Source organism: Hyperolius riggenbachi, chromosome 8 (genome assembly GCF_040937935.1).
Source record: "Hyperolius riggenbachi isolate aHypRig1 chromosome 8, aHypRig1.pri, whole genome shotgun sequence".
Lineage (NCBI taxonomy): Eukaryota > Metazoa > Chordata > Amphibia > Anura > Hyperoliidae > Hyperolius > Hyperolius riggenbachi.
In genome coordinates, this window is record NC_090653.1 from 142,933,398 (window position 1) to 143,077,576 (window position 144,179).

Below are 144,179 nucleotides of genomic sequence, written 5' to 3' on the forward strand. Positions count from 1 at the left end.
TGACCAGTGGGTGCTGGGGTGGATGTCACAACAAGCGTGGGATGTTGGCTGCTGCTGCTACTGCTTGGAGTGGTGCTCACAGTAGAGGTCTGGGAGGAAGTCATTGTCAGGAACCGGCCCGCGGCACGCCTGCGTATACGGTTCCCGACTGCGGGTTTGACCAGATTAAGTGGGGAACAGCCTTATTTAAGCTACAACCAAGGCTGGAACCCCTCAAACACTTCCCACTGCCACCACTAGCGTTGCTAGACACGTTCACTCAGCTATCGAGCGCTCAATACGCACTCCGCGTTTTCGGATTTGGGTCAGCTTTGCGCTTAGGCCAAATACGGGAACGCCACGCACCCACACACCCACACAGTTGCAATCTTACACTGTCGTGAAGCAAAGACCCACTAACAGTCGTTCCGAACGATACTGTTAGCCACTCTGCTGTCGCTACTCGCACTGGCGTTGTTCGTACGTTGGGTCAGCTGCGCGCTTAGGCCAACGTATGACAAACGCCCCCACACACAATGCAATTACAATTTCATACGGTAGTGTTGCTCAAGCGTACAATTAGGCATGAACTTATACACGGTTGCACTTCAGTCTCTTCTAGGCTATGAGTGTTAGTTTAGTACGGCAGAAGTCAAACTTATTAAATAATAATTTAATATTCTAGAAAAACATAGAACAATGCAGAACTTAATATATACAAAAAGATTACAAAAAACAAAGTAAAAATGTTACAAGATAAAAGTTACAAAAATAACACACACGGATATTTGCGTAAAATAAAAATGGGGATTAAAAAAAACGTTACCAGCTTAGGTTAGAACGTTGTTTGAAGGGAGGACGCCGTTTCGACCAGGAGTCGCGATCCTCCCTAGCTATTCGCTACCTCCTAGAGAAGACAGTCACTAGGCATCCGCCTCTGCTTTTTATACTCTGAGCTACACCTGTAGGCTGCAACTTCCTTGGGGAGGGGAGGAACTAGGTTTTAATTAAATCTCAGACATATTCCATTTCCAGGTAAAAGTCCATACATCAAAGATTGTGAAGTGAGCCTTTCAACTCCAGGTGAAAACTTGATTACGGCTTTTTCCTGTCTCAGTTCTCAGACATAAATGGGATTTCCAGAGATCCACATACATGAAAAGGGTACTATAGCACCTCCACTAATGATTTAATTTCCACAGGTAAAAAATGGTATCAACAGGACTTCACCCATTTCTAATAGCCTGTCATGTACATTTCAAACGTTCCTGTGTTAGTCTCCAGACTCTGGTCCTCTGGCTTTGTGTATTGAGACAATGGGCCGTCTCCTGAGTTCAAAAGCCAGGCAGATAATCCCATTAGCACTCTCAGAGGAACTGCATACAGACTCAAAGCCTCTCATATGGTCAAGACAATCACCCATTTCCTTGCCCCAAGCAACTCAAGGTAACCTGCTCCCTTCTGGCAGAAAAAAATGAAAGAATATGTTCCTGTTATCCTTAATATCATCAGCACCTCAATATATCTCCACACCTCCGCCGTTAACTTGGTGCAAGGCAGATGATCTTCCCAGATTATCCTGCCAGCACCTACATTGTTGGTTCTGCTTGACGGGACAGTCCATCAGCATTCCCATGATTGCTCCCCTTCCGGATAGCGCTGGCAGGTGATTCTAAAGAATCATCCTGCCAAAGCCTACATTGACGGCCTGGCCGGGTGGGGTAACCCTTTAGCATCCTCAGGAGGGTTCCCCACCTGTCAGTTAGCTCCAAGCTACACGACTGGAAAGCTAGGTCAGGTTGCTGCAATGTGTCGTTGCCCTTGGCAACCTGACGTAACCAACCAGGGGAATGCGGGTCAGTGACGACCGTGAATTCGTGACCATAAAGACAGTGCTGCAGCTGGGAAAGGGTCCCCACAGTCGCTACACGCACTCTCTCTATAGTGGCAGGAGCTATCTCTCGGTCCCTTTGGGGAACGATTATCTGCCGGTCTGTCTCCTCCACTTCGGACAGCTCAGAGGGAATAACTTCCCAGGACCCTCTCAGCCCGCCCCTCCCAGCTGGTGACCTGCTGGCTAGCCCCCTGAGCTCTTCCAGGCTGCTGTCAAATCGAACAGCCCCAGAGAGCTCAGTGCTGCCTGTCACACATTCCAGGAAGGCTGCAGACGGAGAGGCTCCTGGGCCCTCCGGGCCAGGTTCCGAATTGGATGTGGCTGACCCAGCAACATTTGCCACTTCGGTGGACAGTCCCTCTGCTGTAGACCCGCTAGCGCTGCGGGTTACCACTGCAGCTGAGGGAGTGCCCACATTATACACATCATGAATCACATCACATTTGGTCTTAAAAACATCTGAAGGGGAAAGATCTGGCCTGGTGCCGTCTGCCCCTTCAGTGGGCAATCCATCTGCTGCAGCCCAGCGAGCCCGGCTGGTTACTCCTGCAGCCGACGGAGTGTCCACCTGACACACAGCATTATCAGCCCTACATATATTGTCATTTGGGACATCACATAAAACATCAACATTATCTGTATCTTTACACACATTGCTACTCAGCACTTCACAAGTAGCATCAACAGTTCTTGCATCGATCGCCTCGATAGTCCGTGCGTCATAAATGACATTATCAATTTCTGCATTCTTTGTATCAACATGTCCCACTCCAGGCCTAGGCACTGGAGACTCACTAGGGCTGGCTCCTAGCACACAGTCCATAGCCCCTGGGGCCTCACCAGCACTCCCCATTTGCACAGCATTATCAGACAGTACCTTGCAAGAGTCCTGAACTTCTGCTGGGGATGCAGGCTCCACGGGGTTTGGAGTAGGCTCATACCGGGCCACTAACCGTCCCAGGTCAGTACCCAGCAAAACGTTGGTGGGGATTTTGTCAGTTACCCCAACTTCTTTCAGTCCGCTGCCGGCCCCCCAATCCAGGTGGACCAAGGCGGTGGGTATGGCTGGGTTGACACCCCCAATTCCTCTGACAGCAATCATTTTCCCAGGTATGTACTGCTCTGGGTTCACAAGCTGGGGATGTATGAGAGTCACTTCTGCTCCAGTGTCTCTCAGCCCAGTGGCAACTGTACCCCCAACCGTGACAAGCTGCAGATTCTCTGCATAGCCAGTGGCATTCCTGGTAGCACACAAAGCCGTTGGGACTTCACTGGGGTTTGAGGCCTCACTGGATTTTGGGGCCTCCCTCTTCCTCTCTGGGCAAGTCCTGCTGATATGACCCACCCTGTCACATACAAAGCATTTCCGAGTGTCAGGTTGCTTGAATCCAGGAGACAGCGGTGCTTGCCTCCTATGGGTGCTGGGTGAAACAGGTTTAGCAATCTGTTCTCCTCTCCAGCTGGGCGTAGTAGTCCTCCGGGACTCAGGTGCTCTATGGGCGGTGTAGGCATCGGCCATTTCCGCAGCCTCATCCACTGTCTTTGGTTCTCGATCCAGCACAAACAGCCGGACCTCAACAGGACAGGTGTGTAGGAACTGGTCTTTTATCATCAGCTCCTGCAGGGCATCCAAGGTTTTAACTGACAGTCCTTTTAGCCACTGCTGGAAGGCAGTGCGCAGGTTGCAAGCATGATCCAGGTAGCTGTCATTAGGACCTCGCTGCACTGTCCTGAAACATTTTCGATACACCTCTGGCGTGAGGTGGTATCGTGCAATGATGGCTTTCTTAATTGCCTCAAAGTCTGTTTCTTCCTCCTGGGGGAGACTCACAAACGCCTCCAGGGCCTTGCCTCTCAGCCCTGGTGTGAGGTATCTTGCCCACTGCTCACGGGGCACCCCATACTGCCGACAAGTCCTTTCAAACCCCTGTAGGAAAGTGTCTATGTCAGAGTCCTTGTCCATAGCGGGGAACTTATCCAGGGGGATTCTGTGGACTCGCTCACCTTCGCGTTCTGCGGGTCCAGCAGACCGGTTCTGCTGCTGAAGTTTAGCCAGCTCCAGCTGGTGTTGCCGTTCAGCTCTTCCCTCCTCTGCCTGTCGGTGAAGTAGGATCAGCTTTAGGCGCAGTTCAGGATCAGCCGAGTTCAGTAGCTGTAGATCAGCTTCCAGAGATGGCATCTCCCTGCTTGGTGGATCGTCCAGGACATCGTCTCCACTCGCATTCTGTGGCGGGAGCGATTCCTCCTCTGGTGTGTCATGAGCTGCATCCGCTGACGTTGAAGCACAGGCTCGCTTTGCCTCATCATGCTCCTCGAGCGCACGAACTAACTGCTCCTTAGTCTGGCCGCTCACCGTCTCGATGCCTTTGTGCTCACACAGGTTGAGTAGTATCTCTTTGTTTTGCCTTGCATAGCTGGATGCTTTCTGAGCCATCGTGTTGCCAAAAAGAAAAAGAAAAAAGGGGGGAAGGGAAAGCAAATACCAAGTGTGTATCTTTGAACCAAAAAAAACCAAATAAAACAAAAACGTATATAGATTCTGCACTGGGTAGACTTCTGTAGGCTATTTGCTTCTAGCAAGCTTCCAGCCTTTAGTACTCAGAATAGCGAGCTAAACTGCGTACTAATGTACCAAACGATGCCACCACTGCCAGCCAATTATGTCAGGAACCGGCCCGCGGCACGCCTGCGTATACGGTTCCCGACTGCGGGTTTGACCAGATTAAGCGGGGAACAGCCTTATTTAAGCTACAACCAAGGCTGGAACCCCTCAAACACTTCCCACTGCCACCACTAGCGTTGCTAGACACGTTCACTCAGCTATCGAGTGCTCAATACGCACTCCGCGTTTTCGGATTTGGGTCAGCTTTGCGCTTAGGCCAAATACGGGAACGCTACGCACCCACACACCCACACAGTTGCAATCTTACACTGTCGTGAAGCAAAGACCCACTAACAGTCGTTCCGAACGATACTGTTAGCCACTCTGCTGTCGCTACTCGCACTGGCGTTGTTCGTACGTTGGGTCAGCTGCGCGCTTAGGCCAACGTATGACAAACGCCCCCACACACAATGCAATTACAATTTCATACGGTAGTGTTGCTCAAGCGTACAATTAGGCATGAACTTATACACGGTTGCACTTCAGTCTCTTCTAGGCTATGAGTGTTAGTTTAGTACGGCAGAAGTCAAACTTATTAAATAATAATTTAATATTCTAGAAAAACATAGAACAATGCAGAACTTAATATATACAAAAAGATTACAAAAAACAAAGTAAAAATGTTACAAGATAAAAGTTACAAGAATAACACACACGGATATTTGCGTAAAATAAAAATGGGGATTAAAAAAAACGTTACCAGCTTAGGTTAGAACGTTGTTTGACGGGAGGACGCCGTTTCGACCAGGAGTCGCGATCCTCCCTAGCTATTCGCTACCTCCGAGAGAAGACAGTCACTAGGCATCCGCCTCTGCTTTTTATACTCTGAGCTACACCTGTAGGCTGCAACTTCCTTGGGGAGGGGAGGAACTAGGTTTTAATTAAATCTCAGACATATTCCATTTCCAGGTAAAAGTCCATACATCAAAGATTGTGAAGTGAGCCTTTCAACTCCAGGTGAAAACTTGATTACGGCTTTTTCCTGTCTCAGTTCTCAGACATAAATGGGATTTCCAGAGATCCACATACATGAAAAGGGTACTATAGCACCTCCACTAATGATTTAATTTCCACAGGTAAAAAATGGTATCAACAGGACTTCACCCATTTCTAATAGCCTGTCATGTACATTTCAAACGTTCCTGTGTTAGTCTCCAGACTCTGGTCCTCTGGCTTTGTGTATTGAGACAATGGGCCATCTCCTGAGTTCAAAAGCCAGGCAGATAATCCCATTAGCACTCTCAGAGGAACTGCATACAGACTCAAAGCCTCTCATATGGTCAAGACAATCACCCATTTCCTTGCCCCAAGCAACTCAAGGTAACCTGCTCCCTTCTGGCAGAAAAAAATGAAAGAATATGTTCCTGTTATCCTTAATATCATCAGCACCTCAATATATCTCCACAGTCATGATGTCCATGAGTACGTCAGGTTCCATTTGCTCAACCACCACACGGGGACCAGAAACTTTAAAATATTGGACAATGGCGTCCGCTGACTCGGCCCAGGCTTTGCTGCCCCCCTTTCTGCTGCATCACGACCACGTACAGCTGGGCGTCCTCTCCCTGGACGTGGATCAGTCCCAGAAGTGGCTGAGGCAATTGAACTCCCTTTCCTCTCACCCCGCGAAACCCTGCCAGACATGTTGCTAGTAATGAATCACTGGATGCAGTGGGCACAGTACAAGGTCACTGAAGGATGCAGTGGGCACAGTACAAGGTCACTGAAGGATGCAGTGGGCACAGCAGTGGGCACTGGATATACAACTAGGTCACTGAAGGATGCAGTGGCCACAGTACAAGGTCACTGAAGGATGCAGTGGGCACAGCACAAGGTCACTGAAGGATGCAGTGGGCACAGCAGTAGCCACTGGATATACAACTAGGTCACTGAAGGATGCAGTGGCCACAGTACAAGGTCACTGAAGGATGCAGTGGGCACAGCAGTGGGCACTGGATATACAACTAGGTCACTGAAGGATGCAATGGGCACACAAGGATGTCACACTGTGTAATGAGATGCTCATATGCCAGCGAGCGAGCGAGCAGTGGGCACTGGGCACGGCACAAGGTCACTGACAGAATGAATGAACAGCGCTGGCAGAGAGTGGCGGCACCGGCGGTGTGACTGGCTGCCTGCAAATAGTACAAGTGTATAACTGTCACTGGAATATACAAGTGAACACTGCAGCTGCACTAACCTGCCTGCCTGCACTCTACACACAGATAATCCCCACTCCCACTACACTGCAGCACTGAACCTGCCTGCACAACACTACACACAGTTAAATAATCACTAGACTCCCACACTCCCACTACACTACACTGACTACAACTAACTACAGCAATCACTCACTGACTAGCTAACTGTGTACAGTATAAGAGCAGTGTTAGCAAAAAAAACGCTTTGTTTTTAACACAATAAATGCACTTGCTCAAACAACAATGGCCTGGAGATAATCCTCTCAGCACCACAGTCTAACAAGGACAGAGCTTTTCCATCATGGCCGCCGCTTTATATTCAGGAGGGGAGGGCATAGCTCCCCTCCTGTGATTGGTTGCTAGGGCCTGGCTGGGGCACTCTGATTGGCCTGCAATGTGTCACTTCCGCATAGTTTGACGCATTTCCGCAAACCACGACTTCAGCACCGGGTTTCACGAGCGTGAATGCGGATTTCTGTCCGCATTCACGCGAAGCCGAAGTAGATTTTCGTGTTTGAAAATCTATTCACGGATTTTCGTGTCCGAGGCGGAATGCGTCAAAATGGTCGTGAATCCACGCGTAAGCGTGATCACGACCTGGCGGTGAGCACCACTGCCGTGCACCCGTAGAACACTCCCTGCACAATCGAGGTTGTGAGTGGCCGGGACATTGCATGTGCCGTGATGTACAATCAAGCCGATTCAGAAACTTTTATCAGGGTGACAGCGGCACAATGGAGAGGACTCAAAGACACTTTTCACAGTTCAAGTGTACTTTAACTACTTATTGCAAACTGGATGTATATGTGTGTCCAGTTTTCTGTCTTTTGCCACAAACAGAAAGTACAGGTGCGTCCTGTCAATCAGCGAGCGGCAGCTGCTCGCACACACATGCCCTCCTGCAGGACTCACTTGGCCAAAGTGACAGCATTTTAAAAAAGATACATAAATAGTTTCCTTAGGGACTCAGCTGTTTATATATGTATGTCGTGAGTGCATATTACTGTTATCTTTCCAAATAAGGGCTTGTCATTATCGATAGGGTACAGGGAGAAAACAAGAAACAAAAAACAGAAAAAATACACCTTTATTTCCGAATAACATGTATATATACAGGGGCACAAAATAATGGAAACACCAAACATTTTGGCATCATAATCTTTGAACATGTTTTAAGCAATCAAAACTTGACATGTTAAAATGTTTTTGTTTATTATTTTTGTTATTTGATATGTTTAATTAAAAGAATTGTTTTTGACAGATATTTAAACAAAAGTTGGTTATAATCAGTGTTGCTTGCGAATTTTTGCCCAAGTAATTTTCACATCGAAAATCCCATTTTCAAATTCAGCGAATTTTCACGAAAATCTTCAGAAATATTTGCGTTTTTAACCAGCAGTGAAAAGTAAAGAAACTTTGCTGTATGCGGAGGCTTATGCCCTTATGTGGAAAAATGTCCACAATAATCCGCTAAATATGCGCATGCGGACGCTTATGCCCTTATGCGGAAAAATGTCCACAATAATCCGCTAAATATGTGCACAGGTGAACTAATACATGCATACATTCCACCTTCCAATGCGGAATTGTATACGTATAGAAGGGCAATAATATTTCTGCGCATGCGCAATGATCCGTATAGATGCAGTTACCGCATGCGTAGTTGACTTCGCAATACATACGTCAACTACGCGTAGCGGGCAAAGCTTCGCATAGTGGTACTACGACTATGCGGAAATACGTACGCAATGAACTATGGATTTAACGCGCAAATAACGCCATTAGGCAAAAATGAACGCGAAAATATTCAATCGAAAATTCGCCTGTCGAAAAGAAATTACTGCTTTTTTTCCGCGAGAATTCGGCGAAAAGAATTTTTGCATTTTCGCTCATCACTGCTTATAATTTACAAAAATGGCAGATCTCTCAGACTTTCAAAGAGGCCAAATTGTTGAGGCTCGTATGGTAGGTGCTACTGTAGCAGAAACTCAGGGCAGTATTTAGGGTTTGGGCAGCCCTAGGCAACCTCGCACCCCAAAGGACATTGGCGGCGTGGTAAAAAATGGGTGTGGCCACAGAATGCAGTCCATAAAATACAGTGGGCGTGACCAATGAACATTTCCAAGTAAGAGTGCAACCCAAAGTCAGTGGGCCCTTGTTTTCTCCCCAGATATGAATAAAGTGAGCCTAAACAAGCAAGTAGCAAATGTTCCCACCATAAAAACACATTAGCCAGTGTTCTCTCCCACAATAGTGGTAGGCATTGGATTGTGAGCTCCTCTGAGAAAAGTCAGTAACATGACTATGTTCTCTGCAAAGTGCTGCAGAAGATACCAGTGCTATATAAATACATAATATAATAATAATAATATGGTAGGACATTAGAATATGACTAGGATTAGATTGTGAGCTCCTCTAAGTACAGTCAGTGACATGATTATGTACTCTGTAATGTGCTGCAGAAGATGTCAGTGCTATATAAATACATAATAATAATATGGTAGGACATTTGACTATAGCAGGATTAGATTGTGAGCTCCTCTGAGGACAGTCAGTGGCATGACGGTGTACTCTGTAAAGCGCTGTAGAAGATGTCAGTGCTATATAACTACATATTGACACACAGTTTGCTATTGGCACAGTTTGTTGGGAGCTTTCAGAGAGATCGGAGTGAGTTCCGGAACTTAGTATGGGCGATAGTTAAAAACAGAAGAATTTCCCGGCGCTAAGCAGTTTCCCCCATACATAATGGCCTCAATTCTGGTAGCTATGTGAGGTAAATATTTTTGGTAGGTAACATATCTCATGAGGTATTTTCCTATTTTTTTTAGCAATTCTGAAAGATTTTTCTCCATTTCCGAACATGAGGTAAAACATGAGGTAAATGCATAAAGTGAGGTAAAACACAAGATATTTCAGCGGTAAGCATGCAGTAAATAAATAATAGTAGTATTTAATTGTCTTCCATAAGTTAGGATAGTCTTTGGAAGATGTTTCTTTTTTGAGGGGGAAGGTGTATTTGATTATGTAGCACTAGCAACTTATGAAACGTATATTTATAGGCATCCCTTATAAAAAAAATCCAGTAAATATTTGGAGTTTCATTTCCACTATTCTTTTCTATTACACAACCTGAATAGGAACAACACTAAAACAGCAAAAGGAACTCCACTAAAAACTGTAAAATGCATACAAATTGACTTTACCTCCAGGTACAGGCAGGTCTTAAACTGATTAGTAAATTATGTGCTAACATGCCCCCCTAAAATTAATGCAAATTACCTCATAATTTACCTCATGCGGTAAAACATGACTAAAATCTACCAGAATTGCTAAATGTCATTACCTCATGTGGTAAATTACCTCACATGAGGTGTTGGATAACCCTACTAGAATTGAGGCCAATAAAATTCAGTTAAAGGCTTAACACTCATTCTACCACTTTAGTGTGACCTCTGGGGGACCTGGGATCTTGTAGACATCCCTATTTGCCAAAAATGTTTGTTTCTGAAGCCAATTTTCACATTCCCAGCCTCTGCAATACATGGCAGAGGCTGCCTATGGCCATTCATCACCGGGAGTTTGTACGGATTCTCAATGGCGTCGGCCCTTAGAAGATATTGGCGTTGGATCACTTCTAAGGATACTGGCGTGGGATTATACAAATGTAAGTATTGATAGTTAATTTATAACAATAAAGGACTTTATTCCTCATTGTGTTTTTATTTTATTTTTTTGCCACTTTGTGGAAATGGGTAAGGGGTATGTTAGTACCCCTATACTCATTTCAACTGGGAAGGGGGACCCCTGAATACCTCCACAACACGTGCTGACGGCCTCCACCAGACACCTAGGGGTTCAATTCACTATCCTATGCTAAAACTACTGTGATCAGATTGTACTGGTAAAATTAATTGCTGTGCACTAAAGCCACAAGAGTAGCACATATTGCGCGATCAGTGTGGTAACTGACGTTACATAATATAACGCATTACTGTAGCAATCCAAGACTAAGGGCCCATTTACATGTAATCAGTTGCAGTGGCGTTTCAACCACCAGGCAAGAAAAGGCGGTCGCCTGTAGCGCCGGGGAGGGGGGAACAACGCGGGCGGGGAGGACTGCTCGCTGCCGTCGCTACTAAAGCCTGCATGATTGTTTATAATACCATCTGCTTACTGAGCCTCGCTCTGCCGCCGCCCTCTATGCACACCCAGCCCCCAGCCAGACGCAAGCATTGTGTTTCCCCACCCATTCCTCCTCCTCTAGCAGTCTAAGATAACTTTGTGCCGCCACGGGGGCCGCCCCTACACCCCTCTAGCTCAGCAAACAGCCGCACAGGTACTTTATTTACCTCGTGCGGCGCTGCCTCTAACTTTGCCCCCGCCTGTCAAGCTCGTGTGACGGAAGAAGCTGCTGTGCAGTGGTAAATCGTGATGATGTAGGTGGCCCGCTGCATTCTCCTTTCTCCTCCACTTGCTAAGCTCTCTGCTAGCCTTGCCTCCCCCCTCTCCTCTTGTTCTCACTCCTCACTGCAGATTTCCCTGCTTACTTTAGCTACACTTTTTGCTGCTATACAGCGTCTCTATTTCCACTCTATTTCCTTTCTGGGTCTTGTGGTTCACCACCCAGCCCTCCCCTCTTTTGCCTTTTCACTATTTATGAGCAATTCCTCATTACTTTCACTGTATGATACCTTTATACATTGTTTGCATTCTGCACAAATTGATATCCAATTTTTACTGGGGAGTTTGCACTATTATTGTTTCTTGCAATTACAGCACTATATTATATTCATATACTGTGTATATTTAGGGTTGTGAGTATATTTAGCTTTTTTCTGCTATAACCACAACCACATGAAAAAAGTTAAACCAGGCCTCACTTGCCAATATCAAAAATTAGTTTATTGTGAACAGAGCAATCAAGAAGCTATAACAAAACCACTATACATAAAAACCATTAAAAACACTTTAGGAGCCCCAGAGATTGCACAGCGTGCCCCCACTTCAGTACCCATTCCATCCATACACACACGCTATTCGTTCCACAGGAAAATTTCCATGCAATTGTGGAAAAGTATCAGAGCTCTGAATATCTGAAGCCACACCCAGAAGAAGCCCATTGGGCGAAACATGTCAGTGGGAGGAGCTACATGAAGCCGACCTCACCCATCACTTCAATTCCACGCCGCTTTGAGTGTGATCCCCGCTGGTACGCTAATACATGGGCGTGTGCGGGTAGATCCACAATACCGGCTACCGCTAACAGCCACCGTTAACAGCCACCGCTAACAGGACTATGCTGCCTTGTGGGTAACTCTGAAACATAGGTGCCACTTTCCCTTGGGGGAGTGACAGAATCAGGGATATGGTGACCCCCTAAGCAAGGTTGGTTAATGATGCGGACTTTTGGCTCTGTCTATGCAAGATTTGTTTTTCCAAACGCTATGCTGGAATTACTAACTGCTGCCTATTCAAGCTTACTAACCCGGAATGACATGCTATGCACTTTAGAGCTGAGGTTATTTACAGTGGAAGCTGGACTGTCTTTTTGATGTACATACAGCGTTAACTGCTGGCTTAAGGACTGCTGACATAAGCAACCAGTAAATTATTCTTAAAATCTGGAGACAGCGTTTTTCTCACTGGACTTTAAGGCTGGAATTTTTCTAAGCAAATAGTGATTTTGATCAGCACGTGGATTGATATTCAGAGCTCTGATAGTTTCCACAATTGCAATTGCATGCAATTTTTCCTGTGGAACGAATGGCGTGTGCGTATGGATGGAGTGGGTACTAAAGTGGGGGCACGCTGTGCAATCTCTGGGGCTCCTAAAGTGTTTTTAATGGTTTTTATGTATAGTGGTTTTGTTACACTTTCTTGATTACTCTGTTCACAATAAACAAATTTTTGATATTGGCAAGTGAGGCCTGGTTTAACTTTTTTCATGTGGTTGTGGTTATAGCAGATTGAGTATCTGAGTTAAAGGCCCACACGCAACTGAAAAGGCTTCCTGGAGAGTGCAAATTGCACGCAGTGAGGTACTTTTCCAGTTACAGTGCCACTAGGAGACCCAAGTTTTTCTTGTACTATATTTAGCTTTTTATCATGGATTATGTCAGTATTTTATATGGTTATGTAATATGCAATTTTTGAGCCCGCTCTTGTGGCTGGAGGATATTTTCATTACTTTGTTATTTACTGGAGATATGTGTATTATTCAGCGCAGACTCCTGTGAATCCACAGTACAAGATTTTCTCGTTCTGCAAAAGGTTGCCACGCACATCGGGGTGGGGGTGGGAGGGGAGGTGCCACAGGTTTTCTTGCCTGGAGTGACAAAAGGTCTAGAAATGCCCCTGAACAGTTGGTACGCGTTAGTGTGTGTTAGTACTCATTAGCATGCGTTGGTACGCGTTTTTTTTCCTTAGCATTGCACTGTGAAAAAGATTTTAGTGAAAACGCGTTTAGTGTGAACTATGCCATAGGAAAACATGAGCATTACTTTGAAAATGTTCTTTGTTATAACTGAGAGCAACAGATTAAGTGTAAAAGGGCCCTTAGGCCCCGTTTACACTTAATCAGTTGGTACACATTTTTTTTTCTTCTCCATAGCAGTCTCTTGTGAAAAAGGTTTCAGTTAAAATGCATTAAGTGTGAACGGAACCATGGGGAAACATGAGCATTACTTTGAAAATCAGTTGTCCTTTCAGTTATAACTGAGACCAACTGATTAAGTGTAAACGGGGCCTTACCCCTATAGCGCAGGTCGAGCTAATTGAGCAGTGTTAGCACAATAGGAATTGCCATGCACTGTATGGGCATGGTAGTTTTACCACAGGATAGTGAATAAACCCTATTGACATCCCTGTTCTCACTTTCCCCTCCTCCGTTCATTTATTTATTGACAACTTGATGGCATTTCTCCATCTGCAACATGCATTCTTCCTCCAGTCTTTGTTTTGAATATTGACCTAAAGTGATTGTCCTGATTCAATGGGTACAATAAACAGAATAATATCACTTGTATACTCAAACATACGAAAGGTTTATTTACGTTTATACAAATTTACTGAGTTCTGCAGCTCCTATAAAAACAGTAAACTATTTATTACAACAATATACAAATTTTAAAAAATCAACATCGTATCCTTGCAATTCCAGTAATGATCACATAAAAGTAAAGTAGCAACTGTCAATTTGCAGTCTTGTTTGCCTAACATAACAGGAAGCACAGAAATAATAGCAAAGTTACACAGATGTCACCAGTTTCACACTGCATACAAATGTAAACACTTTTAGATATCATATAGTCCCCAATAATGTTAGCTTTTACAGTATTTATAATAATGTAACTTTTGTATTTGGTTTGTATTTGGTTATCTGTAGGTCAGGAAGACCCTCACTAGAAATGATCAGTTCTCTGGGGAAGTTGTTTTCTAAAACGAAAACAATAACAACAAAAAATACAATTCATTGATCAATCTATCATGGATTCAATTTGTATTTCTTTTTTTTTACTTAGTGCCTGGTCATCAGCAACACAACACTGGACACGGGACACCTGAAGTTAAAGGGATATGGAGGCTGCCATATTTATTACCTTTTATACAACGCAAATTGCCTGGCTGTCCTGCTGATCCTCTGCCTCTAATACTTTTAGCTATAGACCCAAGCATGCAGGTAAAATGCTTGTATGAAGTTTGACTGGATTTGCTGTATGCTTGTTTCAAGTGTGTGATTCAGACACTACTGATGCTTGAAATATCAGCAGGTATTGTTTAAAAGGAAAAAAATGTGTCAGCCTCCATATGTCTCTCACCTCGGGTTCCCTTTAATTTTTCCACTTCAAAGGCTGATAATGACAAGTTAATCAGAGAAGTACAATTTAATGACACGCTTTTCCATGAATTCTGCTTGCAGGAGAAATTCTCATAGGTGAATTGGTCACTTCTACGCCTCAACTGGTGCCTTAGCAACCAAGTAAAAGGCTCCACCCTTGTCATGTGATATCCAGCTGTCGTTTCTGTTTGTGGTTTGTTTCTCACAAAGTTCATGTTTCAGGGGGCTCCCGTATATGCTTGTGGAGAAGCCAGTGGTACTTGCTGGTGCAAACTGTTATCCTGTAAGTTTAGCGTAGTGAGGTCCTGCCTGTGATGCATTTGCTTTATTTTCATGGTGCTGATACTGTGGTATGCATTATTAACCTGCAAAGAAAACAAAAATCAGCATGAAGTTTTGTTTCATTCTCACATAAAAACCTGGTCTAACGTCCTGCTTATCAATATAAGGAGCTGCTTAGAAACATACACATGAATGTTGCTTTCATTGAAAAGGCTACATGAACATGTTATTTAATATATTGGAGCCATGCTGACATGAGGCTCCACCTACTTCTGGCTAAGCCCTGCCCTCTTCTTTTTTGCATTTGGACTGGTGCAAAGTGCAGCACTGCTGTCTCTGCTGATGTTGTTGCTGGACAACCATGCATTATCATAGCTAAATATGGCCTCTATTATTAATATTGTGTAATTATATAGCAATAGCATTATTCCAGCAAAGTGCATAACAATTTCACTTACTTTCCTTTAGAGGAGCTCACAATCTAATCTTTGCCTTAGTCACAGCAGTCATAGTCTATGCTCTACCATAATGTAAGGCCAATATTGAGGGGAAGACAGTTAACTTACCAGTATACTGGGATGGAAAAGGCTTCCAAAAGTATAAAACAATTACAAACTGCCTTAAAAGTAATGAAGGGGGCTTATCTCAATGGATAATGCAACTTGCGATAGGTAAACAAGTTTTTATTAAAAACTAAAAGTCTTAGGGTGTTTAATAAAAATGTGTTTACCTCCTGGAAGATGCTTTCTTCATCCACCTTCATTACTTAAGACGTATTTTAATTGTTGTATACTTTTGGGGGTTGCCTCTTCCATCCCAGTATATCTCCCCCCCCCCCTCCCCATATGTTTGTGGGCTACAAGTTCTTATGGAACATCTAGCAGTTTTTTTAGGGTGTGAAGGACCCGAGTGAGGATAGGCTTTCCTCACATGCCTTATAATGGGGTTGCTGGTACTGCAACCCTTACTTGTGAATGTCTCTCCTTTACACATATTGGTCATCAACTTCTACACTATACAGGGCTTCTTGGGTTCTCTGTGTCTTTTTGTCTTTCTGGAGGGGCCTTCAGACTACTCCAGACACCCCCCTTAAATTACCAGTATGGTTTTTGGATATAGGAGGGAACTGTAGTTTCTCTTTTACATTTTTTGTGTTACATGCATCCTTCCTATATGTTACTAACCACTAGAGATGGCCCAAACCTCCGATTTTCGGTTTGCGAACCGGATTCTCAAACTTCCGCAAAAGTTCAGTTTGCGCGAACTTCCGCAAACCGCAATAGACTTCAATGGGGAGGCGAATTTTGAAAACTAGAAACACTTATGCTGGCCACAAAAGTGATGGAAAAGATGATTCAAGGGGTCTAACATCTGAGTTTTTGCATGGAGGAGTGGGATAGATGCCAAAAGGCCGGGGGGGGGGGGGGGGGGGATCTGGATTTAAAGGGGCACTACAAAACTGTAAAATTTAAAATCCGTGCAAACATATACAACTAAGAAGTACATTTCTTCCAGAGTAAAATGAGCCATAAATTACTTTTCTTCTATGTTGCTGTCACTTACAGTAAGCAGTAGAAATCTGACAGAAGTGACAGGTTTTGGACTAGTCCATCTCTTCATAGGGGATTCTCAGCAAGGCTTTTATTCTCTATAAAGATATTCCCTAAAAAGGATTTAAACAATGATGCTGGCCAGCTTCCCTGCTCCCTACACAGTTTTTTGGCAGTTGGACAGAGCAACTGCCATTCACTAAGTGCTTTTGAAAATAAATATATCCCTGAGAATCCCCTAAAAAGAGATGGACTAGTCCAAAACCTGTCACTTCTGTCAGATTTCTACAACCTACTGTAAGTGACAGCAACATAGGAGAAAAGTAATTTATGGCTCATTTTACTCTCGAAAAAATGTACTTCTTATTTGTATATGTTTGCACCTATTTTAAATTTTACAGTTTTTTGCTGTAGTGCCCCTTTAATGCGAAGCGGATATTTAAGGGCAGAAATCACATTGAATGCTAAATTGCAGGCCTAAAGTGCTTTAACACATCTTGCATGTGTATACGTCAATCAGGGAGTGTAATTAGAGTACTGCTTCACACTGACACACCAAACTCACTGTGTAACGCACCGCAAACAGCTGTTTGTGTTGTGACGGCCGTGCTGCATTGGTGCGCACCATGGCGAGAGTGCAGGTGATGTCGGTTTTTAAGCCCATATGGTCGCCAGGCAGGTAGCTCAATGACAGAACAACAGTGACTGTCTAGCTGATCAAATTTGGTCTGTCCGCAATGAAGCAACGACGTTATTATCTTTGGTGTGCCACGAGACACTCATATCGCCGTCGGTCATTGCTTCATTGTGATACACAAGCCCCTTCACCGTGGCAAGGTAATGATCACGAAGGGGAATTGGCACATGTACATGCCTTTTTGTTTTGTTGTTGCAGCTGCAGTGCAGCCAAAAAAAATTAGGCAGGCACGTACACGCACAAGAAAAAAATAGTATAGTGGCCGCTGCTAGCCACCTGGAGTCCTGGACCCTGTTGGTGGTGGCGGAGAAGGCAGTCAAGTGGCCTGCGGGCAGAGGTGCTGTGTGGGGAGCGACTTAGTCTTGGGGCAGGCAGTCACACAGCGTGCAGGCAGAGATGCAGTATGTGGGGACTGACTTAGTCTTGGGGCGGGCAGTAGCCCTCCGGGATCCATACCTCATTCATTTTGATAACGGTGAGGTACTGAACACTTTTGTGACTTAGGCGACTTCCCTTCTCAGTGACAATGCTTCCAGCTGCGCTGAAGGTCCTTTCTGACAGGATGCTTGAGGCAGGGCAAGACAGAAGTTGAATGGCAAATTGGGACAGCTCTGGCCACAGGTCAAGCCTGCGCACGCAGTAGTTCAAGGGTTCCTCATCGCTGTTCACAGCAGTGTCTACATCCACACTTAAGGCCAGGTAGTCGGCTACCTGCCGTTCCAGGCGTTGGTGGAGGGTGGATCCGGAAGGGCTACGGCAAGGCGTTGGACTAAAGAACGTCCGCATGTCCGACATCACCATGAGATCGCTGGAGCGTCCTGTCTTTGACTGCGTGGACACGGGAGGAGGATTAGTGGCAGTGGTACCTTGCTGCCGTTGTGCTGTCACATCACCCTTAAAGGCATTGTAAAGCATAGTTGACAGCTTGTTCTGCATGTGCTGCATCCTTTCCACCTTCAGGTGAGTTGGTAACAGGTCCGCCACTTTGTGCCTGTACCGAGGGTCTAGTAGTGTGGCCACCCAGTACAGCTCATTCCCCTTGACGTTTTTTATACGGGGGTCCCTCAACAGGCAGGACAGCATAAAAGACGACATCTGCACAAAGTCGGATCCAGATGTACCATCCATCTCCTCTTGCTCTTCCTCAGTGACGTTACGTAAGTCAACCTCCTCCCCCCAGCCGCGAACAATACCACGGGAAGGTTGAGCAGCACAAGCCCCCTGCAACGCCTGCTGCGTTTGTTCTCCTGCCGCCGTCCCCTCCTCCTCCTCCCCCAAAGAAACACCTTGCTCATCATCTTCTGAGTCTGACTCGTCTTCTGCACACGACTTCTCTTCTTCCTCCTCCTCCCCCCTCTGTGCTGCAACAGGTGATGAAAATTGGTCCCATGCCTGTTCCTGCCGTAACTGTTCCTGGTCACGCTCATTTGCAGTTTCATCCGCCACTCTACGCACAGCACGCTCCAAGAAGTAAGCATAGGGAATCAAGTCGCTGATGGTGCCTTCACTGCGGCTCACCAGGTTGGTCACCTCCTCAAACGGCCGCATGAGCCTGCATGCATTTCTCATCAGTGTCCAGTTGTCGGGCTAGAACATCCCCATCTTCCCAGACTGTTTCATTCTACTGTAGTTGTAGAGGTACTGGTTGACGGCTTTCTTCTGTTCTAGCAGGCGGGAGAACATGAGCAGGGTCGAATTCCAGTGAGTCGGGCTATCACAAATCAGGCATCTCACCGGCAAGTTGTTTTTCCGCTGAATTTCCGCAAAGCGTACCATGGCTGTGTAAGACCACCTCAAATGCCCACAGAACTTCCTGGCCTGCTTCAGGACATCCGCTAAGCCAGGGTACTTTGACACAAATCTTTGAACAACTAGATTCATGACATGTGCCATACAGGGTATGTGTGTCAGCTTCCCCATATGCAAAGCGGCAAGCAGATTGCTGCCGTTGTCGCACACCACGTTGCCTATCTCCAGGTGGTGCGGGGTCAGCCACTCATCCACCTGTTTCTTAAGAGCAGTCAGGAGAGCTGCTCCAGTGTGACTCTCCGCTTTGAGGCAAGACATGTCTAAGATGGCGTGACACCGTCGTACCTGGCATGCAGCATAGGCCCTGCGGAGCTAGGGCTGTGCAGCTGGAGAGGAGAACTGCCACTCAGCCAAGGAGGAGGAGGACAGTGAAGAGCATGTAGCAGGAGGAGAGGAGGTGGCAGGAGGCCTGCCTGCAAGCCGTGGAGGTGTCACAATTTGGTCCGCTGCGCCCTGCCTGCCATCGTTCACCAGGTTGACCCAATGGGCTGTGTACGTAATGTAGCGGCCCTGCCCGTGCTTGGCAGACCAGGCATCCGTGGTCAGGTGTACCCTTGACCCAACGCTCTTCGCAAGAGATGACACCACTTGCCTCTCAACTTCACGGTGCAGTTGGGGTATGGCCTTTCTAGAAAAATAAGTGCGGCCTGGCATCTTCCACTGCGGTGTCCCGATGGCCACAAATTTACGGAAGGCCTCAAAGTCCACCAGCCGGTATGGTAACAGCTGGCGAGCTAACAGTTCCGCCACGCCAGCTGTCAGACGCCGGGCAAGGGGGTGACTGGCCGAAATTGGCTTCTTCCGCTCAAACATTTCCTTCACGGACACCTGACTGCTGCTGTGGGCAGAGGAGCAGGAAGCGCTCAAGGGCAGAGGCGGAGTGGAGGAGGGTGCCTGTGAAGGTGCAAGGGAGAAAGCGGCAGAAGCAGATGATGCACCTGAAGGAGGAAGAGGAGAAGGAGGGTGACTTTTCTTTTGTGTTCTGCTGCTGCTTTTGCTCAAGTGGCCATCCCATTGCTGTTTGTGCCTTTTCTCCAGGTGCCTTCGTAAGGCACTTGTCCCTACGTGAGTGTTGGCCTTTCCACGGCTCAATTTTTGTTGGCAGAGCGAACAGATGGCTTTGCTCCGATCTGAGGCACACACATTAAAAAATGTCCACACCGCTGAGCCACCCTGGGATGTGGGCACTATGGGGACCTCAGCAGCTGATGCTGAAGGGCAAGTTGGCTGGCTGTACATAGGTGGCGATACATGGTGCCGGACACTGCCACCAGCTGTTTCTGACGAAGAGCTGCCCCAGCTTCTTTCAGCAACTTCTCTCCTCCTACTATTCTCTGACTCCCCCTCTGAACTGTCCCCCTCTTCATCTCCTCTATTGGGAACATACAGAGGATCTGTATCATCGTCATCATCATAATCATCCTGCCCAGCTTCGCTTGCCTGAGAAAAATCCAAACATGCACCATCAGTAGGTCCTTCATCCTCCTTACACGTTACATCCATAGTTTTGCTGCGTAACTCAGACATATGAGCTGGTGAAAATTCATCTGGCTGTAACAACAATGGCTGTGCATCAGTGATTTCACCACTAAATAATTCTTGCGAAGTGTCAAATGCAGCGGAAGTGGTGCTAGTAGTAGCGCTAGTGGCTGAGCAAGATGAGGTGTTCTGTGTCGCTAAATACTCAACCACATCCTGACAATCTTGGGAGGTGATGGCACGTGCCTTCTTCCGAGCACTGTACTGTGGGCCAGGTCCACACGAAATTACATTTACACGACCTCGCACAGATCTGCCGGGTGGCCTTCCTCTGGCTCTGGCACTACCTCTTCCTCTACCTGTTTTGTCCATATCGGGTATGCACGGAGTGGTATATCACACTGCGTGCACTCACGTAGGTAGGTGGGTTCACTTAACTGCACAGGTATGCGCAATGATGCGGTGGGTTCACTGAACAGAACAGGTATGCAGTGGCGGGTTCACTGAACACAACAGGTATGCAGTGGCGGGTTCACTGAACAGAACAGGTATACAGTGGCAGGTTCACTGAACAGAACAGGTATACAGTGGCGGGTTCACTGAACACAACAGGTATGCAGTGGCGGGTTCACTGAACAGAACAGGTATACAGTGGCAGGTTCACTGAACAGAACAGGTATGCAGTGGCAGGTTCACTGAACAGAACAGGTATACAGTGGCGGGTTCACTGAACACAACAGGAATGCAGTGGCGGGTTCACAGAACAGGTATGCAGTGGCGGGTTCACTGAACAGTACAGGTATGCAGTGGCGGGTTCACTGAACAGAACAGGAATACAGTGGCGGGTTCACTGAACACAACAGATATGCAGTGGTGGGTTCACTGAACGGGAATACAGTGGCGGATTCACTGAACAGAACAGGTATGCAGTGGCGGGTTCACTGAACAGAACAAGTATGCAGTGGCGGGTTCACTGAACAGAACAGGTATACAGTGGCGGGTTCACTGAACACAACAGGTATGCAGTGGCGGGTTCACTGAACAGAACAGGTATACAGTGGCGGGTTCACTGAACAGAACAGGTATACAGTGGCGGGTTCACTGAACAGAACAGGTATGCAGTGGCGGGTTCACAGAACAGGTATACAGTGGCGGGTTCACTGAACAGAACAGGTATACAGTGGCAGGTTCACTGAACAGAACAGGTATACAGTGGCGGGTTCACTGAACACAACAGGTATGCAGTGGCGGGTTCACTGAACAGAACAGGTATGCAGTGGTGGGTTCACTGAACAGGAATACAGTGGCGGGTTCACTGAACAGAACAGGTATGCAGTGGCAGGTTCACTGAACAGAACAGGTATGCAGTGGCGGGTTCACTGAACAGAACAGGTATACAGTGGCAGGTTCACTGAACAGAACAGGTGTACAGTGGCGGGTTCACTGAACAGAACAGGTATGCAGTGGCGGGTTCACTGAACAGAACAGGTATGCAGTGGCAGGTTCACTGAACAGGTATGCAGTGGTGGGTTCACTGAACAGGTATGCAGTGGTGGGTTTACTGAACAGGTATGCAGTGGTGGGTTCACAGTACAGGTATGCAGTGGTGGGTTCACAGAACAGGTATGCAGTGGCAGGTTCACTAAACAGGTATGCAGGTATCCAGTGGGCTCACTGAACAGAACAGGTATGGTGGGCTCACTGAACAGCACAGGTATGCAGCCAGGAACAAGCTAAGCCTAACTAATCTTTCCCTATGAGAGACAGTCTGCAGCAGCTCGCCCTACTCTCACTAACGCAGGCACACGAGTGAGCTTAATGGCCGCCGCTGCCTGCCTTTTATTAGGGGGGGAGTGGCTCCAGGGGCTAGTGTAGCCTAATTGGCTACACTGGGCCTGCTGACTGTGATGTAGAGGGTCAAAGCTGACCCTCATGGTGCATTATGGGGCGAACCGAACTTCCGCAAAACTTCGCCTGCAGGACGCGAACGCGAACCACTGAAGTTCGCATGGAACCGTTCGCAGGCCCAACTCTACTCAAGATATGGTACTAAGATACTTTGAGCTTAATTTTAATGAAATCAACATTTAGTGAATATCCGTCCCCCTGGCCACATACAAACACAGTAACAGCTCTTGGTGAGAAAAAGCTAGAAAATACCTGTTTTTTATGCACAAATTGTGGTCATGTGACCATACTCTTCCTTCCTTTAGTTTCTGACACTGGTGGCTGACACTCCATGCTAGGTTAATTAATGCAATCCTGATATAGAGCAGTGATGCTTGGATACCCCAAATCACAAATTCGAGTAAATCCGGCCACAGCAGAATCGAAATCCGGATACTCCGTGATCGCGATCCGGATTAGAATCGGAGCTCTGAATTGACTCGGATTTTAGCCATGATTACATATAGAATCCGTGATCATGGCCATGATCACAGATTTGATATTTACTTTAATAGCAAAGCCCCCATACATGCCACAATCACCAAAAAGAACTTTTAGTTTTTGAGAAAATCAATTTTAACGTTTCAAATGAAAAAAGTATTCGTGATTAAAAACCCGCCAAAACTGCTGACTTTAGCGGTTAATAGCAAAGCCCCCTTACATTCTAAAAACCCCAGATATGTAAAAGCATATCCGAGATAACAATAACAATAACAATAATATTTATATAGCGCTTTTCTCCCTGGGGACTCAAAGCGCTGTGACCCTGCATTATGCAGTCTCAAAGGCTAGGGAAAAGAGGTAAGTTTTTAGCCTTTTTTTAAAGCTGTCCAGAGAAGGAGCCTCTCGTACTGATTGTGGAAGTGAGTTCCATAGAGTAGGGGCTGCATAGGAAAAGGCCCGAGCACCAAATGTTAAGTGTATCCTGGGAATAACCAGCTTCATTTTGTTGGCAGAGCGGAGGGTGCGTGGAGGGGCATAACGTTCCAATAGATCCGCTATGTATTTGGGTCCCATGTGGTGTAGAGCCTTGAATGTCAGCAGGCAGATCTTAAAATTGAATCTCCATTTTACTGGCAACCAGTGAAGAGTTTGCAGTACTGGGGTGATGTGTGAGCTGCGGGGGGCATTGGCTAGGAGTCTGGCTGCAGCATTCTGTACTAGCTGTAAGGGGCGCAGAACCTTATCTGTAGATCCGATTAACAGGGCGTTGCAGTAGTCTAGGCGGGAGGATACAAATGCGTGAACCAGGGCAGGTAGGTCTTCAGCTGGGATAAGGTGTTTTATTTTCGCTATATTTCTTAGATGGAAGAAGGAAGACTTGACGACAGCTGATACCTGCTGTCTGAGTTTTAGATTTCCATCCAGGATCACCCCAAGGTTTCGCACAGAGTCTTTATACTGTACAGTATCTCCCCCAATTGCTAGTTTGAGGTGGTGAGCGTTTTGAACTTTATCCATCATGTGTGGACCACCTACCACCAACACCTCTGTTTTGTCAGAGTTCAGCCTCAGCCAGCTGGTGTTCATCCAATTTTGTAAATTTTGTAAAATCCACTAGACACGCATTTATGGATGCTGATGGGTCTTGGGTGCCAGGCTTGAAGGACATATACAGTTGTGTGTCATCTGCATAACAATGGTATCCTAAACCATAGTTCTGGATTATTTTGCCCAGTGGGAGCATGTAGACTGCAAAGAGTAATGGTGATAGTACAGAACCCTGTGGAACTCCATAGGCAAGTGGCACTGGATTAGAGTAGTGTGTGCCCAGACATACTTGCTGTGTCCTGCCAGATAGGAAGGTCTGAAACCAGCTAAGAACAGTACCCCTTAGGTCACAGTAATTTTTCAGTCGCTGGATTAGTATTTCATGGTCCACAGTATCAAATGCTGCTGACAAGTCAAGAAGAATCAGAATTGAGCAATCACCCTTGTCCCTTGCAGTAAGTAGTGGTGACAATGTGACAATCCAGCCCCGCGATCCCGTCGAGATCTGCTCCCGTTAGCGTACGCAGGAAGTACGGGCGCAGACGGACAACGAGACCGGTTGCTGGATCGTCAGAGGTAAGAAGAAAAGGGCGACAGAGCGTGCCAATCCCGTCTAATCTGCTCCCGTTAGCATACGCAGGAAGTACGGTGAACAGACTGACAATAAAGATTGGTTGCGCAGCTGTAATGGGACAAACATCCACCAATCCCGTATTACTAGGCCACTGTTGCCATGCAGGTCTCATGCACTAGAGACTGCTGGAGGCAAATTCACTGTGTGCATAGTAAACGGTTAAGATTGGTTGGAGGTGCCCATACATGTACAATTTTGATGAAACACTAACTATAACAAGTAACTTGTCTATATATCTTATCTAAAGTATAAGATTTAGAAACAGCTTTAACCACTTCTGTACCAGGGGGGGGGGGTTGCCTGATCGGTGCTGCGTGGGCTCTCCAGCCCGCAGCACCGATCAGCTAGCAGCCAGGGCGATCAGACTACCCCCCTTTTTCCCCCACTAGGGGGATGTCCTGCTGGGGGGGTCTGATCGCCGCCGGCTGTTTGCACTTGCGGGGGGGGGGCTCTTCAAAGCCCCCCTCCGCAGCGCTTCCTGGCCTCCTTTTCCTTCCCTCCCTCTCCCTCCCCCTGTGAGCGGCGCAGGACGGAATTCTGTCCTGCGCCGGATAGGACAGGCTTCAGCCTATCAGGTGCCGGCGATCCCCGGCCAATCAGAGGCCGGGGATCGCCGATCTCCGCTACGGCGCTGCTGCGCAGCAGCGCCGTATACATGTAAACAGCGGGGAAGATCTTCCCCGTGTGTTTACATTTACCCTGCGAGCCACGATCGGCGGCTCGCAGGGTGTTCACGGAGACACCCTTCGTGAACTGACGTTTCCATGGAACCCACTTCAGGATTCAGGGGCGTAGTTAACGTACGCCGAATCCTGAAGTGGTTAATAGAAAATTATTATTTCTTCCTGTGATACTATGACAGCAGCCGTGTTGTTTGTAAACATTACACAGAGGCAGGCTTATCTGTATCTTGAGCATTAAGCCTGTGAAAAAAACCTAATTCCCCCATCCTCCCTCCTCCCCTCTGCCTCTGAAATCAATGGCTAGCTAGTAACACCTCCTGCTTCTCCTGCCCAGACTGATATATATATATATATATATATATATATACATATATAATATATATATTGAGCATGAACTCTCATGATTGTTTGGATTATATATATTATATATCTATAATATATTCTGAGCACGAACTCTCATGATTGTTTGGATTATATGTATTTTATTTATATATATGTGTGTGTGTGTGTGTGTGTGTGTGCGTGCGTGCGTGCGTGCGTGCGTGTGTGTGTGTAAGAAAACTCACGGACGTGGCTGCCGGCAGCTCCAGGCAGCCGCTCACTTCCGAGGATTTTCCCAGGAGTGCACTGATTGGCTGGGACTTTTGGGGGCGTGGATCTATGCCTCATCTTTGGTATTCAAGTCCTAGTCTGTCAGTTGTCCAGTGTCCGTTAAAGCTATCAGTTCACTGAGCACTGGACCTTGCCTTACTACTGAACCTAGTTTGGCTAGATCTCAGAGATATATATATATATATATATATATATATATAGAGAGAGAGAGAGAGAGAGATATAGATATAGAGATATATATATAGAGAGAGAGATATAGAGATATATATATAGATATATATATATAGATATATATATATATATAGATATATATATATATATATATATATAGAGAGAGAGAGAGAGATACAGACACTGCCGTTATATACTGTATGTACTCTCGTTAGATCAGTCTTGTATATTGTATATTGTAATTTCCTAATTGTTATTCTGTGTATGACCCGGCGTGCCCTCCACTTTGATTTAAGTCTCATCCCTCTGTACTACAATCATCTGATACTCTGTATAGACCTCGGCTAGCCTATCGACTCTGTCTCTGTCTTATCCTTGTTTGTACCTCAGCCATCTGAACTTATGTGTATGACTTCAGCCTGTTTAACGATTTAGCACCTGTCTCAGTCCATTGTACTTCAGCCATCTGATTACCAGTGTACGGTCCTAGACTGTTATTTGACCTAGCTCTGCCTTAGTCCTTTTGTACCGCATACTTCTGTTTTCACGTGTATGACCACAGGTGATGATCTGACCACGATTCGTATACTCAGTGTACACATAAATACCCAGCGTTACAATATATACTGTATATATACATATATATATATATATATATATATATACAGTATATATATATATATATATATATATATATATATATATATATATATATATATATATTCAATGTTACTAATGTGCATGTGCCAGGCTCTGAATCATCCACTGCTGCACTCCTTTCTAAAGCATTTTTAGGAGATAAATACATTGATTCATACAAGTCTATATATTAATCTAGAACAGGGACAAATGGAAATTAAGATGGAAAGGTTGGATTTGGTTCCAAAATCAGGACTTTCCCACCAAAGAAAGTACAGTTGGGAATGCTGAGAATTCTATGGGTAACATAGCCAGGCCAGTGGTCACATATACAGATGGCTGCTGATGCAAAATCAATAATGTAATACATGTAGAACAAATTTCATGCAACTAGTTTCAGTCCATCACACTATTGTTTGTTACCTTTCATCTTCCGTGTTGTTCTCTCCACAGGATGTTGTAGATGAGTTGCAATGCCTTGGTCTGGCTTCATGAAAGCAGAGATGAGATTCTGAATCTTTCTAAACATTCTTTTGGGGACTCCTGGTGCAGCCTAAATTAACACAATCATATTAATACATTTAGCAATTCCTTTGACACAAGTTCATTCTTTCATTTATAGTTATATCATATTCAGCAGTGCTTTACAGAGTACACTGAAAATGTGTTACTAACTGACACTGTGCCTCAGAAGGGCTCAGAACCTAATCTACCTGCCTGAGTCATAGTCAGGGCCGGCCGGCCCGCCCATGAGGCGGGGTGAAACGTTTGCCTCAGGCGGCACTTCTGGGGGGGGGGCGGCACCCGCCCGTCCGTGGATGTGGAGGGCCGCCCGAGCTGGAGGAGATAGCGGGCAGGAAGGGGGTATTGGGCCTAGCGGCGGGGAGGGGGGGTCGGACCACCCCCTCCCTCGCCTGGGTCCCCCGTCCTCCGCTCCCCTCCAGCTTGTTACGTCGCTGGCTGCAGCTATAAGAGGCAATGGGCGGGGATGACTCACCTCTTCCTCGTTCCAGCGTGCGCTCCACTGACGTCACTTCCTGCGGCGTAGCAGGAAGTGACGTCAGTGGAGTGCAGGCTGAAACGAGGAAGAGGTGACTGATCCCCGCCCGTTGCCTCTTATAGCTGCAGCCAGCGACGTAACAAGCTGGAGGGGAGCGAAGGACGGGGGACCCAGGACCCCCCTCCCCGCCATTAGGCCCAATACCCCCTTCCTGCCCGCTATCCCCTCCAGCTCGGGCGGCCCCCCCACACCCATGGCTTGGGGGGGGGGGAGTTGGGAGGGCGGCGGCGATTTCTTTAAAGCTTGCCTCAGGCGGCAAATGGTCTAGGGCCGGGCCTGGTCATGGTCTAATATCCCTACTATAGTCCATGGCCAATTTATGAGGAAATTAATTGACTTACCTCTATGCTTTTGGGTTATTGGAGGAAACCCATGCACAGATATACAACAGGTAATATAGTTTTTGTTTTACTATGAGCATGTTACACTCAGGGTCTTGTTGATCTAGGTACTGGTGGAAAACATGGGGATTTCCCAGGGCCAGTGATCTAAGTGACCACTGGACTTCCACAAGTGACCACAAGGGCCAATAGGCTTTGCTATTAAGGGCTTCCAAGTCATGGCTGCCAAGGTCACCCCACCAATGATGGAATTAACAGGAGGGTGAACATTGCAGTGTAGAGATGAGCAAGAGAGGAAGGCAGACCATGAACTGAACCGACAGGGACCAAGATGACAGACTGCAAGGTGGACTGGCAGAAAGGTGTGACAGCATACCAGAGTTAACAGCATAGTAGGGCTGACTAACTGCTGGACAGGAATGGCAGGTAGTAAGGATAAGATAGCAAGGTGACTGACTGGCAGGACTAGTAGTAGGACTATGAGGCAGGTCAGGCTTGGGACTCAAGGGACAGTGTGACAGATGCACAGTCTTGAGTGCTACCTGGCCAGGGTTTAAAGAGACTCCGTAACAAAAATTACATCCTGTTTTTTATCATCCTACAAGTTCCAAAAGCTATTCTAATGTGTTCTGGCTTACTGCAGCACTTTATACTATCACCATCTCTGTAATAAATCAACTTATCTCTCTCTTGTCAGACTTGTCAGCCTGTGTCTGGAAGGCTGCCAAGTTCTTCAGTGTTGTGGTTCTGCTATGCACTCCCCCCTCCAGGCCCCTCTCTGCACACTGCCTGTGTATTATTTAGATTAGGGCAGCTTCTCTCTTCTCTCTTATCTTTTACAAGCTGGATTATTTCCTCCTCTGAGCTGGCTGGGCTTTCACATACTGAGGAATTACATACAGGCAGAGCTGTCTGCACTCTGCAGGAAGAAACAGCCTGACACTTCAGTGGAAGATAGCTGCAGGGGGAAAGAAACACACAAATTATCTCTTGAGATTCAAAAGGAAGGGTGTATACAGCCTGCTTGTGTATGAATGTATTTTCTATGTGTGGACATACTGTACATCAACCTACTTCCTGTTTTGGTGGCCATTTTGTTTGTTTATAAACAAACTTTTTAAAACTGTTTTTAACCACTTTTAATGCGGCGAGGAGCGGCGAAATTGTGACAGAGGGTAATAGGAGATGTCCCCTAACGCACTGGTATGTTTACTTTTGTGCGATTTTAACAATACAGATTCTCTTTAAATAACCTTTGCATCAGTGCTGAGAGGTACAGTTGCGTTTAAGGTTATTCTTCAGATGAGTGATGATATATCCAACTAATACCTGATAATAAAGTAAGCCAACAGGAAAATTGAAGGTGTTTTTTTATTTTATTTCTATTAAATATTCACTTAATCTTATGGCATTCAAAACCAGAATCCAGAAAGAAATAAGTTAATCTAGTGTTGTCAACATGTTAATCTAGTGTTGTCAACATTATTAAATGTATTTTAAGTTTACAAACTTCTCCATGAAAATGTCATCAAGGATACCCCAGTGTCTCAGTTGTTACCTAGTCAGGACTTTCAGAATTTTGACAGCCCCATATAGAAGTGAAGCAGATATCAATAACATGCAGATATTACTAACGATAGGTAGAAGTCATTGCCATCTAGATATCACCAATGTCAAACAGAAGATAACATCAACAGTAAAGAAGATATCAGTGATATGCAGATATTACTAATGATGAGAATGTAATATCAATCATAGGCACTGGCGTAAGGCCTGCGGTCGCAGAGGTCGCAACTGCGACTGGGTCCTCCCTCTTTAGGGGCCCATGCATGCCCAAGATGTGCCTGCCCAAGATGCTGTCCTTCCTCCTCCCGATATTTCCTGTGAGAGATCACACCCAGGAGCCACTGGCCAGAAAATGACAGAGCTATCTTCACTTGCTGATAAGAAGCAGAGCGGCTCTGTGAAGCCACATACACACACTCAACAGCGGTCTTTTAGGCTCTCACAACATTTCTTGTGAAACACCTAAGAAAAATATCTTGCTATTGTTCAAGCAGCTGATAAGACTGATAAGAAGTCAATTCAACATTTGTCTTATCATCTGCTTGAACAATAGCAAGAGATTTTTTTTAGGTGTTTCACAAGAGAAGTTGTGAGAGCCTAAAGGGGCCCATACACCTAACGATTTTCCCGCCGATATACAGCAGATTTGATAACTGTGATAGAATCTGCTGTGAAATCGTTGCGCAAACGCTGACCGAACGATTGATTTCCGTCCGCAATCGATCGTTCCCGTCAATCCGTCCATGCGGAAGATTTCGCTCCATCGCCGGCGGGTCGGGAGTGTGTCGATAGCGGCGTTCAAATGTCCGACGACCAACGTTAGCGGCAATACCTTACCTGATCCAGGCCGGCGCGTATCCCCGCTGTCACCGCCGCTCCTTCTCCGCTGGGTTCCGGCAGGCTTCACTTCTTCCTGTCCCGACAGGAAGTTTAAACAGTAGAGCGCCCTCTACTGTTTAAACTTCCCCGGACATGAAGTGAAGCTGGAGCTCTGGAGTCAAGCGCGGAGAAGACAGCGGAGACCGGGGGACTCGCGCCGGCCGGATCAGGTAATGTATGCAGGGGGGCGGCAGCAGCGGCAGCTTCACAGATGGTGAATCGGTTTCATGCTGAAATCGATTCACAATCTGTTTGCAGTAAAGGCAGCCATACGATCCCTCTTTAATCAGATTCAAACAGAGAGGGATCTATCTGTTGGTCAATCTGATGGCAAATCGACCAGTGTATGGCCACCTTAAAAGACCACTGCTGAGTGTGTGTATGGGGCTTAAGTTAACCCCTCGGACAGCAAAGGCTGTATTTTAGTGTGTCTGCCTGTGCTCTGTTCTCTCAGGATGGAGAGAGCAGGGACGGGGCATACTGACTTTGTAGTGAGAACTGCTGTGAGGAGGGCTAGGTAGGATAATGGACAGTATTTGACCCACATTTAAAGAGAACCCGAGGTGGCCTTGTATTACGTAAGTGGGGCACAGAGGCTGGTTGGGCACACTAACACCAGCCTCTGTTGCCCCATCGTGTGTGTCAAAGACCCCCCTGCTCGCCGCTAAACTCCCCGCAGTGCTGGCGACACGCAGCGCGTCGCCAGCACAATGTTTACTCTATCGCTGTCTGTCAGTGCCGCTCCCACGCCTCCTCCGCATCGCCGCTACCCGCCCTCATCCCTTCCCTCCAATCAGCGGGAGGGAAGGGACGAGGGCGGGTAGCGGCGATGCAGAGGAGGCGGCGGAGCGGCGCTGACAGACAGCGCTAGAGTAAACATTGTGCTGGCGACACGCTGCGTGTCGCCAGCTCTGCGGGGGTATAGCGGCGAGCAGGGGGGTCTTTGACACACACGATGGGGCAACAGAGGCTGGTGTTAGTGTGCCCAACCAGCCTCTGTGCCCCACTTACGTAATACAAGGCCACCTCGGGTTCTCTTTAAGTGAAAAATAGACTGCATATGTGTTTAGCTCTTAATGCTGTATATTGATTTGTGCCTCAAACTCTCACAGTTTGTCCTAAACCATTGTGGCTGCATGATTTTCCTTTCAGCTGATTACTTTTCTTTTGACTTTTGGACATTTACGACTTCTTTCCCAGATTATTTCTTCATACTGATGCTTTGCTTCTCTCCCCATTTGCCTGGTACACTTTTCATCTTACAATCAGGCGTCCAGCAGAGCGGCTGTAAGTTATCAGCCCCCTCTCCAAATTAGCGGTTTATTTACTGTCTGTATCCCCAAACCCCCCTAACTAGCTGTACAAGGTCATCCACACATGCTTCTCATCCAAAGTGCTCACAGCATAGCATTTCCACTTGTCCAGAAGGCAAACCCTCAGCGCCCTCCTGTCTCCATACCCACAGCGTTTCTGTGCGACCTGCCAGGATGTTGCATACATGTTGCCAGGTCACAGAGACGCCACAGGTATGAAGACTCAAGGACGCTGAAACAAGAACGGGGAACCAAGCAACCTCGACAAATGGGAACATGCCGCTGCATGCACTCTGCAACAAACCGTGAGTGGGGAGACACAAGGAAATTGCCACAGGATTGGGAGGGGCAGGTCCAAGTTCTGCATCGGGGTCCCGAGGTCTGTAGCTACACCACTGATCATAGGCAAAGAATACTAGGGACAAGCACATAGGTAGATTCTAATGGCAGGAAGGTAGAGTCAGTCAGATTATAGTGGCAGTTAGATTTCAGGGATAAGGAGCAGGGAAAAGATTGGCAGCGCTCAATCCGGCAGCAAATGAAATGAAACCAACAGAGGCATGCTCCGCCCCCCCGGGACTTAAATTGCACACCTTGAATACAAATCAGATGCAAAACTATGCACTAAACCCTGATAAATTGAATGCAAACGGATACACATGGATATAGCTAGCCATACGTAGACTTACATTTTTGTACAACAGGAGATATTGGCAGCGCTTCCAAATACAAACTGTACCTGAGTTGACCAGTTGCATAGATGTGCAAAGCCCACACATGGGCAGATTACACAACTTGCATTCAAAATAGATGCAAAACGGATGCAATTGTACTTAGATTAGGGTTTAGTGCATAGTTTAGCATCTGATTTGTATTCAAGGTGTGTAATTTAAGTCCCTGGGGGGCGGTGCACGCCTCTGTTGGTTTCATTTCAGTTGCAGCTTGATTGAGCCCTGCCAATCTTTTCCCTGTTCTTTAGAAAATGTGTAGCCCATTTATGGCTAGCGACCTCAGGTTCATACTTTTTTTTTTAACTGTGTTAGCTAGTTGTTAGGTCTCTTCCGAGAGGGCTTGTCATTGTCACAGAAGAGTCTAGTATTGAACAATCTGTGCACATGCTGTCCTTGAAGCCAATGTCCTCCTTTGCAGCATCTGTTTTAAATGCAAGTTGTGTAATCTGTCCCTGTGTTGGCTCTGCACATCTATGCAGCTGGTCAACTCGGGTGCAGCCCATATTATATATTTCCTACTAAGCAGGAGTGGGCACTAGGTTGCAGAAAGATCTAAATATCTGAATGAGCAAAGTAGCAGAGGGTGCCAAGTAGCAGTAGATGCCAGTTAACTGTGGGTGCATAGTAGAAGTGAATGCCAAGTAACAGTGGATGCTAATTAGCTGTTTGTGTTAAGTAGTATTGGTTACTAAGTAACTGTAGGTGCCAAGTAGTAGTGGATGTTAAAGGATACCACAACTAAAAAAAATGAGGTACGGTGGCTAGGGAGGGAAAATTAGATACTTGTTCTCCGCTGTCAGTTGCCGGTCTTCTCCAATAGATGCCGGTGTCCGGGCGACTCCCCTGACATCTAACCCGGACATACTGTTCTTCACCGCTTCTGCCGGCGCATAATTTAGGCAGAAGCAAGTTCACTCCCCTGGCTTCTCCTTCTGTGGAGTGCAAGACGCTGTGAAGGAGGAACCAGGGGATTGAACTTGCCTTTGCCAAAATTATGTGCCGGCAGAAGCAGTGAAGAATGGACATACTGCGCATGCGCAGCTCAGTATTAGAGTTGGGCCGAACGGTTCGCCTGCGAACGGTTCCATGCGAACTTCAGTGGTTCGCGTTCGCGTCCCGCAGGCGAACCTTTGCGGAAGTTCGGTTCGCCCCATAATGCACATGGAGGGTCAACTTTGACCCTCTACATCACAGTCAGCAGGCCCAGTGTAGCCAATTAGGCTACACTAGCCCCTGGAGCCCCACCCCCCTTATATAAGGCAGGCAGCGGCGGCCATTACGGTCAGTCGTGTGCTGCCTGCGTTAGTGAGAGTAGGGCGAGCTGCTGCAGACTGTCTCTCAGGGAAAGATTAGTTAGGCTTAACTTGTTCCTGTCTGGCTGCATACCTGTGTTGTGAACCCACCACTGCATACCTGTGCTGTGAACCCACCACTGCATACCTGTGCTGTGAACCCACCACTGCATACCTGTGCTGTGAACCCACCACTGCATACCTGTTCAGTGAACCCACCACTGCATACCTGTGCTGTGAACCCACCACTGCATACCTGTTCAGTGAATCTGCCACTGCATACCTGTTCTGTTCAGTGGACCCGCCACTGTATACCTGTTCATTGAACCCACCACTGCATACCTGTGCTGTGAACCCACCACTGCATACCTGTGCTGTGAACCCACCACTGCATACCTGTTCTGTTCAGTGGACCCGCCACTGTATACCTGTTCAGTGAACCCGCCACTGCATACCTGTTGTGTTCAGTGAACCTGCCACTGCATACCTGTTCTGTTCAGTGGACCCGCCACAGTATACCTGTTCAGTGAAATAATAAGGTCGTTGCCTCATTGTGGTCAGACCAAATTTGATCAGCTGGACAGTCACTGTTCTGTCATTCAGCTACATCAGCCAGGCGACCATATGGGCTGTAAAGCCACCAAAACCTGCACTCTCGCCATGGTGCGCACCAGTCCAGCACGGCCGTCACTACACAAACAGCTGTTTGTGGTGCGTTACACGGTGAGTTTGGTGTGTCAGTGTGAAGCAGTACCTTAATTACAGTACCTGATTGATGTATACACATGCAAGATGTTTGAAAGCACTTTAGGCCTGTCATTTAGCATTCAATGTGATTTCTGCCCTTAAAATGCTGCTTTGCGTCAAATCCAGATTTTTCCCCGGGACTTTTGGCATGTATCCCACTCCGCCATGCCCCCCTCCAGGTGTTAGACCCCTTGAAACATCTTTTCCATCACTTTTGTGGCCAGCATAATTATTTTTTTTTCAAAGTTCGCATCCCCATTGAAGTCTATTGCGGTTCGCGAACTTTAACGCGAACCGAACCTTCCGCGGAAGTTCGCGAACCAGGTTCGCGAACCTAAAATCGGAAGTTCGGCCCAACTCTACTCAGTATGTCCGGGTTAGAGGTCAGGAGCGTCGTCCGGACACCGGCATCTATTGGAGAAGCCCGGTGGCTGACAGCAGGGAACAAGAGAGGTGGTAAGTATAGTAATTTCCCCTCCCTAGCCACCGCACCTTTAATTTTTTCAGTTGTAGTATCCTTTAAGTAACTGTGTGTGCCAAGTACCAGTGGGTGCCAAGTTGTAGGCAGTGTTAAAGAGGAACTCCAGCCTAAACAAACATACTGTCATTAAGTTACATTAGTTATATTAATTAAACTTGATAGGTAATATAATCTCTTACATACACTGTTTTGAAAGGAGGTGACAGGGAGCATGAGACACAGTTCCAACTGTCCTGTGTCCTGAGCACCTCTCCCAGTTGCTAGGCAACGTGAACAACAACATAGGAAATCCCATCATGCTCTGCACAGCATCAGGGAAAGAAAGACCAGGCTTTTTTTCTTTGATGTGTGGAGCTTAGCTAAAAATGCAGCTAAAAATGATGCTTTGGTAAGAAAAACAAAGTTCTGATGCTGTGAAACTGTTAAAGAAACACCAAGCCTTTTTAGTTCTGCTGAGTAGATTTTTAGTCCCGAGGTTCACTTTAAGTAACTGTAAGTGCCAAGAAGGACTAGGTGCTAAGCAGCACTAGGTGTCAAGCAAAAATAGGTGTTAAATAACCGTGCGTGTGAAGCATCTCATGGATGCTAGGTGATTGTGGCTGCCACGTTACTGTGGGTATCAAGTAGCAGTGGCTGCTAAGTAGTTGTGGGGACTAAGTAACTGAGTGACAGGTAACAGTGATTGCTAAGTAATAGGTGTTATAGTAATAGTTATAGGTGAAAAGTAGCAGTGAGTGTCAAATACCAGTAAGTGCAAGTAATTAAGCAAATGTAAGTGGTACAAAACCATGAGTGCCAAACAGAAATGGTTGCCAAGTTGCAGCGGGTACTAAGTAGCAGTGGGTAGTAGGAAGCAGTGTGCTAAGGTGTGGTTTGTGTTAAGGAGCATTGGGTGCAAAGTAACTATGGGCCTTTAGAAGCACTTGACGCCAAGTAAGGACTTTGCACAAGCACTGGGTGTGAGGAAACGCGGAAAGCCGCCGCGTGTGCCAAGAGCTAGGCGGCTGACCCCGTGTCCTACGCTGCGGTTTGCACGCGTCTGGTTGTTTGGTGGATCGCAGAAAAGCTGCCGCATGTCCTGACAGCAAAGCGGCTGTTTGCATGCAGCAGCGTGTGCTTGGTGTGGCTGGGTCTGTTAGTGCACCTAGGCAGATGGAGAGCTATGCACGCGCGGGCCTGAATTAAGGACCTTTATACCAGCAGGGGAAGTGTCAGCTGATCAGGAAGGTCAGCTGATTCCTGCAGGACTCATGATTGGCTGAATGGTTCGGGCGGGGCGGCAGTGTCCAGCAACTATATATTCTGCTGCTTGGTCAGTTGCTGGTTGCCTGTCGTTGCAAACACATACGTGGGAGCACTCAGACCTGTAGTCAGATCCTTAAGTGTGCCGGGACCAGCTGGAGCTGTAATCCTACACTTAGCTAGATTTTGGATACAGGATAGATGAAATCCGCACACCCACAGGTAAAGTCTGACTTTACCTGCGGGTGTGCGGATTTCATCTATCCTGTATCCTGATCTGCCACATTGGCTTCCAGCACCTTGCTCTAGGTAATAGAGGTTGAGCGGTCTTATCCTTTGCACTTAGCTAGATTCTGTTGATAGCTTAAAGTACTAGTTTGATTGTGTTTATCTGTTATGACTTCCTGCCTGTCTGACTACTCTCCTGATATCTGACTCTGTACCTTGCCTTTCTGATACTCCGTTGCAGGGCCGGGCCGAGGCATAGGCTGGAGAGGCTCCAGCCTCAGGGCGCAGTGTAGGAAGGGGCGCACAATTCATTCAGCTGTCATTCCTAATTGTGTATGAAGCAGAAAGAAATAAGAAAAGGGGATACATGGCAGTGACTGCAAGCCAGATAACTAGATATTAAGGTGTTGGGGAGGTTGTGGGCCCTGTGGCCCTCTTAGTCTAATAGCAATCAGTGCGTGACGGCTGGGGTGGGAGGGATGGAGGGGCGCACTTTGGTGCCTCAGCCTTGGGTGCTGGAGGACCTTGTCCCTGCTCTGCTCCGTTGCCAACCTCCGCTAGCCCCTGATTCTGCCTCTGTCTTCTGATCCTGTACTTTGTTTGTCTGTGAGTTGCCGACCTGGCCTTCCCGACCCTGAGAACTATCTCTATCACTAGGAGATAGTTCATGCCTTGTATGTTCTGGGCACCTGCTCCACAGGGCCAGCTCTGTATGTGCTGGGCACCTGCTCCACAGGGCCAGCTCTGTATTCGCTGGGCACCTGCTCCCCAGGGCCTTCCCGACCCTGAGAACTATCTCTATTACTAGGAGATAGTTCATGCCTTGTATGTTCTGGGCACCTGCTCCACAGGGCCAGCTTTGTATGTTCTGGGCACCTGCTCCACAGGGCCAGTTCTGTATGTGCTGGGCACCTGCTCCACAGGGCCAGCTCTGTATTTGCTGGGCACCTGCTCCCCAGGGCCAGCTCTGTATTTGCTGGGCACCTGCCCCATAGGGCCAGCTCTGTATTTGTTGGGCACCTGCTGCACAGGGCCAGCTCTGTATTTGCTGCCTCAGGGCCCATCCTGTATTCATTGGGAACTCGCTCCTCAGGTTTCCCAAGCTTGTTACTATTCTTCTGTATTCTGATCTTGTACCCCGATATTTCTGATACCCTGTTGCCGAACCCGGCTTGTTTATTAGACTCCGCCTCTGCTTTCTAAATCTGTACTGTATATGTCCGTGTGTTACGACCTGGCTTGCCCGACTCCGAAAACTGACCTTACTGTTAGAGGCAGTTCCCAGATCTGTTAGTGACACTCTCTCCTAGGTGTCACTCACGTTCTGTCCTTCCTACGCTCCGCCTGACTCCTCCCCTGGGAGAGTCCAGGCCTTCGGAAGGAATCTGTATTGCTGCAGTACTTCATACTGTATGGCACTTGTTTCTGAGGCTTAGTCCTCACGGTATTACTGTTGCACCAAGCACTCACACTACTCAGGTGTTCAGAGGTTAGCGTTATATCGGATTATCGGTGATACTGCAGATCATCAATAATCGGATATATATCTGTATTCCCAGTGATACTGCTGATCACCGAGAATCAGACCCTCTCTGCTCCACCGATCGTGACAGAACGACAGGCCCAAAAAAAAAACATGGTGACACTTGATGAACGGATCGATGTGTTAACCGCTACTCTTAAGGAAGTTAAGAAAACGGTTGATACATTGCAGACTCAGGTTAACCAACTGACTGAGTCAATTAAGTGTATTTTAAACTCTGTTGCACCAGTGTCACCCCCCTCTGTAATTCAATCTAGAGTACCCTCACCTGGGAAATTCGTAGGGCACCGCTCTAGGTTATCTGAATCAGAGAGGACGCGAAGACGCCTAGAGGGTCTTTGCTTCTATTGCGGACAACATGACCATTGGGTACGAAATTGCAGGAAAAAGTAAAGAAAAAAATTTTGGGGGATGGTGAGAGGCCCGAGTTCTAAGGAGTCTGCTGCGCCATCCCCGGGAAATACGGGATCTGGTGCTAGTTCAGATCCCGGCCTCCAGAAACCATGTACTGGCGTAACTGAACTTCTGGTGGGAAATCTGTCGCTCAAATATTGCCCCGATTTAGATACCTCCCGTCCGTCTGATAAATCTTTTCCGTGTTCACAGTGTAAAGAGGATTTTGTATATTATGCGGATCTCCTCAATCATAGAAAGTCCCACGTACATCCTGCACAACCTAGTATTTCTGAGAAATCGCGTTCTGGTGAGAACTCATATAGGCGAAGTATGACCTCACTGGGAGCGGAAAATAGTTTTGAAGAACAGATAGAGAGCTACTATGCGGATAACATTTCCGAACTTTATGAGAGTGATGGCTCTATCTATAGTCATGAATCTGCTGCGCAAGAGTCAAGCTTGCTTATTGCAGCAAATCGAGTTCAGGAGTCTGAAACCGTACAGTCTTCAGCTCCATCATCTGACCAGATTCTAAGTAACAAGAAACCACATTCATGTTCTGAGCATAATTTAGATCTTGTTAATCATAGTAGACCCCACTTTAAGGGATACATATATTCATGTTCTAAGTGTGGGGACTCTTTTGTACCTGAGGGACGACCTGTGACTAATGGGAAATCTCACACAGGTGAGAAATTATACGTGTGTCCTGTATGTGAGGAGAAACTTCTCAGTCATGGGAAGTCTCACACCAATGAGAAAAACGTATTCATGTTTTGAGTGTGGGGTCCCTTTTGTACCCGATCTACCGCCTGTAGCCCATGGGAGATCTCACACCGGTGAGAAGCTGTACTGGTGTTCTGTATGTGAGGAAGAACTTCTCAGTCATGGGAAGTCTCACACTGATGAGAAATCACATTAATGTTCTGAGTGTGGGAAATTTTTTAAACATAACATAAATCTTGTCAATCGTAGAAACTCACACTGCGGGGGACAGCTTTATTCGTCTTATGAGTGTGAACTTCTCAGTCATTGGAAGTCTCACACCGATGAGAAAACGTATTCATGTTCTGAGTGTGGGAAATGTTTTTCGCCTGATCCACCGGTTGTCACTTATGAGAAATCTCGCACCTGTGAGAGGTTGTAATTATGTTCTGAATGCGAGAAAATTAGTGACTATCACATTTATACCTTGTTCCAAAATCCTGAATCTGACACAGGACGGTCCTCGACTTTGGTATCTGATCAGGTGAAGAGTGTGGGTATGAGATGAGGACGTCGCTATCATTGTCTCCTGGGGATCTGTCTGGGGCGTGTCCGGAGTCCACGCCTCAGGGGGGGGGTTCTGTCAGGAAACGCGGAAAGCCGCCGCGTGTGCCAAGAGCTAGGCGGCTGACCCCGCGTCCTACGCGGCGGTTTGCACGCGTCTGGTTGTTTGGTGGATCGCAGAAAAGCCGCCGCATGTCCTGACAGCAAAGCGGCTGTTTGCATGCAGCAGCGTGTGCTTGGTGTGGCTGGGTCTGTTAGTGCACCTAGGCAGATGGAGAGCTATGCACGCGCGGGCCTGAATTAAGGACCTTTATACCAGCAGGGGAAGTGTCAGCTGATCAGGAAGGTCAGCTGATTCCTGCAGGACTCATGATTGGCTGAATGGTTCGGGCGGGGCGGCAGTGTCCAGCAACTATATATTCTGCTGCTTGGTCAGTTGCTGGTTGCCTGTCGTTGCAAACACATACGTGGGAGCACTCAGACCTGTAGTCAGATCCTTAAGTGTGCCGGGACCAGCTGGAGCTGTAATACTACACTTAGCTAGATTCTGTTGATAGCTTAAAGTACTAGTTTGATTGTGTTTATCTGTTATGACTTCCTGCCTGTCTGACTACTCTCCTGATATCTGACTCTGTACCTTGCCTTTCTGATACTCCGTTGCCAACCTCCGCTAGCCCCTGATTCTGCCTCTGTCTTCTGATCCTGTACTTTGTTTGTCTGTGAGTTGCCGACCTGGCCTTCCCGACCCTGAGAACTATCTCTATCGCTAGGAGATAGTTCATGCCTTGTATGTGCTGGGCACCTGCTCCACAGGGCCAGCTCTGTATGTGTTGGGCACCTGCTCCACAGGGCCTTCCCGACCCTGAGAACTATCTCTATCACTAGGAGATAGTTCATGCCTTTTATGTTCTGGGCACCTGCTCCACAGGGCCAGCTTTGTATGTTCTGGGCACCTGCTCCACAGGGCCAGTTCTGTATGTGCTGGGCACCTGCTCCACAGGGCCAGCTCTGTATGTGCTGGGCACCTGCTCCACAGGGCCAGCTCTGTATTTGCTGGGCACCTGCTCCCCAGGGCCAGCTCTGTATTTGCTGGGCACCTGCCCCATAGGGCCAGCTCTGTATTTGTTGGGCACCTGCTGCACAGGGCCAGCTCTGTATTTGCTGCCTCAGGGCCCATCCTGTATTCATTGGGAACTCGCTCCTAAGGTTTCCCAAGCTTGTTACTATTCTTCTGTATTCTGATCTTGTACCCCGATATTTCTGATACCCTGTTGCCGAACCCGGCTTGTTTATTAGACTCCGCCTCTGCTTTCTAAATCTGTACTGTATATGTCCGTGTGTTACGACCTGGCTTGCCCGACTTCGAGAACTGACCTTACTGTTAGAGGCAGTTCCCAGATCTGTTAGTGACACTCTCTCCTAGGTGTCACTCACGTTCTGTCCTTCCTACGCTCCGCCTGACTCCTCCCCCGGGAGAGTCCAGGCCTTCGGAAGGAATCTGTATTGCTGCAGTACTTCATACTGTACGGCACTTGTTTCTGAGGCTTAGTCCTCACGGTATTACTGTTGCACCAATCACTCACACTACTCAGGTGTTCAGAGGTTAGCGTTATATCGGATTATCGGTGATACTGCAGATCATCAATAATCGGATATATATCTGTATTCCCAGTGATACTGCTGATCACCGAGAATCAGACCCTCTCTGCTCCACCGATCGTGACACTGGGTAAGCTGGGAACATCAGACTTGGAGAAAAAGAAGGTCTCACTTACCAAGAAATATTTGTCAAACTGGGTTTATTTATCTTGGAAAAAAAGATGGCTAAGGGGTGACATGATTAACATGTATAAATACTTGAGAGGGCAATACAAAAGCTGTGTGTGTTTACCTCTATGTCATGATGAAGAAGTTTTTTGCACAAACAGCAAAATGTATTCATATATTGTTTTTTCTAGTGATGAGCGTAATGACTAATTACGATTATGCAAAATTAATCGTAATTAGGTTATTATGCTCAACACTAGAAATGGACTAGAAATTAAGTCTAATCGGAAATTCATAATTTCATAGCGGAAACAAATCGAATTTCATGTTTAATACGGAAATTCGTCCGTTCTCGAAATTGTGTTCCAGTCCAGAGCCACCTGATACATTAAAGTGACAGCACATGCAGGGACCTTTGCATTATCACATATTGCATGGCCCCAAACCAAGTGTCTCAGCATGCATGACCGCTAAGAGCACCTTGGCAAAGAGCACCTGCCTTAGAAGTGGCTGCAGGTAGAGCCTCCTAATACATTTAAAGCGACAGCACATGCAGGGGCCTTTGCATTATCAGTAATTGGAATCAGTAATAGCAATCAATGAGTTACTTTCCTAAGTTTAGTAATTACTTTAATTTGCATAATTACTATTATAAAACAATATGCCCATTTTCATAATTAAAATACTTTTGTTTCTATAGAAAACACGAAATTACGAAATTTTGCATTAAACGTGAATTTGTGGCATAACGTGAAAGTACGTGATGGAAATTACGCTTGCAGAATTCCGAATTATGGTTTGTATGGCAATCACAAAATTATGAATTTGCATCGTAGCTGCAAAATCCGCATTTGTAATTACGCAAATTTCAGCTCAACAATAGTCACTTCATCTTTCAATGCAAAATATGAACATACTAGGGTAAATGTTCAAAGTTACTGAATACAAAATGTCGTACCTCAGCTGTCCAGGAACCAGTAATTGTTTGAGACACTCTGTAGGTGTAGACAAACTCCTTATGCCTGAAAACAAAATGAAAACGTGGATTAAGTTCTGTAATCCAAAAAAAAAGACTTACTCAGTACTCATAGCTAATGAGAATTCATGTTTTACTGACATCTGACATTAAAAAAAAAACTCTAAAATTAGACTTGCACCAACACACAACCAAGGGCATAACTACAGGGGAGCAGCCCCTGCAACCGCAGGTGGGCCCCCGAACTGTAAGAGGGCCCCAGCTACTACTTCACTCCCTCCCATAAAGGGTAGTGTAGTGGGGGTGTCTCACCACCTCGCAGGGAAAAAAAATATAGGAGACAAATACGGGCACCCAATAGTGTAGTATATTAGTATGCAATTGAAAAAAGGAATTTCAATAAATTACTACTCACAAAAGGAGGTTGCAAGGGCAACCAACCGTAGGAAGCAGGTGGAGACCATAAACCCAACTCCACTCGGGGTAGTCCCAGCCGGGACCTGGATGTGGTCGCTCTCCTTGAAAAAGTAGGGACAGGTGTCCACTGTGGGGCACCCACAGGTGGTCTGTCACCTCCCCTCAAACACAGATATTTTGGGGGTATAGCTATGCACAATTGAAGGTAAAGAGGCGCCCTGGTTGAAATAAAAGCATCTAAAAACAGCTTAAAATCGAGGAAATAATATAATAATAATATCGACTTGTTCATTTGGCACTTTTATTGGCCTGATGAAGCGGGCTTGGACCCGCGAAACGCGTTGCCTGTGCTAAATAAAAATCTTTTGTCATATACAATCAGATCAGGTGTGGTTGTGGCTACACTTGTTATGAGTTTGAGGATCATAATGTCCACACTTGTTTTATGACCCTTGCAAGATGGGCCCCCAGGCTGCGAGGGACACCAGGGTGGGCAAGGGAAAGGATGTGAACACTGGGGGGCCGCATCAAAGTTTTGCTGGGTGGCCCATTGATTTATAGTTTTGCCACTGCACACAATCATACACAAGCACGTGCCCACATACAGCCAACCATACATGTTTGTACACACTCATACATGTGCACACACACATTCTCACACAGACACACACTCACACACACTGGGACGCATTTCTGGAAAGACCACCACAGCCCGGGCCTTGGGCGGTGGCTGGACTAGGAAAAGGGATTACTGCATATGGAAGAAGAGGTTGCAAACTGAATACAAAGGTTGCAAATAAGGAGCAATACATGGAAGTAGGGAACTGCTGCCCAAGGGACCTGTATAGAACTGAAGGAGACTGCTGTACATGAGTGTTAGACATGGAAAGGGGGCTGCACAAGGAATAGGAGGGGGTGCTGCACATGGAAGGGAAGCTGCAAGATACTTGGCCTAGGGGTGGAAAAAGTATGTATCCGGCCTCACTCACTCACTCACTATTTGGATACTACTACCAACTACCTACTGTGAGCGAGAAAAGCTATGAAAATAGCATAACTCATTATTTAGCCTTTTTGTCCCAATGGACAGTGGTGCTCAGCAAGATTTCGAACTACCCATTTAATCCAAACTTTTTCCACTATCCGAACTTTGAATAGCAATTCAGATATTTTTTAAAATCCGAATAGAATATCCGAGCAAACTCGGATTTCCCATCTGAAATCTGAAATCTGGGCGGATAGTTAGTTCAGATATCCAGCAGAAGCCAAAATCACCTTCAATGGCCAAAATCCCTTTCGAAGGCATCCAGGCCGAGAGAGAGAGAGAGAGAGAGAGACCTCCGAAAGGGGTTTTTGCCATTTTAGGAGACTTTTGGAAGTCATTTTCAGGTCACTTCCGGCTTTCTATCCGGATATCTGAATCCGGCCGGATACTGAGGTCGGATATCCGATTCGGATCCGGATTGGAAAATTTTAAACTCGTATATCCGACCCAGATCAGATATCTAGGTATCCAGATCCGGATTAGATCCAGATAGTGAAAAGTGGTATCTGAGCAGCACTGCTACTGGAACAATTCACAGACTTTTTGTAAATAAACAAGCACAGGAGTGACGAAGCCTTACTTCACCTCTATGTGCTCATTTCTAACAGGTCTTTTTACAGTTTGTCGTTAAAAGAGCTGCAGCAGCTTAATTAGGCTGTCACACTCTAATCCACCATCGCAGCATCAGCATCATCACATTCATTCTAATGGAAACAGTGCAGAAAGCAATTCTTGCACAGTGCTGTTATAATTCAATTTTTATAAATTGGAGTCATGATAACAAGACAACTGAATTCGAAAAGCAGTGCAGGCAATCTGTTTTTAATAAATAATTATGTTGGTGCTGCAAAATGAGAGGAAGTAAAGTTTCTTATTTCTTATAATCAGGAACTACTGTATATATTTATGCCAACAGTTCCTGTAAAACAATTCTCAGAACACTTCTCCAATTCATATATTTTCATATTGATATAAAAATGATCCCACATACAATCAGGACAAGCAGGGGGCATGGGCAGCACATCAATATCAATGAATTATGTGAATGGTACAATGAGTGGAGTCTGATTATAAGTCTCAGTTCCACTCTACATTATGAATGTCATTTATGTAGGCAATGTAAATGATAGATGTGTTGGTCTTAGCAATCCAGCAACAAAAGAGTTACAGTCAGCATACTCCCTTTGTTCTTGGCTATCTTACCTGCCTTTGATAACTGAATGTCTGGTGCAGTCAGCCCAGCATAACTGAAACGTCTTGTCACTGATCATATTGGGAAAGTATTACTGTTTATTTGTTGTACCTCCTCTGTGCTTCTTAAAGACACAGCCAGATAATCTTTGTGCAGTCCTGATACAGTGGCGTACCTAGGGTATTTGGCACCCGGTGCTGATTATCCACAGACACCCCTCCCCCTAGCAATCAGGAAGACAACGTGCGGCGTGCTTAGCCGAAAAATGGGGCTACAATGTGCGGCTGCGCTGAAAAATGAGTGTGGTCATGGACCAAAATATGGGTGTGGTCACAGGTGGAGACAAATTTACATGAACTTAGCAATGGTGGGACATTAGATTAGGACAGTGGTGGCGAACTTTTTGGAGGCCGAGTGCCCAAACTGCAACCCAAAAGTTACTTATCTATCGCAAAGCGCCAACAGCAATTTAAACTAAATACAAACATTTTAACTTATACGTGAACAATCCAAGTTGAAAATAAACTGTGAAGATAAACAATTTCATCCATCCTACTCCTGAAAAATGTATTGTTTTAGAAACCCCCTCCCCCCAGTTTTAATTTTCTGTTTTAAAATGCTAAACAAGTAGGTTTAAGGCTATTGTCTCATGATTATGATTCAGCTTTTTCCATAGTCTCACAGTTAGCAATCATTAGGCCCCAAACAAGTCAAATTCAGCAATCATTAGGCCCCCAACAAGACAAATTCAGAAATCTTGAGGCACCCAACAAATCATGAGGCCCCCAACAAGACAAATTCAGCAATCATGAGGCCATCAACAAGACAAATTCAGCAGTCATAAGGCACATAAATAGACAGCATTTCACATAAATGGGCAGAATGCTCCCTTAATATGGTAGACACCTCTCACCTGACTTCTGAATTCTCCTCTACTGGCTGCTGTGCCTGGCTGGCAATACTGTTTTTGGCTGGATTGGGGATGATGTGTGGACTGAAAGGCCTGGCTGTGATGCTGTGGCCTGACTGGTGGTGATGCTGTGGCCTGACTGGCGGTGATGCTGTGGCCTGACTGGCGGTGATGCTGTGGCTGGGCTGGCTGGCGGTGATGCTGTGGCTGGGCTGGCTGGCGGTGATGCTGTGGCTGTGCCTGGCTGGCGGTGATGCTGTGGCTGTGCCTGGCTGGTTGAAGTAAATGCTGGCCTGACTGGGGGTGATGCTGTGGCCTTTTTGACAGTGATTCTGGGCTGGTTGGCTGGTGGTGATGTTGGGCTGGCTGGCCTAGATAGTTTAGGTAGTTAAAGGTGCCCCCTAGTTTAGGTAGTGCCAGGAACCAGTGTAGGTATTATAGTAGTCTCCAGTACAGCTAGTATAGTGGCCCCCAGTATAGCTAGTATAGTGGTCCCCAGTATAGGTAGTATAATGGTCCCCAGTATAGCTAGCATAGTGACCCCCAGTATAGCTAGTATAGTTGCCCCCAGTATAGCTAGTATAGTTTCCCCCAGCCAGTATAGCTAGTATAGTTTCCCCCAGCCAGTATAGCTAGTATAGTTTCCCCCAGCCAGTATAGCTAGTATAGTTGCCCCCAGCCAGTATAGCTAGTATAGTTGCCCCCAGTAGGTATAGCTAGTTTAGTTTCCCCCAGCAAGTATAGCTAGTATAGTTGCCCCCCGCCAGTATAGCTAGTATAGTTGCCCCCAGCCAGTATAGCTAGTATAGTTGCCCCCAGCCAGTATAGCTAGTATAGTTGCCCCCAGCCAGTATAGTAGCCCCCAGCCAGTATAGCTAGTATAGTTGCCCCCAGCCAGTATAGCTAGTATAGTTGCCCCCAACCAATATAGCTAGTATAGTTGCCCCCAGCCAGTATAGCTAGTATAGTTGCCCCCAACCAGTATAGCTAGTATAGTTGCCCCCAGTAAGTATAGCTAGTTTAGTTGCCCCCAGTAACTATAGCTAGTATAGTTGCCCCCCGCCAGTATAGCTAGTATAGTTGCCCCCAGCCAGTATAGCTAGTATAGTTGCCCCCAGCCAGTATAGCTAGTATAGTTGCCCCCAGTAGGTATAGCTAGTTTAGTTTCCCCCAGCAAGTATAGCTAGTATAGTTGCCCCCCGCCAGTATAGCTAGTATAGTTGCCCCCAGCCAGTATAGCTAGTATAGTTGCCCCCAGCCAGTATAGCTAGTATAGTTGCCCCCAGCCAGTATAGTAGCCCCCAGCCAGTATAGCTAGTATAGTTGCCCCCAGCCAGTATAGCTAGTATAGTTGCCCCCAACCAATATAGCTAGTATAGTTGCCCTGAGCCAGTATAGCTAGTATAGTTGCCCCCAGCCAGTATAGCTAGTTTAGTTGCCCCCAGTAAGTATAGCTAGTTTAGTTGCCCCCAGTAAGTATAGCTAGTATAGTTGCCCCCAGTAAGTATAGCTAGTATAGTTGCCACCCTCCAGTATAGCTAGTATAGTTGCCCCCCGCCAGTATAGTTGCCCCCAGTAAGTATAGCTAGTATAGTTGCCCCCCGCCAGTATAGCTAGTAAAGTTGCCCCCAGCCAGTATAGTTGCCCCCAGTAAGTATAGCTAGTATAGTTGCCCCCAGTATAGCTAGTATAGTTCCCCCCAGGAGGGTGAAAGCAGCGCTAGAAGGAGGGGCTGTGGAGGCAGCGGTGGGGAGGGGGGAAATATCCCCCTCCCTCACCTGGGACCCCTCCTTCTGCCTCTCTCCCCCTCCATAGCTAACTGTCGGGAAGTGCAGGGGCGGCCGGAGGCGTGCTGAGACTTACTCACCTCATTTCCGCGTTCCAAGCGTGGAGAGCAGCGTCATGTCGTCACAGGTCTGTCTTCAACGCTGCCCACTGTGCTTCCTGATTAGCGTTGAAGACAGACCTGTGACGACATGACGCTGCGCTCCACGCTTGGAACGCGGAAATGAGGTGAGTAAGTCTCAGCACGCCTCCGGCCGCCCCTGCACTTTCCGACAGTTAGCTATGGAGGGGGAGAGAGGCAGAAGGAGGGGTCCCAGGTGAGGGAGGGGGGGATATATCCCCCCCTCCCCACCGCTGCCTCCACAGCCCCTCCTTCTAGCGCTGCTTTCACCCTCCTGCTGTGCTGCTGTGGGGGGTCGTGGTGACACCCCCCTGGGTGTCTGTCACCCGGTGAGCCACGCCCCCCCGCGCCCTATGGTAGGGACGCCACTGGTCCTGAATTACAGGGACAAATAAGAAGAATTGCAATTCATTCAAGTTTTATCCACCTTTAAACCTGCCCAAGAAGGTGGGTAGAAGTACAGAAGAAAGTAACCTGAGAGCTGAAGCACAGCTAGGGCGAAAAGGGCATCCGGGGCGGGCCCTGAGACAGACTGACCAGGCACGATTGGGTTTTCAGGTGTGAAACAAAGGTGGAGTGTCTTGGTTAACCCCAGGCACTATAAGACAACTGGATCAAGGGGGGTTACCTCCTTTCCGATTCATCTAGGATACGGGGAAACTCTAACGCCCACCCTCCCGTGCGTCACTTGTCAGAGATTCGCAAGTGGCAACTTGGGTGTTAGGATACAACAAGAAACAGCAAAGTTAGGTTGTGTTCCCAACAGATTTGTCACAGCAGGAGGTGGATCTGTGACAATGCCGGCCTGTAGGACATCAGAAGGAGAAGTACCCACCGAGCTTGTTTCATGGAATAATGCATAATGCTATGAGTGTATAATGCAAATTATGGTATATGGGTGCCATTAAGGAACTTAAAGTGGATCCGAGGTGAACTTTTACTCATTGCATAATTGTGTTCCTTTCCTATTGTTTATAGGGCATTCCTCAAGCCAAATACTTTTTTGTTTTTGTTTTAATACTCTAATTCCCTATAAACTAAATAAACCACGCCCACAGGTTCTCAGGGAGCCTTGGCAGTAGCAAGGGCTCATGGAAGCTCAGTCTGGGCAGGAGGAGGAGGAGGTGTTACTAGCCATTGATTTCAGAGGCAGAGGGGAGGAGGGAGGAGGGGGGATTAGGTTTTTTTCACAGGCTTAGTGATCAAGATACCGATAAGCCTGCCTCTGTGTAAAGTTTACAAACAACATGGTTGCTGTCATTGTATCACAGGAAGAAATAATCATTTTCTATTAAAGCTGTTTGCAGCTAATTTGCTGTGTAAACTATCTAAACGTTAGATAAAATATATAGATAAGTTACTTGTTATAGTTAATTTTTCATCTCGGATCTGCTTTAATGGTACAATGGTTGGTTGTCATTAACAAAGTTAATGGCATTATGGTTGTTGGTTGTCATCAGCGAAGTTGATGGCATTATGGTTGTCATTAATTTAATGGTATTATGGTTGTCACTAGTGGAGTCAGTGGCCAAATGGTGAAACAAAGGCTGGTGGCTGGTACGGTGACATTCACGAAGATCAAAGGCATTGTCATGGGAGCTGGTAGAGCACGGTTGCACATGTTATTTCATAATGTTGATGTGTTATTGTTGTTTTATCTGAATTCTGTAATAATGTTGTCGCCTTTAAACTCCAATTGGGTGTCACAGCTTTATTTCATGTAGATGGTAAGGTCATCTCGTATGGGTTCTGCCCCGGTCATGTTTTCCCTCCAATCACTGTCTTGTGCCTCTGGCTTCCTCTTGGCCATAACCCAGGAGGTATTAATTTCACAAAGCTTATCAAAATTATGCGCTGCCTCACAGTCCACTATACTTAACAGAACACTGTCAAGTCCCACAGATCCAAAAAGTTCAGATCCAAACAGTTCAGAAGTTCTTCTATTCTTGGAGCCGGAGAGTCTCATGCAAAAAAAGGGGAAAAGAAAGAACAAAAAACTTCATCGCATAGGCTGCCAGGGCAAATATCAGTCCTTCACCAACTATGGCCCGTGCACAGTTCTATTGAGTATCACCACTCGTCGTGCAAAACCACCACCCGTGGCTATTGCTCTCACCTTCTCCTCTGGCTGCCCAGACCCACAGACAGCTATAATAGCATATGAATCCAAACGATCACACTCTCATTTCCTCTAGTTATATTCCAGTCCACAAACAGGTCTCTCAATAAAACAAAGAAAAAACCTCATTGCGCAGGCTGCACTGCTGATATGGAAAAGGAACACACCCACTCCCGGGATATGTCACCGTGTTTGCTTGAGAGGGTCACCAATAGCACACTGTGTACATAACCCAGGAGGAAGTGATCCACACTGTCACTTCTGGGCACACTAAATTGCCCGAATCAGGCTTTTACCACCACAAGCAGCTTCTCCTGTGGGTGGTTTCAATGCATCCATCTGAAAATGGCGCCTGTGAATAATGGCGCAAAGTGTTGCCGCTAATCCGTTTGCCGCTTATCGCTATTTAACGTTAAAGCCTTATTGTTATTTAGCGTTAAAGCCTTATTGTTATTTAGCGTTAACACAGAACCTTCTCTGTACCTATCCCTAACCCCTAAACCCCCTGGTGGTGCCTAACCCTAACCACCCCCTGTTGGTGCCTAACGCTAACCACCCCCCTGGTGGTGCCTAACCCTAACCACCCCCTGGTGGTGCCTAACCCTAATCACCACCCTGGTGGTGCATAACCCTAAGACCCCCTGGTGGTGCCTAACCCTAATCACCCCCTGTTGGTGCCTAACCCTAATCACCCCCCTGGTCATGCCTAACCCTAATCACCCCCCTGGTGGTGCCTAACCCTAAGACCCCCCTGGTGGTGCCTAACCCTAAGACCCCCCTGGAGGTGCCTAACCCTAACCACCCCCTGGTGGTGCCTAACCCTAACCTTGACAGTGTTACATTAAATCCATTCATCGTTTTGCAGTTAAATAACTTCTGCAGTTTGGCTTATGTAGGACGCTATTGATAAATAACGTTAGTGTGTGCCACTATTGATAAATAACGTTAGTGTGTGCCACTATTGATAAATAACGTTAGTGTGTGCCACTATTGATAAATAACGTTAGTGTGTGCCACTATTGATAAATAACGTTAGTGTGTGCCGTTTTTCTTCTTTTTTTCCCTGTGCGCCATTATTATGCAGTACTAACGATAAATAGCGATAAGCGTATCTTTTTAATGCGGCGCCATTTCTATGCATAGGCACTGTGCGCCATTATTCACTGATCCCGGTTTCAATGAGGTCTGATGTCCCAGTATATACAGAATTTGTTTCCTGGTGTTGTCAGAGACACTATTGCTCCATTAGCCCAGCCGCCAGATGCAGCTCTGTCTCAGTTACTTCCTCCAACACTGCACACAGGCTCTAGCTCCAATGCTTCCCCTGGGGGGCTTTTGGTGGCTAAAAAGATGATAGGCAACTATGTGAAAGGTTGGGGGGTGTTTGGGTAAAGAGATAACTACGTGTGTAGGGGGGTTGTTGGGTTTAGAGGTGACTGGGCACTATGTGTGAGTGTTGGGGGGGTGGCTCAATGGATTACTGCCAACTATGTGCAGAGGTAAGGCGGTTAAAAAAATATAACTGGCTACTAGTTGTGGGGGAAGGGGTAAAGAGATGACTGGCTATTACGTGTGGGGTTTGATCTGCAGGGCATACTTTTTTTTTAATCTACCAATGTGGGACTGCGTTGCTAACAATAAATCAGCCTGGAGCACTGGCAAACAAGTAATTAAATTGGCGGTAAAAGGTTATTAAACCGCTTTTTTACCAATTGGCCATTGTTGGGTTAAGAGGTGACTGGGCACCATGTGTCTGATGCTGTGAAACTGTTAAAGAAACACCAAGCCTTTTCAGTTCTGCTGAGTAAATTTTTAGTCCGGAGGTTCACTTAAAGTTATCAGTTCAGTTCTGTTTAAAAGTGACTGCCACACACCAGTAAAGCAAGAACATTTTTTACTTACAAATCTGGATAGGCAGGTAGATCTCCAAGGAATTATGAATTACATCAAATATTTTTTCCTCAATAAAAGGTTAAAAATATATATTTTACATGTTAACCACTTCAGGACCACAGTCTTTTCGCCCCTTAAAGGGAAGGTCCAAGCAAAAAAAAAAAAATGAGATTCACTTACCTGGGGCTTCTACCAGCCCCATGCAGCCATTCTGTGCCCTCGTAGTCACTCACTGCTGCTCCAGTCCCCCGCTGGCAGCTTTCTGACCTCGGAGGTCAGGGCCAAATTGCGTATATTTTTACACATTCCCGCTAGTGCAGGAACATTAACACCTACATTTTTACGCGTTAGTGGTGAAACGCGTAAATTTTTGTTCCTGCACTAGCTGGAATGTGTAAAAATGTATGCAATGTGGCCCTGACCTCCGAGGTCAGAAAGCTGCCAGCAGGGGACTGGAGCAGCAGTGAGTGACTACAAGGGCACAGGATGGCTACATGGGGCTGGTAGAAGCCCCAGGTAAGTGAATCTCATTTTTTTTTTTTTGCTTGAACCTTCCCTTTAAGGACCAGAGCCTTTTTCTCCATTCAGACCACTGCAGCTTTCACGGTTTATTGCTCGCTCATACAACCTACCACCTAAATGAATTTTACCTCCTTTTCTTGTCACTAATACAGCTTTCTTTTGGTGCTATTTGATTGCTCCTGCGATTTTTACTTTTTATTATATTCAGCAAAAAAGACATGAATTTTGGCAAAAAAATGATTTTTTTTAACTTTCTGTGCTGACATTTTTCAAATAAAGTAAAATTTCCTATACATTTGAGCGCGAAAGTTATTCTGCTACATGTCTTTGATAAAAAAAAAACCATTCAGTGTATATTTATTGGATTGGGTAAAAGTTATAGCGTTTACAAACTATGGTGCCAAAAGTGAATTTTCCCATTTTCAAGCATCTCTGACTTTTCTGCGCACCTGTCAGGTTTCATGAGGGGCTAAAATTCCAGGAAAGTACAAATACCCCCCAAATGACCCCATTTTGGAAAGAAGACATCCCAAAGTATTCAGTGAGAGGCATGGTGCGTTCATAGAAGATTTTATTTTTTGTCACAAGTTAGCGGAAAATGACACTTTCTGACAAAAAAGAAAAAAAAAAAAAGTTTCCATTTCTTCTAACTTGCGACAAAAAAAAATGAAATCTGCCACGGACTCACTATGCTCCTCTCTGAATACCTTGAAGTGTCTACTTTCCAAAATGGGGTCATTTGTGGGGTGTGTTCACTGTCCTGGCATTTTGGGGGGTGCCTAATTGTAAGCACCCCTGTAAAGCCTAAAGATGCTCATTGGACTTTGGGCCCCTTAGCGCAGTTAGGCTTCAAAAAAGTGCCACACATGTGGTATTGCCGTACTCAGGAGAAGTAGTATAATGTGTTTTGGGGTGTATTTTTACACATACCCATGCTGGGTGGGAGAAATATCTCCGTAAATGACAATTTTTTATTTTTTTTTACACACAATTGTCTATTTATAGAGATATTTCTCCCACTCAGCATGGGTATGTGGAAAAATACACCCCAAAACACATTATACTACTTCTCCTGAGTACGGCGATACCACATGTGTGGCACTTTTTTGCACCCTAACTGCGCTAAGGGGCCCAAAGTCCAATGAGTACCTTTAGGATTTCACAGGTCATTTTGAGAAATTTGGTTTCAAGACTACTCCTCACGGTTTAGGGCCCCTAAAATGCCAGGACAGTATAGGAACCCCACAAATTACCCCATTTTAGAAAGAAGACACCCCAAGGTATTCCGTTAGGAGTATGGTGAGTTCATAGAAGATTTTTTTTTTGTCACAAGTTAGCAGAAATTGATTTTAAATTTTTTTTTCACAAAGTGTCATTTTCCGCTAACTTGTGACAAAAAATAAAATCTTCTATGAACTCACCATACTCCTAACGGAATACCTTGGGGTGTCTTCTTTCTAAAATGGGGTCATTTGTGGGATTCCTATACTGCCCTGGCATTTTAGGGGCCCTAAACCGTGAGGAGTAGTCTTGAAACCAAATGTCGCAAAATGACCTGTGAAATCCTAAAGGTACTCATTGGACTTTGGGCCCCTTAGCGCAGTTAGGGTGCAAAAAAGTGCCACACATGTGGTATCGCCGTACTCGGGAGAAGTATTATAATGTGTTTTGGGGTGTATTTTTACACATACCCATGCTGGGTGGGAGAAATATCTCTGTAAATGACAATTATTTGATTTTTTTTACACACAATTGTCCATTTACAGAGAGATTTCTCCCACCCAGCATGGGTATGTATAAAAATACACCCCAAAACACATTATACTACTTCTTCTGAGTACGGCGATACCACATGTGTGACACTTTTTTGCAGCCTAGGTGCGCTAAGGGGCCCAACGTCCTATTCACAGGTCATTTTGAGGCATTTGTTTTCTAGACTACTTCTCACGGTTTAGGGCCCCTAAAATGCCAGGGCAGTATAGGAACCCCACAAGTGACCCCATTTTAGAAAGAAGACACCCCAAGGTATTCCGTTATGGGTATGGTGAGTTCGTAGAAGATTTTATTTTTTGTCACAAGTTAGTGAAAAATTACACTTTGTGAAAAAAACAATAAAAATCCAATTTCCGCTAACTTTTGACAAAAAATAAAATCTTCTATGAACTCATCATACACCTAACAGAATACCTTGGGGTGTCTTCTTTCTAAAATGGGGTCACTTGTGGGGTTCCTATACTGCCCTGGCATTTTAGGGGCCCTAAACCGCGAGGAGTAGTCTAGAAAACAAATGCCTCAAAATGACTGTTCAGGGGTATAAGCATCTGCAAATTTTGATGACAGGTGGTCTATGAGGGGGCAAATTTTGTGGAACCGGTCATAAGCAGGGTGGCCTCTTAGATGACAGGATGTATTGGGCCTGTTCTGATGGATAGGAGTGCTAGGGGGGTGACAGGAGGTGATTGATGGGTGTCTCAGGGGGCGGTTAGAGGGGAAAATAGATGCAATCAATGCACTGGGGAGGTGATCGGAAGGCGGTCTGAGGGGGATCTGAGGGTTTGGCCGAGTGATCAGGAGCCCACACGGGGCAAATTAGGGCCTGATCTGATGGGTAGGTGTGCTAGGGGGTGACAGGAGGTGATTGATGGGTGTCTCAAGGTGTGATTAGAGGGGGGAAATAGATGCAAGCAATGCACTGGCGAGGTGATCAGGGCTGGGGTCTGAGGGCGTTCTGAGGTGTGGGCGGGTGATTGGGTGCCCTAGGGGCAGATTAGGGTCTAATCTGATGGGTAACAGTGACAGGTGGTGATAGGGGGTGATTGATGGGTGATTAGTGGGTGTTTAGAGGAGAGAAGAGATGTAAACACTGCACTTGGGAGGTGCTCTGATGTCGGACCTGCGGGCGATCTATTGGTGTGGGTGGGTGATCAGATTGCCCGCAAGGGGCAGGTTAGGGGCTGATTGATGGGTGGCAGTGCCAGGGGGTGATTGATGGGTGGCAGTGACAGGGGGTGATTGATGGGTGATTGACAGGTGATCAGTGGGTTATTACAGGGAATAACAGATGTAAATATTGCACTGGCGAATTAATAAGGGGGGGTCTGAGGGCAATCTGAGTGTGTGGGCGGGTGATTGGGTGCCCGCAAGGGGCAGATTAGGGTCTAATCTGATGGGTAACAGTGACAGGTGGTGATAGGGGGTGATTGATGGGTAATTAGTGGGTGTTTAGAGGAGAGAAGAGATGTAAACACTACATTTGGGAGGTGATCTGATGTCGGATCTGCGGGCGATCTATTGGTGTGGGTGGGTGATCAGATTGCCCGCAAGGGGCAGGTTAGGGGCTGATTGATGGGTGGCAGTGACAGGGGGTGATTGATGGGTGGCAGTGACAGGGGGTGATTGATGGGTGATTGACAGGTGATCAGTGGGTTATTACAGGGAATAACAGATGTAAATATTGCACTGGCGAATTGATAAGGGGGGGTCTGAGGGCAATCTGAGCGTGTGGGCGGGTGATTGGGTGCCCGCAAGGGGCAGATTAGGGTCTAATCTGATGGGTAACAGTGACAGGTGGTGATAAGGGGTGATTGATGGGTGATTGATGGGTAATTAGTGGGTGTTTAGAGGAGAGAAGAGATGTAAACACTGCATTTGGGAGGTGATCTGATGTCGGATCTGCGGGCGATCTATTGGTGTGGGTGGGTGATCAGATTGCCCGCAAGGGGCAGGTTAGGGGCTGATTGATGGGCGGCAGTGACAGGGGGTGATTGATGGGTGGCAGTGACAGGGGGTGATTGATGGGTGATTGACAGGTGATCAGTGGGTTATTACAGGGAATAACAGATGTAAATATTGCACTGGCGAATTGATAAGGGGGGGTCTGAGGGCAATCTGAGCGTGTGGGCGGGTGATTGGGTGCCCGCAAGGGGCAGATTAGGGTCTAATCTGATGGGTAACAGTGACAGGTGGTGATAGGGGGTGATTGATGGGTGATTGATGGGTAATTAGTGGGTGTTTAGAGGAGAGAAGAGATGTAAACACTGCATTTGGGAGGTGATCTGATGTCGGATCTGCGGGCGATCTATTGGTGTGGGTGGGTGATCAGATTGCCCGCAAGGAGCAGGTTAGGGGCTGATTGATGGGCGGCAGTGACAGGGGGTGATTGATGGGTGGCAGTGACAGGGGGTGATTGATGGGTGATTGACAGGTGATCAGTGGGTTATTACAGGGAATAACAGATGTAAATATTGCACTGGCGAATTGATAAGGGGGGGTCTGAGGGCAATCTGAGCGTGTGGGCGGGTGATTGGGTGCCGGCAAGGGGCAGATTAGGGTCTAATCTGATGGGTAACAGTGACAGGTGGTGATAGGGGGTGATTGATGGGTGATTGATGGGTAATTAGTGGGTGTTTAGAGGAGAGAAGAGATGTAAACACTGCATTTGGGAGGTGATCTGATGTCGGATCTGCGGGCGATCTATTGGTGTGAAATAACAAACAAAAAACAGCGCTTGCAAAACGTAAAATTGCACACACCTAAATTGCACAGTCCCACTCCGGTGGTATTCCTCACACACTGTTACAAGTTAATTTGGGTTATAAGCCCTTAGTTAGTATGCAAAAACCTCTACCAGTCCTTAAAACACGTTGTCAGTCCTTCCCTTTGTATAACAGGGATGTGCAACTGACATATGTAAAACAGAAAAAATGATAAAAAAAAAATTATAATAATGCTTGATACAGTTCCTCAGGCATACGCTTCTGTTCTAGGAATGAGTAGCTTCCCACATAAGATCCAGTAAGTAATTGTCAGCAGCGCTTCCTTAATAGTATTCCTCCACCAAGAATAGTCACCCTTTAGGAGTGCGACTCACCTATTCAATATGCTACGATAACAGTAGCAAGAGCACCTTTGGGGCATTACATAGGCTCCCCTCGCCTTCCACGACACTTCTTAAACCACAATCAGGCAGATACAAGGAATTCCAAATTCACGGCTCATAAAGCACTTGTTCCTATGACCTTAGGGTATGAAGCAAAAAGCCTCTCATTGCGCAGTATAGTTTTAAAACATTAAAATCTTTATTTAAAAGTTGCACTCACGTGTTGGATGCAGTTTTAACAGCTTTTGGAAAGTTTGGAAGCGGGTTCCACCCCGCGCGGTCTCCCGGGCTGACCGCCGCGTTATGTCCTCCCCGCCGCAAGCTATCACCGGCTGCACTGCTGTTCCTTCCAATTTCCGTTCCGGCGAGACTCCACTGTTTCGGCAAGACTCCTCCCTACTAGTTTCGTCATATACTATGACTCATTCAGGGGATCCCCTGAATGAGTCATAGTATATGACGAAACTAGTAGGGAGGAGTCTTGCCGAAACAGTGGAGTCTCGCCGGAACGGAAATTGGAAGGAACAGCAGTGCAGCCGGTGATAGCTTGCGGCGGGGAGGACATAACGCGGCGGTCAGCCCGGGAGACCGCGCGGGGTGGAACCCGCTTCCAAACTTTCCAAAAGCTGTTAAAACTGCATCCAACACGTGAGTGCAACTTTTAAATAAGGATTTTAATGTTTTAAAACTATACTGCGCAATGAGAGGCTTTTTGCTTCATACCCTAAGGTCATAGGAACAAGTGCTTTATGAGCCGTGAATTTGGAATTCCTTGTATCTGCCTGATTGTGGTTTAAGAAGTGTCGTGGAAGGCGAGGGGAGCCTATGTAATGCCCCAAAGGTGCTCTTGCTACTGTTATCGTAGCATATTGAATAGGTGAGTCGCACTCCTAAAGGGTGACTATTCTTGGTGGAGGAATACTATTAAGGAAGCGCTGCTGACAATTACTTACTGGATCTATTGGTGTGGGTGGGTGATCAGATTGCCCGCAAGGGGCAGGTTAGGGGCTGATTGATGGGTGGCAGTGACAGGGGGTGATTGACGGGTGATTGACGGGTGATTGACAGGTGATTGACAGGTGATCAGGGGGGATAGATGCATACAGTACACGGGGGGGGGGGGGTCTGGGGAGAATCTGAGGGGTGGGGGGGTGATCAGGAGGGAGTAGGGGGCAGATTAGGGACTAAAAAAAAAATAGCGTTGACAGATAGTGACAGGGAGTGATTGATGGGTGATTAGGGGGGTGATTGGGTGCAAACAGTGGTCTGGGGGGTGGGCAGGGGGGGGTCTGAGGGGTGCTGTGGGCGATCAGGGGGCAGGGGGGGGGGGGAATCAGTGTGCTTGGGTGCAGACTAGGGTGGCTGCAGCCTGCCCTGGTGGTCCCTCGGACACTGGGACCACCAGGGCAGGAGGCAGCCAGTATAATAGGCTTTGTATACATTACAAAGCCTATTATACACTTTCCGTGCGGCGATCGGGCAGCTAGTAACCCGCCGGCGCTTCCGAACGGCCAGCGGGTTACAGCGAGCGGTGGACGGAGCCAGTCCCCGGCGGCTGATCGCGTCACAAATGACGCGATCGCCGCATAGCCACTCCCGCAGCCGCCCCCGCCGATGGGCGTATTGCGGTCGTTTGGGCCCGGACTTTGCCGCCGCCCATCGGCTGGGGGCGGTCGTTAAGTGGTTAAGTTAAATGTGTACATTTAAATAAACATTAAAAATAATTTCCATGCATACCCTTTGTATCTGTTTGATCATTTTAAATGAATGTTAACATTTCTAATCTACCTTATTTGAAAATATCACACATTATTTATGAAATGAATTCAGAACATTTTTCCCTTTATTTAGTAGCTATGAAATTTGGACAAAGGTTTAGATGTAACTCCAACTCCCTGCCAAAATTCATAGCACATCCACTTTTCAAGCTGGTTCTTGTCAGATCAACATACATTTTGACCTCCCAAAAGGGAAACAATTGGAACAAGGGGATAGTTTTCCATTTATAATTATTTTGAATTTTCACATTAGTGTATGGTTATTCAGTTTCTCATTAGAAGTATAAAATAACTGACGCTGCCTAAAATGATTTATGCCATTGTTATGCATTAACAATATCCCTCCCACCCATTGGTGGTCAAAAGGGGCACGCGCACACCCCCTGCAGCACCATTTTAAAACGTCCATTTTGTATTAACTTATTAACAGAATTTTAGGGTAAGTTCACACTATGTTCATTCATCAACGCCTGCACTACAACACGGGCATAAAACAATGGGAATGGGACTACTACGTCGGCAAGGCAGGTTACTGATGGAGAAAAGCTGTCACATTATGTTTATTAGCACTTCTAGGAGGCTTTAAAATACAAAGAACTGCTGTCTTCCCTAATATCTACATGTTAGTAGCATAGACAAGACAAGACATACTGTATAACATTATATCACGCTTTTATCATGGCAAACTCAAAGAGCCACAACTGCAGCCACTAGAGTGTGCTCTAGGGGCAGTAGCAGTGTTAAAGGGACTCTGACCTCTAAAAATAAACAAAAATGGTACTCAACTAGGGCTTTCTCTAGCCCACCGTAGGTCGGGAGGTCCCTCGGCGTCCTCCTGGCTCTTCTCCCGGTCCTTCCGCCGCATACCGCACCAGGGACATCTGCGCCGGGCGTCGGGCTCCCACTTACTGAACGGGGAAGCACTTCGTCATTACGCCGGCCGCTGCGCATCATCACAGCCGCCTGCGTGACAGTATTGCACATGCGCGATTTGACCGCGCATGCGCAGTACTGTCACGCCGGCCGCCATGATGACGCGCAGCGGCCGGCTTAATAGCGAAGAGCGTCCCCGCTCAGGAAGTGGGAGCCCGACACCCAGCCCGGGTGTCGGCGGTGCGGTATGCGGCGGAGGGACCAGGAGAGGAGCCAGGACCACTCCGGTGGACCTCCTGACCTATGGTGGGCTGCAGAAAGCCCCAGGTGAGTACCATTTTTGTTTACTTTTAGAGCTCGGAGTCCCTTTAAGGAGTCTTACCCAAGGTCTCCTCATGGAATAGGTGCTGGCTTACTGAACAGGAAGAGCTGAAAGTCAAACCCTGGGGCACTATCCAGCCCCCAGGGTAATAAGTATATCATATTTTTCATTATGCTGCCCCAAAAACTACGAAACCTGCGGAGTCACAAAGAAGCTGCACACAGGGCTGGGAACCAAGAGGACTATAGGAAGGCAAAAAACAACCTAAACAGGGAACTGAGAGTTGCCAAAAAGAACTACGCGTATAAGCTGGAACAGAACCTCTCCTCGAATGACTCACGAGCTGTCTGGAAAGGGCTTAAGGCCATCACCAACTATAAGCCCTAGAGATGAGCGTAATGACGTAATTACGATTTCGCGAAATTTCGCGTAATTAGTGTAATTACGATTATGGCCGTAAGTACATAATTGTAATGATGAAAGATTTCGTGAAATTTCGCGTAAGCGTAATTTTCGCGTAATTTTTCGCATTACAGTGGTTATTACGAAATTAATGCGTATGGCCATGCTCCCAAGCGGAAAAGTTGACGCATGGATCAATGTTAGGTAGCCGCCAACTTTAAGGGTTAATAGCAAAGCCCCCTTAAATGCTAAGAGCCTCAAATTTGGAGAGTATATTAAGGAGATCGGAAGGAATAAGAGGAAATTTTTTTTTTCAAAAAGACCTTATAGTTTTTCAGAAAATCGATGTTAAAGTTTCAAAGGAAAAATGTATACATTTAAAAACCCGCCGACTTTAACGGTTAATAGCAAAGCCTGCTTAAAGTTTAGGAACACCAAATTCCCAGGGTATATTAAGGGGATCAGTGGGAATAAAAGGAAAAAAAATGTTTTCAAAAAGACCTTATAGTTTTTGAGAAAATAGATTTTTAAGTTTCAAGGCGGAAAATGTCTTTCAAATGCGGAAAATGTCATTTTTTTTTGCACAGGTAACAATAGTGTATTATTTTTATACAGTCCCCCAAGTGGGAAGAGTTTTACTTACTTCGTTCTGAGTGTGGGAAATATAAAAAAAAAAACGACGTGGGGTCCCCCCTCCCAGACCTCTTTAACCCCTTGTCCCCCATGCAGGCTGGGATAGCCAGAATGCGGAGCACCGGCCGCGTGGGGCTCCGCACCTTGACTATACCAGCCCGCATGGTCCATGCATTGGGGGGTCTCGGAAGGGGAGGGGAAGCCAAGCTTTCCCCTCCCCCTCCGAGCCCTTGTCCAATCCAAGGACAAGGGGCTCTTCTCCACCTCCGATGGGCGGTGGAGGTGGAGGCCGCGATTTCCTGGGGGGGGTTCATGGTGGCATCTGGGAGTCCCCTTTAAAAAGGGGTCCCCCAGATTCCCACCCCCCCTCCCAGGAGAAATGAGTATAGAGGTACTTGTACCCCTTACCCATTTCCTTTAAGAGTTAAAAGTAAATAAACACACAAACACTTAGAAAAAGTATTTTAATTGAACAAAAAACATAACCACGAAAAAAGTCCTTTAATATTCTTAATTAACCATTAATACTTACCTGTCCCTTTAAATAAATGATCCCTCGCAATATCCTCGGAAATTGACTAATCAGTTACAATGTAACAAAGTTATTACAATGTAACAACTTTGTTACATTGTAACTACGCTGCACCCGACGTCACTCGCCGCTCAGCCGCCGCATACACTTACGCGTCCGTGCAGGACGCTAAGTCCCCGCCGGCTCCCGCCGTCCACCCCGCCCACATCTGTCACCCACATGTAGGTGACATGTGGGTGACATGTGGGAGAGGCAGGGAGGGCAGCGGAGCCGGCGGGACTTAGTGTCCTGCACGGACCCGACAGAGCTCTGAGCTATATAGCTCAGAGCTCTCTAAGCATCTTTGTATTTGGGCTCCAAGGAGCCCCATTGGTCCTTAGCAGACCAATGGGGTTCCTTTAAATCAGAAGGAACCCCATTAGTCTGCTAAGGCCCAATGGGGCTCCTTGGAGCCCAAATACAAAGATTGTTAGAGAGCTCTGAGCTATATAGCTCAGAGCTCTGTCGGGTCCGTGCAGGACGCTAAGTCCCGCCGGCTCCGCTGCCCTCCCCGCCTCTCCCACATGTCACCCACATGTCACCTACATGTGGGTGACATGTGGGTGACAGATGTGGGCGGGGTGGACGGTGGGAGCCGGCGGGGACTTAGCGTCCTGCAAGGACGCGTAAGTGTATGCGGCGGCTGAGCGGCGAGTGACGTCGGGTGCAGCGTAGTTACAATGTAACAAAGTTGTTACATTGTAATAACTTTGTTACATTGTAACTGATTAGTCAATTTCCGAGGATATTGCGGGGGATCATTTATTTAAAGGGACAGGTAAGTATTAATGGTTAATTAAGAATATTAAAGGACTTTTTTCGTGGTTATGTTTTTTGTTCAATTAAAATACTTTTTCTAAGTGTTTGTGTGTTTATTTACTTTTAACTCTTAAAGGAAATGGGTAAGGGGTACAAGTACCTCTATACTCATTTCTCCTGGGAGGGGGGGTGGGCATCTGGGGGACCCCTTTTTAAAGGGGACTCCCAGATGCCACCATGAACCCCCCCAGGAAATCGCGGCCTCCACCTCCACCGCCCATCGGAGGTGGAGAAGAGCCCCTTGTCCTTGGATTGGACAAGGGCTTGGAGGGGGAGGGGAAAGCTTGGCTGCCCCTCCCCTTCCGAGACCCCCCAATCCATGGACCATGCGGGCTGGTATAGTCAGGGTGCGGAGCCCCACGCAGCCGGTGCTCTGCATTCTGGCTATCCCAGCCTGCATGGGGGACAAGGGGTTAAAGAGGTCTGGGAGGGGGGACCCCACGTCGGTTTTTTTTTTATATTTCCCACACTCAGAACGAAGTAAGTAAAACTCTTCCCACTTGGGGGACTGTATGAAAATAATACACTATTGTTACCTGTGCAAAAAAAATGACATTTTCCGCATTTGAAAGACATTTTCCGCCTTGAAACTTAAAAATCTATTTTCTCAAAAACTATAAGGTCTTTTTGAAAAAAATTGTTTTCCTCTTATTCCCACTGATCCCCTTAATATACCCTGGGAATTTGGTGTTCCTAAACTTTAAGCAGGCTTTGCTATTAACTGTTAAAGTCGGCGGGTTTTTAAATGTATACATTTTTCCTTTGAAACTTTAACATCGATTTTCTAAAAAACTATAAGGTCTTTTTGAAAAAAAAAAATTTCCTCTTATTCCTTCTGATCTCCTTAATATACTCTCCAAATTTGAGGCTCTTAGCATTTAAGGGGGCTTTGCTATTAACCCTTAAAGTCGGCGGCTTTTTTATACGGGAGCATAATGGTTTAATGCGAAATTACGGTATGAACGAAACGCGAAATTACGCGTTGAAAATTACGCTTACGGTATTTTCAATTACGATTTTAATGGCAATTACGCTACCGTAATTTCGCATCGTAATCGCAAATTTCGCATGCGTAATTATAGTAATGCGAAATTACGAAAATTTCGGCTCAACTCTAATAAGCCCCCCCCTCAACATGCAACTCCTAGCACTAAGCTTGCCGAGAACCTCAGTGAATTCTACTGCAAATTTGAGAACCAAGCAGCACCTGCAGGTCTTCCGAAGCCACCTGCTCCCTCCTCCACCATATCTGCTCCATGTCCAATCTCACCCTCGTTGGTTGTGAACAAGGATGATGTCCTGCGCCACCTATCAATGCTAAATGCTAGGAAAGCCTCAGGCCCAGATGGAGTGTCACCAGCATGCCTAAAAACATGTGCTCAACAGCTAGCCCCTATTCTCTCCTCCATCTTCACCAGATCCCTCCAGGAGGGTAAAGTCCCAGCATGCTTCAAGAGGTCGACCATCATCCCCGTCCCCAAAAAACAGGGAATCACCGACCTCAACAACTACAGACCTGTGGCTCTCACATCCGTCATTATGAAAGCTTTTGAAAGCATGGTTATGCCTCTTGTAAAAGCCTCCACAAAGACCCTGCTGGACCCACACCAGTTTGCGTACAGAGCAAACAGGTCCACGGATGACGCCATTAACATCTGCCTAGAGACAGTCAACGAGCACCTGGATAGACCAAACTCATTTGCCAGGATCCTCCTCCTTGACTTTAGCTCAGCGTTCAACACTATCAGCCCTCAAATACTTCAAGAGAACCTTGCTGAGCTCAAAGTCCACCCCACCCTGCGCCTGTGGATAACTGACTTCCTCACAAACAGATCACAGGTCGTCAAGCTAGGTACTATCCTCTCCCAACCAAGGACCACCAACACAGGGGCCCCACAAGGCTGCGTCCTGTCACCAGTCCTGTTCTCCCTGTACACAAACAACTGCAGATCCACTGAAAACTCTGTAAAAGTTATCAAATTTGCAGATGATACCACCATTGTGGGCCTCATCACCAATAACGATGAGCAGGCATACCATTATCAGGTTGAAAGAATCTGCAACTGGTGCAAGGAGAACGGGCTGGTTCTCAACACCGCAAAAACCGTTGAGTTGATCATCGACTTTAGGAAGCGTGCACCCACACCACCCCCAATCCACATAGATGGCACGGAAGTCGTACGGGTCCCCTGCGCTCGTCTCCTGGGCACAACCATCTCCAAAGATCTGAGGTGGAAGGCCAACACCACCTGCACCCAGAGGAAAGCCCAGCAGAGACTATTCTTCCTCCGCCAACTGAGGAAGTTCGGCATGGACCAGAAACTGCTGACGAGCTTCTACTCAGCCACCATCGAATCCGTCATCTGTTCTTCTATCCTCGTCTGGTACGCTGGCTCCTCTGCCAGCGACAGACACAAGTTACAGAGAGTCATCAGATCAGCGGAAAGGATCATCGGAAAACCACTTCCCCCACTGGACCTACTCTTCAACACCAGACTACGCTCCAGAGCCTTGCGGATCGCAAATGATCCTTCGCACCCAGGCTCCCGCTTCTTCTGTCGTCTCCGTTCAGGCCAGGGGTATCGGGCCATCTACACCAGGACCTCAAGGCACAGGAACAGCTTCTTCCCCTCAGCTGTCAAATCACTGAACTCACTGGACTCGCTCCCATCCCCCACAACCGAAAGAAGAGCGGCCCCTCCCTAGGCCGCTTGCTTCACTAGCTAGAATAGTCTTTTAAGCATGCCTGCACTGCAGAAATCTCTTTTTGGAAATGGCTGCTTATGAAATTACTGTACCGTATTGTATTTGTTTTTGATGTATTGCTATCTCTGGTGTGTGTCATTTTACTGTTTCTATGCCCTGCTTATGCCAAGCCCAATTCCGAGCACGACCCAGTCGTGCTTGGCGGAAAATAAATTCTGATTCTGATTCTGATTCTTTATACTGAAATTCCACTATTGGCAGTCATTTAGTTTAGCTCTATACATTACTGGGACGAATGCCGAACTGTGTATCAGCTTTATTACATGTGAAGAACATGTGCATTTAAAATACTTGTGCCGCAGGGTGCCTAACATAAATTGTCATGTAAGAGTTTGCTGCCTCTCAATGAATCGAATCCATAGTGGATAATTAACTATTTCTCCTGATTTTTCTCCTAGAAGATAATTCTACATACGTTCTTTAAAATAACTTTTCAGCATTTTGCAAATGTAAAGGCACCAAAAATAGGTGAGTACTATCAAAATTATTTTGAGTATTATCTTGCATGCTGGTGGATTAAAAGGCATTTTATTAATAAGATGTGAAAATATCACCTGGGAGAAAACACAGGAGAAAAAATTAATTGCATATGGGCTATGGAGCAACAAGTTCCTGCTCTGTGCACGTAATTACTCAAGAAGCATGATGGGAAGTTTCTAGACCGTCTGTCCTCCACATACACAATACAGAATTCACACTTGCAAAAAGGAAATCTTAGAGGGCCATATGCAATTCCCTTTTCTCCTGAGTTTTCGCCTAGGTGATATTATCACAACTTGTCATAAAATGCCATCAGCAAGCAAGAAAATACCCAAAATAATTTTGATAGTACTAACTTTTGGTACTTTTTCAATTGTAAAATGCTGAAAAGTTAGTTTAAAGAGAAAATAAAAATTATCTCCTAGGAGATAACTCAAGTGAACAATGTAATTGCATATGGCCCTCTGGCCCCCTTTGAAATTCATAGCTGGGGTTGCAAACTGAAATAGAAATATTCTTTCTAAACAAGGTTAAATGACTAAAAACTGTATGGAGAAGTGGTGTGTGTGTGTAGCCATTGTCAGTGAGAGTGGAGTGCCACTTATGATGCTGTACGGTTAGCTTTTTCTATGACCGATGCCAGAGGAGTCTTGTGTGGTAAAGGGTGGTGATAGAGGGAACTTAACCCCAATGTTATTACCTCAGAGGCCACAAAGGATGAGATTATGTGTAACTAGCACTAAAATGAGAAAATATGGGGGCTTTAAACTAAACCACACAGTAGTTATGTTAAATAGAAGTATTTTGGTACAGTTATGGTGCTGAATGCTTATCAGTGAGCAGACTATACTGTGTGCCTAACGCCTGGAAGTTGACAGGTTGTTTTCAGCTCTCTTTCGCTAACGGAACTGATTTTATCTAAACCGCACAGCTTTCTGTACTGTGGAGCACACATTATGTCGCCACTTCAAAGCTCTGCACATCCACTTAAAGAGACACTGTTCTCTTACATACTCAGCACAAAGAACAACAATGACACTAACGAGGACTTGCTGATTGTGTGCTTTCATATTCTAGCAATCACATCCTCGTAAGCAAACCATAAATGCTTGTATGCTGCATTAACAAAGAAATCAGCAACATTATTTTTTTTTTTGCTCAAACTATTAGGAAATATGGAGGATCTATACTGGCATCCGCAGAAAATTTTCCAGTTAAGATTGTCCGTTCACAAAACCATGCGCAGTGTGTCAAAAAAATTGGCATAGCCATGAGATATTGTGGGCAGAGCCAAATGTACATTCAGGGCCGGTTATTATTATGATTTAGTACTTTTATAGCACCAACATCTTACGTAGCACTGTACAAGCAAATAGATAAGAGAGCGAGTGCACACCAATGCCTCTAAACTTCACTTTTCACAGTTATAACAGCGGTGCATGACCTGCCTCCGCACCAATTGTACCACCTCCTGTCTGTTAAGTATCGCTGTTTTTTGTCTTTTACCTTTGAAATTTTATTGGAAGAATTGCATTAAAGGTTGAATTTTTTTACTGAAGTAAATCATGGCGAGTAGCTCCTGGATACCATTTTTTCTCTCTTCAATGTTACGTAGCACTGTATAGCGTATATATATTGTCTTGTCACGTAACTGTCCCTCAGAGGAGCTCACAATCTAGTCCCTACCATAGTCATACGTCTATGTCGTGTAGTGCATGTACCGTAGTTTAGGATGTGCCCGGCGGAAACCCACGCATACATGGGGAGAACATGATACAAACTCCCTGCAGACAGTGCCCTGGCTGGGATTCAAACCCGGGACCCATCGCTGCAAGGCAAGAGTGCTAATCACACTACGCCACCGTGCTGCCTGACTTTTTGCTGCCTGAGCAAACTTGTGAGAATCCCCCCCCCTCCACTCTGATTTGGAGTGGTCACACAGCACCCAACAATTTACTCTGCTTCACTTAGTGTTTTCACATGACATGCTGCACCGTGACCTCAACACAATGGCACACTAGCTGCCCATGAGCCTGTGACTTACAAACTGCTTAACCTGAGCCACTTCATTCCTCCTCAATCAGGACAGCAGTGCCACCTCCTCCATTTTGCTGTGCAAATCAAATGAAATACTGCTGCTCTCCTACCTCCTCCCTCCTGCGGTGTTAGTGTTAGCTATAGCAAAGGAAGGACTGTAAGGGTGGTGAGAGATAGGTGTGAAAGATGAATATGATATGTGAGACAAATAAGGATGGTTTTTACTTTTTACAATGACCAGGATTATGCTGCAAATATTCCTAGTCGAGGGGGAAAATATTTACACTTACATACAGGATCTTCTCAAAAAATTAGCATATTGTGATAAAGTTCATTATTTTCTGTAATGTACTGATAAACATTAGACTTTCATATATTTTAGATTCATTACACACAACTGAAGTAGTTCAAGCCTTTTATTGTTTTTCTTATTGATGATTTTGGCATACAGCTCATGAAAACCAAATTTCCTATCTCAAAAAATTAGCATATTTCATCCGACCAATAAAAGAAAAGTGTTTTTAAAACAAAAAAAGTCAACCTTCAAATAATTATGTTCAGTTATGCACTCAATACTTGGTCGGGAATCCTTTTGCAAAAATGGCTGCTTCAATGCGGCGTGGCATGGAGGCAATCAGCCTGTGGCACTGCTCAGGTGTTATGGAGGTCCACGATGCTTCGATAGCGGCCTTAAGCTCATCCAGAGTGTTGGGTCTTGCGTCTCTCAACTTTCTCTTCACAATATCCCACAGATTCTTTATGGGGTTCAGGTCAGGAGAGTTGGCAGGCCAATTGAGCACAGTAATACCATGGTCAGTAAACCATTTACCAGTGGTTTTGGCACTGTGAGCAGGTGCCAGGTCATGCTGAAAAATGAAATCTTCATCTCCATAAAACTTTTCAGTTGTGTGTAATGAATCTAAAATATTTGAAAGTCTAATGTTTATCAGTACATTACAGAAAATAATGAACTTTATCACAATATGCTAATTTTTTGAGAAGATCCTGTACATTTGGCTTTACTGGTCAGACATCAGCTTTTCCCCTATATACACCGTGCTGCAATGCACATCCCTCTGCAATGCAATTACATCCCTCACAAGTCACCAATTCCCCCCACATCACACTGCAACTCCACATCACATTACAACCCCAAATCACATTACACCCCAACATCACATTACACCACCACACAGGGCCACCATCAGAAATTTTGGGGTCCCTCACACATCATCAAGCCTGCCCCCCCCCCCCCCCTCCCTGGGGCCACCCACTTGTTGCTGTGCCTGCTAGCCACCCCTTCCCCATGTCCGTGCGCGAAGTGCAATGCAACGAAAAATGTGCATGGCTCCGACACTGAAGAAAGCAGCATGCACAGCATGATGCGGCAAAAAGTGGGTGTGACCATGGCATGTTATGGGTGGAGACAAATACTAGCAAAATACAGGTAGTCCCTGGTTAGCAAATGAGATAGAGACTTGTAGGTCTGTTCTTATTCTTTATCCATTCTCCGTTGTCCCCCTCTTTTCTTCCTGGTGCCACAACCCCAAATCACATTACACCGCCACATTACATTACAACCCCACATTACATTACAACCCCACATTACATTACAACCCCACATCACATTACACCCCCACATCACATTACACTTCAACATCACATTACAACCTCACATCACATTACACCCCCACATCACATTACACCCCCACATCACATTGCACCCCCACATTACACCCCAACATCACATTACACCCCCACATTACATTACAACCTCACATCACATTACACCCCCACATCACATTACACCCCCACATCACATTACAAACCCACATTACATTACACCCCCACATCACATTACAACCCCACATTACAACCAATGAAGTATGGGTCACCCCAAGCTGAAGGCTCAGGGCTGGCTCGCACACATCACTCCAGAAGGGGGGGAAACAGGCACAGACAGTCCACTCCAGGGCTCACACCACCTAGAGCAAGCCATCCACCACCTGCCTCCAAAGGATAGAGATTGCAAAATGCTTACTACAAGAAAATTTATGCGTGCTCAACACCAAGCTTAATCCTTACAAGTCTGGCTGTGCAAATCTGGCTAAATTGGCTTATCATGAGGCATTGCTCATGCAAAAATGCATTTGCTTTCGCATGCCAAACTTTGCAGGGTCAAAAACCAATACCGCAAAGCGGTTGCCCTGCGGGAATTAGTTCATGCTACATATAGAGTGACCATATTTTTGTGGGTCCAACCTGGGACGGGGAGGGGGCGTGGGGGGGGGCGGCGCACGTGCGCGCCGCGTCGAAAAGTGGGGAGGACTGAGCGCGCAGCGGCGAAGACTGGGGGGGTTGCGCCGTGCCGAAAAAATGGGCGTGGCCATGACATTGTATGGGCGGGGCTAACGTAATGATGTACCAGCGAGGCATAAGAAAGCAGTGTTTACGCCATGATGTGGACAAACGAGACTTTGCATCATGGGTGTGCAGAAACTGTGTGATGCTAATAGTATACCGTAACCACAAAGCAGCAAACATAGCCATCTATGACCATTAAATAATAAATGTAGTAACAGTTACCCCGGACACCAGAAAATAAACGCAATAGGCAACATGTCAGCAGCACAAAATAACCGCAATGCGGGCAACATGTCAGTACAAAATAAACGCAATGCGGGCAACATGTCGGTACAAAATAAACGCAATGCGGGCAAACATTTCACCAGAAAAGAAACGCACTGCGGGCAAACATTTCGCTAGAAAAGAAACAATGCGGGCAAACATTTCACCAGAAAAGAAACGCACTGCGGGCAAACATTTAGCTAGAAAAGAAACAATGCGGGCAAACATTTCACCAGAAAAGAAACGCAATGCGGGCAAACATTTCGCTAGAAAAGAAACAATGCGGGCAAACATTTCACCAGAAAAGAAACGCAATGCGGGCAAACATTTCGCTAGAAAAGAAACAATGCAGGCAAACATTTCCCCAGAAAAGAAACGCAATGCGGGCAAACATTTCACCAGAAAAGAAACAATGCAGGCAAACATTTCGCTAGAAAAGAAACAATGCTGGCAAACATTTCACCAGAAAAGAAACGCAATGCGGGCAAACATTTCGCTAGAAAAGAAACAATGCGGGAAAACATTTCACCAGAAAAGAAACAATGCGGGCAAACATTTCGCTAGAAAAGAAACAATGCGGGCAAACATTTCACCAGAAAAGAAACGCAATGCGGGCAAACATTTCGCTAGAAAAGAAACAATGCGGGCAAACATTTCACCAGAAAAGAAACGCACTGCGGGCAAACATTTAGCTAGAAAAGAAACAATGCGGGCAAACATTTCACCAGAAAAGAAACGCAATGCGGGCAAACATTTCGCTAGAAAAGAAACAATGCGGGCAAACATTTCACCAGAAAAGAAACGCAATGCGGGCAAACATTTCGCTAGAAAAGAAACAATGCAGGCAAACATTTCCCCAGAAAAGAAACGCAATGCGGGCAAACATTTCACCAGAAAAGAAACAATGCAGGCAAACATTTCGCTAGAAAAGAAACAATGCTGGCAAACATTTCACCAGAAAAGAAACGCAATGCGGGCAAACATTTCGCTAGAAAAGAAACAATGCGGGCAAACATTTCACCAGAAAAGAAACAATGCGGGCAAACATTTCGCTAGAAAAGAAACAATGCGGGCAAACATTTCACCAGAAAAGAAACGCAATGCGGGCAAACATTTCGCTAGAAAAGAAACAATGCGGGCAAACATTTCACCAGAAAAGAAACGCAATGCGGGCAAACATTTCGCTAGAAAAGAAACAATGCAGGCAAACATTTCCCCAGAAAAGAAACGCAATGCGGGCAAACATTTCACCAGAAAAGAAACAATGCAGGCAAACATTTCGCTAGAAAAGAAACAATGCGGGCAAACATTTCACCAGAAAAGAAACGCAATGCGGGCAAACATTTCGCTAGAAAAGAAACAATGCGGGCAAAAATTTCACCAGAAAAGAAACAATGTGGGCAAACATTTCGCTAGAAAAGAAACAATGCGGGCAAACATTTCACCAGAAAAGAAACGCAATGCGGGCAAACATTTCGCTAGAAAAGAAACAATGCGGGCAAACATTTCACCAGAAAAGAAACAATGCGGGCAAACATTTCGCTACAAAAGAAACAATGCGGGCAAACATTTCGCTAGAAAAGAAACGCACTGCGGGCAAACATTTCACCAGAAAAGAAACAATGCGGGCAAACATTTTGCTAGAAAAGAAACAATGCGGGCAAACATTTTGCTAGAAAAGAAACGCAATGCGGGCAAACATTTCGCTAGAAAAGAAACAATGCGGGCAAACATTTCACCTGGAAAAGAAACCTAATGCGGGCAAACATTTCACCTGGAAAAGAAAGCATTTACTCACCTGGCAGAAGTGTCCGGCCTCTGGCGCGCTGCTCCGTCCCGGGACCGTCTTGTTCCTCCTGCTCTTCTCTCCCGCGCTGACAGGGCTACGGCAAGATGGCGCCCGAAGCCCTGTACTGGAGACACAAATAGATCTCCAGTACAGGGCTTCGGCAGCCATCTTGCCGTAGCCCTGCTCGCCTGCCGGTGTCGGAAACAGACACCGGAAGAGGAGGCTGGAGCGGGGCTGCAGGCAATGAACTGGCACGGCGTCTATAGACGCCGCTGCCAGTTCATTGAGGAGAGAGTGGCCAGAGTCCCGAGGCCGGGACGTCCCGCTGCTGAAAGCGGGACGTTTCCCGGGACCTCATTAAGCCTGGGACAGCGGACCCCGAATCCGGGACGTGTCCCGGGCAATCCGGGACGTCTGGTCACTCTATACATAGCACTATCCAGGAGCGCCATGGGGAGGCTTCCCAATGCCCCCACATCACATTACACCCCCACATTACACCCCCACATCACATTACAACCCCACATCACATTACACCCCCATATTACATTACATTACAACACCACATCAAATTACACCCCCACATCACATTACAAACCCACATTACATTACAACCCCACATCACATTACAACCTCACATTACATTACACCCCACATCACATTACACCCCAACATCACATTACACCCCAACACCACATTACACTCCCACATTACATTATACCCCAACATCACATTACACCTCACATCACATTACAACCCCACATCACATTACACCCCCACATCACATTACACCCCCACATCACATTGCACCCCTACATTACATTACACCCCCACATTACATTACAACTCCACATCACATTACACCCCAACATCACATTACACCCCCACATCACATTACAACCTCAAATTACAATTTACACTGAGCCCTCCAACACTGTCTGTATAGTAATTGCTGTAGATTATAAGGAGAACCAAAATAGCTTTCCAAAGACAGTTGAAGTCAGAGGAGGATCTAATCGGGGGGAGCAGTGCAGGCTTTTTAATGATTACTACTTAGCAATTTGACTGTTAACACCAATAGTGAGCTAAACACAGAGGAATCGTGGTTGGGGTGTCTTGGCAGAGTACATTTGAAATCGGCGCCGGGAGACTTGGGCGCAGGATACAGCGGTATATGGCTGATCCTGTTTCTGCACAAGTCTGGCCCTTTTTAATTACTATTCCCCCTCCAGGCCGCCATGGATAGTGGGGGAATGAAATAATTCGGCTTCCAGCGATTGCTGGAGGCCAAATTATTGTGTTTTTTAAGCAACCTCGGCTCCGTCTGCTGACGGCTCCGACGTTACTCACTGAGCGCTGCAATAGGAATGATTCCTATTGTAGTCTATGGAGGCGCCAGCTGCGCAGAAATCTAGCAGTGCTGAAAAGCACTGCTCCGTCTTGGCACCCTATGGAAAAAAATACAGGAGACAAAAAAGGGAGCCCGATAGTGCAGTATGTCAATAATAGGTGTGTAGAGAAATCAATTGATTGAAAGGGCTACTCACAAAGGAGGGTTGCAAGGGGCAACCGACCACAGGAAGCAGGTGGAGACCATAAACCCAACTCCACTCGGGGTGGTCCTGGACGGATCTGGTTGCGGTCGCTCTCTTAGACGAAAAAGGATGGACAAAACATTAACCGTGGTAAAACAATGGGTGTTCTGTTACCACCCCTCGGACAAACATGTACGGGGGTATAACTATGCACAATAAGGGAAAGAGGCGCCCTGATTTGAATAAAAGCTTTTAAAACCAGTTTAAAAACGAAAAAGAAAAATGAGGTGTCTTACCTCAATGACGAAATCTCTGTAAACTTACAAAAGATTTTTATTTGAGCTCAATAATGTGTATGAGGATCTGCAGATCCTCATACACACCTTGGGCCTGATTCACAAAGCGGTGCTAACAGTTAGCACGCTGGTGAAAAGCCCTTTATCATGCCTAAACTCAGTTTAGGCATGATAAGTTTAGGTGTGATAAGTTTAGGCATGATAAGTTTAAGCGCCAACTGCGTTAGCACCGCAGTGCACAGCTGATCAAAAGTTTTACGCTAGCAAAGTCTGGTGCACTTCGTATAAAGTTTAATGGCGCTGCTGTGTGTGCGGGACTTTGCAAGCGATCTAAACTTATCTAAACTTATCGAGCTTGATTCACCAAGCGGTGCAAAGTGTTTGCACCGCGGTGAAAAGCCCCTTATCACGCCTAAAGTCACTTTAGGCATGATAAGCAGGGCTTCACGCGAACTCCCGCGCGCAAAGTTTTGCGCGCGTAGCGCTGTGCGCTACGCGCGCAGCGCACCGTGCTTCGCGCGAAGTGCCCATTAAGCCCTATGGGACTTTGCGCGCGCTGTTAACTTCGCGCGAAGAGCAGGCAAAAGCGGTGATAACTCAGTGGTGAAGAGGTTATCACGCCTAAAGTACTTTAGGCGTGATAACTGAGTTATCACCGCTTGGTGAATCGAGGCCATCATGCCTAAACTTATCACACCTAGGCCTCGATTCACAAAGCGGTGATAACCCAGTTATCACGCCTAAAAGACTTTAGGCGTGATGACCTTTTCACCACTGAGTTATCACCGATTTTTCCTGCTCTTCGCGCGAAGTTACCGCGCGTAAGCGCGTTCGCGCGTACGCGCGTGAGAGCGCGCGCAAAGTCCCATAGGGTTTAATGGGAGCTTCGCGCGAAGCGTCGGGTGCTGCGCGCGCACTTACGCGCCTACGCGCGAACGCGCGTACGCGCGGTAACTTCGCGCGAAGCCCTTCTTATCATGCCTAAACTGAGTTTAGGCGTGATAAGGGCCTTTTCACCACGGTGCTAACACTTTGCACCGCTTGGTGAATCGAGCCCCTAAACTTATCATGCCTAAACTTATCACACCTAGGGCTCGATTCACAAAGCGGTGCTAACCCAGTTAGCATGCCTAAAAGACTTTAGGCATGATAACCATTGCACCATGCTGGTGAAAAGCCAGTTTAGGCGTGATAAGTTTAGGTGTGATAAGTTTAGGTGTGATAAGTTTAGGCATGCTAAGTTTAGATAAGTTTAGATCGCTTGCAAAGTCCCGCACGCAAAGCAGCGCCATTAAACTTTATACAAAGTGCACCAGTCTTTGCTAGAGTAAAACTTTTGATCAGCTGTGCACTGCGGTGCTAACGCAGTTGGCGCTTAAACTTAGCATGCCTAAACTTATCACACCTAAACTTATCACACCTAAACTTATCACACCTAAACTTATCACACCTAAACTTATCATGCCTAAACTGAGTTTAGGCATGATAAAGGGCTTTTCACCAGGGTGCTAACTGTTAGCACCGCTTTGTGAATCAGGCCCCTAAACTGGCTTTTCACCAGCATGGTGCAATGGTTATCATGCCTGGGGCTCGATTCACAAAGCGGTGCTAACAGTTAGCACCCTGGTGAAAAGCCCTTTATCATGCCTAAACTCCGTTTAGGCATGATAAGTTTAGGTGTGATAAGTTTAGGTGTGATAAGTTTAGGCATGATAAGTTTAGGTGTGATAAGTTTAGGCATGATAAGTTTAAGCACCAACTGCGTTAGCACCGCAGTGCACAGCTGATCAAAAGTTTTGCGCTAGCAAAGACTGGTGCACTTCGTATAAAGTTTAATGGCGCTGCTTTGCATGCGGGACTTTGCAAGCGATCTAAACTTATCTAAACTTAGCATGCCTAAACTTATCACACCTAAACTTAGCATGCCTAAACTTATCACACCTAAACTGGCTTTTCACCAGAGTGGTGCAATGGTTATCATGCCTAAAGTCTCTAACTGGGTTAGCACCGCTTTGTGAATCGAGCCCCTTGTTTAACAGACATTCATCTGCAGATCATCTGCAGATCAGATCCACCAGGATGGATTTTTATCTATTCCTGCACCACTGCTTGCAGCAAACTCTCAGCTCATTACTGTCTTTCTGAATATCCCTCTGCATTCCTGTGTGAATGGCTTCTGAAGGCTCATACACACATCAGACCATAGTCTTTGGAAAATGAAAGATCACAGACCAATTTTACCACCCTTCATGTAGTATGAGAGCCATACCTTCACAGTCTTTTCTATGGAGCTGAACTCCCCATCAGAAAAAAATCTTTGCAAGATGCTGTCCACACAAATGCTGTACAGACACAAAGGCCTCGATTCACAAAGCGGTGATAACCCAGTTATCACGCCTAAAAGACTTTGGGCTCGATTCACAAAGCGGTGCTAACCCAGTTAGAGACTTTAGGCATGATAACCATTGCACCACTCTGGTGAAAAGCCAGTTTAGGTGTGATAAGTTTAGGCATGATAAGTTTAGATAAGTTTAGATCGCTTGCAAAGTCCCGCACGCAAAGCAGCGCCATTAAACTTTATACGAAGTGCACCAGTCTTTGCTAGCATAAAACTTTTGATCAGCTGTGCACTGCGGTGCTAACGCAGTTTGGGCTTGATTCACAAAGCGGTGCTAACAGTTAGCACGCTGGTGAAAAGCCCTTTATCATGCCTAAACTCAGTTTAGGCATGATAAGTTTAGGTGTGATAAGTTTAGGTGTGATAAGTTTAGGCGTGATAAGTATAGGTGTGATAAGTTTAGGCATGATAAGTTTAAGCACCAACTGCGTTAGCACTGCAGTGCACAGCTGATCAAAAGTTTTGCGCTAGCAAAGTCTGGTGCACTTTGCATAGAGTTTAATGGCGCTGCTTTGCGTGCGGGACTTTGCACGCTATCTACACTTATCTAAACTTAGCATGCCTAAACTTATCACACCTAAACTTATCACACCTAAACTTATCACACCTAAACTGGCTTTTCACCAGTGTGGTGCAATGGTTATCACGCCTAAACTCTCTAACTGGGTTAGCACCGCTTTGTGAATCGAGCCCTTTGTGCTTAAACTTATCATGCCTAAACTTATCACACCTAAACTTATCATGCCTAAACTTATCACACCTAAACTTATCACACCTAAACTTATCATGCCTAAACTGAGTTTAGGCATGATAAAGGGCTTTTCACCAGGGTGCTAACTGTTAGCACCGCTTTGTGAATCAGGCCCCTAAACTTATCACACCTAAACTTATCACGCCTAAACTGGCTTTTCACCAGCATGGTGCAATGGTTATCATGCCTAAAGTCTTTTAGGCATGCTAACTGGGTTAGCACCGCTTTGTGAATCGAGCCCTAGGTGTGATAAGTTTAGGGGCTCGATTCACCAAGCGGTGCAAAGTGTTAGCACCGTGGTGAAAAGGCCCTTATCACGCCTAAAGTCACTTTAGGCATGATAAGTAGAAACTCGCGCGAAGTTGCCGCGCGTACGCGCGTACGCGCGTAAGTGCGCGCGCAACACCCGACGCTTCGCGCGAAGCTCCCATTAAGCCCTATAGGACTTTGTGCGCGCTCTCACGCGAAGAGCAGGAAAAATCGGTGATAACTCAGTGGTGAAAAGGTCATCACGCCTAAAGTCTTTTAGGCGTGATAACTGGGTTATCACCGCTTTGTGAATCGAGGCCTAGGTGTGATAAGTTTAGGGGCCTGATTCACAAAGCGGTGCTAACAGTTAGCACGCTGGTGAAAAGCCCTTTATCATGCCTAAACTCAGTTTAGGCATGATAAGTTTAGGGGCCTGATTCACAAAGCGGTGCTAACAGTTAGCACGCTGGTGAAAAGCCCTTTATCATGCCTAAACTCAGTTTAGGCATGATAAGTTTAGGTGTGATAAGTTTAGGTGTGATAAGTTTAGGCATGCTAAGTTTAGATAAGTGTAGATAGCATGCAAAGTCCCGCACGCAAAGCAGCGCCATTAAACTCTATGCAAAGTGCACCAGACTTTGCTAGCGCAAAACTTTTGATCAGCTGTGCACTGCGGTGCTAACGCAGTTGGTGCTTAAACTTATGGGGCTCGATTCACAAAGCGGTGCTAACAGTTAGCACGCTGGTGAAAAGCCCTTTATCACGCCTAAACTCAGTTTAGGCATGATAAGTTTAGGTGTGATAAGTTTAGGTGTGATAAGTTTAGGCATGATAAGTTTAGGTGTGATAAGTTTAGGCATGATAAGTTTAAGCGCCAACTGCGTTAGCACCGCAGTGCACAGCTGATCAAAAGTTTTACGCTAGCAAAGTCTGATGCACTTCGTATAAAGTTTAATGGCGCTGCTTTGCGTGCGGGACTTTGCAAGCGATCTAAACTTATCTAAACTTAGCATGCCTAAACTTATCACACCTAAACTTATCATGCCTAAACTTATCACACCTAGGCCTCGATTCACAAAGCGGTGATAACCCAGTTATCACGCCTAAAAGACTTTAGGCGTGATGACCTTTTCACCACTGAGTTATCACCAATTTTTCCTGCTCTTCGCGCGAAGTTGTTCGCGCGTACGCGCGTGAGAGCGCGCGCAAAGTCCCATAGGGCTTAATGGGAGCTTCGCGCGAAGCGTCGGGTGTTGTGCGCGCACTTACGCGCGTACGCGCGTACGCGCGTACGCGCGGCAACTTCGCGCGAGTTTCTACTTATCATGCCTAAAGTGACTTTAGGCGTGATAAGGGCCTTTTCACCACGGTGCTAACACTTTGCACCGCTTGGTGAATCGAGCCCCTAAACTGGCTTTTCACCAGAGTGGTGCAATGGTGGTCATGCCTAAAGTCTCTAACTGGGTTAGCACCGCTTTGTGAATCGAGCCCATAGAGTTTAATGGCGCTGCTTTGCGTGTGGGACTTTGCACGCTATCTACACTTATCTAAACTTAGCATGCCTAAACTTATCACACCTAGGGCTCGATTCACAAAGCGGTGCTAACCCAGTTAGAGACTTTAGGCATGATAACCATTGCACCACTCTGGTGAAAAGCCAGTTTAGGAGCTTGATTCACCAAGCGGTGCAAAGTGTTTGCACCGCGGTGAAAAGCCCCTTATCACGCCTAAAGTCACTTTAGGCATGATAAGCAGGGCTTCACGCGAACTCCCGCGCGCAAAGTTTTGCGCGCGCAGCGCACCGTTCTTCGCGCGAAGTGCCCATTAAGCCCTATGGGACTTTGCGCGCGCTCTTAACTTTTAACTTCGCGCGAAGAGCAGGCAAAAGCGGTGATAACTCAGTGGTGAAGAGGTTATCACGCCTAAAGTACTTTAGGCGTGATAACTGAGTTATCACCGCTTGGTGAATCGAGGCCCAGGTGTGATAAGTTTAGGCATATAAGTTTAGGTGTGATAAGTTTAGGCATGCTAAGTTTAGATAAGTTTAGATCGCTTGCAAAGTCCCGCACGCAAAGCAGCGCCATTAAACTTTATACGAAGTGCACCAGTCTTTGCTAGCGTAAAACTTTTGATCAGCTGTGCACTGCGGTCAGGGCCGAGCCTGGGCGGGTGCTGCGGGTGCAAGGCACCCAGGCGCCTGCCTCTGAGAGGCGCCGCCCGGCCCCGCTCTCCCCCTGTGGCCGCCGCCGCCGCTTCAAGCTCCCTCCCTCTAGCCGCCGCGTCAGACCTCGATCAGGCGGGCGGGCGCTAGGACCTAGCACGCCGCACTGATATGCGGAAGTGACATCACTTCCGCATATAGAGCGGGTGCGTCCGGCGCCCTTTTCCTGGTCGGGTCGCCCGCTGATTGAGGTCTGAAGGGCTGCTGAAAGGTGAGGGGGGAGCGGAGGAGGGAGCGGCGGCGGCGGGGCGCGCTCCTGTCACTCACTACCTATCCTGGGCGCACATACCCCCTGGCTACCTATCCTGGGCGCACATACCCCCTGGCTACCTATCCTGGGCACAGATATCACCTGGCCACCTATCCTGGGCACAGATACCACCTGGCTACCTATCCTGGGCACAGATACCCCCTGGCTACCTATCCTGGGCGCACATACCCCCTGGCTACCTATCCTGGGCGCACAAACCCCCTGGCTACCTATCCTGGGCACAGATACCACCTGGCTACCTATCCTGGGCACAGATATCACCTGGCCACCTATCCTGGGCACAGATACCACCAGGCTACCTATCCTGGGCACAGATACCACCTGGCTACCTATCCTGGGCACAGATACCACCTGGCTACCTATCCTGGGCACAGATACCACCTGGCTACCTATCCTGGGCACAGATACCCCCTGGCTACCTATCCTGGGCACAGATACCACCTGGCTACCTATCCTGGGCACAGATACCCCCTGGCTACCTATCCTGGGCACAGATACCCCCTGGCTACCTATCCTGGGCACAGATACCCCCTGGCTACCTATCCTGGGCGCACATACCCCCTGGCTACCTATCCTGGGCGCGCATACCCCCTGGCTACCTATCCTGGGCGCGCATACCCCCTGGCTACCTATCCTGGGCGCGCATACCCCCTGGCTACCTATCCTGGGCGCGCATACCCCCTGGCTACCTATCCTGGGCGCGCATACCCCCTGGCTACCTATCCTGGGCGCGCATACCCCCTGGCTACCTATCCTGGGCGCGCATACCCCCTGGCTACCTATCCTGGGCGCGCATACCCCCTGGCTACCTATCCTGGGCGCGCATACCCCCTGGCTACCTATCCTGGGCGCGCATACCCCCTGGCTACCTATCCTGGGCGCGCATACCCCCTGGCTACCTATCCTGGGCGCGCATACCCCCTGGCTACCTATCCTGGGCGCGCATACCCCCTGGCTACCTATCCTGGGCGCGCATACCCCCTGGCTACCTATCCTGGGCGCGCATACCCCCTGGCTACCTATCCTGGGCGCGCATACCCCCTGGCTACCTATCCTGGGCGCGCATACCCCCTGGCTACCTATCCTGGGCGCGCATACCCCCTGGCTACCTATCCTGGGCGCATATACCGCCTGGCTACCTATCCTGGGCGCATATACCCCCTGGCTACCTATCCTGGGGACATATATCCCTGGCTATATATTCTGGGGACACTGTCTGTTTGTCATTATGTGCATTTACTGGTGAAAATCTCTCTTATGTGCATTTGCTGGTGAAAAGCTGTCTTATTATGTGCATTTGCTGGTGAAAAGCGGTCTCTTGTTATGTGCATTTGCTGGTGAAAAGCGGTCTCTTGTTATGTACATTTGCTGGTGAAAAGCGGTCTCTTGTTATGTACATTTGCTGGTGAAAAGCGGTCTCTTGTTATGTGCATTTGCTGGTGAAAAGCGGTCTCTTGTTATGTGCATTTGCTGGTGAAAAGCGGTCTCTTGTTATGTGCATTTGCTGGTGAAAAGCGGTCTCTTATGTGCATTTACATGGGGAAAAGCTGTCTCTTGTTATGTGCATTTACATGGGGGAAAAGCTGTCTCTTATGTGCATTTAGTGGGGAAATTTTGTCAGTAAAAATAATCTTTTGTCAGTAAATTTTTAGGTATTTGTCAGTAAAAAAATAACGTGAAAGGTTGGCAACACTGGCAGGCTGCGCGGCGCAACGGGAAAGATACAGGCAGCCCACCTCACGCTTGGGCTTGGCGGGGGGAGGAGCCTACGACAGCGAGAGTAGGGTGGCCGCAGGCAGCCATAAATATGCAGTGTGTGACTGCGTCGCACTCGCAGAGCCTCTCAGCCTGAGTCAATCCAGAGACTAGCAGACTCGCAGGAAGCCAAAGCCAGCCAGGAGCAAGCCCATGGAAGAGGGGTAGGAATGGGGTATCACATGCATGCGGAAAGAGGTGGAAGGTGTGGGTGTGATTAGGCAAGACATGGGTGTGGTTATGTGGTTGGGCGCGGTTAATTTAACCACTCCCATAGGCGCCAGAGAAAATCTTGCACCCAGGTGCCAGGCACCCCAGGCTCGCCCCTGACTGCGGTGCTAACGCAGTTGGCGCTTAAACTTATCACACCTAAACTTATCACACCTAAACTTATCATGCCTAAACTTATCACACCTAAACTTATCATGCCTAAACTGAGTTTAGGCATGATAAAGGGCTTTTCACCAGGGTGCTAACTGTTAGCACCGCTTTGTGAATCAAGCCCCTAAACTTATCATGCCTAAACTGAGTTTAGGCATGATAAAGGGCTTTTCACCCGGGTGCTAACTGTTAGCACCGCTTTGTGAATCAGGCCCCTAGGGCTCGAATCACCAAGCGGTGCAAAGTGTTAGCACCGTGGTGAAAAGGCCCTTATCACGCCTAAAGTCACTTTAGGCATGATAAGAAGAAACTCGCGCGAAGTTGCCGCGCGTACGCGCGTACGCGCGTACGCGCGTAAGTGCGCGCGCAACACCCGACGCTTCGCGCGAAGCTCCCATTAAGCCCTATGGGACTTTGCGCGCGCTCTCACGCGCGTACGCGCGAACGCGCTTACGCGCGGTAACTTCGCGCGAAGAGCAGGAAAAATCGGTGATAACTCAGTGGTGAAAAGGTCATCACGCCTATCACACCTAAACTTATCACGCCTAAACTGGCTTTTCACCAGCGTGGTGCAATGGTTATCACGCCTAAAGACTCTAACTGGGTTAGCACCGCTTTGTGAATCGAGCCCATAGTCTATGAGATCTGCAGGTCATCATGCACACCTTGTTTAACTGACATTCATCTGCAGATCAGACAATCATCTGCAGATCTGAAAATCCATCCTGGTGGACAGGGCCGGATTTAAGGCAAGGCCACCTAGGCCATGGCCTAGGGCACCACAGAAGCAAGGGCACCAAAGCAGCAGACTAAACTGGTGCAGCATTTGCAAGTGTGCAAATACTGCAATGCAAGGAGATCAGGCGAGCGCTTGACCATGGTACTCTGCTGTCAGCGGTCTGTGCAGCGGCCACCTTGCACTTTGTGCACGTTCGCATTGTGGCCGGCGGCTATGGACTTGGGCAGCATTAGAGACGGAAAGGAAGAGGAAGCTTCAGCACTGGAGATGAGCAGAGAAATGAGTGACACCGATGGCTGCTGTGGTGTGAAGGTGAGCTGGCTACCTATACTGAAAGGGGGAGGGAAAAGGAGGGATTAAGAGAGTTATCTGGCTACCTATACTGGAGGGAAGGGGGGAGGGGTCACCTCGCTACCTATACTGAAGGGGGGTGGCTGATGGCTGTGGCCTTGGGCGGTAAAGAGTACAAATCCAGCCCTGCTGGTGGATCTGATCTGCAGATGAATGTCTGTTAAACAAGGTGTGTATGATGATCTGCAGATCTCATTGACTATGAATGCATTTTGCAGGAACGGATCTTTTGCAGGAACAGATCTTTTGCAGATACTGATCTTTTGAATGTCTACAGCATCTTTGTGTGCAGCATCTTGCAAAGATTTCTGTCTGATGAGTAGTTCAGCTCCATAGAATAGACTGTGTAGGTATTAGTGTTGGGCGAACAACTAGATGTTCGGGTTCGGGCCGAACAGGCCGAACATGGCCGCGATGTTCGGGTGTTCGACCCGAACTCCGAACATAATGGAAGTCAATGGGGACCCGAACTTTTGTGCTTTGTAAAGCCTCCTTACATGCTACATACCCCAAATTTACAGGGTATGTGCACCTTGGGAGTGGGTACAAGAGGAAAAAAAATGTAGCAAAAAGAGGTTATAGTTTTTGAGAAAATCGATTTTAAAGTTTCAAAGGGAAAACTGTCTTTTAAATGCGGGAAATGTCTGTTTTCTTTGCACAGGTAACATGCTTTTTGTCGGCATGCAGTCATAAATGTAATACATATAAGAGGTTCCAGGAAAAGGGACCGATAACGCTAACCCAGCAGCAGCACACGTGATGGAAGAGGAGGAGGGTGGCGCAGGAGGAGAAGGCCACGCTTTGTGAGACACAACAACCCAGGCCTTGCATGAGGACAAGAAGCGTGCGGATAGGATGCTTTGTACCGCCATGCAGTCATAAATGTAATAAAGATAAGTGGTTCAATAAACAGGGACCACGCGGCAACGCTAACCCAGCAGCAGCAGACGTGATGGAACAGGAGGAGGCGCAGGAGGAGAAGGCCATGCTTTGTGAGACACAACAACCCAGGCCTTGCATGAGGACAAGAAGCGTGCGGATAGCATGCTTTGTACCGCCATGCAGTCATAAATGTAATAAAGATAAGAGGTTCCATAAACAGGGACCGGCAACGCTAACCCAGCAGCAGCAGCAGCAGCAGCACACGTGATGGAACAGGAGCAGGCGCAGGAGGAGAAGGCCATGCTTTGTGAGACACAACAACCCAGGCCTTGCATGAGGTACCGCCATGCAGTCATAAATGTAATAAAGATAAGTGGTTCAATAAACAGGGACCACGCGGCAACGCTAACCCAGCAGCAGCAGACGTGATGGAACAGGAGGAGGCGCAGGAGGAGAAGGCCACGCTTTGTGAGACACAACAACCCAGGCCTTGCATGAGGTACCGCCATGCAGTCATAAATGTAATAAATGTAATAATATATATAGCGTGGCTGAGCGAGGTGCACAGTGGCAGTACACACAATGCTATATAGTCAGGCTAAGCCGTGTACACAGAGTGTCAGAAAACACAATGCTATATATAGCGTGGCTGAGCGAGGTGCACAGTGGCAGTACACACAATGCTATATTAGTCAGGCTAAGCCGTGTACACAGAGTGTCAGAAAACACAATGCTATATATAGCGTGGCTGAGCGAGGTGCACAGTGGCAGTACACACAATGCTATATTAGTCAGGCTAAGCCGTGTACACAGAGTGTCAGAAAACACAATGCTATATATAGCGTGGCTGAGCGAGGTGCACAGTGGCAGTACACACAATGCTATATTAGTCAGGCTAAGCCGTGTACACAGAGTGTCAGAAAACACAATGCTATATATAGCGTGGCTGAGCGAGGTACACAGTGGCAGTAAACAATGCTATATATAGTGTGGCTGAGCGAGCGGTGTACTACTGTTCCCAGCAGCGACACACAATGACTGGGGGGGACCCTGGCTAGCGTGGATGGAGAGCGAACTACCCTGCCTGCCTACCCAAAGCTAAACCCACAGAGAAATGGCGGAGATATGACGTGGTTCAGGTATTTATTTACCCGAACCACGTGACCGTTCGGCCAATCAGAGCGCGTTCGGGCCCGAACCACGTGACCCGTTCGGCCAATCACAGCGCTAGCCGAACGTTCGGGGAACGTTCGGCCATGCGCTCTTAGTTCGGCCATGTGGCCGAACGGTTTGGCCGAGCACCGTCAGGTGTTCGGCCGAACTCGAACATCACCCGAACAGGGTGATGTTCTGCAGAACCCGAACAGTGGCGAACACTGTTCGCCCAACACTAGTAGGTATGGCTCTCATACTACATGGAAGGGGGTAAAATTGGTCTGTGATCTTTCATTTTCCAAAGACTATGGTCTGATGTGTGTATGAGCCTTGAGTTCTAAATATGATTTGAGATCCTTCTAAAGACAACAGCTTGATGTAGAGGCACAACCCAACTGCCCTTGGGGCAAGTACATACAAACCAATATTCACTCAATATCTGGTCAAAATGACTGGTTTGTCTGTGGTTCAAAAGTGGTTTCCTCTGCAGACTAATTTGAAATCAGGGATGAGCAGAAACTACGCCAGTGCGAATTTACGCATTGTAGTTCGCATCTATGCATCGTAGTTCATAGGCGAAGTTTCAAAGCTATGCTTACGATTTTACGAGTAACGAAGTACCGTTATGCGTAATTTACGCTCCCTACGCGTAGTTCACATGTGTATTGCGAAGTAAACTACAAATGCGTTATTTGCGTCTATTTTTCTGCGTACGATTGTATGCTTACAAAATTACGCATTGGAAAGGGGAATGTATGCATAGAGTTCCTGGTACAAGCATTCACAGAGGAATTAATGCGTACATTTTTCTGCATAATGGCATAAGCGTCCGCATACACAACGCTTCACACTATGCGTAATTGCGTATTTTAACACGTAGTCTACGAAATGGATACGAAACGAATATTTGATATCGAAGCTGTAGTTTGGCGAAACGTAATTGCATAAAACTACGCGTAGTTCCAGCGTAGTGAAGTTGGCTGACTACGACCATCCCTGTTTGAAATAAATAATCATGTTATCAAATGTAGAGCGATCAGACATTCTGGTAAATCTTGATCACTGTTTAGACATGTTACACCACGTGTGTGTACTGATTGATTCATCCTTACAGAGACCCAGAAAAAGTTGCTTGGAACAAAAGATCAGTTGAAAGTGCCATATGGGTATGGTGTTGTGGCATTTCCAATGACCGATCTCCAAATGGGAAATTGATTGGAATTGTCAATGGCCTGAAGAGATTTGCCATTGTGCGTCAGACCTTCTCGGCACTGTAAAAATACTGTATTCTTGAAACTACAGTGGTGCATAGAGATGGCCCGAACGGTTCGACCGCGAACTTATTCGCGCGAACTTCGGTGGTACACGTTCGCGAACGTACGCGAACTTTATGGCGGTTCGACCCGTCTCCTATACTACATCATTAGGGTCAGCTTTGACCCTATACATCACAGTCAGCAGGCACATTGTAGACAATCAGGCTACACTCCCTCCTGGAGCCCCCCCCCCCCCCCTTATAAAAGGCAGGCAGCATCAGGCATTGGACTCACTCGTGTGCCTGCAGTAATTAGAGAAGGGAGAGCTGCTGCAGAGAGAGCTATAGGGAAAGCTTAGCTAGGCTCTTGTAGGCTTGTTAGCTTGCTCCGTGCTGATTCTTATTGCTAAAAAAGCACCCTTCAGCAGCTCTTTTGAGAGCTAATCTTGTTCTTGTGGTCTATTTTTTTTTTTTTGTGTGTGGCTGAGGTGTCTGAGGCAAGCAAAGCTGGGCAGGATGAGTATGATGATGATGATGATACGGATGTCATGTGGGATCCTAAGAGACAAGATAACCAAGGGGACAGTTCAGAGGGGGAGTCAGAGAGGAGTAGGAGGAGACGAGTTCCTGAAAGAAACAGGGGGAGCTCGTCGTCAGAAACAGCTGGTGGCAGTGTCTGGCGCCATGTATCGCCACCTATGTACAGCCAGCCAACATGCCCTTCAACATCAGCTGCTGATGCCACCATAGTGCCATCACCCCAGGGTGGCTCAGCGGTTTGGAAATTTTTTAGTGTGTCTGCCTTAGATCCGAGCAATTCCATCTGTTCTCTCTGCCTACAAAATTTGAGCCGTGGAAAGGCCAACAGCCGTGTAGGGACAACTGCCTTACAAAGGCACACGGAGAAAAGGCACAAACAGCAATGGGAAGAGCACCAAAGGAAAAGCAGCACACAAAAGAAAAGCTACCCTCCTTCTCCTCTTCCTCCTTCAGGTGCATCATCTTCAGCCTCTTTCTCCCTTGCACCTTCACAATCACAGCCACTCTCCACTCCACCTCTCACCTTGAGCGGTTCCTGCTCCTCTGCCCACAGCAGCAGTCAGGTGTCCGTGAGGGAAATCTTTGAGTGGAAGAAGCCAATTTCTGCCAGTCTCCCCTTTGCCCGGTGTCTGACAGCTGACATGTTAGCTCACCAACTGTTATCATACCAGCTGGTGGACTCTGAGGCCTTCTGTAAATTTGTGGCAATTGGGACACCGCAGTGGAAGATGCCAGGCCGCAATTATTTCTCTAAAAAGGCGATACCCAAACTGTACCGTGAAGTTGAGAGGCAAGTGGTGTCATCTCTGGCACACAAAGTTGGGTCAAGGGTCCATCTGACCACGGATGCCTGGTCTGCCAAGCACGGTCAGGTTAGGTACATTACTTACACAGCCCATTTGGTCAACCTGGTGATCGATGGCAAGCAGGGAGTATGTGGCTGTGCAGCGGACCAACTTGTGACACCTCCACGGCTTGCAGGCTGGCCTCCTGCCACCTCCTCTCCTCCTGCTACATCCTCTTCGCTGTTGTCCTCCTCCTCCTCCTTGGCTGAGTGGCAGCGCAACTCTACTGGTGCTACGATCTCCTCTTCAGCTACACAGCCCAAGCTCCCCAGAGCCTATGCTGCATGCCAGGTACGACGGTGTCACGCCATCTTAGACATGTCTTGCCTCAAAGTGGAGAGTCACATGTGCTGAATCTCATAATTCAGAAACTTGTGTTGAAGTACCCAGGCTTACAGGACGTCCTGAAGCAGGCCAGGAAGTTGTGTGGGCATTTCAGGCGGTCTTACACGGCCATGGCACGCTTTGTCGATATTCAGCAGATAAACAACTTTCCGGTTTGACCGTTTGCTACAACAGGAGAAAGCCATCACCCAATATCTCTACAACTACTGTAGAAGGACACACTCTGAGGAGATGTGGATGTTCTGGCCCAAGAACTGGACACTGATGCAAAATGCCTGCAGGCTCATGCGGCCGTTTGAGGAGGTGAACAACCAGGTGAGTCGCAGTGAAGGCGCCATCAGCGACTTGATCCCGTACGTTTTCTTCCTGGAGCGTGTCGTGCGTAGAGTGATGGATCAAGCTGTGGAGGAGCGTGAACAGGAACAGGAGGAAGAGTTGTGGGATCAATTCTCATCAGAACAAGATGTTTCCTCAACAAACAATGTAGTGGCAGTGGTAAATTTTAAATAGCAGGACCTTCACCCCCTATTGCGTTAACCAGAGAAAAGACCTATACAAAAATATAGCAAATATAGCAAAAAATTGTATAAATTTTATAAAATATCAAAGACAAAAATAAAATCAATAAAAGGAACATGGGATGGCCACCCTGTCACAACACAAACCATCCAGACCTTCATGCACACCACCAATCACTAGCCGGCATCTAAAGGATCACACCCGATGTATGGGGTCTATATTGAAACAGCTGCAAGTAAACAAAAATGCCAGAACAGTTCAAAATTGCCATAATACCAGCAGAAGCGTAGCTCCCTGTTGATGCATAGTCCACCAAAATAGGTTAGAGCCTCTGTAGCAGATTGTTAGTAAGCAGGGTCAGGAGCACAAACAGACTGTGCAAAGTGAGTTGCAAGTCCATGCATAAGCCAGGCAGCAGAAAAAAGAACAGACAGATCGGATCTCCACGATCACAGTTCATATGCAATGTATATAATGCCCAGCAAGGACCTTGACAATATGCAATAATTTTGCTCACCAGACCACATAGAGAAGTGGCAGTCTCATCTCCCAGGCATCCAGCAGCAAAGTTGAAGCGGTTTATTCAGAGTGTGATGTACTCCTGCAGGTGCCCCAAGCGAGTGTACAGAAGTGCGCAGGAAAGTGGCACAACAGGTCCAAGCAATCTCCAACTCGGCCCTGGGACCAAGCGGCTTGCACGGCTAGATGTCAGTGCCTTGATGCAGACTCGTGATGCACTGAATGGAGGTCGGGACGGCGTGGCATCCCATGCAGGAAGTATGCAGCTCCCCCGACGTTTTGCCGGCTTCTGGCTTCCTCAAGGGGGCGTGGTTGCCACAACACTGTTTCCCTTCACCCTTTACCTCACAGACAACCCAATCGATGCACACGCAAAACACACGTTCGTTCCCACAGAAACTGGGAAACATAGTGGGCATGTAGGACGGGAGGCATTGCGTGGACGTCCCAATGACGTGATGCGGCCAACAAAGGGGCAGGCGCATAGTGTAAAGACTGCCCCACACAGGACCAACCACCCGGAGGAGGTAAAAAGCATATATACTGTTACTGAATGACAGAAACATTTTTTGGTCACTGTGTGAAGCTCAGATGCGCCTATCCCCATATGGGCCAACAATGCACTACCAAACACACCCCCACTACATATATCATATGTTCAGATAATCCCCTTATTTAAATATATATAGGGGTGATCCAAGGACAACCGACAGTCACCATAGGGACCTGAACAGATATAGAATATATACATTTATTTATTTATACATTTAGGGGCTCTCTGTCGTCAATAATCTCCTATATTGGAGTGAAGTGGTCGCCTAGGACCCAGGAGAGGGTAAAGCACTGCCCAAACGACGCACACACAGGGACACACAGCACGCCAAATTCAGAGTCTACACAGGTAAAAAATTAGCATAATTCATTTGCTCATTCAAGCCTGGTTCAGCACAGGCCTTTAAGTTGTAAATCCATCGGGACTCACACCGCAACAGAAGTCTATCCAAATTCCCTCCCCTGATAGTGGGATGTGTGCGATCAAGGGTCATAAATTTGATCCCTCTTACACTACCACCATGTTCCCGGGTACAGTGTCTTGCCACTGGGGAGGTGACATCATCCCCTTCAATATTTTTTATATGTTCAGACATGCGTTCCCGCAAGGTACGCTTAGTTTTGCCGACATAAAAGGCACCACAGTGGCATAATAAGATGTAAACCACCAATTTGGTTTTACAGTTGAAAAAATGGGACAATGTGATTCTCCTCCCCCCCGGCAAAACAACCACCCTACCGACCTGAATATATTGACAAAAGTCACAGCCTCCACAGGTATAAATACCCGTAGTGAGGCAATGTTTCCTGGGGGACGTGCCAGAGAAATGACTACGCACGAGGGCATCACGCAGGGACCTAGCCCTGCGAAATGTTAAACTCTGATGTACTAGTATCTGTGGACCGACCGCCGGATCATTGCGCAAAAGATACCATTGTTTGTCCAGGATGGCCTTAAGTGCAGGATGCTGCGCACAATATCTCGTGAAAAAACTTAAGGGTACATCCGCTCCCTTCTCCACCCTTTTTCGCTGTAGGAGGAGATCCTCCCTCCTGCTTTTCCAAGCCCGGTTGAATGCCCTCCGTAAACAGCAATCCTTATATCCTCTAGCCTGAAATCTCTGTCTAAGATCTCTTGCTTCTTTATGGAAAGACTCGTCTTCTGAACAGTTGCGGCGAGCCCGTAAGTATTGACCAATGGGTATTCCTCGAATAGTATGTGATGGGTGGAAACTATCTGCACATAGCAAAGCATTGCTGGCAGTGGCTTTACGATAAAGGGTGGTGCAGAGTCGACCCTTCTGAGTGATGGAAATCTTAATATCCAAAAACGCAATACACTCAGGTTGCACCTCCAATGTGAACCTCAAATTCCTATAATTTTCATTAAGACGTGAGATGTTTTCTCAACACCTGTGGCAGCACAGAGGGGGGAGGAGGAGGAAGAGTCGTGTGGGGAAGAGGAGTCAGACTCGGATGATGAGGAAGGTGTTTTTTTTTTTTGGAGGAGGAGGCGGCAGAAGAAGAACAACCACAGCAGGCATCGCAGGGGGCTTGTGCTGCTCAACATTCCTGTGGTATTGTTCGTGGCTGGGGGGAGGAGGAGAACTTACTGGACGTCACTGAGGAAGAGCAAGAGGAGATGGATAGTACGTCTGGAACCAAATTTGTGCAGATGCCATCCTTCATACTGTCCAGCCTGTTGAGGGACCCCGTATAAAAAAACTCAAGGGGAATGAGCTGTACTGGTTGGCCACACTACTAGATCCTCGGTATAGGCACAAACTGGCGGAGATGTTTCCAAATCACATGAAGGCAGAAAGGATGCAGCACTTGCAGAACAAGCTGGCAACTATGCTTTACAATGCGTTTAAGGGTGATGTCACAGCACAACGCAATAAAGGTACCACTGACAGTAATCCTTCTCCCCTGTCCACGCAGGCAAGAACAGGACGCTCCAGCGATCTCATGGTGATGTCGGACATGCGGACATTCTTTAGTCCAACGCCTCGCCTTAGCGCTTCCGGATCCGCCCTCCACCAACGCCTGGACTGGCAGATAGCAAACTACCTGGCCTTAAGTGTGGATGTAGACACTGTGAGCAGCGATGAACCCTTGGACTACTGGGTGCACAGGCTTGACCTGTGGCCAGAGCTGTCCCAATTTGCCATCGAACCTCTGTCTTGCCCTGCCTCAAGCGTCCTGTCAGAAAGGACCTTCAGCGCAGCTGGAGGCATTGTCACTGAGAAGAGAAGTCGCCTAAGTCACAAAAGTGTTCAGTACCTCACCTTTATCAAAATGAATGAGGCATAGATCCCGGAGGGCTACTGCCCGCCCGAAGATTAAGTCGGTCCCCACACAGCATCTCTGCCTGCAGGCCGCTTGACTGCCTCCTCCGCCACCATCAACAGGGTCCAGGACACCAGGCGGATTCCTGAACCGCTGTAGCAGCGGCCGCTATACTAATTTTTCTGGTGCGTGTACATGCCTGCCTAATTTTTCTGGCTGCACTGCAGCTGCAACAACAAAACAAAAGGCAGGGCTGGATTTGTACTTTTTACCACCCAAGGCCCATTACCTTCAGCCACCCTATGACAACAGCGGGATTAGGATTTAGGGTTTTTGGACATAGGAAAGGGGAGAGGTTCAAATACAGAAACTGATAAATCAGGATATTAGGATTAGGTATTTACAAAAAAAAAGTGGTTAGTGGAGATTAATGGCTAGGCCTTTTGGAAATTTAGGGTGAGGCTAGGCATTGGAGAATAGGATTATGGGAAGAAGGTTAAAATTAAAGTGGTGTTGAGATGGTACACTGGGCTATATTTATACTTACCTGGGACTTCCTTCAGCCCCATAAGCACTGTGTGGCCTCCCTCGCCGTCCTTTTCAGCCCCTCCGTTTATGCAGTATGCCTTCTGGATATCCGGCTGGCAGTGCTCTTCTGCACATACGCAGCTCAGCCGCATGTACACCCCTCCTTGCGCTACCACGGCCAAGAGAATTCTGCACAGGATACTCCCGAGGACAAGACCGTTGCAGGGTCACGCGTATCGCAGGGGATTACTGGGAGTCGTAGCGCTAGAACGGAGGGGGCAATGAGGACGGCGAAGGAGGCCACAGTGCTCATGGGGCTGAAGGAAGCCCCAGGTAAGTATAAATAAAGCCCAGTGTAGTCAGGTTAGAGATTCTGATCACAAGATTAGGGTAATTCAATTGACTGAGGACAGTGACTATGTTCTCTGTAAAGTGCTGCAGAAGGTATCAGTGCTAGATAAATACATAATAATAATAATAATAATAATAATAATAATAATAATAATAATATTATGGTAGACATTAGACTATGACTATGGTAGGATTAGATTGTGAGCTCCTCTAGACAGTCATTGACATGATTATGTGCAATGTAAAGTGCTGCAGAAGTTGTCAGAGCTATATAAATACATAATAATAATAATATGGTAGGACATTAGAATATGACTATGGTATGATTAAATTGTGAGCTCCTCTGAGGACAGTCAGTGACATGACTATGTACCCTGTAATGTGCTGCAGAAGATGTCAGTGCTATATATATATATACATAATAATAATAATATGGTAGGACATTAGACTATGACTATGGTAGGATTAGACTGGGAGCCCCCGTGAGGACAGTCAGTGACATGACTATGTACTCTGTAATGTGATGCAGGAGATGTCAGTGCTATATAAATACATAATAATATGGTACAACATTATACTACGACTGTAGTAGGGATTAGAATGTGAGCTCCTTTGAGGACAGTCAGTGAGAGGGCTATGCACTCTGTAGAACATGTCAGCGCTATAAAAACACACAATAATATTATCGTTGTACATCAGAATATGATTATGGTACATAATAATATAGCAGGACATTAGACTGACAATAATAATAAAAAGAATACCCCATACAGTAAATGAATAGCTTTGAATTTGTGAAGGTGAAAGGGAAATGACTGTGGGAGGAAGACAAGGGGAATGCTGCCTTATTAACAACATGAAAGGTGAGCCAGGGCTGCACGGACACACAAGTGAAGTGTTAGAAGCCAGCTAGCAGGACAGGGGTGGAGCGAAAGGCAGCCCTGTTATAGCAGCTTCAGAGGTCACAGGTTCCGGGTAGTGTTGGGCGAACAGTGTTCGCCACTGTTCGGGTTCTGCAGAACATCACCCTGTTCGGGTTATGTTCGAGTTCGGCCGAACACCTGATGGTGTTCGGCCAAACCGTTCGGGTTCGCCCGAACTACTAAATGCCCGGCCGAACAGGGCCCTGTTCGGCCGAATACCGCCCCCTATGGGGTCGCAGGCATAAGGGGGGAGCATGCCCCGATCGCGGGGGGGGTCGGAAATTCCCCCCACCCCCTCCGCTAGCGCTCCCCCCTCTGCCCGCTTCCCCATAAAAAAGTTGGCGTAAAGTTAAATATTACCGGTGGTGGCTGCTGCAGTGGCTGGCTGGCAGTGCTGTGAATGAGGAGGAGGAGTCCGAGTATGACGCGTTGAGGCCAGGCAGCGGGCGGTTCAGCGGTAGTACCCTTGTGGTACTTCCGCCCTTTCTCTGACCTCACGTCCTCTACGTGATGACGTATACGAGGGTACGCGTCACGCGTACCCTCGTATGCGTCATCACGTAGAGGACGTGAGGTCAGAGAAAGGGTGGAAGTACCACAAGGGTACTACCGCTGAACCGCCCGCTGCCCGGCCTCAACGCGTCATACTCGGACTCCTCCTCCTAGTCCCCACTCACACCACTGCCAGCCAGCCACTGCAGCAGCCACCACCAGTAATATTTAACTTTACGCCAACTTTTTTATGGGGAAGCGGGCAGAGGGGAGGCGCTAGCGGAGGGGGTGGGGGGAATTTCCGACCCCCCCCCCCGCGATCGGGGCATGCTCCCCCCTTATGCCTGCGACCCCATAGGGGGGCCGTATTGCGGCATGTTCGGGTCCCCATTGACTTGCATTGAGTTCGGGGTTCGGGCCGAACATGCCGAACATCTGGCCCATGTTCGGCCTGTTCGGCCCGAACTCGAACATCCAGGTGTTCGCCTATCACTAGTTCCGGGGGAGAGGAAGAAGGATGGAGACAGCTGGTCACTCAGGACTCCACAACAGCGTAGGGCAAAGTGTGCAGAATGCCTGCAGTTCTGCACACACAACTCTCCCTCCTCAATCCTCACTGCGCTGATTCCATGCTTAGTTGCCTAATGCCTACCCGTCTGCCACTATGCCACTATTGCTGGCTTCTTCCTCCTCCCTCCTAGGCTGAAATCTCCCGGCTTGTCTCTTCTCAGTCCCACCCAGCACTGTCATAGAGGAGGGAAGGGGAGGGGCGCTCTGCTCCGTGCCGTGCAGCATGCAGGAGGGACTGAAGGACAGCGCAGCAGCAGGCAGCTGATCTGCTGCGGGTGTGGGACATCCGCCCCAGCTCTCCTGTCAGCAGCTTTCCGCCCTAGGAACCAGCCAAGGTGGCCTGTGCGGAAATCCGGCCATGACAAAAGGCATGTACATGTGTCAATTCCCCTTCGTGATCGTTACCTTGCCGCGGTGAAAGGGCTTGCGTATCACAATGAAGCAATGACCGACGGCTATATGAGTGTCTCGGGGGGGAGACACACCCAATATAATAAGGTCATTGCTTCATTGTGGACAGACCAGCTAGACAGTCACTGTTGTTCTATCATTGAGCTACCACAGCCCGGCGACCATATGGGCTTGAAAACCGCCGCGGCCTGCTCTCTCGCCATGGTTCGCACCAGTCCAGCACGGCCGTAACTACACAAACAGCTGTTTGCGGTGCGTTACACAGTGAGTTTGGTGTGTCAGTGTGAAGCAGTACTCTAATTACACTCCCTGATTGATGTATACACATGCAAGATCTTTTAAAGCACTTTAGGCCTCCAATTTAGCATGCAATCTGATTTCTGCCCTTAAAACGCTGCTTTGCATCAAATCCAGATTTTTCCCCGGGACTTTTGGCATCTATCCCACTCATCCATGCCCCCCTCCAGGTGTTAGACCCCTTGAAACATCCTTTCCATCACTTTTGTGGCCAGCATAAATGTTTCTAGTTTTCAAAGTTCGCATCCCCATTGAAGTCTATTGCGGTTCGCGAAATTTTACACGAACCAAACTTTTGCGGAAGTTCGCGTTTGAGGTTTGCGAACCGACAATCGGAGGTTTGAGCCATCTCTAGTGGTGTATGGAGAGGAAGGAGGAGAGGATTGACATTACATTTTAAAGCGCAAAAATAATAGGGAAATATCCTAAATATTAGTTCCGATAAAAATGTCTTTAATGTAAAAAAAATATATCATGTCTTTTCTCCCCCTCAAACTACACAAAAAGTGCATTCCAAACTGTAGGCCTTATTAGGAGCTCTTGTATAATACTGTATTTTTTGGCCAAACAATTCCATTTAAAGTACAGTGAATCCTTCTCTTAAAGCCAGGGGCGTAGCAATCGCCATAGCAACCATAGCGTTGCTATGGGGCCCGCCCAAGCCCTACGTCAAAGGGGGCTCGCAGCAGGATGCCCCGCTAGGTTCTGGAGGGGTCGCAGCATGAGGGGAGAGCTTGGTGGCACGTCGGTCGGGAGGGGGGACAGCCCCCCCCTCTCACCTCAGGCTCTCCCCTCTGCGCTCCCCTCCAGCATTGAATACTGCTGGGTATGCAGGTGGCAGGCAGCGGCAGATACATACCTTCTGTGCGCTCCAGTGCGGACAGTTCTCCCTCTAGAGTCTGACACGACTTCCTGATACAGGAGCGCACGGAAGGTATGTATCTGCCGCTGCCCTGCCGCCTGCATACCCAGCAGTATTCAATGCTGGAGGGGAGCGCAGAGGAGAGAGCCCAAGGTGAGGGGGGGCTCGTCTCCACTCCCCACCGACGTTCCACCAAGCTCTCCCCTCATGCTGCGACCCCTCCAGCCCCCAAAAACTGCCCTGAGTGGGCCCAGGGGGAGGGGGAGGGGCGGCCTAACCTAACCTGGGGGGTGCTGCCTGTCACTCACTACCTAACCGGGGGGGGCGCCTGTCACTCACAACCTAACCTGGGGGGCGCCTGTCACTCACAACCTAACCTGGGGGCGCCTGTCCTTCACTACCTAACTGGGGGTCCCTGTCACTCACAACCTAAACTGGGGGCGCCTGTCACTCATAACCTAACCTGGGGGTCCCTGTCACTCACAACCTAACCTGGGGGTCCCTGTCACTCACAACCTAACCTTGGGGGTGCCTGTCACTCACTACCTAACTGGGGGTCCCTGTCACTCACAACCTAACCCAGTGTTCTCCCCAGGATCAAACAGGTGGGTGGGCCGCCCGGGCCCCCCCCCCCCCCCCCCTCAGCCCTCACAGGAAGAATCATGCATATTAAATTACATCAAGGCAATGGAAGGGGGGGGAGGGGGGAACAATGATTAAAAAAGAAAAAAGAAAAAAAAAACTACTAAATGATACTGGAAATGATAGATGTAAATACTTGAAACAAAGTACAATGCATGAAATAAAGGACAAGGTTGATTCATTAAAGGATATAGCGCGAGCAACCTCCTGTTGCCCGCGCTAATAAATCGATGCAACTTTTTTGTATCCCTGCACACTACACGTGTAGTGTATCGTGCGTGCGTAACTAAGCAACGGCCGCAGCTCACGAAAGCCGTGCGGTAGTGATGTATTGCTACCGCGATACTGCACTAGCTCGGGTGCAGCTTTTGTAAGCACCAGCCGTTGTTTAGTTATGCACGCTACACTAACACTAGAATGCGTAGCGAGCAGGGAAACAAATTAAGTTGTGCTGATTTATTAGCGCGACCAACAGGAGGTTGCTTGCACTCTTTCGTTTGATGAATCAACCTGTCATTAAATAACAAAGCAAATTCTACAGAGGTAACCTTTAGGCCCCGTTCACACGGGGATTTGGGCAACGTGTGCAGGAGGCAGACACGCATGACATCAGACATCAGTCTGATGTTTACACACACTGCATGCATTCTGGACCAGTGCGGTCTGAGAATGCATGCTGCACGCATTTTTCAACAAAACGCGCGGCTGACCCATTCACTGTGAATGGGATCAGCCACGCAACGCATAGAAACGCAGATGGTGTGCGTTCATACGCGTTGCGTTCCGATTACCTGGGGGGCGCCTGTCACTCACTACCTAACCTGGGGGTCCCTGTCACTCACTACCTAACCTGGGGATCTCTGTCACTCACTACCTAACCTGGGGGTCCCTGTCACTCACTACCTAACCTGGGGGGCGCCTGTCACTTCCTAACCTGGGGGGCACCTGTCACTACCTAACTGGGGGTCCCTGTCACTCACTACCTAACCTGGGGGTCCGTCACTCACTACCTAACCTGGGGGTCCCTGTCACTCACTACCTAACCTGGGGGTCCCTGTCACTCACTACCTAACCTGGGGGGCACCTGTCACTACCTGAACTGGGGGATCCTGTCACTACCTAAACTGGGGGACTCCTGGTGCTACCTTAACTAGGGGGCAACTGTCACTACCTAAACTATCCAGGCCAGCCAGCCCAGCATCATCACCAGCCAACCAGCCCAGAATCACTGTCAAAAAGGCCACAGCATCACCACCAGTCAGGCCAGCATTTACTTCAACCAGCCAAGCACAGCCCAGCATCATCGCCATCCAGCCCGGCCACAGCATCACCGCCAGCCAACCAAGCCACAGCATCACCGCCAACCCAGCCACAGCATCGGCCACAGCATCACCACCAGCCAACCCGGCCACAGCATCACCACTAGCCAGGCCACAGCATCACTGCCAGGCCTTTCAGCCCACACATCATCCCCAATCCAGCCAAAAACAGTATTGCCAGGCACAGCAGCCAGTACAGGAGAATTCAGAAGCCAGGTGAGAGGTGTCTATCATATTAAGGGGGCATTCTGCCTATTTATGTGAAATGCTGTCTATTTATGTGCCTCATGACTGCTGAATTTGTCTTGTTGGGGGCCTCATGACTGCTGAATTTGTCTTGTTGAGGGCCTCATGATTGCTGAATTTGTCTTGTTGGGGGCCTCATGATTGCTGAATTTGTCTTGTTGGGGGCCTCATGATTTGTTGGGGGCCTCATGATTGCTGAATTTGTATTGTTGGGGGCCTCACAATTGCTGAATTTGTCATGTTGGGGGCCTCATGATTGCTGAATTTGTCTTGATAGGGGCCTCATGATTGCTGAATTTGTCTTGTTGGGGGTCACATGATTGCTAACTGCGAGACTATGGGAAAAGCTGAATCATCATCACATGAGATAATAGCATTAAACCTACTTTTTTAGATTTTTAAAACGGAAAATAAAACTGGAAGGTTCTAAAAAAAATGAATATATTTTTCAGGAGAAGAATGGATGAAATTGTTTATCTTCACAGTTTATTTTCAACTTATATTTTCCATAATGTTCATGTATGAGTTAAAATGTTTGTACAGTATTTAGTTTAAATTGCTGTTGCCACAAGGGGGCCCAGTGATTTCTAGTTACGCCCCTGACTACTACCTAAACTGGGGACACCTATAGACCTGGCTACTTATACTGTGCTTAGAGGGGTGTGGGAATGTTGGGGTGGAGGGTCCTGGAGGAATGTTTGGGTGTAAGGTCCGAGGTCTGTGGGGTTGGAAGGTCGTGGGGGGGGGGCATAAAAATGTTTTGCTATGGGGCCCAGTCATTTCTAGCTACACCCCTGCTTAAAGCAACCCCGAATCAAGAAAAAAAAACTTAATACTTATAGCGCTTGATTCACTAACCGACGCCAAGCCGGTTAGTGCGCCCTATCACTTAGTGGGCGCAAACTACAGCACTAAGTAGTTTTCGCCCACACATCAGTCTCAGTCCCACTCACTGCACGCACAGCGCGGGTGCGCCTATATTAGTGCGCGGTGTGACGATAACGGCGCGTCCGCTGCCCCTTGATAACGGCGCATCGGGGGCCCCTGAAACGGCGCATTAATGCACCGCTTCGGGGGCACCCGATGCGCCGCTATCGTCGCACCAGATGCAACATTTAAGGGGCAGCGCGTGCAACGTTATCGTCGCACCGCGCACTAATATAGCCACATCTGCGCTGCGTGTGAAGTAAGCGGGGCTGCGCACGACGTAGCTTTGCGCGCACTAGGGGCAAAAAATGGCTTTTCACACAGGCGCTAACACTTAGCACCGGTTAGTGAATCAAGCCCATGGATTCCATAGAGCCATCCTTTTTTCTCTCTCCATGTTCTTATTCCAATGCTGTCCCCTCCAGTGAAATAATTTAACCTGCAGGTCAAATACATCTTTGGCCCTTAGGAACAGTGCTCATGCTCCCGAGTACTTCTGAAAACGAGTGGATCCGCACATGTGCGAGTCGGGTGTGTGCATGCGCAGTTTGGATGGGTCCATCTCAGGGATGTGAGTGCTTCTAAAGCTTTCCAAGGGGTGCCATATTTGAATGGAGGGCAGCAGGGGGATGAGGAGGCAGAAAAAGAACTGAGAAGGTTATATGGGATCTTGAGCCTTCATTTTCATTCATTTTCATTTTCATATATATATATATATATATATATATATATTGTTTATTGCATTTCCATATCATGTAAAGGGGTTCTGTGGCAGCGTACGTTAAAAAAGGGCGTCGGGAAAATGGGCGCAGGGTTTTAAACGATAAGCATGAATAACGTTTAAAAAAAATTGTGCTATATTTCGTTTAAAAATAATGTTTTATAGAGTTAGAAATCATTAAATAATGTGTATGAAATCGGCAATTGTAAAAACGTTAATCTTCCCTTGTTTAAAAAGTGAAATGTATAATAACGTTTTATAAAAGATTAATAAGAATTTTATTAAAACTATACCTAACCCTACTTTCACACAGAACCCTCCCTGTACCTACCCTTAACCCCTAGACCCCCCTGGTGGTGCCTAAACCTTAGACCCCCCCCCCCCTGGTGGTGCCTAAACCTAAGACTTCCCTGGTGGTGCCTAAACCTAAGACCCCCCTGGTGGTGCCTAAACCTAAGACCCCCTTGGTGGTGCCTAACCCTAAGACCCCCCTGGTGGTACCTAAACCTAAGACCCCCCTGGTGGTGCCTAACCCTAAGACCCCCCCCTGGTGGTGCCTAAACCTAAAACCACCCTGTGATAAGCATTAATATTGTTTTAAAAAAAAATATTGTGCTGTTTTTCGTTTAAAAATAATGTTTTAAAAAAATATTGTACTGTTTTTCGTTTAAAAATATTGTTTAAAAAATTATAAATCATTAAATAATGTGTAATCATGAGAAGCAGTTATAAAACATTCAAAGTCTCCGGGCGCCGCTTGTAAAACGTTATTTTTCTCCGGCGCCCTTTTTTCCTGTTGGACGCCCATTAAGCGATATTTATTATGGAAGTGAATGGTGGCGCCCTTTTTGTCCACCTTTCCATGCGCCCAAATTTCCTGCCTCCTCTGTGGCATGTTAAAAAAAAAATAAAAACTGACACTTACCTGGGGCTTCCATCGGCCCCTTGCAGCTGTCATTTGTGGCCGCACGTGCATCATAGGGAGCTTACAGTAGCACAAGAAAAGTTGTTGAACTGCGCCTGTGCAGTAAGCACCCGGTGACGCGCGCGGAAGCAAGCATTATTCGCCTAGTTAGATGAATAATTAGACCGGAACTAGCAGCGGGGAAAGGAGGATTGTAGGTGGATGGAGTGGAACATGATAGCTGCAGGGGGTCAATAGAAGCCACAGGTAAGTGTCAGTTTTTGTTTTCTTAAACATGCCACAGAACCCCTTTAAGTCAAAGTAAAGACTGAGAGCAGGTGTGAAGCAGATGTCTTACTGCTGACTCTTCTCAGTGACTCTCCTGTCTGTCTTCCCCAGATGCACAATAAAAAGGTTCTTTAAGGTGAGGTGTAGAAAATGAGGCACAGTGACACAGATACACAGTGTGATTTCCTTTTTTTTTTTTTAGTTGAACTGTTAACTATAAAAAGATTCAGGTCGCATTCACAGTGGGACGTTGCGTTGTAATGCTGTCACAACACAGCATTACAGTGCAATGCAAAAACGGTGGTAACGCACATTAACGCTGTGTCACCGTCACATAAAGTAAGTAAAGGAAAAAATACAGGCAATGAAGAGTATGCTTTCCTGTACCTGGTAACGTTTGCGTTTAGAGGTAACACACTGCAAGCAGTGAGTTACCATAACGCTACACATGTGACGCTAACATCGCACTGTGAATGTCCCATAGGATTAGCATTGCAGTGCGGTAAGCTGCGTAAGGCCCGGTTCACACTTGCGGTTGTTTGCCAAACGGACCGGATGACCTGACCGGATCCGGACCGGATCCGGATCGGAACCGTACGGTTCTGATCCGGATCCGATCCGGATCCGGTCAGGTTGCATCAGGTGTCCATCAGGATGCGATCCGGATCCGTTTGGCAAAAAAACGTTAAAAACAAAAAAAAAGTTGGGGGTCTGGGAGGTCAGCAGAAGGGGGACCTGTGGAATCAGGCCCTCTGCTGTTTAGCACTCACCTCCACCTGCGACATGCTGCCAACATCTCCGGATCCGGATCCAGCTGTGCTGCTCCACTCCAAAATGCTTGCCCATGTGTCCCCATCCAATATCGCCGCAACAATCCCCATAGGAAGTGGGGTAGAACATCCGGATTTCTCAGCCTGTGTGTTGTGCGCTCTCCGGTTCCCATTGGTTTGTATTGGCCGGATGGTGCAGTCCGGCTCCGCCCCGGATACGGCTGCCGGAGGAGCCGGATGAAAAAATAGCGCATGTTGGAACGGAGGCCGGAGTCCGGATCCGGCCCGGATCCGGTCCGGCTCCGGTTCGGCAGAACGGACGCATGTGAACGGACGCATAGGCTTTCATTGCTATGCCGTGCGTCCGTTCCGTCCGTTCTGCAAGCGGTGCGGCTCCGGCACGGCGATTCCGGAGGGCCACCGCAAGTGTGAACCGGGCCTTATAAGACTTTATAAAGCAGCTCCGCAATGTTACACTGCGAATGCGACCTCATGCTGTAAAGCTCAAGTCCTGATACAGTATCAGAAGAGCAGACAACATCAAGTGCACCGGACTGCAGCCATGCCTTTTCTTTTTAAATGTGTAAAAACATAATTCCTGGGTGTTAGGAGTGAGACGTGGTCACAACAGCCCCATTTGCAACTGTAAACTTCCAAGTGCAAGTGTGTATAAAAGCAATGATTTAAAATGTCGCCATGTGGACAAAATGAAGCCTACACTGTTTTTCACCTATGCGGAAACCACTTATAGTGGTGATCATTCAATGCACTCATTCAATACAGAGTGTCAGAAAAAGTTTACCTGCTGCACCACGGGGCATTGGTGTACCCATTTAAAGGGCGATTCCACTATAAACACAAATCAGCTATAAATGCATATCAGTTCTAAACAAGTCATTTTCTTCAGTTTAATGGTATGGAAATATACATTTTCCCATTTCAATTATTACAGTGTACTGAAGTGACATGTGACATGATGAGATAAAAATATACATTTATAGTACTAGCCCTTCTAAGAATTTGCCTGAAGTCCCTTTCTGTTGACAGCTTGATGAATTTAGTCCTGTTTCCTATTAAGTAAATAAAAGCTAAAAGCCCGTTATCTGTTAGGCTGGGAGCACACTAGGCAGTGCAGAAGACCATGCAGTTTCTGCACTGTGCATTTTTTGTTTTTAATGCGTTTATGTATGCGTTTGCATGTGCAATTGCATTTCTCATTTGTGCTTTTAAAGCTTTTTTGTGCATTTCACATCTGCATTTTTTATTCATTTCCCTAATCAAGGGAGTTAAATACAGTAACATATTTTTTTTTAAAACACATCAAAAGTACATGTTAAAACGCATTACTCTGTCTCCATTGAGATAAATTATGTTTGTTTTATATGCGTTTTGGAAACTATGCGGCAAGTTATGCATTTTTCAAAAACGCACAATGTAAAATGCACATATATGTGTTTTTACATGCGGCCCATAGGCTTTCATTGTTGGCAAAAGCGATAGCGTTTTCCGCAACACTAGTGTTTCTGCCTAGTGAGTTCCTAACCTCAGGGACAAGATAGAAAATAAAGGTTTTACTGCAGAAATGTTCAAAGGTTCATTACTTCTGCTTCTTTTTTAGCCTAAAAGGCAAAGTGTGGATTCTAGCAGTAGCTGTGGCAGTCTGATGCAATCTTAAACACAAAAAGTGAAAATAAATAAAATAAAATAAGAGACGTTTTTCTATACTACTCATGCTCTATTTATCATCCATACTACGGACACAAATTCATTATCTCATAAGTTTATTGTCACTTCTGTTCAGGTTAAGCCCAAATTGCACTTCTTTTGAAGCCTGGAATCAGTACTTTACAGTACAGACTGACCAGGTGTTTTCCTCTTCCAGCATAAGTACTTACATAGCTGCACAGGGTAGAAGCACTTTTTAGCCAGACTAGACTATTTGACCGACTGACAGAGGCTTTGACACCTCCCGTCTGAAATCCTCTGAGAGAATCATTGTGGAATAACTCTATTTTGTATATGCAAAAATAAGGTAAAGCAATCTAAAACATAATGTTTGCTATGAATCCTATAACTAGCTACTGTATGTGTTGTGCTGATTTGAAAGTATTCTTTGTTTTTCAATAAAAGGGTGACTTTTACTTTAAAGTGAACCTCCAGACTAAAAATCTACTCAGCAGCACTGAAAAGGCTTGGTGTTTCTTTAATAGTTTCACAGCATCAGAACTTTGTTTTTCTTATCCAAAACTCATTTTTAGCTGCATAGAAGAAAACTGCCTGGGCATTTTCCCCTGATGCTGTGCAAAGCATGATGGGATTTCTCATATTGTTGTTCTTGTTCTGCTGTTTTGGTGCAATTTTTTTTTCTTCTCTGTTTTAATTTGAGATTTGAAGCCTAGCGTGTGCAGCTGGGAGGTGTGATCAGGACACAGGGCAGTTGGAACTGTGTCTCATGCTCCCTGTCACCTCCTTTCAACCAAAAAGATGGCTGCCCCCATGAACAAGATGGCTGCCCCCATGAAATCACAAACATTTGTCTGTTCTTTTAAAACCGGGTGGGTAAGAGATTATATTACCTATCTATTTTAATTACTATAGCTAATGTAACTTAATGACAGTATGTTTGTTTATGCCGAAGTTCCCCTTTAATGTTGTATTAAATGATGTGTAGGGGTAAGGCATGATGGAGTATGCTAGAGAATGCAGAATGTAATGTTAAACCTTTAATGCTAATTTATAACAAAAAAGTAATAATCAGTTATAAGACCACCACTCCCATGTTCTCCAATAATCTATCTGACCCTTTTATAATACCATGTATATAATAAAGCAGAAATATTTTGTATCTGAGATCACTTCTGTGATTGCCATACTATAACTGCTGTAAAGCAGTGATCTAAGTAATGGATTAAAGTAATGGATCGACAGTCATGACCATCATTTCTACCTAGAAAAGTAGTGTTATATGCGACCAATATGCTGCCAATAGACTTTTTCTGTATTTGCATACCACTACTTAAAGAGGAGAGGTGGAAATAAACTCACCACTAGTGTAAAGCTGATGGCAGGTTCATCATGGAATACCCAGGTCCTACAGTGGAAAAAGTCCTGCAGCCAATGGAAATCATGCTGAAAAGGTGAAACCCCTTCTACAGTGTAGGCCTAATTAGGCCTACTGATGCACAGCCTTGTGGGTAACAACATCACATGCAGCTCATTCCTAATTTGCATATGCTGATATTAAAGGCTGGATATCTCAGCACTCTAGTTCATACACACTTCAAATTTTGAGGGTAGGGAGGGGACCGCAAACTACCTCAGTGCCAAATTACAGCCACCCAGCCCTGGTTCACAATAAAGCATCCATATCCTCTTTCTCTTTGGGGGTCCCCTCCCTCCCCTCAAAATTTGAAGTGTGCAGAAGTAAATAAACGCTGAGATATCAAGCCTTTAAAGAGACGCTGAAGCAAAAAAAAAATGTATGATATAATGAATTGGTTGTGTGCCCATGCATACCTGGAACAATCCTCCGGTCCCCTGCCGCGGCTCACTTTCTCTGGCTGCATGCGTCCTCATTTGCGCTCACATCATGCAGTTGAGATTTTCTCGTTCCGTAACGTTTCCGATGACGATAGCACAAACAAGGACACGCGGCCAGGGCCGCGCATGTGCAGTGGACTTCAACTTGTAAGTCGGCAAAAGAGTAAGTGAGCCGAGGCGGGGGACTGGAGGATCGTTCCAGTACGGCGTGGGCACAGGATGGCTGCAGGGGGCTGGCAGAAGCCCCAGGTAAGTGAAACTCTTTTTCTTTTCTCTTATTCTTTTATTATGGGCATCTTCAGGTTCCCCTTAAAGCAACAGTTAAACACAACAGTGTTTCAGTGGGATGCTTAGAACTGCCTAACTTGAGGAAGTGATTATAATAGTAGTTGATAAAGAAACAAACAATATAAACAGTGCTAGCAGTGTCTCAGCTGAATACAAGCCAAAAGTGTGCAGAGGCACATTCTACATTGTATGAGGGCTGGTTCACACTTGGCGATTTTTCAACGCTTTGCTGATCGCCGGCGATCAGCAAAGCGCTGCTACTAATGTATCCCTATGGATACATTCACACTGCGGCGAACACGCTGCATGCAGCGTTTCGGGTGTGATTGCGTTGTGACTCTCATTCTATGGAACGGAAATCACAAGCGCAAATCATGCTGAATCGTGAGATTTTGCCTGCAAATCGCGATCGCAGAGCCAAACGCGATCGCAGTCAAGAAGCGCTCCAAGTGCCGAGTGTGAACTAGTCCTAAATTACAATGGCAGCTTTCAGTGCAGATAAAAGAGGTACAACAAAGTACTGCTTCTGTGGGTGATTTTTTACCAGTGATTCTGTTTATTTATTTATTCATTTTTTTTAATTGTTGCTATTATTTCTTTTACTTGGCTGTTATCATTTGCATTGAGAAAACACTGTTTGAGCAATGATTTGTGTTTGAGTGTCTGTCTTCATTTCAAAGCAACAAAATGTGAATGTTTATACTATACCCACTGAAGTCCTTCAGATAGCTACACTGTTGCACAGATTATTACAGGGAACCTAACCAGAGTAGAGATAAGATCAATTAAAAATGTTTAGAGCGGTTAATAAACAGCAGGGGTGAGCCCAGAGGGGCTTCCCTATGACACGTTCCATTGCTTGCGAGGCTATGCAAGAATGAGTCATCAAGGTCAGACAGAAGAAAGGAGAGACCCTAAACATGACAGGATAGAATTCAATGAGTTTATAATAAGTTATCTGATTTCAGCCTAGCCACGCTGTCACCTTCAAGTACCCATACACTGTATTAGATAAGACATCAGATTCAATAAAACATTGCATCTAGGAAAACATGTTTAAAATGAAAGTCCACATTTTCAAAGGTTGATAATTTTATCGATTGAAAAGTGATTGATTGGGAAAGGCCAATTGTTTTTGTGCTGGAGGGTGGAGGAAAGTGGCAGAAGCGTTGTGCAATCAATAGGCTGCTCAAATCGCATAAGCATGGCTCAGACCAGTGATTGGTTGATTGATACATCGTGGTACATAGGAAGAATTCTATAAGTCTGTAAATGCCAGGTTAAATTTATTTATTTATTAACAGGATCTGGAAAGGATGGCTATATGGGCACATACATGGCAGATGAAATTCAATGTTGACAAATGTAAAGTCATGCATTTTGGACGTACTAATGGTCTAGCACCATACAAAATAAATGGGATACAGTTGGGGACATCAAACTTGGAGAAGGACTTAGGAGTACTCATTGACAACAAGTTAAATAATCGTACTCAATGCCAAGCAGCTGCAGCTAAAGCTAACAAAATTTTGGGATGCATTAAAAGGGAAATAAAAACTCGAGATGCTAGCATAATATTGCCCCTGTTTAACTCTCTAGTAAGGCCACATCTGGAATATGGAATTCAGTTCTGGGCACCACATTACAAAAAAGATATTGCAGTTTTAGAGCAGGTGCAGAGACGAGCAACAAAATTGATACGTGGGATGGAAGGTCTCACTTATCAAGAAAGGTTAGATAAACTGGGTTTATTTAGTCTAGAGAAAAGATGCCTTAGAGGGGATCTAATTAACATGTATAGATACATCAGAGGGCAATATAATAGCTTGGCGGATGAGCTTTTTGTCCCTATGCCTTTTCAAAGGACTAGAGGACTTGATCTGCGCATGGAGGAAAAACGTTTTAGCCATTTATTTAGGAAAGGGTTCTTTACAGTAAGAGTGATTAAGATGTGGAATGCATTGCCACAGGAAGTCGTTATGGCAAACTCTATACCTGCATTTAAAGGGGGCTTAGATGCTTTCCTTGCGTTGAAAGACATCCATGGCTACAATTACTAGGTAATGCCTAATGATGTTGATCCAGGGATTTTATCTGATTGCCATCTGGAGTCGGGAAGGAATTTTTCCCTTTAGGGGCTAATTGGACCATGCCTTGTAAGGGTTTTTTCGCCTTCCTCTGGATCAACAGGGATATGTGAGGGAGCGGGCTGGTGTTGTACTTTGTTCTCTGGTTGAACTCGATGGACGTATGTCTTTTTTCAACCAAAATAACTATGTAACTATATGTAACTATGTAAATAGGTGTTTTTTTTAGTCTGGCTTTGAATAACTCCAGGGATGGGGCTGTCTTTACTGAGAGTGGTAGGGAATAATAAAGGATATGGGGCAGCATGACAGAAGCTCAGTCTCCAAAGGTTTTGAGGTGCCCTCTGAGAGTGACTAAGTTTATGGATCCTGCTGATCTGAGGTTGTGAGAGACGTGGTGCAGCTTAAAATTATAGAGAACCATTAGGATTCATGAAGAAATGATTTTTGCAAATGTATGATTTTGCCTGCTTAATACCTTATTTCTGTAACATAAGTTATAATTTAAATAGAAAGGTACATATCATTGGATGACTTACATTGGCAAACAAATAACTGAAAGCAGTTTTCTTATAGTACTCACAGGACACACAGGCAGTACACTCCTGGCAGTGTCTCACTGTCACGCAGCAGGTAACTGCCATCTTTTCCCACTTCACTCAGGAGCCTCTCTCCAGTCTCTCGGCTGATCTTCCCATGGTAGACTGACACGTTCTCCATTATCTGAGGAAGCGTGGCACAGAGGTGCTGCTGCAGCTGTACAGAGTCACAGAACAAGCAGTGTCTGCAAGATTTCACACTTTGGATTGTCACTTGTGAAGTTAAGCCCTCCCCACATGTACGCATCCAGTATGTGTGACAGATCACTGGATAATCTCTGCATTTGCACAAAAAGAGAATGTTTAAAAATAGCAATTTTCCACCCTGTTCGGACTGAAGCATTGTGGAAAGAAGATGCTGGCATTCAGCTATTCTAAGAACAGTAAAGATGAGAGTGAATGTCATGTAAACAGCAGTTATCCACTTCATAAATACATGTATATCTTGCACAGCACACAGTAAGGCCTGGAACCCACTACACATCGCAAATCGCTAGTGCAATTGCTGGCGTTTTTAAGTAGCATTTTATAAGCGATTTCATGAGCGTTTTCAGGCAATTTTCACAGCGATTTTAAAAAGTGTAAGCTTTTTTGCCAGCGATTGTGATAGCAATTCGCAATTTTAATTCTGATTGGTCCTTTCAAATTATATTTTTTTATAGTTTGCAGTAATTTAAAATCGCACACAAATCGCTATGTGTAGCGATTCATGAGCGATTCTGTCCTGGACGGGATTGGGTCAGGACCAGTTCGGATTATAGCGTAACCCTCACTGATAAGGAATTACAGACATAAAACACTTTCCTGGTAGAAAATGGTTTCTGAGGGAACGAGAAAGATAAAAACGGTCCATAGTTCATAGATTTTCGCTTTGGCATATGTCATTGCATGTGTCATTGAGAATAGACAAACAGTACAAACTTAAAAAGTGGATTTAAAAATAAAATAAAACTGTAGGGTATCTAAAAAAATGAGATTTTTAAGAGATGGATAGATACAAATATTTATCTCATCACTTTATCTTCACCTCATGTCTCCTTTAATGCTATATGAGTTTCCTGCTGAAATGCCAGCCGCAGTTAAAGGAAATGTCTGAGCTGCAAAAAAAAAAAAAATGACATCTACTTACCTGGGGCTTCCTCTAGCCCCTAGCAGCTGATCTGTCCCTCGCTGCTGCTCCGGTGTCCCAGGATCCCCTCTGTTTGTGATGACGACCTCGCCAGGTCAGGATCTTCTGCGCCTGTACGAGAAGCAACTGTCAATCGCATCCAAATGGTTTGGAGTGTACTGTGCAGAACACTCCACACCACGTGGATGTACACCTAGTCTGCAGTACATAATAGATTAGCTGCATGCTTGTTTCTGGTCTGACTCAGACACTACTGCAGCCAATTTAGATCAGCAAAGCTGCCAGGCAACTGGTATTGCTTAAAAGGAAATAAATATGGCAGCCTCCATATACCTCTCAATACAGTTTTCCTTTAAAAACAAAGCCCCTAACTAACCTAGAGCTTCTTTCAGCCCGATGCAGTCTTTCTGTGCCTTATTACATAGTGCACATGCGCAGACCAGTCCCATACGTGGGAACGCAGTCAGCAGGTGCTTGGCCCCGAAACCGTGCTTACAGCTGTCAGAAGGGAGCTGCAGCTGAACAGAGGAGTAAAGAATGGTAGCGAGGGGACAGAAAGACTGCACAGGGCTGGAAGAAGCCCCAGGTAAGTTCATGTAATTCATTCACAAGTTAATTTTGAGTTCTGGCAGTTAAAGAAGAAGAAAAGCTGCACCGACCTGCAATTCGAAGGCTTCATTTCATCTAGAATGTGGTTACAGATGAAAAATAAATCGGAGAGTCCAAGACCCGTGGGTGGTCAGGGTGACAGGATGCCGCACAGTTGACAGCGATTTCACGTGGTTGGCGCATTTGGTCACAGCTGATGAGTTCTGTCTAACTATATCCCCTGAATTATGATTATTAATTATCTAGGACCACACAGATAAGCCCAACACTCATTCTAGCCCTAACCCTAATGCTGGGTTCACACTATGAGATTTTCTGGCAGATTTACTGTCAGATCAATTATTTCCAACATGTCTGATTTGATTTCCGATTGATTTCTGATAGGTGTGAACGGAAAACAGTCGAAAATCAGATCGGACATGGCAGAAATAATCGATCTGACAGTAAATCTGCCAGAAAATCTCATAGTGTGTACCTAGCATTAGGGCTGGGATTGACTTGGAATGCTTCACCGGCACTTGCCAATCTCTGGCAATTGTGATAGATTACCACCGACTGGCAAAGCGATACAACAGTGGGGGGTGGTTCCAATACAAAAATAGTGCTTGCAGTTTTTGCTAGGCGATTAGCGATCTCCCTGCAGTAATTACATTTAAAGGAATGCAGGTGCAAATCGCATTTCTTTAAATTCCTTTAAATCCAAAAACTGCAATGTTCTTTTTGTTACAAATTGCAAATGTTTAGCGTTTGCAATTGGGATCTACGATTACTAGCAGATCCCAGTCCTGGCAATACCTACAATCACTAAGGCCTCTTTCACAGTGCGACGTTAAAGTCACACGTTAGAACATGTTTCCACGCAGACTAACGCACAGCGATACTAAGTCTATGCGACATTCACAGTGCACACGTTGCGTTATGTGTAACGTATAGCGTTATTAGAAAGTGCTGCATGCTGCGCGTTTAGCAATGAATCTGCTGCGTTATGTGTGTTGCACATGCTCAGTAATGTTTTTTTAATTTATAGTCATCACTGTGCAACGAAAACGGCGCACCAAGAGACGCATAAAGAAAGACGTCATAACACTTAACGCAGTGTTAAAGAACGAACAATAATGTCCAAGTTAAGACTACATGCGTTGCGTTCGGGCCGCGTTGTGCGACCTTAATAACGCACTAACACAACGTCCTACTGTTAAAGAGAGCTTAAGGTCCAGTTCACACAGGCATTAAAGGTGGCAGTTACGTCTATTGCAGTGCTCGTCGCAATGCTTTTTAAATGTTAATACCGGCTGTTCCTGTTGATTGCGCAAATGCTGTGCTTTATCCTGTAATCCTGTAATCTCTCTGAGACGTGCCTGAGCATTCGTCTGAGCAAGCCCTAACACGAGTCGTAATATTAAAGTGGAAATTTATAATTTTTCAATACTTCCAGATGAAGAGTCAGAAATTATGTCAGATTTTTATTCGTGTCTGGTCTCTGGTTAGAGAGATTTCCTCTCACTTCCTGACGCTGTGAGAAAGTTACTCTAAACAGGAAGTTAGGGGAAATGTATACAAAAGAGACATGCAGATGAATTAAAGATTTGTGGTAGAATGCTAGAACATTTGTATATTAATTTGTGTTTGTATCCCTTTTGAGATCATGTTCCTCTTTTCCTATGCTGGTCATAGGATCACTGAGCAGAAGAATTAAAGGGAAGCTTAAGTAACATGGGGCCATATGCAATTCACTTTTTCACCTGAGTTTTCTCTTAGGTGATATTTTCACAGCTAATAAAATGCCTTTTAAGCCACCAGCAAGCAAGAAAATACTTTTAGGGCCCCTAAAATGCCAGGGCAGTAAAGGAACCCCACAAGTGACCCCATTTTAGAAAGAAGACACCCAAAGGTATTCCGTTAGGAGTATGGTGAGTTCATAGAAGATTTTATTTTTTTGTCACAAGTTAGCGGAAAATGACACTTTGTGAAAAAAAAAATTAAAATCAATTTCCACTAACTTGTGACAAAAAAAAATTTCTATGAACTCACCATACTCCTAACGGAATACCTTGGGGTGTCTTTTTTCTAAAATGGGTCATTTGTGGGGTTCCTATACTGCCCTGGCATTTTAGGGGCCCTAAACCGTGAGTAGTCGTCTTGAAACCAAATGTCGCAAAATGACCTGTGAAATCCTAAAGGTACTCATTGGACTTTGGGCCTTCTTAGCGCATTTAGGGTGCAAAAAAGTGCCACACATGTGGTACCGCCGTACTCAGGAGAAGTAGTATAATGTGTTTTGTGGTGTATTTTTACACATACAGATGCTGGGTGGGAGAAATATCTCTGTAAATGACAATTATTTGATTTTTTTTACACACAATTGTCCATGTACAGAGAGATTTCTCCCGCCCAGCATGGGTATGTGTAAAAATACACCACAAAACACATTATACTACTTCTCCTGAGTACGGCGATACCACATGTGTGACACTTTTTTGCAGCCTAGATGCGCTAAGGGGCCCAACGTCCTATTCACAGGTCATTTTGAGGCATTTGTTTTCTAGACTACTCCTCACGGTTTAGGGCCCCTAAAATGCCAGGGCAGTATAGGAACCCCACAAGTGACCCCATTTTAGAAAGAAGACACCCCAAGGTATTCTGTTAGGTGTATGGTGAGTTCATAGAAGATTTTATGTTTTATCACAAGTTAGTGAAAGATGACACTTGGTGAAAAAAACAATAAACATCAATTTCCGCTAACTTTTGACAAAAAAATAAAATCTTCTATGAACTCGTCATACACCTAAAAGAATACCTTAGGGTGTCTTTTTTCTAAAATGGGGTCACTTGTGGGCTTCCTATACAGCCCTGGCATTTTACTGGCCCTAAACCATGAGTAGTCTGTAGTAGTAGACTGTTCAGGGGTATAAGCATCTGCAAATTTTGATGACAGGTGGTCTATGAGGGGGCAAATTTTGTGGAACCGGTTATAAGCAGGGTGGCCTCTTAGATGACAGGTTGTATTGGGCCTGATCTGATGGATAGGAGTGCTAGGGGGGTGACAGGAGGTGATTGATGGGTGTCTCAGGGGGTGGTTAGAGGGGAAAATAGATGCAATCAAAGCACTGGGGAGGTGATCGGAAGGGGGTCTGAGGGGGACCTGAGGGTTTGGCCGAGTGATCAGGAGCCCACACGGGGCAAATTAGGGCCTGATCTGATGAGTAGGTGTGCTAGGGGGTGACAGGTGGTGACAGGAGGTGATTGATGGGTGTCTCAAGGTGTGATTAGAGGGGGGAAATAGATGCAAGCAATGCACTGGCGAGGTGATCAGGGCTGGGGTCTGAGGGCGTTCTGAGGGTGTGGGCGGGTGATTGGGTGCCCTAGGGGCAGATTAGGGTCTAATCTGATGGGTAACAGTGACAGGTGGTGATAGGGGGTGATTGATTGGTGATTGATGGGTAATTAGTGGGTGTTTAGGGTAGAGAACAGATGTAAACACTGCACTTGGGAGGTGATGTGACGTCGGATCTGCGGGCGATCTATTGGTGTGGGTGGGTGATCAGATTGCCCGCAAGGGGCAGGTTAGGGGCAGATTGATGGGTGGCAGTGACAGGGGGTGATTGATGGGTGGCAGTGACAGGGGGTGATTGATGGGTGATTGACAGGTGATCAGTGGGTTATTACAGGGAAGAACAGTTGTAAATATTGCACTGGCGAATTGATAAGGGGGGGTCTGAGGGCAATCTGAGCGTGTAGGCGTGTGATTGGGTGCCCGCAAGGGGCAGATTAGGGTCTGATCTGATGGGTAACAGTGACAGGTGGTGATAGGGGGTGATTGATGGGTGATTGATGGGTAATTAGTGGGTGTTTAGGGTAGAGAACAGATGTAAACACTGCACTTGGGAGGTGATCTGACGGATCTGCGGGCGATCTATTGGTGTGGGTGGGTGATCAGATTGCCCGCAAGGGGCAGGTTAGGGGCTGATTGATGGGTGGCAGTGACAGGGGGTGATTGATGGGTGGCAGTGACAGGGGGTGATTGATGGGTGATTGACAGGTGATCAGTGAGTTATTACAGGGAAGAACAGATGTAAATATTGCACTGGCGAATTGATAAGGGGGGGTCTGAGGGCAATCTGAGCATGTAGGCGGGTGATTGGGTGCCCGCAAGGGGCAGATTAGGGTCTGATCTGATTGGTGGGTGATCAGATTTCCCGCAAGGGGCAGGTTAGGGGCAGATTGATGGGTGGCAGTGACAGGGGGTGATTGATGGGTGATTGACAGGTGATTGACAGGTGATCAGTGGGTTATTACAGGGGGGATAGAGGTATACAGTACACAGGGGGGGGGGGGTCTGGGGAGAATCTGAGGGGTGGGGGGTGATCAGGAGGGAGCAGGGGGCAGTTTAGGGTTAAAAAAAAATAGCGTTGACAAATAGTGACAGGGAGTGATTGATGGGTGATTAGGGGGGTGATTGGGTGTAAACATGGGTCTGGGAGGTGGGCAGGGGGGGGGGTCTGAGGGGTGCTGTGGGCGATCAGGGGGCAGGGGGGGAGAAATCAGTGTGCTTAAGTGCAGACTGTGGTGGCTGCAGCCTGCCCTGGTGGTCCCTCGGACACTGGGACCACCAGGGCAGGAGGTAGCCTGTATAATAGGCTTTGTATGCATTACAAAGCCCATTATACACTTTCCGTGCTGCGATTGGGGTGCTAGTAACCCGCCGGCGCTTCCGAACGGCTGGCGGGTTACAGCGCGGGGGGGCGGAGCCAGTCGCCGGCGGCTGATCGCGTCACGAATGACGCGATCAGCCGCATAACCACGCCCGCCACCGCCACCGCCGATGGGCGTATTGCGGTCGTTTGGGCCCAGCCCTTGCCGCCGCCTATCGGCTTAAGGCGGTCGGCAAGTGGTTAAAAAAAATAGTTAAATAAATAGTAAAAAATATTTTTTAAAAAATAGCATAAATATTTATACAAAATCAGACCGCACTAACAGAGAGCTCTGTTGCTGGGGAGAAAAGGGGGGGGGGATCACTGGTGTGCTGTGTTGTGCGGCCCTGCAGCTTGGCCTTAAAGCTGCAGTGGCCAATTGTAACTAAAAGTAGCCTGGTCTTTAGGGAGGTTTAGCACTGTGGTCCTAAAGAGGTTAAGTATCACTAAGGGGCAAACCTTCCTCAACTTACTCAAAACTGAAAAAAATATATATATTTGGAAGTCTACATTAATCTGCCTTCTCATTACCCTAAACGAAATGGGTTAACTTTTATGTAAATAAATAAAAAATGTGCATGGAGTCTGAACATCTTGGCCCATATGCAATTCATTTTTTCTCCTAAGTTTCCTCCTAGGTGATATTTTTAGAACTTAACATAAAATGTCTTTTAAGCAACCAGCTAACAAGAAAATACTCAAAATAAATTTGATAGCACTTTTTCACCAACTTTTGGGTACTTTTGCAATTGTAAAATGCTGAAATGTTATTTTAAAGGGAAGATGAAATGTATCTCCTTTTTACATGTTCTTAATTTTGATTCGTTATTTAGGATGTATTTGAGAGAGGATTAACACAACAGCCAAGCAAATAGTCTTTTTTAAAGGAAGTCAGAAAGCGCACTTTTTTAAATTTCCTCTCACTGACATACAGTATTTCAAAAACAAAAATAGACTGCTGTTAATAAAGTAAAATAGCAAAGTTCATATCAAACGGTCTAAGCAAATTGAAATACAGTACACACTGTGGATGATATAAAAAACCCACGCACACAAACATTCACTAATGCACCCATCACACTGTATAAATGCTACCCACTAAGACTCTGTGCATATTATAAAATCAGTGCAGTCTGTCTAATTAATGGTCCTTGTTGACAACTGTAAAATGACTAAATGACGAGAGACAAGTAGAGGAACAGCACTCTAATACTTTACAAATAGCATTTTTTACTAACAAAAAGAGGTTGAAAGTAATATAAAAGAGGCTGCAAAAAAAAAAAAGCTGCAAGGTGGTGTTAGTTGAGTGGGGCGATAGTCTTAGTCACAGCATGCAAATACATGTTATGTAGTGGCTGGATAGTGTACTGGCTAAGGGCACTACCTCTGATATAGGAGACCAGGGCTCAAATCCTGCCTGAAGACAGTACCTATTAAGTAAAGAGTCTTTATGCAAGATGCACTAACACTGCAGGGTGACCTACTGAGCATGCCATTAGTGGTTGCCAGGGCCGTTTCTCGGTACATCCATTCCAGGCGATGGCCTGGAGCGCCAACTACTTTTCAGTGTGCCATGCTATTCATCCTCCAGTGAAAAAGAAGTGGATGCATGTGAACAATCCGTCCTGCCCCTTTGACCAGCAAGCTTCTCAAAACATCTCTCCTGTAGCCTGCCTGATGGCTGCTGCCACAATGTGAGTTCCACCCATTCCTTTTCATCACAACTAGAGGACAAGAACCACACTGTTTTTTTTCTTTTCTCATGTGGTCACAGGTTATTGTTCTTATCTTGATGTTTTTATCTCAATGATCTCCCAGCAGCAGCTCTGATATTGCCACTTATCAACTCTTCCACCCCACCAGGCAGGCATCAGCATGTTGCTCTCCGACTCCCCCCCCCCCCCCCCCCCCCCCCCATCTAGATGTTGATTTTTTTATTAACTCGTTGGTGGCCTGTGTTCTTATCCCGGTGATCTCCCCACAGCAGTGCTGATAAGAGCAAAGGACACGTGACTCTCCTGACAGGCAACTGTGCACTGTAAGCCTGTTCTCAGCTGTGCATCAGCATTGTATAATTCACAGCTTACAATGCAGATACACTGCTCAGAGCAGGCTCACAGGCACAGCTGCCTGTCAGAAGACTCACATGTCCTTTGCCCTTATCAGATTCAGCGCTGCTGCTGGGAGATCACCGAGATAAGAACACTGACTACAAATGAGAAGATAAAAAATCAACATATAAAGAGACACTGAAGTGAAAAAAAATTAGGATTTAATGATTCGTATGTGTAGTACAGCTAAGAAATAAAACATTAGCAACAGAGATAGGAGTCTAATATTGTTTCCAGTACAGGAAGAGTTAAGAAACTTCAGTTGTTATCTATGCAAAAGAGCCATTAAGCTCTACGACTTTCAAAGTCGCAGAGAGCTCTGTCTTCTGAGGCTTATTATCTCAAGTCTCAGTCACTGTATTGATTTTTCTTCTTCAGAGGAAAGGTCAAAAGTTCACTAGCCTGCTCTGTAAATTCATTTAGAATGCTGAGTAGTGTGTAAATTGCATATAGAGAATGATGCAATGTTATAAAAAAAAACTATATAACTGAAAATAAAAATATGAGAATATTTTATTTGCTACTAATGTTCTGCTAATTATATGTACTACACAACCAATTCATTATATCATAATTTTTTTTTCACTTCAGTGTCTCTTTAAGGTGCCCATACATCTAGCGATGTGTGGGCAGATTTGACCAAGAGACAAATCACTCTCTAATCGAATCCGATAAGAGAGAGATCTGTCAGCTGCCCATACACCACAGGTCGATTCCCCATCAATTTCCAGCTGTAATTGTTATAATTTAAGTAGGCCTCAGTTATTTGGACTGAGTTTTAGGTAAAAGGCTTGTTCGCAGAGTATACCTTTAAATAGAGTTTCTCGTGGTGCAAGCAGAAGTATCTCAGTGTCTGCTTGAAGCAGATGATGCAAGCAGATACTGAGAACATGTTCCTGAAGGAAGGCCACAGGCCTACACTGCCCCAGACAAATGGACTACAGGAACAATCAACAAAAGCCATATTTACAAAATATAACATTCCTGCAACTGGGACAAGGGGGCTCATAGAATATTAATTGAGTAGGTGTGTATCATGACATCACAAGGGATCTGAACCAATTATAGATGGTTCCGATGATGACACAGATAGTTAACTCTTTCCTGGTCAGTATTAAAGTTCATGATTTGCCAACGGAGGGCTCTCTTACTTTCATGCTCTCTATCTACTGACTGGACCCCTCATTACTTTCCTTTATTTATGTCTCGTTAGTTATCTTGTATGCTGTATATACTTAGTTTAGATGTATCGTAGTATAGAAAGAAGATAACTGACTAACATTCAGGAGGAATGTTAGTCAAGAGCTTGTAACGCAACGGACTTAAACAGAAGAATCTGCTTTGCTAATATGTAACGAACTGTATCTGTATATCTGTTTACTGAATAAACAACTTGGAACTTGAAGATGCCTAAGAAAGTCTTTCTCCTATAATGCTTGCTGTGAGGAGAGTCGAGTCAGCTCACATTCTGTGAGGTGCACCTCTAAGGGGGTGCTGGTGCCGGAGCAAAAGGTGATTTCTAACGGTAATCAATCTGGAATCGGCCTTGTGCACCGCATCCACCGCCTCACCGCCCCAACGCTGTGCCTTGCCTCCCTAATGTATGGGGGGCAATTACATTAGGGGGACAGCATCAGGGGTTTCATCACGCTCGTCGATCGTGGGAAATTGCAAGCCATACCGCCCTGCACCCGATCGAGAAACATCTTGCAGCATGCGCGATCGAGAATGCAACCAAATTTCATCCCCGAAATTGGTCGCATTGTCGGTCGGGCATGCACTTGGCGGCACTGATTTTCATTGGCCGCTAAGTCGCCTGGTGTATGGCCACCTTTAGGCCTGGTGTTTTGAAAGCACTTTCAAAGCGATTTTGGCTTACAATAGTGCTTTTCTAAGCGCTTTTGCAGTGCGATTGATTTTTCACTTCCTGACATCAGTCAGGAAGTGAACTCTTTAACTCGGAAATGAATAAATACAATGCATTTATTCGTCAAAGCGCTCGGGAAATCGCTATACAAATTGCTTTTTCAAGTGCTTTGCGATTTCCCTATACCTGCCATTGAGCCAAGACGCTCAGAAAATGGTACAGGTAGCGTGTTTGCGATTTTTTAAAAATCACAACGCTTAAATGTGAACACTGTCATAGGAAATCATTACACAATCGCTTTTGGAGTGATTTGCAAAATCACCAGCGCTTAAAAAGATCAGCAAACGCTGATAGTGTGAACAAGCCCTAAGATGGTGGGAAAGAGGAGATGGGGAGAGCAACATGCCTATGCCAGCCTGGTGAGGTGGAAGGGAGTTGAACAGTGGCAAAATGATCTGTGTCAATATGGATGCTGGGGAGGGGGGGTAAGCGGGCATTAGGTAAGCTGCTCTTGGATGCTGGGGTAAAGGGGGTGGAGCTATATGTGTATGATGCTGGGGTGGGGGGGTAGAGATAGGGTCAACAGAGATGGAATGGGGGGAGATAAGGGATGTGCTTCTACGTGCTCTTTCCGATTTTTGTATGCAACAGAAGCTTTGTACACCTGCAGCAGATGGGCGTCAACTCGCCCTTTTTGCCGCCTCTGGCGTTGCATCCCATATAACTCCAGTCCATGTTTTCTCATTCTAGCTTTGAAGGAGTAAGCATCGGAGTATTGGAATGCAAGGTCAGAAGCAACAACAAGGGTTAATTTACCCCACAGGTAGTGATTTCCAGCACCCGAATTACATTGCTGCGACATAATAACATTATGTCTACGGCGACCAGGTCAGGTGCAAAGCGGGTTAGAGCGCATGCCAAAATGACCTGCTTCGTAAATGTTCCCCTTCAAAATCAACAGGTGAATTTTGCTGTTGTAGGCTCCACCCACTTACCTGAATATTAATCCCAGTCACCCAGTGACCAACTGTGCCAAGTTTGAGAGCTCTGCGATTAACAGTCTAAGAATGGCTGTCGTTTACATTTTCCCATTTAAAATGAATTGGTGAAATGTGATTGGCTATTTATGCTCAGCCTACCTTTGCTGAATTCTTAGCCTCGGTCAAGAAGTGACCAACTTTGCCAAGTTTGGGGACTCTGGCTTTATTACTGTGAGAATGGCAGCCTTCTACATTTTTCCATTGACATGAATGCGTGAAATCGGACTGGTTGTTTTGTTCCACCCAGGCGTGCAGGGTGGGGGGACCCCCAGAAAAAATCTTCCCAGGTAGTAAGAGATCTGTATATCAAGTTTCGATTAAATCGCTCAGGGCATTCTCGAGTGATCGCCTTGAGACACACACACTCACACACACCATACACACACACACAAACATCCGATTTTATATATATACTAGGCGACCTTAGTCCGTTTAAAAATGGGATCTAGGTTTGTCACCGCCGCATATCAGCGCGCATGCGCCCACCACTGCGCGCGCACACACGCCCGCCCCTTCTGGCCCCGCCCTTCGCTGCAAGCCGTGCGTCAGTGTCTCTGCATCCCTGCACAGAGCGAAAAAACACACACAAAGGGACATGGGAAGCAGAGAGACTTAGGTTTTATTAGGATATATATATATATATATATATATATATATATATATATATATATACATTGATTATGCATTGTTGGAGTGCTGCTTTTCTCCTTGTTGTTTCCCCGCCTATAGTGGCATAGCATTAAGTGATGCAGGAGCTCCAACCACACTTGGCCACCTCTACAAAAGGCTTCCACCAGGGGCCTCCAACTGCTGTATTAGCTGTACATTGGTGCTATGCTGGTAAAGATAATCACCTGTATATGTGCTTTGAATAGTTGTAACAATTTACAAACTGTTTAATTCCCCTGCTTACACTTCTCTAAAACATTGTCCTTGGCAGGCGTTAGTGCTTCATATCAATTGTTCTGTATTGAGGCGGGGTCATCAGGCAATAAATGGTAGGGAGTACACGACAGCAGTATGTCAGGGTTACACCTGGCGCCTTAGTGCGCTGACGCGCCAGGTGTAACCCTGACATACTGCTATTATGTACTCCTACCATTTATTACCTGATGAAGCGGGTTTGCGGTATTGGTGTTAACCCTGCAAACTTTGGCATGCGAAAGCAAATGCATATTTGCAGGAGCTATGTCTTGTGAGTAGCCAATTAGGCCAAATTTGCAAAGCCAGATTTGTCAGGTGTTACTTGGTTTGATGCACACATAAATTCTCTATAAAGTGTAGTGTTTCATTTCTATCCCCCTTTGGAGGCGGGTGGTGGATGGCTTGTTCTAGGAGATGAAAGCCCTAGTGCAGGCTGTCTGCGCCTGCCCCCCTCCCCCCTCTTTGAGCGTTGTGTGAAAGCCAGCTCTGAGCTCCAAAGCTTGGAGTGGCCCATGCTTCACTCCTTTCTCATGTGTTCACTCCCAAGTTGTGCTCATGTAGCAGAACACAATGGACGTGAAGGTAAGTGCCTGTTTTTAAATTTTGGGAGGCAGGTGCGGGCAGCTCTTCCCGGTGCTGGCCATGCTTGGGGGGGTCGCCTGCACCTCCCAGCCTCCCCCTCCGGGATGCCGCTGTGGTTTCCAGGCAGTGAGAGAGCTTGGGGCCCCGCGGCACCCCGGCTGTATGGGGGCATTGGGAAGCCTCCCCGTGGCACTCCTGGACAATGCTAATGTAGCATGAACTAATTCCCGCAGGGCAACCTCTTTGCGGTATTGGTTGTAACCCTGCAAACTTTGGCATGCGAAAGCAAATGCATATTTGCATGAGCTATGTCTCGTGAGTAGCCAATTAGGCCAAATTTACAAAGTCAGATTTGTCAGGTGTTACTTGGTTTGATGCACGCATAAATTCTCTATAAAGTGTAGGACCCTGACCAAAGGCTTACAATCTAAAGGGAGAGGTAGGGACACGAAAGGTAGGGGACCAGAGTTCAGCTGCAGGTTTAGAGAACTTGTGAGGGGGGGGTAGGCCAGAGTGAAAAGGTGAGTTTTGAGGGCCTTCTTGAAGATGTTGAAGGAGGGGGCGGCCCTAATGAGTGGAGGTAGGGAGTTCCATAGTGTTGGAGCAGCTCTTGAGAAGTCCTGGAGGCGTACATGGGACTGGGTGATGCGGGGGGGGGGCGGTTAGGGGAAGTTCATTGGAGGAGTGGAGTGAGCGGCTAGGTGTGTACCTCTGAGTAAGATCGGAAATGTAGGTTGGACAGGTTTTGTGGACAGATTTGTAGGTCAGACACAGTATCTTGAATCTGATTTTGGACTGGATAGGAAGCCAGTGGAGGGATTCAAAGAGGGGAGCTGCCGTGATGGAGCAATGGGAGGAGTGGAAATTCACTAGTACTGGTAAAGCAAAAAATATCCTTTCCTATCCTCTCAAGTATTGTCCCTTTTGCATTTGACAAAATTTCCCAGGTGTTCTTCAGAGAATGTGGTGGTGTTTTGTTTCAGTTGTGTTGTGTACAGAGAAGGTACATTTGCAGTTGTTAAGTGTGCATTTTTGAAAGTAGGTCACACTTTGTTGAGTGAGTAATACTCATGCAACTGCGAAAGAAACTGATATTTTTACATCCAGTTTCTTGAAATGACAAACGTTCTCCTCTTGTGTAAGAGGCATGCATTTTTAATTTTAAGGTGCTATATTAGGAAGGATTTGCCATTCTCATCTCGATCTCATTAATTAAATTAAATCAGGAGTGTGAGTGATGCCAACAAGTAAAAATAAAGCTGTCTGCTCAAGCACATACATAATGAGAACAGGGAAAAGGTTATTACTGAGTATTTTATGCTTTTTAAAAATACTAGCAAACATGCTTAATAGGCTCAGTGCAGGTCAGCCTGAGGATATGGTAAAGGCGTACAGACAATGAGGACCTTAGGGTGGGTAAGTGGCAAAGAATGTGGGCGTGCAATAGTTGGACTGGAGGAATCTGAAAAGGTTAGACAGGTGGGCGAGGCATTAAATTTGGGTGAATAGGACAAATAAGTGGAGTGAAAGAGAAAACAGAGGAAGAATTAACAGAGAGGAAAAGATAACCCAAACTAGATAGACACAAAGAGTTAATGGGGGAGCACATGGTAGGTTGGTAAGAGAGATGTCGAGTGGGTATAGCAGAGTTTGAATAGATAGGACAGATGAGCAACAGAGGTTGTTGAATAGATCAGGGGCAAGAAAGGGGGATGGGAGTAAAAAGTCAAAAGGAGATTACAATGAGGAGTAGAAGGAGAATAGTCAGCAGGAAAGTAAGTGATGGAAGAAATCCTGCACTTAAGTACTCTACTCTGTATCATCCACTGCCACCAGAGATTGCCAATCTAGCCCACTCCCATCACTAGGGATACTTGGCATTTTCTACTTCTTCATCACCCACTACTTGACCACCACTCCCTACTACTTGGTAACTCAATAACTATCAATTATTGTCACCTACTACTATCTGTCACCTACTACCAAAAGGTGGCCATACACTTATTGATTTTCTTGATCAATTCAAAACAGATTCGATCACTCTGATAAAATCTGCCAGAAATCTATTGCCCAATATTTTAGATTGATTGAATTTTGTTCGATCAGGACCAAAAATCAGTCAAACTTGTCGACTGAAGGATGCAAAATTTCCATAGTTTGACTGTGAGGCAGAAGCAGTACTCAATCAATGGACCATACTATTGCATTGCATTAAACAGTGCTACACTGCAGTTTGATCAATTTTCAAGAATATGTGATATAATCAAGAATATATAAGCAAAAATCTGGGCATTCCCTGTTCAATGATATTGAAAATCAATGTTTCAGCAAGGCTTTGTGTACAGAGGCGCCAGAGTAGAATAAAAACGTTTAAAAACCATCTAAAAGAGGGGGATGTTCAGGTGGACTTACCTCCCTCAAAAATATAAAACTCAATTGAGTCACAATATATCAATACAAAAATGTTTATTGAACTCCACTTAGTGCAACGCGTTTCGCAGGTGTGGTCCTGCTTCATCAGGCAAACAGGAGTATAACTCAATGGGTCTAGATGCAGAAGTGAGCGCCTCTGTAAAATCAATGTGTTGCTGTCTGGTAGGACTCAATTCCTCTCTGAGTAGTGTAATAAATATTTGTTGGTTGCTATGGGCAACAACACCACACCTTTGTTTTGCACCATATCACAGAACCTGTGATAACTTGACACTCATCACAGCAGCAGCAAAGGAGATAGAACCGATGGACATCTTCAAACTTTAAGGAGTTTATTTGGCAAAACAGAGATACAGGATCTTCTCAAAAAATTAGCATATTGTGATAAAGTTCATTATTTTCTGTAATGTACTGATAAACATTAGACTTTCATATATTTTAGATTCATTAAACACAACTGAAGTAGTTCAAGCCTTTTTTTGTTTTAATATAGATGATTTTGGCATACAGCTCATGAAAACCCAAAATTCCTATCTCAAAAAATTAGCATATTTAATCCGACCAGTAAAAGAAAAGTGTTTTTAAAAAAAAAAAAAAAAGTCAACCTTCAAATAATTATGTTCAGTTATGCACTCAATACTTGGTCGGGAATCCTTTTGCAGAAATGACTGCTTCAATGCTTTGTGGCATGGAGGCAATCAGCCTGTGGCACTGCTCAGGTGGTATGGAGGCCCAGGATGCTTCGATAGCAGCCTTAAGCTCATCCGGAGTGTTGGATCTTGCGTCTCTCAACTTTCTCTTCACAATATCCCACAGATTCTTTATGGGATTCAGGTCAGGATAGTTGGCAGGCCAATTGAGCACAGTAATACCATGGTCAGTAAACCATTTACCAGTGTTTTTTTGCACTGTGAGCAAGTGCCAGGTTGTGCTGAAAAAATGAAACCTTCATCTCCATAAAGCTTTTCAGCAGATGGAAACATGAAGTGTTCCAAAATCTCTTGATAGCTAGCTGCATTGACCCTGCCCTTGATAAAACACAGTGGACCAACACCAGCAGCTGACATGGCACCCCAGACCATCACTGACTGTGGGTACTCGACACTGGACTGCAGGCATTTTGGCATTTCCCTCTCCCCAGTCTACCTCCAGACTCTGGCACCTTGATTTCCGAATGACATGTAAAAGTTGCTTTCATCCGAAAAAAGTACTTTGGACCACTGAGCGACAGTCCAGTGCTGCTTCTCTGTAGCCCAGGTAAGGCGCCTCTGCCGCTGTTTCTAGTTCAAAAGTGGGTTCAGGCTTCCATCTGCTGAAAAGCTTTATGGAGATGAAGATTTCATTTGTCAGCACGACCTGGCACCTGCTCACAGTGCCAAAACCACTGGAAAATGGTTTACTGAACATGGTATTACTGTGCTCAATTGGCCTGCCAACTCTCCTGACCTGAACCCCATAGAGAATCTGTGGGATATTGTGAAGAGAAAGTTGAGAGACGCAAGATCCAACACTCTGGATGAGCTTAAGGCTGCTATCGAAGCATCCTGGGCCTCCATAACACCTGAGCAGTGCCACAGGCTGATTGCCTCCATGCCACGCCGCGTTGAAGCAGTCATTTCTGCAAAAGGATTCCCGACCAAGTATTGAGTGCATAACTGAACATAATTATTTGAAGGTTGACTTTTTTTGTTTTAAAAACACTTTTCTTTTATTGGTCGGATGAAATATGCTAATTTTTTGAGATAGGAATTTTGGGTTTTCATGAGCTGTATGCCAAAATCATCAATATTAAAACAATAAAAGGCTTGAACTACTTCAGTTGTGTGTAATGAATCTAAAATATATGAAAGTCTAATGTTTATCAGTACATTACAGAAAATAATGAACTTTATCACAATATGCTAATTTTTTGAGAAGATCCTGTACAGGTTAGCAAGAGGATACAATATGGTCAATAGAATAGCACCACACATATATATAGAAAAGTATAAACAATTTATTCATCCATCATAACACTATATAAAGAAATAAAACCATTTAAAAAAAAGCAATGTCACACATCTCATGCAATATATACATCAATAGCATAAAATAATATTGTATTATGGAACCACCCATGAAAATATCAATAGGCTAGACTATCGCCTGAGGTGCTCACAATAGAGCTTCCCCAGTGATTGAACCCGGGTTCAGATCCTGCTTATGTAATGTGCAATGTCTGTACATTTACAAAAATTTAAGCATAGGTGGTTATCAGTGAAAAAAAAAAAAAATGAAAAAGGATGAATCATAAACCTGTGACTATATAGACCAGACATGAATCACATCTGGAGAAACATACAATGGCGTGGGGAAGCAGAGTTTGTAAAAAAAACAGTGACTGTGATGCTGGGGGAAATAGTGCATCCAGCAATAAGCAGTTTACTTCACCCGAGAAGGTATGGCAGCCACGAGGTGTGCGACAGGGGGAGAGAGCACCCCCCCCCCCCCCCCAGCAGACGACTCCACCGGTATCGCTGCAGTCACGCCGCTTTATCTAGAGAGGGGATGCGCCTGGTATACAGATATAGGTCGGACTACTGCAATGTCCTCCACACAGGCCTTCATAGGAAAGACTTACGCCGCCTGCAATTAGTACAGAATGCCGCCGCAAGGCTGTTAACGAGCCAACACCGCCATTGCCACATAACACCAACCCTGTGTTCACTCCACTGGCTACCGATAAAATGAAGAATTTTGTTTAAGATTGGCTTACTGACATTCAAATCCTTGCACAATCTGGGCCCTGGATACCTGAAGGATTTGTTGCAACTGCATTACACCCCCCACAATCTTAGATCAAAAGGACGTAACACCTTGGTCACCCCCAGAGTCCACCTCAAAACCTTTGGAGACAGAGCCTTTTGTCATGCTGCCCCTACACTTTGGAACTCTCTGCCACACCCAATCAGGACAGCTCCATCCCTGGAAGCATTTACAGTAAGTCTAAACTGAAAACTCACCTCTTCAGTCTGGCATTCATGAACTCCTGACTATCTCCTCTGTAACACAACCCAGCCTGCAATCCTGTATTGATCTGAGACACAACTATGCGCTTTGAGTCCTATGGGAGAAAAGCGCTTTACAAATGTTATTGTATTATTGTATTGTGTATATACAGGTGTGTGCATCAGTTATCTTCGTTACATGTTCATTACCTCAGCAAAGCAATCAATCTTTAGTAAGTCATCTTAAGCGTTTCAGGCACTTGAGCTAGTCCTTGTAAATAGCAGGAGACATTGGCAGCGCTTCCAAACAGAGGCTGCACCCGAATTGACTACTTGCAATAGATGTGCCGAGCTCCACAATTGTGGACTAAAATACACAACATGCATTCAAAACAGGTACAGCAAAGGAGGACGTTAGCTTCAGTATAAATAATATGTGCACAAATTATTCCCTACTAATTATTCCCTGCATCCATGTGCATCAATTTGCATTCAAATTACAGGGAGTGCAGAATTATTAGGCAAATGAGTATTTTGACCACATCATCCTCTTTATGCATGTTGTCTTACTCCAAGCTCTATAAGCTCGAAAGCCTACTACCAATTAAGCATATTAGGTGATGTGCATCTCTGTAATGAGATGGGTGTGGTCTAATGACATCAACACCCTATATCAGGTGTGCATAATTATAAGGCAACTTCCTTTCCTTTGGCAAAATGGGTCAAAAGAAGGACTTGACAGGCTCAGAAAAGTCAAAAATAGTGAGATATCTTGCAAAGGGATGCAGCACTCTTAAAATTGCAAAGCTTCTGAAGCGTGATCATCGAATTAATCAAGCGTTTCATTTAAAATAGTCAACAGGGTCGCAAGAAGCGTGTGGAAAAACCAAGGTGCAAAATAACTGCCCATGAACTGAGAAAAGTCAAGCGTGCAGCTGCCAAGATGCCACTTGCCACCAGTTTGGCCATATTTCAGAGCTGCAACATCACTGGAATGCCCAAAACCACAAGGTGTGCAATACTCAGAGACATGGCCAAGGTAAGAAAGGCTGAAAGACGACCACCACTGAACAAGACACACAAGCTGAAACGTCAAGACTGGGCCAAGAAATATCTCAAGACTGATTTTTCTAAGGTTTTATGGACTGATGAAATGAGAGTGAGTCTTGATGGGCCAGATGGATGGGCCCGTGGCTGGATTGGTAAAGGGCAGAGAGCTCCAGTCCGACTCAGACGCCAGCAAGGTGGAGGTGGAGTACTGGTTTGGGCTGGTATCATCAAAGATGAGCTTGTGGGGCCTTTTCGGGTTGAGGGTGGAGTCAAGCTCAACTCCCAGTCCTACTGCCAGTTTCTGGAAGACACATTCTTCAAGCAGTGGTACAGGAAGGAGTCTGCATCCTTCAAGAAAAACATGATTTTCATGCAGGACAATGCTCCATCACACGGGTCCAAGTACTCCACAGCGTGGCTGGCAAGAAAGGGTATAAAAGAAGAAAAACTAATGACATGGCCTCCTTGTTCACCTGATCTGAACCCCATTGAGAACCTGTGGTCCATCATAAAATGTGAGATTTACAAGGAGGGAAAACAGTACACCTCTCTGAACAGTGTCTGGGAGGCTGTGGTTGCTAGAGTTGGGCCGAACGGTTCGCATGCGAACGGTTCCATGCGAACTTCCGTGGTTCGCGTTCGCATCCCGCAGGCGAACTTTTGCGGAAGTTCGGTTCGCCCCATAATGCACCATGAGGGTCAACTTTGACCCTCTACATCACAGTCAGCAGGCCCAGTGTAGCCAATTAGGCTACACTAGCCCCTGGAGCGCCACCCCCCTTATATAAGGCACGCAGCGGCGGCCATTACGGTCACTCGTGTGCCACTGCCTGCCTGCATTAGTGAGAGTAGGGCGAGCTGCTGCACTGTCTCTCATAGGGAAAGATTAGTTAGGCTTAGCTTGTCCCTGACTGCATACCTGTTCTGTGAACCCACCACTGCATACCTGTTCTGTGAACCCACCACTGCATACCTGTTCTGTGAACCCACCACTGCCTACCTATTCTGTGAACCCACCACTGCATACCTGTTCTGTGAACCCACCACTGCATACCTGTTCTGTGAACCCACCACTGCATACCTGTTCTGTGAACCCACCACTGCATACCTGTTCTGTGAACCCACCACTGCATACCTGTTCAGTGAACCCACCACTGCATACCTGTTCTGTGAACCCACCACTGCAAACCTGTTCTGTGAACCCACCACTGCATACCTGTTCAGTGAACCTGCCACTGCATACCTGTACTGTTCAGTGAACCCGCCACTGCATACCTGTTCTGTTCAGTGAACCCGCCACTGTATACCTGTTCTGTTCAGTGAACCCGCCACTGTATACCTGTTCTGTTCAGTGAACCCGCCACTGTATACCTGTTCTGTTCAGTGAATCCGCCACTGCATACCTGTTCTGTTCAGTGAACCCGCCCCTGTATACCTGTTCTGTTCAGTGAGCCCGCCACTGTATACCTGTTCTGTTCAGTGAACCCGCCACTGCATACCTGTTCTGTTCAGTGAACCCGCCACTGCATACCTGTTCTGTTCAGTGAACAGTTTGGTGTGTCAGTGTGAAGCAATACCTTAATTACACTACCTGATTGATGTATACACATGCAAGATGTTTTAAAGCACTTTAGGCCTGTCATTTAGCATTCAATATGATTTCTGCCATTAAAACGCTGCTTTGCGTCAAATCCAGATTTTTCCCGGGGACTTTTGGCGTTTATCCCACTCCGCCATGCCCCCCTCCAGGTGTTAGACCCCTTGAAACATCTTTTCCATCACTTTTGTGGCCAGCATAAATTTTTTTTTTCAAAGTTCGCATCCCCATTGAAGTCTATTGCGGTTCGCGAACTTTAACGCGAACCGAACCTTCCGCGGAAGTTCGCGAACCTAAAATCGGAGGTTCGGCCCCACTCTAGTGGTTGCTGCTGCACGTAATGTTGGTGGTGAACAGATCAAAACACTGATAGAATCCATGGATGGCAGGGTTTTGAGTGTCCTTGCAAAGAAAGGTGGATATATTGGTCACTGATTTGTTTTTGTTTTGTTTTTGAATGTCAGAAATGTATATTTATGAATGTTGAGATGTTATATTGGTTTCACTGGTATAAATAAATAATTGAAATGGGTATATATTTGTTTTTTGTTAAGTTGCCTAATAATTATGTACAGTAATAGTCACCTGCACACACAGATATCCCCCTAAAATAGCTAAAACTAAAAACAAACTAAAAACTACTTTCAAAAATATTCAGCTTTGATATTAATGAGTTTTTTGGGTTCGTTGAGAACATGGTTGTTGTTCAGTAATAAAATTATTCCTCAAAAATACAACTTGCCTAATAATTCTGCACTCCCTCAATGCACTCCCAGGTGACTATTATTGTGCATAATGATTAGGCAACTAACAAAAAACAAATATATACCCATTACAATTATTTATTTTTACCAGTGAAACCAATAAAACATCTCAACATTCAGAAATATACATTTCTGAAATTCAAAAACAAAACAAAAACAAATCAGTGACCAATATAGCCACCTTTCTTTGCAAGGACACTCAAAAGCCTGCCATCCATGGATTCTCTCAGTGTTTTGATCTGTTCACCATCAACATTGCGTGCAGCAGCAACCACAGCCTCCCAGACACTGTTCAGAAAGGTGTACTGTTTTCCCTCCTTGTAAATCTCACATTTTATGATGGACCACAGGTTCTCAATGGGGTTCAGATCAGGTGAACAAGGAGGCCATGTCATTAGTTTTTCTTCTTTTATACCCTTTCTTGCCAGCCACGCTGTGGAGTACTTGGACGCGTGTGATGGAGCATTGTCCTGCATGAAAATCATGTTTTTCTTGAAGGATGCAGACTTCTTCCTGTACCCAGGCCCGCCATCAGGGGGTACAACTGTGACTTCCGTCATGGGCCCGGGCTGGGCCCCGGGCCCGCAGCCTTGGGCCCCCCCCCAGGCATTAACCTGCTGAATGGTCCCCCTCCCCCAGCGGCCGCCGCTTTTAATACCTTAGCAGCGGCCGCTCTCCCCTCTCCGACGCCTGTACTTTCTAGCAGCATCTCCTGGCTGCTGTGTGTGATGATGCGGCAGGAAGCATGGCTCGGTTCCCATAGTAACGGCGATACACATCGCCGTTACAGGAAGCCGCTGCCCTGCTTCCTGCCGCATCACACACAGTAGCCGGGAGATGCTGCTGAAAAGTACAGGCGCCGGAGAGGGGAGAGCGGCCGCTGTTAAGGTAACAACAGCGGCGGGGACGAACGGGGGGCACCATACTGGCTATACCGGGGCACTATACTGGCTATACTGGGGCACTATACTGGATATACTGGGGCGCTATACTGGGGCACTATACTGGCTATACTGGGGCACTATACTGGCTATACTGGGGCGCTATACTGGGGCACTATTCTGGCTATCCTGGGGCACTATACTGACTATACTGGGGCACTATACTGGCTATACTGGGGTGCTATACTGGGGCACTATTCTGGCTATACTGGGGCACTATACTGGCTATACTGGGGCACTATACTGGGGCACTATACCGGCTATACTGGGGCACTATACCGGCTATACTGGGGCACTATACTGGCTATACTGGGGCACCACCTACCCATACTGGGGAACTATACTGGCTATACTAGGGCACTATACTAGCTATACTGGGGCACTATACTGGCTATACTGGGGCGTTATACTGGGGCACTATTCTGGCTATACTGGGGCACTATACTGGCTATACTGGGGCACTATACTGGGGCACTATACCGGCTATACTGGGGCACTATACCGGCTATACTGGGGCACTATACTGGCTATACTGGGGCACCACCTACCCATACTGGGGAACTATACTGGCTATACTAGGGCACTATACTAGCTATACTGGGGCACTATACTAGCTATACTGGGGCACTATACTGGCGCGCTATACTGGCTATACTGGGGCACTGTACTGGCTGTACTGGGGCGCTATACTGGGGCACTATACTGGCTATACTGGGGGGATATACTGGGGCACTATTCTGGCTATGCTGGGGCACTATACTGGCTATACTGGGGCACTATACTGGGGCACTATACCGGCTATACTGGGGCACTATACCGGCTATACTGGGGCACTATACTGGCTATACTGGGGTACCACCTACCCATACTGGGGAACTATACTGGCTATACTAGGGCACTATACTAGCTATACTGGGGCACTATACTAGCTATACTGGGGCACTATACTGGCGCGCTATACTGGCTATACTGGGGCACTGTACTGGCTATACTGGGGCGCTATACTGGGGCACTATAGTGGCTATAATGGGGCGGGCGCTATACTGGGGCACTATTCTGGCTATACTGGGGCACTATACTGGCTATACTGGGGCACTATACTGGGGCACTATACCGGCTATACTGGGGCACTATACCGGCTATACTGGGGCACTATACTGGCTATACTGGGGCACTATACTGGCTATACTGGGGCACCACCTACCCATACTGGGGAACTATACTGGCTATACTAGGGCACTATACTAGCTATACTGGGGCACTATACTAGCTATACTGGGGCACTATACTGGCTATACTGGGGCACTGTACTGGCTATACTGGGGCACTATACTAGCTATACTGGGGCACTGTACTGGGGGCAACTATACTAGCTATACTGGGGCACTGTACTGGCTATACTGGGGCACTGTACTGGCTATACTGGGGCACTATACTAGCTATACTGGGGCACTATACTAGCTATACTGGGGCACTATACTGGCTATACTGGGGCACTATACTAGCTATACTGGGGCACTATACTAGCTATACTGGGGCACTATACTGGCTATACTGGGGCACTATACTGGCTATACTGGGGCTCTATACTGGGGCACTATACTGGCTATACCTGGGCACTATACTGGGGCACTATACTGGCTATACTGGGGCACTATACTAGCTATACTGGGCACTATACTAGCTATACTGGAGCACTATACTGGCTATACTGGGGCGCTATACTGGGGAACTGTACTGGCTATACTGGGGCACTGTACTGGCTATACTGGGGCACTGTACTGGCTATACTGGGGCACTATACTGGCTATACTGGGGCACTATACTGGCTATACTGGGGCACTATACTGGCTATACTGGGGCACTATACTGGGGCACTGTATTGGCTATACTGGGGCACTGTACTGGCTATACTGGGGCACTATACTGGCTATACTGGGGCACTGTACTGGGCGTGCACAGCAGTCTGTAGGGGGGCCCAGGCTTGATGTTGTGTGAGGGGCCCCAAAATTTCTGATGGCGGCCCTGCCTGTACCACTGCTTGAAGAAGGTGTCTTCCAGAAACTGACAGTATGACTGGGAGTTGAGCTTGACTCCATCCACAACCCGAAAAGGCCCCACAAGCTCATCTTTGATGATACCAGCCCAAACCAGTACTCCACCTCCACCTTGCCGGCGTCTGAGTTGGACTGGAGATCTCTGCCCTTTACCAATCCAGCTACGGGCCTATCCATCTGGCCCATCAAGACTCACTCTCATTTCATCAGTCCATAAAACCTTAGAAAAATCAGTCTTGAGATATTTCTTGGCCCAGTCTTGACGTTTCAGCTTGTGTGTCTTGTTCAGTAGTGGTCGTCTTTCAGCCTTTCTTACCTTGGCCATGTCTCTGAGTATTGCACACCTTGTGCTTTTGGGCACTCCAGTGATGTTGCAGCTCTGAAATATGGCCAAACTGGTGGCAAGTGGCATCTTGGCAGCTTCACGCTTCACTTTTCTCAGTTCATGGGCAGTTATTTTGCGCCATGGTTTTTCCGCACGCTTCTTGCGACCCTGTTGACTATTTTGAATGAAACGCTTGATTGTTCGATGATCACACTTCAAAAGCTTTGCAATTTTAAGAGTGCTGCATCCCTCTGCAAGATATCTCACTATTTTCGACTTTTCTGAGCCTGTCAAGTCCTTCTTTTGACCCATTTTGCCAAAGGAAAGGACGTTGCCTAGTAATTATGCACACCTGATATAGGGTGTTGATGTCATTAGACCACACCCCTCCTCATTACAGAGATGTACATCACCTAATATGCTTAATTGGTAGTAGGCTTTCGAGCCTATACAGCTAGGAGTAAGACAACATGCATAAAGAGGATGATGTGGTCAAAATACTCATTTGCCTAATAATTCTGCACTCCCTGTAGATTAGGACTAGTACATGATTTGCATCTGATTTGCATTCAAGGCATGTATTTAGCCCTGTGGGGCTCTGCATGCCTCTGTTAGTCTGCAATTCAGTTGCAGCCTATGAGCGCTGTCATTTATTTGATAGTCCTTGTAAATAACCAAGGCTTTTTCTTATGAACATCTATGCTACGTTGCCCTAAGACAGCATTTAGGCCTATATACTGCATACAGACAGATGACAGGAAGTTATAAGAAATTAGGAAGTGAATAGAAGTAGAAGTAACTAGAAGTGAGCTCTGCAGCTCTGGCTTAGCTTTATATACTAGCCTCTAAAGAGTAAGATGTGACACCACCCGTGGGGTGTATCATGATTGTGTCATATCTGTCAATCACCTGTAGAAGATCACAGGAGCCAACTATTGGCTCCTGTGGTCATGTGACTGACAGGACACTGCACAGACGCAGTTCGGTCTACCTGATAAGGACCAATACTCTGAAATTAGGTAATATGTCCCTGGTATGTTCTAGCTGAATATGTTTTCAGTTCTTGCTGTCCATGTTTTTGTTTGTTAGGAACTGTTTATACCTTCCTAGACTGAAAGTCTGGGTCTGGGCCTGATATATTGTTCTATGCGCTTTGTGAAATATACACAACTATTACTAAAAACCTTTCAGTATTGATCCCAGAAAATGTCTCTGAAAGAAATACTCTGCACAGAGGCGTCTGCAGGAGGAGGGAAGGGCGCTACTGCACTGAGTAGTGAGAGAAGAAATGCCTCTCAGCTCACTCAGGTATCAATTTACACAGCAGCAGCAGCGCCTGACTGGACTCATAACTGATTTACTGACTGATTCATTCATTTCCTTCAGCTCAATGATTCAAAGAACCACAGTAATGAATGAGTCAGTGAGAGAAGGCACTCATCCTAGTCAGAGATCCGAGTACAGCATCAGCTCCTGAGTCCTGAGATTCATTCAGTCCCTCTCTCGCTGCTACTGGTAACTGCGTGGAAGTAGAGACTGTGTAGCAGCCAGGCATTGACTGCCCCCCAGGCCGCCTTTCATTCAGTGATTTAGGGTTGGTCCTGTGTCTGCTGTATTCAGGTTTGTTGATGTAAGGCATTGTAAAACACTAGGCTAGCTGATAAAGGTGCAATTAGAATGCAGGCAAGCTGGTAAATATACACAGCATGATGCAGAGGAGGGTCCTTGGGAAAAAATCTGTCTGGGCTCTCCTCATTGTTAAAATGACTGCATGTGCAGATAAGGGGCTCGATTCACAAAGCGGTGCTAACCCAGTTAGAGACTTTAGGCATGATAACCATTGCACCATGCTGGTGAAAAGTCAGTTTAGGCGTGATAAGTTTAGGCATGATAAGTTTAGGCATGCTAAGTTTAGATCAGTTTAGATCGCACGCAAAGTCCCGCACGCAAAGCAGCGCCATTAAACTCTATGCAAAGTGCACCAGACTTTGCTAGCGCAAAACTTTTGATCAGCTGTGCACTGCGGTGCTAACCCAGTTGGTGCTTAAACTTATCATGCCTAAACTTATCACACCTAAACTTAACATGCCTAAACTTATCACACCTAAACTTATCACACCTAAACTTATCATGCCTAAACTGAGTTTAGGCATGATAAAGGGCTTTTCACCAGCGTGCTAACTGTTAGCACCGCTTTGTGAATCAGGCCCAAGGGGCTCGATTCACCAAGCGGTGCTAACCCAGTTATCACGCCTAAAGGACTTTAGGCGTGATGACCTCTTCACCACTGAGTTAGCACCGTTTTTGCCTGCACTTCGCGCGAAGTTATCGCGCGTAAAGTTTTGCGCGCGCACCCGCACAGGCGCGCGCGCAAAGTCCCATAGGGTTTAATGGGCGCATCGCGCGAAGTGCGGGGCGCTTCGCGCGCACGCACGCGGGAGCGCGCGCAAAACTTTACGCGCGGAAACTTCGCGCGAAGCCCTTCTTATCATGCCTAAAGTGACTTTAGGCGTGAAGAGGGCCTTTTCACCACGGTGCTAACACTTTGCACCGCTTAGTAAATCGAGCCCAAGGTGTTAAACAGGTTGAAAAGTTTTGACAGTCCCTAGACTCCAGGAGGGCTGCTTTCTGACTTGTGTGAGAGACTGGCAGGGACAGCAGTCCTATTACCGGCAACTAGCCTCTGTGTAATGTGGGACTGCAATACAGATTAGCTCTCTGCTCCATCTCAGGCTATTCTCAGTCTCACTCCACTCCTCCTATCTCTGGGCTAGTCACAACAAAATCGCAATAGCAATCGCTAGCAATTCACGAGTGCGACTTTGTGAAGCGATCTTTGAAAGAATCGCTCCAATAAATGCTACCTGCAGCATGTTTGCGATTTTAAAAAATCACAACACTGCTGTGGGAACACCCTCATAGGGTAGCATTAGCCCAGCGCTTTTCAAATTGCTGTAAATTTGAAAAGCGCTCTGAAGCACTCTTGGTGTGCACCAGCCTTCTTCATTCACCTTTGTTTCCCTCTTTCCCTAGTGCTGGGTGTCTGTGTCTTCTTGTCATACAGGAAAGCTAAATAAAAGTGCAATCCTGGTGAGGCAAATATCATCTTCCCTCTCTTTCAGCTTTTCTCTCCTCATTATTTCTCTGCATAAGGGATCAGACACAGTATAAGGTAGTGAAAACCGGGATTAGTAGAGATGGGGGTGAAGGGGAGGACATAGGTAGGTGTATGGGGGGGGGCATGGGGGGATTGGCCTTGAGGGAATTACAGTGGCCATACTTCTTGTCACAGGAGCCCTAGTGGCTGACCGCACTTAGCCTTCTAAACGGTGCCAGCGCACAGATCGTGCGAACTCTGGTCGCAGTCAATGCGCAGGAACCGTTAAGAATTAGCCGCAGACAACTCAGAACGGAGCCTGTGAGACACGGGTGATTACAACTTCACCCACTGGTTCAGGGTACTGCCACCACCGCGGTTACCATGGGACCGTGGAGCCCATTAACTGACTAATCCTGCGAATAAAACGGTTAAACACACGATATTCTGTCTAGCCAACAACAAACAAACAGTAGCGTATCTTCAGAGACCCGGGATCAGTTCTGTGTGTGCTGATAAGCAGGGTAGCAGACAGTGAATGACTTGGAGAAAGTCGTTTATTCACGCAATATAAATAATTAATATATACAGACAATTATTAAAATCAACAATTATTAAAACAGTAATAGCCAGTATAAAAAATAAAAGAAGGGAGAAAAATACTTAGTTCCTGGAAAGATGTCCTTTTTGTGGGAAAACAGAGTTCTGGGTTTCAATTTGAGTTCAGAGTTCGGACCAGGTGGATGCCAGCATATCCTCAAGCTGGCATCTGATGAATTCAAGATGTTTCAGTGTGGAGGACACTGAGTTTGGGTCCTCAGCCATTCTTATGCCCCTGCTTCAGTAGGAGGGAGTGAGGGCGGGGAGCCATACACCCCCTTAGAAGATGAGATGAGCCCTCCCCTTATCCTGGGGGCTAGAAATCATATCTACCCATATATGGGCTCTATCTCACAGAACCGTACAGGTCAGGGCAGATTTATTAACATTTTCAGGTCTGTCTCGATTTACCCAGCGCCCTGATACCAGACATGAGGGGTGGGACCCCTGTGGTATCATCAGGGCATTTTCAAACTGCCTAACTGGCAGTCCTTACCTCAGAATGTTCTGAAACTTCCTCAGAACCAGCACCGGGGCTCAAGCTACACTTCCCCCACGTTTGGTGAAGCTGCCATCTCAGGAACCCCAGAAATATTACAGATCTGGGAAGTTATGGATTATGCCATGAGCCTCAGGTTAATTCAGGAGGTGTTCTAGCTGCTAACAGCTGACTTTCCTTTGATCTTTACTAGGGAGCAAAGTGTCAAGACCTCCCGTGGATTCGTAGCCTGCCTGGCTGTACCTAGGCATCCTTTGGTTAATTAACATCTCCATGAGATCAGCTAAGTGTCACCTGGTTCCCAGAACCAAAAGGGGAATTGTGCCTTCCACAGGGAATATGTCCAAGCTAATTAACACCTCCCCCCCAGGCTGTCACTTCAGCTAAGACAGATCCCCCAGCTGTTCCTAGGCATAGGGATACTACACGTCAAATCTTGGTTCTATTGATCTGAGGCGCAATCGATGCAGGAATCGAGTGCGATCGTTCTTTTCTTCACGGGCGGTTCCAGGACGCGCCTGCGTCCCCGCAACCGTCCGTGACAGCCCTCCCCCTTGTCCGCGGCTTAGCCACTCATCCGCACGATGTGTGGCGGCGCCGCTAACCTGGCTGATGGGCCTCGAGTTGCCGGTACGGCGGGAAAACCTATTGGAGCCTGTGGCTCGGTTCCCCTGGACCAGTCGCGGTCTGCTACCCTCAGGGTTGACCCAACATGGTCCGTTCTGGACAGGGCGTTTGCGCCACTGCAGTCGGACGTGGTGTCTGCCGGGACTGCTGACAACGGGCAGTGGGTTGGTTAGGTCAACAGCCAGCCCACGCAGGGTTCCCCTGCTGAGTGGCTGTGGACCTAAGGGAACCCCGCGGGAATCCCTGGACCTTCCCAGCTCCTGACAGACGGCACATGCCCTGCAGTAGTTTGCTACATCCCTGTTCATCCGGGGCCAATAAAACTGGTTCCGAATACCGGCGAGTGTCTTGCGGACACCCGAGTGCCCTGTCAGAGGATTACCATGTGCAGATTTCAGCACATGTCCCCTGAACGCACTCGGGACCACAAGCCACTTGGTATTCGCGTGGGATCTACCTGTAGGGGGCTGTACAGACTCACTGTACAGTCTCCCACCTTCCCAGTACACCTTGAAAGCGGCCCCGTCTGCGAGGGGCTCAGCGGCTTGCTGCCTGAGCACCTCCAGGCTTGGGTCACTTTGTAGTGCGGCTGAGAATATGGCGCTGTCAGTTTCAGCCAACTGGCTCATGTCACACGAGGCCAGCGGCTGAAAGGTCTCATCCCTGCGGTCAGAGGAGGGGGAGGAGGCCGGAACCCCCTCCACCTGTTCTGAGCTCGGGTTCTGAGCAGTGCAGCTGCGCGGTACTGCTAGCACAGGTACACTGTCAGAATGGCACAGACGGACATTACTCAAATCATCATTGCATGCAGTAATGACATTGACAGGTATAGACATTTTTTCATTACAGACAGGTTGTACAGTAAACTCAGGTACAGCTACAGCATCATCACAACAGACAGTCTGTACATCAAACTCAGGTGCCTTTGAAGCAGGCACTATTGAACCTGGTACCCTTGAACTGGGCACATTCAACCCACCTCCCCCTGGTGCTCCCCCAAGTGTATAAAGTACCTGGTGGTGGGTGGAGAGTCCGTCTCCTTCCGTGAGCGACAAGGCGGTCGTGGCAGGTTCATAGTAGGACACAAGCTTGCCCAAATCAGTCCCTAGCAACACAGGGACTGGGAGATCCTTCATAACCCCAACAACCCGTTCTTGGACTCCTCCCACTCCCCAATCCAGCTTCACTTTTGCGTGGGCTATGTGGAAAAGGGTGCCCTCTACTCCAGTAAGGGCAAGGGATCGGCTGGAGCTGATGCTCTCCTTTGGTACAAGGTGTGAGTGAACTAACGTGATGTCAGCTCCGGTGTCTCGGAATCCGGTGACAACTTTGCCGTTCACTCTAACAAGTTGCTGCTGGTCGGTTCGGTCGCGGATTTCCTTTCCGCGGGCAAACAGGACAAAATCTGATGATCCAGGCTGTGGTTCGCTGGCGGGTTGCCTCTGCTGTGGGTGAGGTGCAGGTGATGCAGATGATCCAGGTGCTGGTGGTGTCTGTCTCCGCTCCGGGCAGTCGAACTTCATGTGTCCGGGCTGGCGGCAGTAGTGACAGGTGACCTCTCCAGGCGCTGCAGGCCTGGGTGCAGCAGCTGCGCTGGGTGGCCTTTGTGGCGGACGGCTCACAGGGGCAGGAGGGTCTGCTGAGGTATTGGGCTGACCTCCTCTCCAGCTGGATGGGACAGTTCTGCGGGTATCAGCCACCCGGGTAGTTGCAAAAGTCTCAGCAAGGTCTGCAGCGACAGTTGCTGAAGCCGGCCTGCGTTCTAGCACAAACTGGCGTACATCAGCAGGGCAAATGTTCAGAAATTGTTCGAGGACTATCAAGTCCTCCAGGACGCCATAAGACCCTTTGGTGAGGCCTAGAGTCCACTGGCGTAGTGTGGTGAGCAAGCTGCTGGCCACATCTCGGTACGAATCAGAAGACTTTTTCTGCCAGGCCCTGAACTTTTTCCGATAGGCTTCTGGCGTCAGCTGGTACTTAGTAATGATAGCGTCTTTTATAGCAGCATAATCATTATCCTTCTCCGCAGGCAATTCTGCGAAGGCATCAAGCGCTTTGTAGCGCAGCAAAGGTGTCAGATGTCTGGCCCACTGGTCTTGGGACAGACGATACTGACGGCATGCTTTTTCAAAAGACCGCAAAAACAAGTCAATGTCTGTGTCTTTTTCAATATTAGCAAATTTAAATTTTGCACTTACGGGTGGTGCAGCTCCTTCGGCAGGGAGGCTGGGCGGTGAACTCCGGCTGGCCTGTTGAACCTTTGCCATGTTGAGCTCATGCTGTCGTCTCTCCCGCGCCTCTGCAGATTGGCGCTCCCGTTCTCGCTCAGCGGCATCCCTCTCTGCGTGGCGTTCTGCGGCTGCAGCAGCAGCGGCTTGCCGCTCCCGTTCCTCCCGCATTTGGCGCTCCTCACGCATGTACTGCAGGTACTTGTCCAGGTCAGTGTCCATCAGCTTTTGTAATGCCTGCTGCATTAGCGGATCAGTACAAACGGACAGTCCAGTACTGGCCGGTTCCAGGCGAGTACTTTCAGAAACTCTGGGATTGGGGTCCACACTGACATTCTCCTGCGTAACTGTTGCAGCAGGGCCCGCAGGATGCTCAACCTCCGTATGCGCAGAATCTTCAGTCTCTGGTTCCCCTTGACTTGGGTCAGATGGGCTGGTATCCACTTCAGCGGACACCCCCGGCTCCCGCAGTTGCTGGGTATCCCATTGAAACAATTCCGTTACCAGGTCCCGTTGTGTCTTGCGGCCGACATCAATGCCTCTCTCTTGGCAAAGATTTTGCAGGTCCGCCAGGCACATTTTCTTGTAGTTCCCGGACATTTCCATGCCAAATAAAATAAAACTTTTGGGGAGGGGTACTGGCTACACAGTCTCTCTGTATATATAAAAAATATATTGCCTTCCAGCTACACCAACGAATTAGTTCGTTTCTCGATAGCGCTAGCGCTATCGTAGATACTTTCAGCACAACACAGGTCCCAACCGCTGCCTAACACTGTCACAGGAGCCCTAGTGGCTGACCGCACTTAGCCTTCTAAACGGTGCCAGCGCACAGATCGTGCGAACTCTGGTCGCAGTCAATGCGCAGGAACCGTTAAGAATTAGCCGCAGACAACTCAGAAGGGAGCCTGTGAGACACGGGTGATTACAACTTCACCCACTGGTTCAGGGTACTGCCACCACCGCGGTTACCATGGGACCGTGGAGCCCATTAACTGACTAATCCTGCGAATAAAACGGTTAAACACACGATATTCTGTCTAGCCAACAACAAACAAACAGTAGCGTATCTTCAGAGACCCGGGATCAGTTCTGTGTGTGCTGATAAGCAGGGTAGCAGACAGTGAATGACTTGGAGAAAGTCGTTTATTCACGCAATATAAATAATTAATATATACAGACAATTATTAAAATCAACAATTATTAAAACAGTAATAGCCAGTATAAAAAATAAAAGAAGGGAGAAAAATACTTAGTTCCTGGAAAGATGTCCTTTTTGTGGGAAAACAGAGTTCTGGGTTTCAATTTGAGTTCAGAGTTCGGACCAGGTGGATGCCAGCATATCCTCAAGCTTGCATCTGATGAATTCAAGATGTTTCAGTGTGGAGGACACTGAGTTTGGGTCCTCAGCCATTCTTATGCCCCTGCTTCAGTAGGAGGGAGTGAGGGCGGGGAGCCATACACCCCCTTAGAAGATGAGATGAGCCCTCCCCTTATCCTGGGGGCTAGAAATCATATCTACCCATATATGGGCTCTATCTCACAGAACCGTACAGGTCAGGGCAGATTTATTAACATTTTCAGGTCTGTCTCGATTTACCCAGCGCCCTGATACCAGACATGAGGGGTGGGACCCCTGTGGTATCATCAGGGCATTTTCAAACTGCCTAACTGGCAGTCCTTACCTCAGAATGTTCTGAAACTTCCTCAGAACCAGCACCGGGGCTCAAGCTACACTTCCCCCACGTTTGGTGAAGCTGCCATCTCAGGAACCCCAGAAATATTACAGATCTGGGAAGTTATGGATTATGCCATGAGCCTCAGGTTAATTCAGGAGGTGTTCTAGCTGCTAACAGCTGACTTTCCTTTGATCTTTACTAGGGAGCAAAGTGTCAAGACCTCCCGTGGATTCGTAGCCTGCCTGGCTGTACCTAGGCATCCTTTGGTTAATTAACATCTCCATGAGATCAGCTAAGTGTCACCTGGTTCCCAGAACCAAAAGGGGAATTGTGCCTTCCACAGGGAATATGTCCAAGCTAATTAACACCTCCCCCCCAGGCTGTCACTTCAGCTAAGACAGATCCCCCAGCTGTTCCTAGGCATAGGGATACTACACGTCAAATCTTGGTTCTATTGATCTGAGGCGCAATCGATGCAGGAATCGAGTGCGATTGTTCTTTTCTTCACGGGCGGTTCCAGGACGCGCCTGCGTCCCCGCAACCGTCCGTGACACTTCTGTTGACTTGACAGCCGATCGACCAACCGTTTTGATATTAGCAATGAGATGTTGGGAAATCTTGGGCCAATGTAGTTGTCAGGTGCGATAATCATGGAGTGCGATAACCACGAATTATAGACAAGACGGAAACCCCGGCCGTTGTCCCTCAAAATGTATTGTGCCCCCCTGATGCCTGTACTTTACCTGTCACATTGTTCACAGAGTGTCCTTGCTGTATTTCCGCATTGGCGCTCCACGTGATTACTGGCATATACGACATGGGGTGAGTGTGTGACATAATTTGGGCCGAGGCTGCCATGATAACGGGCCTCTAGTCTGTGTTTCCCCCCAGGTCAGAAGGTCCCAGTCCTCCCCTGGTAGCAGCATAGTGTGTGTGTGTGTGTGTGTGTGTGTGTGTCTACTGTGTGCTGTGTATAGTGTGCTCTGTGTGTGCGTGTGTATAGTGTGTGTGTGTACTGTGTATAGTGTGTATGTTGTGTGCGATGTGTGTGTGTGTGTGTGTGTGTGTGTGTGTGTGTGTGTGTGTACTGTGTGTATAGTGTGTGTGTGTGTGTACTGTGTGTGGTGTGTGTGAGTGCATGCCGCAATAAGTATATTTTATGGCGAAACGCTCTGCTGCATTACAACTATTTTCTGGTGAACCCATGCCGCAAGAAGTGTATTTTCTGGTGAAACGCTGCTGCATTATGATTTTCGGGGGTTTTGGGGGTGGGGTTCAACACAGGAGTGGTGTTCACCACGAGGGGTGGGGGGTATGGGGCAGGGGGCAATTACGGGGGGGGCGGGG

At 46.7% G+C, this 144,179-nt stretch overlaps 1 protein-coding gene across 1 annotated transcript; it reads right to left on the reverse strand.

Annotated features, from left to right (window-relative positions):
* Positions 1-14,607: 14,607 nt before the first annotated feature.
* SH2D1A (SH2 domain containing 1A) lies at positions 14,608-109,170 on the reverse strand. Its single transcript, XM_068249614.1, has 4 exons — positions 108,980-109,170; positions 42,384-42,447; positions 26,994-27,123; positions 14,608-14,941 (listed from the first exon to the last, which is right to left on the reverse strand). The coding sequence occupies exons 1-4, from the start codon at positions 109,114-109,116 to the stop codon at positions 14,937-14,939; spliced, it is 336 nt and encodes a 111-aa protein (XP_068105715.1). The 5' UTR covers positions 109,117-109,170; the 3' UTR covers positions 14,608-14,936.
* Positions 109,171-144,179: the final 35,009 nt, after the last annotated feature.

Excerpts from the sequence above, each read along its gene's own strand:
- SH2D1A (XM_068249614.1), bottom strand. The coding sequence starts at position 109,116 with ATGGAGAACGTGTCAGTCTACCATGGGAAGATCAGCCGAGAGACTGGA. Across the intron at positions 42,448-108,979 it reads GTGTACTGCCTGTGTGTCCT|GCATAAGGAGTTTGTCTACA; the intron begins GTGAGTACTATA and ends TTTTGTTTTCAG. Across the intron at positions 27,124-42,383 it reads CTGGTTCCTGGACAGCTGAG|GCTGCACCAGGAGTCCCCAA; the intron begins GTACGACATTTT and ends GTGTTAATTTAG.